Genomic DNA, 144,179 nt, shown 5'->3' with positions numbered 1-144,179 from the left:
GAACGATTTCCACATTTCACAGCCCTGAAACACTGAACTTGTGTTCCACCTAATAGCGTCAAAAACTTTCAAAAAAGGCCAAATGTAGTTGAAGAGGAAAAGAGAATTTGTGTGGTCAAATCACATCGATGTCATACGGTAAGCGTCTGTGTATGATCTGAAGTTCTGGAGGGCATGGAAAAAGCTTATGTTACTGTCTATTTTACAATTATATATTTCACTTTTTTTGTTGTTTTCTTAGAAAATAATTGTATTATTATCATCATTATGGTTTATTAACTATAGTTTATTGTCTTTATTTTGAATAACGAGAGCCATCACTCCTTGTAAAAGCATGCACATATTTAACCGAAAGTTCTTCATATTCATCTTCCTGAATTACATACCTCCGTCTCTATCGCTCCTTTCTTGGTGAGTTTTCCTCATTCTCTCCATTCCCAAGGAATTCCCAACTCCATTCTGTACCTTCCTTTTTCAGACATCCATAATATAAGGCTTAAAAAAATCATAATGTTCACGTACGCAGTGCAGTAACTGTCAGTTCTGCTTTTCCATTTTGGGTTCGAGCAGTCACTTGAATTTCACAATAGTGTTTGATTCCTGAAATAGGAGTTGATATTGTTTGATTATGCTGATTGAAATGTCTGTCAAAACCAGCTCAAGTCTCTCGCCGGCCACTTAGTTGGTTGCTGTGATGTCTACAGGCAAGGATTCTGACTCCTCCTCCTTCTCTTCAAGCTCTTCAATTACAGACGGTGAGACATCAGATGCCTTTCGCTCTGTGATAAAATCTCCAGGGGCTTGACCTGGACTGCTTCCTCCCATTGAGGTCACTTCCTCTCTCTGCGTCATTGGAGATGGAATTAATGTCACTGGTTCTGGTTCCATACATAACGTTATATCTTCCTCCTGGAAAAGAGGCTGGACATTAGTCTGGGTATGTGTCATTTCATTAAACGAAATTGCAAAACAAATGTTTTGTAAGTTTCCAAACAGGTTTTGTTTTGGGACACTAAAATAAACAGCACAATGTTAAAATTGCTATTATTACTTGTAGTAGTTCAGTTAAGTCATTTTTCAAGTTGTCACCCATAAAAAGTGTAAACAAAACATTTTTTGTTTGATCGACCCTAGGGGTGCGTTTCCTGTACAACGGCAAACTTGCTGTTAGTCTGATGCGTCATTGGAGAAATTGACTAGAGACTGGTTCCTGAAAACGTAGTAAAATGGTTGCACCTCTGTCGTTTGAACTACATTGTTCAACAGTCAGAATCAGAATGAGCTTTATTACCAAGTATGCTTTCACATACAAGGAATTTGTCTTGGAGACAGAAGCTTCCAGTGCACAGACAGAATCATGACAGCAACAAGACAGATAATAAAAAGTAAAATAAGTGAATAAATGCAGTATAAATTCATAAAATATACACAAAACAGACATGTATGTACAGGTATGTTTTATACAATGCAAGGGAATGGGAATAAGAGGTATGGTATGCTAAATAAATATAAGTATAAAATGAGACCGACAAGACCGGACAACAGGTGAGTGTGGATGGTGAGTAGAAGAGGTAATTAGGCAGTGACAGGTGCAACTGGTTAGAACTGGTGAACGGATGGGAGGAGCAGGTGCTGGTGCTGAGGGCATATTGGCAGAATCTGTGACAACATGTTTATTGCCCATGTGGGGGCATTTAGTTGTTCATGAGGTAGATGGCCTGAGGAAAGAAACTTTTCTTGTGCCTGGCTGTACAGAGCTCTGTAGCGCCAACCAGATGGCAACGGTTCAAAGAGGAAGTGTTCTGGGTGTGAGAGGTCCAGAGTGATTTTGCCAGCCTTTTTCTCACTTTGAATGAGTACAGTTCTTGGAGAGTGTGAAGGGGTGTACGGATGATTCTCCCAGCAGTCCGCTGTAGTATTCTGAGGTCTGATTTGGTAGCAGAGTCGACAGTTACCGAAGTGCAGAGGACAGACACTATGACTGCGGAGAAGAACTGCTGAAGCAGGTTGAACTTTCTCAGCTGGCAATGGAAGTCCAACCTCTGGCTGGGCGTTTTTCACAATTGAGTCAATGTGATTGTTCCACTTCAGGTCCTGAGAGTACATTTACATTTACGTGTCCGTGACGTCACCCATAGGTTTCTGAAGAGCATTTTTGAAGCCTAAAGTGGGCGGAGCCGGCCGTCGCCATCTTGGCCTTGCGTCACTCCCGGATAACAGAAAATAGGCAAACAGGCGGGGCGTGAGTGGAGCTGAGGAGCCTGGCTATCTGAAATCACCTCGACGTGATCGAGTTAGCTGATGATGTAAAGCCAATTAAACTTTCCTATTTTTGCCCTTCGAAATATTATAATAGTTAAAAGACATGGCTACAAGTGAGACTGTGTATTACTTCGAGAGTGTTTGTGTGTGACAGTGATTTATGTGCATACAGTACATTTCCGTCACTCTTTCATGGTCCGTCAGCGCGGCATTGCTCAAGTTCGTAGAGAGCTTATTCAGTCCATTTTAAATTCTGATTTTGGCCGTCTCTCAAATGGGTTAAACCATAGATATATTGCCTTTGAAGTGCAAGTAAATGCGCTAATAAAAACCCGCGCTCATTCATGTGCATTTATTGCATGGACGGAGAAAGCGCCGACGCCCGCATGATTTCATCTGACGGTACATAACGTTAAGCATATTATAATCCATCTGTTCCGTGAGAGCAGAACGAACGAGCATTTATTGACGTTTTAAATTTGAAAACCCCAAAAAGCAACGAAATTGTCAGACATCCATTAGTGCAGGTTCACGGAGGAAAACAACTGAAATACAGCGCTGGTTGTTCTCTCGAACGATAACGACGGAATCCAAAGACGTGGGCTTTGTATCCAAGTATTAAATTGTATGAAATAATCCCGAAAAAAAGCACAAACACTGCAGAGATGGCAAGTTAGCAGCTAACATTTGCTGAGGTGAAGTGACGGCTAGTAACAGCAGACAAACGGCTAGCACTGACAGCGGCAATCCATCTGTCACTCAAGTGGCCACTGGCCACACCCTTAAATTTAAATATTAATCAACTAAACGGACGAGTTATAAAATATTTCACCCCCCTCACAGTTGTTATGAAGGGCAAAATTAGCTGTATAGACCAAAGCCACATAGAGATCCAGGCTGTAAACATATTTTTTTCTGCTGTAAAGTTGGTAATTTTAACATGAGGGAGATACAGATTTGACTCACTTCTGCAGCCAGGCCAAGCGGCCAGTCAATGAATTGCAGTTTAACTCACTTCCGTGTTGGTTTCAAGAGAGAGACGGGGAGGTTGCCGCTTGTCAAGGACACATTGGTGTCTCACAGTGGATTCGAACCCGGGTCTCTCACACCAAAGGCCGTACACCCGACGTCTTATCCACTGCGCCACACCACCCAATTACGAGGCAGGTAGTAGTGCCCAGGAACCTGAATGACTCCACTGTTGTCACAGGGGGGAATGTTTGGGGCTTTCTCCTAAAGTCATCAATCATCTCCACTGTTTGGAGCGTGTTCAGCTCCAGGTTGTTGTGACTGCACCAGACTGTCAGCTCTTTAACCTCCTGTATGTAAGCAGACTCGTCACTGTCCTGGATGAGGCAAATGATTGCTAGGTCGTCTGCAAATTTCAGGAGCTTGACAGAGGGCTTTTGCTGTGCAGTCATTGGTGTAGAGCAGGGGTGCCCAACCCTGCTCCTGCCGATCGACTGTCCTGCACAGTTCATCTCCAACCCTAATCAAACATTTAATTTTCAAGTGATCCTGAAGACCTTAATTTGTTGCTTCAGGTGTGTTTGATTAGGGTTGGAGATAAACTGTGCAGGACAGTCGATCGGCAGGAGCAGGATTGGGCACCCCTGGTGTAGAGGGAGAAGAGCAGTGGGGAGAGCACACATCCTGTTGTGCTGATGTATAGGTGTAGGATGTGAATTATCCCAGTCTCACTAGCTGTTGCCTAGCTGTCAGAGAGCTTGGTTGTAGTTTTAGTTTGGTCTGGAGGAGTGTTGCGATGATGGTGTTGAAAGCTGAAATGAAGTCCACAAACAGGACCAGGTCTGTCGAGATGTTGCAGGATGTTGACTGAATCATCCACAGACCTGTTTGCCCGATAAGCAAAATGCAGGGGGTCAGGCAAGGGTCTAGTGATGTCTTCATGTGGGCCAGCATCAGTCTTACAAATGACCACAGATGTTAATATAACAGGTCTGTAGTCATTCAGTCCTGTGGTTTTGGGTTTCTTTGGGATGGGGATGATGGTGGAGCATTTGGACTTTGCATAGTTCCAGTTACCTATTGAAGATCTTTGTGGAGATAGGGGTCAGCTGGTCAGCACAGGATTTCAGACAGGCTGGTGAAACGCCATATGGGCCTGGTGCTTTTCTTGTCTTCTGTTGCTGGAAGACGCGGGACACATACTTTTCACAGATTGTAAGTGCAGGAGGGAGGGAAAGGTGGTTGCTGAAGGTGTTGATGAATGCATGGAGAGAAGGTCAGAACGGGTGTGGAGTGTGAACCAGTTTTTTAAAAACTGCAATAAACTCATTCAGGCCATCAGCCAGTTGTTGATTTGACAGAGTGCTGGGGGATAGTGTCTGTTTTTTCAGCTTTTCAGAGTATTTTTCTTAGCCACTCTGACCTCCTTTGTCAGTGTGTTTTGGCCTGATTATGCAAGACTCTGTCCCCACCTCTGTAGGCTTCTTCTTTGGCCTGATGAAGCTTTCTGAGTTTTGCTGTGAACCATGGTTTGTCATTGTTGTAGGTTGAATGAGTCCTTGTAGGAATGCAAATATCCTCACAGAAACTGATATATATTGTAGCAGTATATGTGAGCTCGTCCAGATCGATGGCAGCAGCTTCAAAAATACTCTAATCAGTACACTCGAAACAGGCTTGTAATGCCCGCTCCATCCAATGCCCATCTCTTTACAGTCTTTACTACAGTTTCAGATGATTTAAGTTTCTGCCTGTAGGTCAGTATGAGATGAACCTGATAGTGATCAGAGAGCCCCAAAGCTGAACAAAATGATATGCATCCTTTATTGTGGTGTGGCAGTGGTCCAGTATATTACTGTCCCTGGTAAGACATGTAAAGTGTTGTCTGTAATTTGGCAGTTCACAGGATAAATTTGCTTTATTAAAGTCACCAAGAATGATTATAAGCATATTATTATATGCTCCATGTCTGTGATCTGATCCTCCAGCTGTTACAGCGCTGCGTTCACACACGCTTGTGGAAGAATGTAAACACTTCTGAGAATGAACGAGGAAAACTCCAGCAGCGAGTAGTAAGGCTTACAGTTGATGAAGAGAACTTCTAGATCAGGACAGCACATCTTCATGAAACATTTTCATTGATGTAGAAGCATGTCCCACCGCCTCGCATTTTCCCTGCTCATTCTGCGTCAAAATCCGCTCTGAACAGCTGGAAGCCTGGCAGATGTAACGCTGTCCGGAAAGGCTTGATTCAACCAGATTTCCATAAAACAGAGCAGCAGAGTTTGAAAAGTCTTTATTTGTTCAGGACTGGAGAAGAAGTTTGTCTGTTTTGTTGGGGAGGGAGTAGAGGTTTGCCAGATGGATGCTAAGCAACACGATTCTAAAGCTACACTGTCGAAGCTTGACTAGCGCGCCAGTTCGCTTCCCATGCTTGCAAACCCATTTTGTGTGGTGGTGCGCACAGTAACTTTGGCTCCACTTCCGAAGATGCACGACTTCGAGGCGATTATGACCAAGCAGGTACGTCTTTACCAGCATCTTACCAACACCCAGTTTCAGTTTGTCTAAACGAATTGCTTACATTTTACAAAATGAGCCTACACTAGCAGAAATAATCCCTTTTAATGAAAATAAAGGTCAATGTTTAATATAATATTCATGAAATTAAATGAAAACGTTTAATTAAAGTAGAAAATATTTAAGAGATTTGTTGTTTTACTTAGTTTAATACTTATGTTCTCATGTCCATATTTTTTTGTTGTCACAAGTAATCTAAAGGTTTACTGGGTTTTACACGATTCTTTGGTTCATTTGAAGTGTGGAATTGTTGAAGTGTAATAAAAACAAACATCATCATATGTGTACATTACTACTTCTCATCGCTGCTTCCTGATGGTTTAGAGGACAATTAGTCAGAGTCGACCTCGTCACTTCAAAGAATAGTCCAACGGTGAGCGCATCAAGTATAAACTCCTCGTCCGTTTGGAGAGGTAAGCGCGCAGTCAGCGAAGGCTCGAGGTGTGGAGCTAGGCGAAAGTAAACAAGAATTTAGAGCACTTGAGCAGTGCCGCTGCCCCTCCAACTATATTGTCTAGCAAAATGTCTGAATAATCAAAAACCGATGATAGATTGAGTGGTTTGTAGTTGTACTGCCGAATGTTCAGCAGTTTGTCCCTGTTGAAACTGACTGTAGGAGAATAAATAAAAACAGGTTCATCTGTGGTGCCAGTATAGGACTGTCGTTAATGACATCATGCAAAGGTGGTGGAAGAATAAGTTCTGTTAATTAATCGATTTGGGGTCACAATTAATGTCATGCACCATCTTCAAAAATGGCACTGTTTGATATGTTAAAATATATGGATTGAAATTTATATATTTTTAAAAGGAATGAAAGATATATAATGTACAGGCCGAGAGCATATTGGTGATGATGGAACGTGCGAATTTATTTGACTAACAAACCAGCAGAAACATTGATTCAGCCAACAGTCTTAGTTTGGGGCTGGGACTATGCTTTTGCCTGACCAAAAGGAGATGGGTGGAGTGTTTGAAAAACCTGTTTGAAAAGTCATTTTTGCAGCTTCCTATTAGCACAGAAATTACACACTTCAGCTTTAATGCTGGAAAAGTTGTACACAGCAGCTCATACCTGACTGCAACAGTGAGAGGAGTTACAGAAAATGTAGTCAGGATTCATACTTTTCTAGCTGCTGACAGAAATAGATGTTTGTTAGGTTTTAAATGATAAATCAATAGATTCAGTATACTGTAAAAAAAAAGACAATATTAGGATCAGCTTTATTTTATCATAATACTATTATAGTATTTATTATTATTTTGAATTAACTTTTATTTTTCCAGTTTTTCTTAGTTTTAGTTTAAGTTTTAGTTATTTTGTTATATGCATGTTCCATTTTTATTAGTTTTAGTTAATAAAATGAATTCGTTTTTGTTTTAACATTTCTTTTTAGCTTTATTTTTTTTATTTTTTCAGTTTTAGTATTTAAAATTAGTTATTGTATTTCAGTTAGTTACCCAGGCAACAATTTAAGTTCCCTATTAGTCAGTCATGTTCGACGTTCAGATTGTTCATGCGCTTTGCATGAACTATCGAGCGACGAGCATATCAGTACAAAGTCCTCCCCTTTGGGCTGTCCCTGTCGCCTTGTGTCTTCCCGAAAGTCATGGAGGCGGGCGGCCCTTGTTCCTATGAGGGACTCCTATGGGGCTCATACTGCCCCACTCGCGAGAGCAGTTGTGTGAACACAGGGACCTGGTGCTCCAGTACTTCAGACATCTGGGGCTTCGGGTCAATTGGGAAAAGAGCAAACTCTCACCCGTGCAGAGGATCTCTTTTCTCGGTATGGAGTTGGATTTGGTCAATCTGACAGCACGTCTCACGATCGAACATGCTCAGTCGGTGCTGAACTCCCTGAATTCATTCAAGGGCAGGAGAGAGGTTCCACTGAAACGATTTCAGAGGCTTCTGGGGCATATGGCATCTGCAACCGCAGTCACACTCGGGTTGCTTCATATGAGACCGTTTCAGCAATGTCTTCACGGCCGAGTCCCGAGATGGGCATGGCAACGCGGCACACTGGGTGCGTGCCGCATTGCCATGCCCATCTCGGGACTCGGCAGTCACCCCAGCTTTTGGTGACAAGCTGGGGACAGTCACCCCAGCTTGTCACCAAACTTTCAGCTCATGGTCAGACCTTGCGTTTCTACAGGGAGGGGTTCCCCTAGAACAGGGATCAGCAACTCCGGTCCTGGAGGGCCACTGTCCTGCAGAGTTTAGCTCCAACCCTAATTAAACACACCTGAACAAGGCAATCAGTGTTTTCAGGATTACTAGATAGATACAGGCAGGTGAGTTTTTATCAGGGCTGAAGCTAAACTCTGCAGGACAGTGGCCCTCCAGGACCGGAGTTGCTGATCCCTGCCCTAGAACAAGTGTCCAGGCATGTTGTTGTCTCAACAGATGCCTCCACCACCGGCTGGGGTGCCATGTGCAACCAGCGTGCAGCCTCGGGCTCCTGGACAGGACCTCGACTGCACTGGCAGATCAACTGCCTTGAGTTGGAGGCAGTATGGCTTGTACTGCTCTGGACGGACAATACTGTGGCCGTTGCGTACATCAACCATCAATCAGGGTGGTCTACTCTCCTGTCGCATTTCGCAACTCGCTCGCCGTCTCCTCTGGAGTCAGAAGCACTGCGGTCGCTTTGCGCCGTTCACATTCTGGGCGAGCTCAATCGTGCAGCCGACAAGCTCTCACAACAGCCCACGCTCCCGGGAGAATGGCGACTCCACCTCCAGACAGTAAAGCTGATTTGGAGACACTTCAGGGTCGCACAGGTAGACCTGGTTCCCTCTCCGGACACGTCCCACTACCAGTTATTTTACTCCCTGACCGAGGGGACCCTTGGCACGAATTCTCTGGCACACAGCTATGCAAGGTCAGGGAGAACGAGGAGCAGGTCTTGTTAGTTATGCCGTACTGGCCCAACCGGACATGGAGGGATACGTGTGTTTATCTGCTCCACAGGTGAGGTGACATTAGTAACCTAAATGTTTTTCATCTAATATTTCTGTTTTATTTATTTCAGTTTTATTTCAAAAAACGATATTTTGTATCGTTTTAGCTTTAGCTAACAATGACATCACGGATTTAAGGGCCAAAAGACAATGCCGTTTTGGGGGCCTGAAAATGCAAACTTTTAAAAATGTTTTTGAAAAAAGGATACAGTTATCATCTCTGCGTAAACTACAAAACCACGAATTTGTTCATTATGTGTTCTGTCTATATATGCATAGTGTTTCTTTACAAATTGACATCGCCAACTACTGACCTGGCATGAATAATGCAATGTTTTTAGTCGTTTCGGCATTTGTGTGAACAGGGATTATTTTGACAATGTTGTTGCCTGTACGCAGAAAAATGCAAAGGAAAAACTTTTCCATCTTCTTTGTTGTGTAAACATACCCTCAGACTATAATTGTCTGTCATGTGCATAATCATGTTCATAGTTAATGTGATGAACTACACCTGTGATATGTGCTATACACTCTGCTATGGCGCCTGTGTGAACTGACTTCATACATCCACTAAAAATATTTTGGGACCAGTTGGGTCAAAGTCATTTCTTTCATTTCTCATTCAAGTTAGTTTTGAGAAAAGATCAAACATCAATTGTTTGCAGATATCACTTGCTATTTTACTTTTAGTGCAGTGACATTTAGATATGTTTAAGTGTGGCATCAGTGTCATTTAAGGGCCACTTCACTTCTTTCCCACTCACTTTGATCTCTTCCTCCTGGGCTTCCAGTAAAGGTGAGTGATCTGTCGTCACCTCCTCTGTGGGGACTGTTAGATTTCCTTCTACTGTTACAGGCATGCTCATGTAGCCCATCATGTCTGCCTGATAGGTCTCTGTCCCCACTGTCCCCCACAGATCCACTAACGGGGGATGAGTACGGGAGGGCAGGCTGTGGATGGTGCTGTTGGGAGTAGCTTGTAAAGAATGAGTGGCACTGTGTAGTCTTTGATCCAACATCTGCAAATAGAGAGTAAAACAGCTCAAGTTTCCATTGCAGTAACAGAGCACAATAGTGAAAGCCCACTCTTTCAGCTTCCTTTGTTTTCCCAATAATTTTCTAAATTTAAAAAAAAAAATCTCTATGCCAAGAACCAAAGCAAAGAGAAACCAAAATGACAAACTTTGATTACAGAAAAAAAAAATGAAACTCGTAAAAATAAAAAGATAAAGTATAATATTTAAAATTAATTTTATTATAAATATGATAAGGATTGATTTATGCATCTCATAAAACAACAGCAATGACATAATTGAATCAGCAATTATTAATAAAACTATTGACTATAAACAATTTTTAGTAAAAACAATATTTGGAAAAAAGTTAATTGTGAAATATATATATATAGTTTTTCATCTAAAATTTCAGTTTTTTTATTTCAGTTAACAGAAACAATTTTGTATCGTTTTAGCTTTAGCTAACAGTAACATCACGGATTTAAGGGCCAAAAGTCAATGCCGTTTTGGGGGCCTGAAAATGCAAACTTTAAAAATGTTTTTGAAAAAAGGGGATATATGTATATATTTTACATTTATATGTGAGTGTGTGTGTGTGTTTATGTCATCATATTTAAATTTTCATTTTCTTACTCTATAATTTTGTCCTGTTTTTCAATAAAATAATCTATATATTTTCAAAGCAAATACATTTTTGAGAATAATTTTAATTTAATTGAAAAGTCTAATTTTAGATAAAATGAGTGAGGTTTATGCTTAAATTAAAAAAACTATATTTGTCAATACGTTTATTTGTCTTATCCTATTTTCAAATATTTTTTCCAATTCATTTGTAATATTTAAATGGCTGATGGGATTTGTTGTATTAGATTCCCCATTTGCTCCAGTGAGACTTCAATTACTGTGACGATCAATGGCTTCTGGTTAATGGCTGGATGATGGAACATGATTAAGTTTTTACTGCTCTTACTGCTGATACTAAAGCCGTTGTTGAACTGACCACCGGGACTTGTGCTATTTCAGCACAAACATGATGCTGTAGCCAGCAGAGCAAGAGATGTTGTTGCAGAACACACAAATGAGCTAATTGGAATGGTAATTTTGTACCTCACCTGTTGATACATTTGTATCTGTTAATGATCTGTTGCAGCACAGCCTTATGGGAGACTTATGTTAATGTGCCAAAAACTATTTTTGCAGAGGCATATGGAGGATACATTTTATGACTCCTCTGTTACTAATACAGGAGATGATTGTGCAGAGACTTATTTCAATCCTGCTTTCATGCCACACGCATAAGCAGTGCGTAAATGATGAAGGCTCACATTTTACTTTGTGTTTCGGCTACAAAGCTACGGTTCTGTACAAAAAAAAGTCATTTCTTGGTTTCCACATTGAGAATTTCACGGGCATAAATTATAAAAGGGTCATTTTGTTAACATTTTTTTTCTGTAACATGAACTAACAAAGAAAAAGACTTCTAAAGCATTTATTAATCTTAGTTTAATTACTAATACATTATTAAAATCAATAGTTGTAAATTTTAATATTTAATTAACATGAGCTAACAAGTTGTATTTTTATCAATTAACGTTAATGATGAATAAATACTGTAATAAATGTATTGCTCATTGTTAGTTAATGCATTAACTAATGTTAACTAAAGGGACCTATTGTAAAGTATTCAAAAATATAAAAAATGAAGCATTAAGAATTTATCTTTTTTTTTTATTTATTTTTTTTTATATTATGATAATGTATCACTAACAGTTTTAACTTTATGCCTCGTAAAAATTATCCAAATTAATTTTAATTCAGATATGATAAACATTCTGGTTACAGAAGTGTATTGATTCAGTGAATTTGCATTTTTTTTTACATATTTTTTAATAAATTAATAATTCCGGACACAAAGAGTGTCATGATTTTGACCTACCAACACATCAGCACCTGTTCATGTGGATGATGAAATAAATATGCACATCACAGCTTACGTGTGCAGCGTGAAACAGGCCTCGTGGGATTTGTAGTTTTATGACTCTGCCCCAGCAGAGGCTTATGGGAGTTGTAGTTTTGTGACTCACCTGTGACTGTTGTTGATACTGCAGGAGCTGCTGCTGCTGGTATTGTTGCTGCAGGTGCTGGAACTGATGTAACTGGTTCTGATAATGCTGCTGTTGCTGTTGGGACAGGAAGTGAGCTGCAGTACTTGGGTCATATCCGCCCTCAGTCCCGACTGCCATGACATATGAACCAGTGGCAGGAGAGGCCACACCTGACTGTTCATTACTAATTGGCTCCCAAGCATCAGAGGAAGAAAGGCAGTAAAGACCTTGGGAGACGTAGCTGTGGGGCCAAACCTCTGCAGAAGAATGGTGCACTATCTGGTCTGTAAGAGCAGATAAAAGAAAGAGAGAGAGAGAGAGAGAGAGAGAGAGAGAGAGAGAGAGAGAGAGAATTACAAATGAAAATTGGGTGGGTGACATTCGGTATATTTTTCTCTCAAATTTGAATCTTAGATCATTTGTCACACAGCCTGTGCTGATCTGAGCTGGCGTCTGGTGATTATTACACGGGTATTATAAATAAATAAACGGACATGAAATATTGATCTGAGTTGGAATTCTTTTATTATGTTAGAAGAAAGTGAACCCAGAGTGACATGAGAGAAATGAGACTATAGCACAGCTACAGTATGAAGGAAATGAGTTGCCTGGGTTTAATGGTCAGAATGTCACGACTGACCAATCAGAATCAAGTATTCCAGAGAGCCGCCATCAATATTATTGATGAGTGTCTTACAAATAGATTGGTTATAATGAACCTCTTCAAATGAAAATAATATATTCTTTAGTCACAAAAGTATTCAAAGTAAAATCAATCATTTTGTTTTAAGTTTCATGATTTGGCTGCTTTGATTCACTTTAATATTATAGTCAAAACTCTTACAGTCCAAACTTTTATGATGCTTTGATTGGACACAATGAGCAGATGTTAATTTATTTGAGCCCACATCCATACAAAGCTTTGAGATTTCCATTATTTTTTCTTCAAATCAAATTCTGAGACTTTTCAGCCTCATCTGAATGCAACAGCAAAATGATATCTGATTATAAAACAATGTTGAATAATAATAACTGCAAATTCTATTTCTGTCGTTGAAATCTCTGGCTTTAGCATATACCCCATGGCCATCATTGTGAAATTAAGATGAGTGTTCACTCACTTCACCCTTCTGGCAGTGCAGAAATGAGGTTCTTTATTTACTGAGGAAATGGCTTTTGTAATGTAGCATAGCAACACTCACTCGTACACAGACTGCCCACTGAGTTTATTCTTCTCTTGCCCTTTTTCTCTCTATAGACCTTCTATGGCAACATCCTAACTGGAATGGAACCTCTTAAACGACTGATTTGTGCTCAACGGCAACCAACTTCACTCACAAATGATTGCAATACAGGTGACTTAAGATGAATAATGCAATACTATAAACTAATACTATACTAACTACATAAATAAAAATAGCACACACGTTTTGGGTCAAATAGTCATTTTTATATTTTTTACATTTAAAAATTCTTCTTGATACTTTAATATAATATATATTTGTAATGTGTATGTTGTGTTTTGGTTTTGTTTTCACTCAGTTCCCTGTTCTGCTTTGCCTGAGTCATGTTCCCTCGTTAGCTTTCCTGGTTGTTAATTAATAATCCCACACCTGTTTCTGTTCTAGTTAATTATCTCTCCTTGTATTTAAGCCCTTATTTAAGACTTGTTTATATCTCCTGTGGATTTTATGTGTGATCGTTGAGTTTATTAAAGACAATTTCCTTGAATTTCCTGTGCCGTGCATGTTGTAAAGCCACACCATTTTGTGAATATAATATAATGTTTCTTGAGAAATCAGAGTTACAGAATGATTTCTGAAGGATCATGTGACACTGTAGACTGGAGTAATGATGCTGAAAATTCAGCTTTGCATCAAAGGAATATATTCAAATTAAAATAGCTATTTTGAATTGTAATTATATTTCACAAGTGTTTACCATTTAATAATATTTAATAATAACTGTTTAAATCAATTCAAATAAGCAAGCCTGATTAGAATAAGAGATTTCTTTAAAAAACTCTTTTAAATTACAGACCCCAAATCTTTGGATAATATATATATATATATAATACATAATGTTTTATAGCCTACAGAACATTTTTTTTACTCTTTATCTGGTGCTAGAATTCGTTCATTTTTTTTATTTTTTAGCAGATCGGCTGGCAACAATGCAGGTAAAAACAATCTCTCTTTTGGACTACTTAATATTCGAACGCTCTCCAACAAAGGGCCTCTGGTGTACGATCTGCTGTCTGACTGTAAGTTTGATTTCCTCTGTCTAAATGAGACCTGGGAGAAACCCACGGATTTCCTGCATTTTAACAACTGTTCCTCCAGGGTGTGTTTTTGTCTGTAAACCCTGTGCCAATACTCCATAAATATAAATGAAATGTATCCCAGTTAACTGTGTCTACATATTCTTCATTTGAATCCATTGCCCTAAAAATCAATGTGGCAATCCCTACTATTCTCACTACTATTTACCACCCGCCAAAGACCAGCGGCAATTTTTAAACTGAACACTGAGTTTTTGACTTTCATATGTTCTATTTCTTCTATTATTATTATTATGCTCAGTGATTTTAACATCCATATAGATTAAGTCAGTAATACAAGCACAAATGAATTCCAACTTAAAGGCTGTCATTTGGAACGACTAGTCTCTCAGATATTCACTCTCAATTTATCTTGCCTTACCACGGTATACCCGTGACCACAATGGGAGCTAGAACACTCTCCCCCTTGATATTCGCAAAAGTGATAGTCTCTATACTTTTAAATCTTGTCTCAATACTCACCTTTTAACTCAGGCCTTGGGTGTCATGAAATGCATTATTATTATTATTATTATTATTAGATTTGTTCCATACGTTAAAGAGAAAGTACCAACTGGATTTGCAAAAGCCTTTTGTTCAAAACCCCAGGGGCTGCGAAATATTTACAGTTTTGTTACACCTCTGCCTTAGCATATAGCATAATTATCACATTATCTGTCTGTAACATGCAGATGGCTTTCATTGTTCTGAGCTCTCATGTGAGTCTGTAAGGCTGTACTGAACTGTTCAGTGGATTAGTTCTTGTTCTCTTGAGAGTCACGGGTCCCTGACCTTTAGTTATTCATTTATTCAAAACCCAATGTGCGCTGCATCCCAAATAAGCTGCAAAATAGTAATCCCACCCTCACTCTAGGGGGCTTTCAATATAAAGTTTTCTTTGGAAAGAAACCTTTTAGCATAGGCTTAAATAAAAAAACAAAGGAAAAGGTCTAATTTTTCAGTCGTTAAGGAATTAGTCAGGGATTTCAATAATTTCCTTTTACACATATTTGAGCTGAGATGGCAAAGTTGTTGAAAGAAAGTGTTTGATTGCAGTTGATGACAGCAAGTTGCCTGAATAATTACTGCACTCATCAGGGCTCACAATGTGACACGGAAGTTTTGTTACTAAATTGATTTAATTCCTAAGTTTCCAGCCTAAAGCACAGTGGGAAGAGGTACGGTTATTCTCTGAGCTTGCAGTGCATGCTGGGAACTGTAGTCAGTACCTCGGCTGGTGATGCTTTCCTGGTTGGCCTCGCTCAGGTGGGCTACGCTCCCCTGATTAGATCCCACGCTTGTGCTCTCCCCATCCATAGAGCTCCAGGCCATCAGCGTCGCCTCAGAGATCGCAAACTGCTGAAGCACACCTGACAGGATTCAGAATTCACGGTTTAAAGTAAGAATCAGTGAGAACGCGGCAGTTTCATTTTTGAACTTAATTTAGGCCTAATCCTGGCTTAATCTAAGCCCTGTCTGTGAAATCAGGCGAATACAGATTAAGATATGATTCAAATGTACATTGTTCACAAGGTTGGGATCATGTTTTTTTTTTTTTTTTTTTTTTTTTTTTAAGAAAATTTATACTTTTGATTCAGTGATTAAAAGTGACAGTAATGACTTTTACATTGTTTCATACAAATTCAATTTCAAAATGCTGTTCAAATATTAAGAAGCACAAGTGTTTTCAGCTTTGATAACAATAAATATTAATAATAATAATTTCTTGAGCAAAAAAACATCATATTAGAATAATTTCAGAAGGACCATGTGACACTGAAGACTGGAAAAAAAAAATTCAGCTTTGACACAAACAGACTTGAATTCCATCAGTTATTCTCACACCTAACCCTTAATCTCTGTCACCGGACTGTTGAAATACTATAAAGGAGCCTCATCATCTCAGATATGGTGTCATGAATAAGAAATAGCGGCAAACCTCCCAGACACATTCCCAGCATTCTCATAGTCATAAATAAGGCATGATGATGCATTCAGGTAGCAGGTGCACTTAATACGGGGAGTGCAATTTCTCACACCTGATGCTGTACGAAATAGCAAGAATATTCAACACAGAAGCCTACAGCATCCTAAAGCATAATGGTTCACAACAGATGTATGAAAGGTGCACTCAGTATTTTTGTATGTTGTGTTGATATCCGATATAGCAGTTGTAAGGGAGTCACACTGTATTAGTGTTAAGCACTTTTGAGACAGAATGAATTGTAAGTTACATAGAATATATTGAATTTTAGTGTAATTACATTTTGTTTCGGTAAATATGGAGCAACTTTAACAAATACACATTTGTATATGTTTTGTGGCAATTAAAAATGATGTGAACATTCTATTTCTATCCTTAAAGCTGCTAAATAAAGGAATGCCTTGCAATTGATTAAACCCTCTTAAAATGACAGTCACCTCAAAAAGGAACATTTCATCATCATTGACACACTCTCATGTCGGTCCAAATGTGTATGATTTTCTTGTTTCTGTTAAACATAAATTTTTCGGTTCCCATTGACTTCCGTCGAATTTTTTGTCCATACAATGGAAGTCAATGGGAACCAAACATGTTCGGTTACTAACGTTCTTTAAAATGTATTCTTTTATGTTCAACAAACGAAAGAAAATCATGTGTTTACCACATTTACATTAACACATTAATACTGTAATAATGACAATAATGATAATAGTTATTTAAAGGAGTGTAATAAGGGTTAAAAAATAAAATTTCGAGGGTAAGGGTAAAAAAAGAAAAGAAGATTCACTAGTATAGATGTAAAATCTAGCAGCTTCCTACTACTCAGTATTTTTGCGTGGGTCTTTCTCTCAATCATGTCTATATGCGTCTCTGACCTGCAGCGAAGCGAGCCTCCTTCTCTCCGTCACTGAGGTCGCTGTATGCATCATTCTCCAGCTTGCGCTCTTGTTGGAGGTGCAGACTAGAGGCGCGTGCCCCTACTACGCCCCCCACGCCCACCGTCTGCATGCCCCAGTTCTGCCACTCGATCATGTGTGCCACGCGCCCCTGGGCCATCGCTGTTGGCTTCGTCACCTTGTCCTTCATGGAGCGAGACACTCCTGAAGTGGACGAATAGACAGAGGGTAGATGATGGGATGAGAAGACAGCGAGAGGAAGAAGTTTTTTTGATTAGGGAGAGAGGGAGGGGAAAAAACAAGATAGAGGAAATTAAGTCAAATATACAGTACAAGATCGCATCTGGACTAGTGCTGCGTCCGAAATCCTTACTGTATAGTAGGTACTACATTTGGTTTGAAATTTACTTTGCAATTGTTAAAAAAGTACTTTCTATATAGTATGAATGTGTGTAGTATGAATAAAATGCGGACTTACTACATCCGCCATGTTTTAATTGTCATTCGACCTGCAGCGTCAGTTACATCGCTTCATCTCCATTCACAGATGGCCTCATGGGATAAAAAAAATGTCCATCGAATGCGCACTTCAGAATCTCGATGGAAGTACCTAGGTACTTTTTGCCTACTCTTTTATGAATACTATTCTGACATACTCGGCTCACATACTGTTTTTCGCCTACTATATAGTATGGAAGTAGGCATATTCGGACGCAGCGTAGGTACGGGGTTGATGTAACATGGAAATTAGGAATAGATTAGCATGCTCAGAGGTTGTGCTAAAAATAATCACGTCTGTTTGCTGCACTTAAGGTCTGAGTTATAAAGTACCTGTCATTTTCTACTATCTGTTATGATTGTTTTAGTTTCACTGATTATTATATAGAAGTATGTCATCCACTGGCCGAGTGGTTTTCAACCCTGGTCCTATGGCCTACACACACCACTCTACACATTTTCTATGTCTCTCTTATCTGACACACTCAGGGGCCGTTTACATGATTCACTGTTTTCAACTAAAAACTGAAGACTTTTTATGCGTTTTGGCTCTTCATGTACATGACAATGGCGTTTTGTGGGCCTGAAAGTCAGGGCCTGACTTTTGAAAATCAGGTCTCAAACTGCACGTTTTTGAGAACAATGCCACGAATTTGTGAAAACAAACAGTGACATCATGCGCAACTGTAAAAAAAAACAAAAAAAACGTTGCTGCCTTAAATTTTTAAGTACAATCAACTTGATGTTTAAGTCATTTCAACTTAAACTACATTAAACGGACTTAACTTGTTTTAAAAAAAGTTAAAGCAATGTAAAAACATATGTTGTCATAACTTATTGATACAGTGTGTGTATTGCGTGTTCAGTCTATGCGTAGTGTTTCTTTACAAAGTGACATTGCCAACTACTGGCCTATCAACAAAATACAGCATTTTTAGTAGTTTTCGTGGATCTGTGTGATAACGTTGTCGTCTATACTCGAAAACGCAAAGAAAAAACTTTTAGTTTTTAGTACATTCTTGTCATGTAAACGTACCATTAGTTCAGTTCATGAAGCTCTCAACTAATGAACTGATGATCTGAATCAGGTGTGTTATAAAAGAGAGACATACAATTTTTTGAGTGATGGGTCCCTTGGACCAGGATTGAAAACCACAGATATAGGCTAACCAGCGTTAATATTTTGTTTGAGGTAAGGAAATGAAAATGACTTTGATAATGAGATGGTTATGGTATGGAGAAATAAATAATCAAGTTTTAGTGACAATGGAAAGGAGTGGGAATTTGAAATGACATCCTTCCACACTAATGAAGATCTGCACACAATAATAGCCTGCATTGCTCTCTTGCATTTTCTCTTTTATTAGTTTCAGCTTATTAAATGAAGCTACATCTGTAATAGACTAAACCGGGGCTGTAACAATCTGTTTAATAACCATGAAATCTGTGTGGAGAACTTATATAAGATACTGAGAAGGAAAAAAATCAATTGCTCTTTGCTACTTGAACACTTGAGTCTGTGTTTTTCTGTGTTTTAACCCATGCATTACTGCAAACATACAGAGTTAATTCAGAGATTTCTCAAGCTCTTAGGTTATACCTAATGAAATGATGAACATGAATTATCAAAGTTCAAGAAGAGGATCTTTCAGAGAAGGCTACACACTGCACTGCACATAACTGTACAAAAACACATGAGTCTGAGAAACGACAATACTAAAAGACAACACACTGGCTGAATCTCCGCACTTCACTCCACAAGCACTTAACATACAAAACCTTCCGCTCCCATCAACCACTGCTTAGGATAAAATGGAAAGCCATATGACAATGCATTGTGGGAAGCATATCGCTTGTCAGGGATCTATTCTTATTTGGATCTTGGAATTCACCAATGGCACGAGCCATTGGAGAGTGTTGTAAATGGAAACGGGTGGTGAAAAGGGAAACCCATAAGGGTCCATGTTGGCTCCATCTCCTCCAACTCAGTCTGGAGTCAACATGGGGTCATTTTACCATTTGACAGGACAGACACACACCTGACACACCTGTCAGAGAGGACTTAGCCAGAGCGCCGATTCCATAGGCGTTGGAGTTCCGCTTCTTCAGCCGAGGGAGGATTGAGGTCGTGTCCTCCATGGACAACTGAAATGAAGGAAGGCATTCAAGAGAGAAAAATGGGACAGAAAACAGGAAAGGTGAAGAAATAGATGGTTTTGGTGGAGCAGGATGCGGCCAGAGCAGAAATGAAATGCAAAATTTTGAGTGTGGCATTTTATGGGAAGGAAAGAGGTGACAAGAGAAGTTGGGTAGAAAAGTTAACACAGTGGTTGCTAGAGGTTGTGAAACTACATTTCCCAACAGCCTTAATCTCTGTCCATTTGCATGGTGGGAAGTGTAGTCTTTTGTCATTTGCATCCGCAATAAACTACTAACTACTAAAGCACACCAACAAGTCATCGCAAAAGAGAGACAGATCCAACGAGGGAATGGGGTGTGAGATAGAAGACATCTACTGTGATTCAGAGGAAATAACAAAAGGAAAGGAATGGAGGAATGATATTCACAACACTTACATTGATTCCTTCCCATGAAAAGTCTGTTCGGCCATGCTGAGAGAGAGAGGAAGGAGGGATGGGGAAAGAGAGGGATGGGGATAGACAGAGAGAAAGAGGAGAAAAGAGCAAGAGAGACGGCCACAGAGAAAGGAGGAGAGAGAGGGGGATCGTGACAGAACAAGGCATTTTAAAAACATGTGAAGTTGAAGGAGAAATAGAGAAATAAAAAAGAACGGAGAGAAAATCAAACTGAAACCAATTTTTGGTCGAACTAACAGTGAGGTGGAATAAAGCTGTGATTAAAGGAATAGTACAGCCAAAAAAATCAATTCTGTCATTATTTACTCATCTTCTGTTTGATCCAAACCTTTCTTTGTTCTTTGAAGAACAAGAAATTCATAAGAATGGTCGCTGCACTTATACAATGAACTGAAACTGAAGCTTTCAGTCACCATGAAAGTATCATAAAAGCTGTCCATCCAATCTAAAATGTCTTCTGCATGATATACCAAAATGTATTCACTGATACACTTCCTTTCCAGTGACCAGATCACTGAGATGAACAAGAACTGGACCAGTCTCATTCAAAATGGGTTTATCAATTGATTCATTAAAAAGATCAGACTCAAAAGAGAAGTAAATTGGACATTACTAACGTTTCTATAAGCTATAATGGATGTCAAGATTTTCAGTGAATACTTATTTTTTTAACAAATTTTGGTCTGTTCACACAAAGATGATACATAACTGAAAGCTTCAGTCCATGTTTATTGTCATAGAATGGAAAAGAGCAACCAGACGTTTATTTAACAATTTCTCCTTTTTTGTTAAAAAAGGGGCTATTGGAATATGAGGGTGAGTAAATGATACATTTTTGTTTTTGGGTGAATGTTTCATTTAATTTTGTTTGTTTTTATGTACTATCAATGACAGAGTTTGATAGTGTCAAGGGAATAACTAGATTTTAAGATCTGTGAAAGAAAATATGATCAAATATGATCAAATATATAAATCACAAAGGTGATGGCTGGGTTTATATGTGGTTGCAAAGTTATTTTGAATTGTTTCATCAAATTGCTATGGAGTTAGTAGCATGTTCTGGATGGTTGTTAGGTGGTCCAAGTCAGAAAAGCCTGTCTTAAAGTCTATGACATCTTGGTTCCTAGATATGGCTCAGTCTACGAAAGTTTTATCAGTTTCATTATCTGTGAAAAATCACACATCTGATTGTTTAGAAAAGTAATAGCAAACATCTCTCCTCAACAAGCCACAAGAGTTGACGTATCATTCATGTCAGCAGCAGAAACGGTGCAGGATGAGTTACATGCCAAAGTTTAATACTTAAGGTTTAGGGTTTGTTCAAATCCCTAACCGTAAGTATGAGCAATAGTAATAGTGAAGTTTGCTTTTGGCAGACAGACAGGAGCATTCTAGTAAAAAAAAATTCTACATGAAAACCTACGGCCTCACACCCATTGCATAGACAGACTACTGCAGATAAAAGCAAAAGCTTATGCTGAGAGCAAGACTATTCCTATATAGCCTAAAAAAGAAACTGTTGTATGGTTGTTTTAACAACACTGATGCAGTAATAAAGAAAGCGAACACCTGTAGTCAGTCTGTGTTGCAGTCATGGTGGGGCAGAGAGTGAATGCTGTTATGGACTGTCTGGTACAGTCAACTTACTATTTTTACCAGTGTCAATGGTAAAGCGATACACTGAGGTTCAGGGGCTGAGATCACTCCCAGAGAGCAGTGCTTACTTGCTACAGATGAGATGTTTTGTATTTCTAGCACAAAAGCCTGAGGATATTTTGTCGTTTTCGACAGAAGCTTATTTGTAGCGCTTAAGGGGTGATTTGCTGTCAGTGCTGTCATGGTATTTGCGGATTGAATTAGATCCCGAGTAATATGAAGTCAGAGCAATGCTAACATTATTGGAGAACTGTTCAGAACTTTCTGAAGAAAAATCAAAATGAACACTATTTTCTTTTCTTAACATGTTCCTGATCCACAGATCCAGGGTTGGTCCAAATGAAAAAAAAAAAAAAATTCGCTTTCTTCAAAATGATAATTATAGCCTATCTCGGATACTGAAAAATATTCAGTGTACAAGAATTCGGAATTATTATAATTTTTTTTGTAGGTTACATTGTTACACCAGTAGGCGGCGACACATGATTGTCTTTATAAATCAGTCATTTGATAGCCTGGCAAGCCAGACCTACATCAAGATGATAGGTCTGGAAACTCACCATAGTCACGGCTCAATCCGAGGGGCGGGATAAACGGCTGTCTTTCAAATTCCCTCTGCACGCAATAGGACAGCGCTTCAACCAACCAGAGCGTTTTCCCAACAGCGGAGCTTAGTTGATAGATTCAACTTTTGCCATATCTGGCCGGCAAAACGACGAACACATCTTCCTTTTTTTAAGAATGACTTAAGTGCCGTTCTTTGCTCTTTTCTCAAAGAAAAACTTAACTCCAAGTCCTCCAGAGTCGCGACCAAAGCCGATTCGAAAGACCATTGTTCTCCATCAGCAGCCGCCATTCTTTGTTTTCAAGTAGCAGCAGCCAGGTAACCGTCGCAACTCTGTCGTGTATGTTAAGCCCGCCCCCGCCTACTCTATACACAACGTGATTGGCCTGACCCAATCTGGGTTTTTGCAGCGAGAAGGTTTATTGAGAGTTGCTAGACTACCCTGGCTGCGAAATACATTTTGCTGCCGCTAGGGTGCGTCTAGATTTCTAGGCTAGTCATTTGAATCATTAGAGGTGCATTCCAATTTACAGGGTCCCTACACCGTGTTCACTGCTCCCTACTCCCTGAGCAGGGGATATCCGTTGAAGTGGACTTCGCTCATTCGGAACGCCCTGCACCGTCAAAGAAAAGAAAGGCAACGTCGGGGTCACGCACATTATGATATAGCATAAATTTTGTAATTACTCTCAAATTTAAAATCATATAATAGGCCTATACAAATACAAAACACACATTATAATAAATATAATCAAAACATTGCATTAAGGCCCGATAACAATAACTATAAAGATGACGATAAATATTTAGTTGTAAAAATCGTTCTTAATTTAAAAGAATAGCAGAGTTCACACCACAACTATAATGACAATGGCACATAGAAACAATAGTTGGAATCGCTTTCAGAACGATTAGAAACAATATCGTTGTAATCACTTTCAGAGCGATTTTATCCATCTGAAAAACGATAAAAACATTTGACAGCCAATCAGAATCCATCTCGCTTTAAAGAGCTTGAGCATTTAAAGGGCCAGACGATAAAACTGCACCACGTGCTTGGAATAAATAGACCGATATCTTCAGCTGGTGTGGACGCAAATATAGTTATCTTTATAGATATCATTCTTGGTGTGAACGGTCCTTTAGTCTATTAGTTTTATTAGTTTATTACATAGACTACTTGTATTAATGGACATTGCGGCTATTAATTGACAATTAACAGATTTGAAGCTGCAGTATGAATATCACTTGTTTTCTAATTTTTATATTCAGTCAGGTACTTCAGAACCAGAAAGGGGTGACACAGATGACAGAGGTGTGTGTATTTAGCCTACTTATTGATAAGAACATACTCATGAAGAGACCTTTTGAATTTCATATTTTCTGTCTTCATGTAGCAAACCCTAATGGAATCAGCTTCAAAGCTTGGAAAAAGAAGAGAGAGGAAGGAAATCTCTATGTATGCTTTGTGTGAGATAAAATGAATGTGCTTACTCTCTCAGATTTAGCAACAGTATGTAAGAAGACAGAGACGAGAGTAGGCGAAGAAATAAAAGCAAGCAATGTGATGTGTCATTTGTGAAACTGAGCATCCATTGAACAAAATCATCATCTTACCCTTAAGCACAGACCCAGAATCAGTCAGTGTCACTGCAGCTGAAGGCAAATACTATAAGCCTGCTTTCTGGGTCAGTTCTTAAGAATGCGAGGCATTGGAACACACAAACTTAACCAAAAATAAATGCTGACGACTAGAACAGCAAACCTACAAGCCAGCTCTGGTAAGCACTAACTACATGCGGTTAAGGTGTGCTAGCAATGTTTTCCTGCGGTTACGGAGGAGAGCTGGCTCACTTCCATAACTGAGGTAATCTCTTCCTGTTCTGGACACCTTAGCCTCCATCTTGGAGCAGGATGCTATTTTCCCCTAAACAGGAATATGTGGTGTGGGGTGTCATAGCGTGTCAGCGCTGTTGGGAGATTTGGTTCATTTAGTATGTAGGTGTAATCGGCAGCTTCCTTACCTGTTCCCCATCCTTCTGCACGGGAACTCCATCTGCTGCTGGAGAGAGAAGGAGATGCAAGGAAATTATAGCGGGGGTGCTTTGAGACTCAAATAGAAGTAGAGTATGTGGCTGCAATATAAATAAAAAAATGTAAATATATATTTTTTAAAAAATTGAGGAATTTATTAATTGAATCAATGCAGTCTATGTCTTCTACTTTCTAAATTACTGGAGGAAAAAAGTTTGATTTGAACATCACCATTTTAGTGATTAGTGTTGCTTTTGGCTGAGAACCTGGATCTTCTTGTGTTACAGAACTTGATTAGTTGCTCTGTGTTACTAGGAAAAATTAATCTAAGCATTAGATTGACTAAAGATGTTCATAACTTGCAATCTAAACTGCATGTGGCAATATTTCTGGGGCCCTAATGGCTAGAGAGTCTGACTGGGAATGCCAACACGATCTCATGAAAGTGCGTATCTATAGCACAAATGATATTTCTCGTATCATTTATACGCCAAAAAGAGTTTTTGGGTGCAAATGATACGCACTGTAAACCCCTTGGGTAGGATTAGGGATGTGGAGTGCGTGCATATTACACGCCATAAAGTGCGTATCATATGCACACGAAAACTGCGTATCATATGTACGCAAAAACTATTTTTGGCGTATAAATGATACGAGAAATATCATTCGTGCTATAGATAAGCACTTTCATGAGATCAGGCTCACTAACTTGGATGGGTTAAATGCAGGGGACAAATTTTGAGTATGGGTTACCATACTTGGTCTTCACGTCATGTCACTGTCACTTTTACAACATAATATGTGATAGTACAGAAACAATAGGCCTATTGGTGGGCACACGCAAATGTGAATACACACAGCCGGTACTGTGAAACCCTTTATACAGAATGCAGGAATAAGTAACAAAACTTTCAATACTGATGTTGCATACAGAACAAATGTATAACCAGTAATGCTGAAACATATACAGCTTGAAAATGAATGCATAAAATAAGCTTTGATGTAAGAAAAAAAAAACAGACATCTCTCATTCACACAAAAAGAGCAAATAGAGTAATGACAAAAACAGAGAAGCATCTTCAGGAATTATTTCAGATTAAACGATAGCAAAGCTAAATACAGCCGTTATTATAATAGGTTGTTGGAAGTTTAAGTTATATAAGTAATAGTTGTTAATAAATTATAAATTAAAAGCAGTCTGATAATTTGCAGTTTATTCAACTTGCAAATCCTATTCAATTTTAAACAATGTTGATCGGCTATGATTATCCACATAATCTGAAAGTTTCAGTATTGGTTTCGATATGCAACTGTCCATCATACTTGGTAAAAAGACTTAGCAAATATACTTTTATTTAGATTATGTTGATCTACATTAATTTGGGGATTCAATATGTAAGCATTTATGATTATGAATTTTAGCATTAGATGCAATTAATTATTAGTTTAAATATTTTAATTGATTCATAACCCTTATATATAGCAGTTGACCAATAGCAACTGTTATCTAATATACACTCACCGGCCACTTTATTGGGTACACCTGTTTAACTGCTTGTTAACAAATATTTGAGCCAATCACTTGGCAGCAACTCAATGCATTTAGGCAGGCATGGTCTACGATCTGCTGAAGTTCAAACTGAGCATCAGAATGGGGATGAAAAGTGATTTAAGTGACTTTGAACATGGCATGGTTGTTGGTGCCAGACGAGCTGGTCTGAGAATTTCAGAAACTGAAGATCTACTGAGATTTTCATGCACAACCATCTCTAGGGTTTACAGAGAACAAGCCAGAAAAAGAGAAAATATCCAATGAGCGGCAGTTCTGTCGGCAAAAATGCCTTGATGATGCCAGAGGTGAGAGGAGAATGGCCAGACAGGTACGAGTTGAAAGGCAACAGTAACTCAAATTGTTACAACAGAGGTCTGCAGAAGAGTATATCTGAACGCACCTTGAAGCAGATGGACAGCAGCAGAACACACACCGGGTCCCACTCCTGTCAGCTAAGAACAGGAAACTGAGGCTACAATTCACACAGGCTCACTAAAATTGGACAAAATTGACTCATCAGAATTGGACAAAGCCTGGTCTGATGAGTCATTGATTTCTGCTGTGACATTCAGATGGTAGGGTCAAAATTTGGTGTAAACAACATGAAAGCATTTATCCATCCTGCCTTGTATCAATGGTTCGAGCTGGTGATAATGGTGTGGGGAATATTTTCTTGGCACATTTTGGGCCAAATTGAGCATGGTTTAAACACCACAGCCTACCTCAGATTTGTTGATGACCATGTCCATCCCTTTGTGACCAGTGTAACCTTGGCTACTTCCAGCTGGATAACACGCCATGTCAGAAAGTTCAAATCAACTCAAACTGGTTTTTTGAACATGACAATGAGCTCACTTTACTCAAATGGCCTCCACAGTCACCAGATCTCAATCCAATAGAGCACCTCTGGGATGTGCCGGAACTGGAGATTCACATCATAGAGATGTGCAGCCGACAAATCTACAGTGACTGCGTGATGTTATCATGTCAATATGAACCAAAATCTCTGAAGAATGTTTCCAGCACCTTGCTGAATCAATGCCACATTTCTGAAGGTTAAAAAAAAACTGCTGCAGTGCACGCTGGGGACCTAAACACATGTCACTGGACATCACCTAATTATAGTTAATCTGTACATACACAGTAATTTCCTCCCACTGTTCACTGTGAAGATTATTGTGGACGAAAGGCAACCTAGAGAAACACTAGCAATGAGAGCAAATGGTTAGGGCCATCAACAACAGAAAATGACTGCATTGAAAGCATAATTGAATCAGATCCCAACAACATTCACCTGCCTACGTTCATGCTGTTCTTTCATTATCAGCACAGCTTGACCTACTGATAAAACACTACAACAATAGAGAGAGAGAGAGAGGGAGACTACATGTGGAGGTGGCAAGGGAGTGTTAAACTGGAATTCAAGTAAACAGAAAAGAGAGTGACAAACTAAACTTTCTATCCCCCAGTCACTGTAGCGTAACATTGTTATAGATTCCATTAGTTCTCATGCAGTGGCCCACTTCATAAGTCCCCTAATATCATAATTAAATAATTATGCAGTCCATCACCTAAACAATGATGGGATAAAAGGGATACTGTGGAAAACAGGTCACCTGTACTCAGGCCTCTCTCTGAATGATTAACGAATCCTATCCTTTTATTTATTTATTTTGCTCCTTCCTTACACAGACTAATCCTGATTCCACAAAAACTTAATTAAAGAAGGCCCTGTGCTAATTAAGCTTAAATACAGCTTTGGTCTCAGGGTGATTTCTCACATTATTAATGAGTAATATTCTTTCATATTCAGCCCTGACATGGGCTCGAGTGTGTAATCTTAAACTGTGCTAATTATGTGGGATATTTAGAAAGGATTTTGGTGTTGGTGACCTTTCGAACATGACCTTTTTTTTAGAGATGGTAATGGTTTTAGATAAACTTGATGCACTAGATGCACTGTTTTAATTAATTAAACAATGTTGATAAATAGATGAGATTGAAAATAAGTGCTGTTAAACTGATTTCAGAGCAGATTCAGTTTTTTATTTATTTATTTACTGAGATCCATGTCTGTTTTGAGGTCTTTTATATGCTATCTAATGTTCTTCTAAAAGTTAATGCCCTTGCTATTATGCCCTTAAACAAAGCCTTCATTTTGTTTTTGAGGTCTACAAGAATAGATTATTCCTAGTGAAGTGTAAATTGTTGTAATTTCTTGATGAATTTGGAATTTAGTGGTCAGTTTACTGAAATGAAGCAGCCTCAATGACGTATGTGGCTGACAAATGCGAACTCTTCGAAACATAAATGAAGATATTTTTGATGAAATCTGAGAGCCTTCTGTCCCTTCATTGACAGCTATGCAACTACCACTTTAAAGCCCCAAAGAGGTAGTAAAGTAATCCATGTACCTTTCTGGGCCTTGAAAGTGGTAGCTGCGTAGGCTGTCAGTCTTACTGGTTTGGAATGACATGAGTATTTAAAGGAACACTCCGACTTTTTGGGACTTTAGCTTATTCACAGTATCCCCCAGAGTTAGATAAGTCCATACATACCTTTTTCATTTCTGTGCGTTCTGTAAGTGTTATTTGACGCACCCACCGCTAGCCTAGCTTAGCACAAAGACTGGATGTAAATGGATAAGGTAGCATACTAATCCCAATCAGTGACAAAATAATGCAAACATTTTCCTATTTACATGTTGTGATCTGTATAGTCACAGCGTGTACAAATAACAAGGCTATATGAGACAGAGACCATTTTTAATCGTATAAATAAAAACTCCGCCCAAGTAGCTGTGCTCCTACGTCTAGTGAGAATATAGTTCCCAGTATTTATACGATTAAAAATGGTCTCTGTCTCATATAGCCTTGTTATTTGTACACGCTGTGACTATACAGATCACAACATGTAAATAGAAAAATGTTTGCATTATTTTGTCACTTATTGGGATTAGTATGCTACCTTGTCTTTGTGCTAAGCTAGGCTAGCGGTGGGTGCGTCAAATAACACTTACAGAACGCACAGAAATGAAAAAGGTATGTATGGACTTATCTAACTCTGGGGGATACTGTGAATAAGCTAAAGTCCCAAAAAGTCGGAGTGTTCCTTTAATGACAGATTTTTCATTTTTGGGTTAACTAACCCTTTAAGAAAGTTAAAAATCTAAAAAAGCATAATAGGACCCCTTAGCAAATAGCAAATCATGTTTCATGGCTGTGATGTAAAATAAAAGACTATTGGCTTTTTAAAAAGGTGATGAGCCTTTTGATATGTCCCACTCCAACTTCCTTTACAGAAAACATAATAAATAAATAAACTGTCCTTAATGCATTTTTTTATGTAATTACATTCATTTGTGTATGAAGGTCTCATGCATTACTAGAATAATTAGTGCAACCAAATATATGCCTGATGTTTGTGTTATACAACGAGGATGAAGAAATAGAAAGCAGTGCAGTTAGATATTTAAGCGGGGAACTGTTAGTTGATCTCTCTGTCTGGATGACAGAGTATCTCTGTGGTCTCTGGAGTGATGGCTAACGTTGTGACACACTGACCTACTGATACACTAACGTCAGCCATTTTATTCTGTCCCTTTAGAGATTACTCTCTGTCTGTCAAGATCAGGAGCCGGACATTATGAAGATATGTATCTGTCTGTCTGGTATATGGTTCAATTAAAGTCGTTTTAAAAGCAAAATTTGTGGCTATTAAGCTTAATATGTGTATTTATTTACTAATGTGGATATGCTGGTAGTGGTTCAGGAGACCTAGGCAAGATATGACTTTTTTTTGAGACTGCATGAAATTTGGCTGCAAATTGAGGTGGAGCACACATCCACAAGAGGAGTGTGGGGGATCCGCGCACTCGTAAAAAAGGTTTAATTTGAGGAGCACAATCGCTATATGAAATGAAATTCTGTTTCTGTCTTAGAGGGAAAAATTATCATGGTGAGATAGTTTAAAGTCTCCCTGTAGTCAATCATTTGATCCCTTAAAACTCAAATGTCATTTTGGTGATCAAAGATAAGCATTTTTTTCCTTGATAAGAATTTCTTAATGCTTTAAAATAGCTTGAATGTAGCCCTACACCCTTGCTTCATTTAGTATACACGGTTCTATGAATATGCAAATTAGCTCCGCCTCCACTCACTCACACCATCTCAGAGATCCACTCATTGATGATCACAAGTTGACGTGATTGGTTATACAAGATAGTTTGTGACGTCAGAAACACCCGCGACTTCAAACCGTGTTTTTGAGACTGTCTTTGGTTCACTGCAGTTTTAAGGAGAAAATACTCAGCAATGGTGTTGACTTATGAATTTGCACATGGTTTGTCTTAAAGCACATTAAAAACACCACATACGTATAAACATATAGATATAAACAATATTAAAAACTAATTTTGACCACAGGAGGACTTTAAAATAAAAAAAATAAACTTGCAGTGAGATATAAGTTAGCAATTGTGAGGAATAAAGTAACAATAAAAAAGTCAAAATTCTGAGATAGTCACATGCAAGAAGTAAATATGAAATTCCTAGAAACAGAGTTGCAATTGTGCAACTGGGAGATATGAAATCACAATTTTGATAAATAAAGTCCCAACTGTGAGAAATATTGTCACCATTCTGTTTTTTTTTTTAAAGCTCTGAGGCAGAAAGGACTTTCATCAAAATGGAGATGGAATGTGTGTACTGGATCAAACAGGGAGACTCTAGCATACAGGAAATTGAATACATTGACAATGAAATAGATATTTTTTTCTTTTTAGAATACAATTTAACCCCTGATGAGATGCCATTACTTGATCTAACTCAAATGCTATTTGGAGATAAACGCACTAAACAACTCTGACCATATGACTGATTTGATAATGCCTGGCAATTACAATAAATGTCACTCAAGTTGAAGAAATGATAATAGTGTCTAATTGTCTTTATTCACTCAAGTGTCCTAGAATACAGCAGCCAATTCAGTTCAAGCTGTGAATGTGTCAGATGCCCTTAATGACCTTGGATGAACTCAGCTAACCTGCACTGAACCAGGTTGATGATTCTATCTCTTTTTGTCCCATTGCTTTGTAACCAGGATGTCTGAATAACTAAACTCCCATGGTACAGTCCTGATGACTCTTTATAATTCACCAAAACCACAGAAATGTAAGCATTAAAGGGGTGGTTGATTATGATTTCACTTTTCTAACTTTATTTAGTGTGTAATGTTGCTGTTTAAGCATAAACAACATCTGCAAAGTTACAACGCTCAAAGTTCAAAGCAAAGAGAGATATTTGCTTTTAAAGAAATTGCTTTTTAAGGACTACAACAAATGACTGATAGGGACTACACAACATTCCTCCCAGGTTAGTGACATAACTAACCCTAACATTTACATAAACCCCGCCCCCAGGAACACGATTTATAGATTATGATGACAGAATATGCTAATCAATGACTAGAAGATAGTTAACTTCACATCAGCTACATAAATTCATCAACTAATGATTCAGAAATGTCCTGTTGCATTCTACATGTTGTCACTTCTTCTAGAGTCTCTCTATCATTGTCTGACTCCGGTTTGAACATAAAAGGCTAAAAGTTTTAGAAATTTTCAGTGCATGTCTATGTGAGGTAAAATGACACACACTTTTGTAGCTCCGCCCTCTGTGCTGGGAGCAGCAGCTCATTTGCATTTAAAGGGACAGACAAAAATGGTGCGTTTTTGCTCACCCTCAAAAAGTGACAATTTTAACATGCTATATAAAAATATATGGGGGGTATTTTGAGCTAAAACTTCATATACACACTCTGGGGACATCAGAGACTTATTTTACATCTTGTGAAAAGGGCATTATACCACCCTTTTAATATTCATCGTTAGCCTGTTGACGCTGCAGGGCTGTGTAGTAGCTCTCTTTCGTCTCCTCTTAGCACTTAATCCCTATTCATGTCATCGTCATTACATAGCGATTGTGATTTTCTGGTTCCTCCTTGACTTCTGACCTTTCACCTTTCACCTGTCCATTGAATTAATCACCTCTTTCAGATAAAACATATTTTCTTGATGTAAATCTTAAGGTGCCCAAGGCAGTGTGTGCCCTGGATAACAATACAAGCACGGACACACACACACATTTAGCCAGGATTAACACTTCATACACTTTATACACATATTTCTCTCACATTGTAATAGCCCTTAAGCTCAGCTATCTAGATAAAGACTAAACAAAAGTGACTGCATTTACACTTTTGTATTCGTGAGCATTGCAAACTGGGATTTGAATTACTCACAATAATATCAACCATATGCCATACATTTGTTGTGGATTTACAATGCCTTTACAATCACATCCATTGGTTGCAAGAAACATTCTGTTTTGTTTTCACTGTGTTCAGGTTGAGGTTTTGTAAATCTCTCTAAGCTTCCGTGTTAAATTTTTTTTTAATCATGCCAAACAGAGTTGGAACTTGCAGCTTACTGAGCAATTTTCAGGTTTCCTGGCACAATGTGTATTTTAGTAAGCTGCTTTACTGAATGTCGGCGCTGGACGGTGAATCCTGAAATAGGATAACAAAGGTACAAATTATACAATCACATAAACAGTACTGTAGAGAAACATGCCTCCACTCTCTTTTATATGTATGGCAATACCAATTTAAATCATTCCATCTCTTCCATCAAATTCTATCTTATTCCATTAAATCATGGAAATTAACCCTGAGTGATATTTGCTAGGGTTTTCTGAAGGGATTTTTGTGTGTGGTTGCTTGGGCATTCTGAGTGGTTGTTGAGGAGTTGTGAGCGGTTGATATATCAATTCAATATAAGACTATGGGACCTTTTTTGCACATTTTATCATTAACCTCTAATCTGGCTCTAATCTGATTGGCTTACTTTTCGCAACCTCTGAGGTCATGTTTACAAGGTCATACAGCTGGATTTGCCAGGTTAGTGGGTTCACCGGTTGTCATTGCTTGCACCACTTACCGGAAACACCCCACAAGACATGCTTCTAGATATCACTATGTGCAGTCTAATGACCGACCAGTGACTGTCTTAAGCTGTGAGGTTAAAGGCAGCAGGTAGTGCTCTCTAAAAAAAAAATCACAGGTAAAACACCTGTATGTAACAATGAATAGATGTTGCTACTTCTGTTTGTTACAATTACAGTTTGACTTTCTGTAAAGCTGCTTTGAAACACTGCATATTGTGAAAAGTCCCATTAGGGCTAAGCAGTCTGACAATATATGATGATAGTGTCTATCCTTAGATATTTTGCTATCTCGTTTATATCGCGGTATATTTATGTGTTGCACAGTCACCATAAAATCCTAATTGACTATTTTTATGGAATATTGCATTGTTTATTATAAATGATTTCTCTAATTCACGTATCTATAATATTTCATAGAAATATCTTCTCCTCCCACTCCCGGCAACATCTCGTCTATTTTCAGATGGGCTGCCATACACGAGATCACAGCAATAGCAAACCACAATCCAGTCTATTCCTGATGAACAAAATCAAGTCCTGCCCTACATTTTTTTTTCCGAGAAGCTGTTTATTTGAATATACATCACAATAAAGAAAAAATACTATCACAACTTCCGTTTTATACCAACTTTAAAGTAATTGCCACGTAGAGTGATAAGGAAACATGCATGAATAAATAGGGCATCATGCTGGACATGCATGCTGTTAAAAAGAGTTATTAAGCACAAATAGGCCATAAAAAATAAACCACTGACACTTATTTTATGTCAAATTATGTCAAAATGTCTATCGTGTGAAATATTCACCTAAACAGTTGATGGAAAATTGGATGTGTATCAGTTTACAGATCTTAAAGTGACAGCAGCCTAATAAACCCACTGATGTCTGTGTCATTAATGTTAAAGGTGTGTTCATGCCATGCCGGAATCACCATAATTACAAGATTCTTTTAAAAAGAGTAAACATCTTTGTAGATCTATATTTTCTGAGAGCTAAGTGACCACTGTAGACAGCTGTGACTGTGCAGATTCATTCTGGCTTTGATAGTGTTGCCAAAGAAACTCAAAATCATACTAAAATTAATTCTAAATGATAAATATGCTACACTTTTCCACAACAGTACACAATACTTTACTAATTTGTTTTCTTTTGCATTGAGCCAAGAAATCAATCTGTTATGTTTACATCCTTCTCAAAGTTCACCTATAACTTCCGTACACACATAGAAAGATGAGCTTCTCATGCACTTGTATTTTCAGCTCTTCTGCATTAGAAGCGAATGGACCGCAATTATACATAACAGGATCCTTTTCTTCCATAACAACCATAGCCAGACCTTAAACAAATCAATTAAACTGGTAATTTGCTTTCTATATGGAGCCAGGTGGATGGGGTGGAAAATAAGAAGGATTCTTTGTCATGTGCACTGATATTCTGGGATGCCTAGTATTACCTATCAACAACACCATTGCTTGAGGTCTGCCATTGCTAATGATATTCACTCGAAAACATTCCCTGCATCATTTCAACAAATTCCCACTCATGCATTAACTGACATCCAAAACTCATTCTTTCCCTCTATGTCTTAGTTTCTCGCCTAAGATACATTTTGGGATTATTTAAATCAGTCAATGAAATCTGCAACTATGGAGCAATAACATGCGAGCACATGATCCTGTGCGATTTGCCAACTCGTTTTCCCCAATGCTTTTCTTTTCTCTGATACCTCCCCTGCGGCCAAACCATGGAGCAGCTCTGCGAGAGAGAGAGAGAGAGAGAGAGAGAGAGAGAGAGAGAGAGAGAGAGAGAGAGAGAGAGAGAGAGAGAGAGAGAGAAGCGCGGCCGTGCGGAACGAAGGACCCGCATCAGCCACAACGCGTCTCCTGCAGCTGTAGTTATTATGACAACCGCGGCGAAGAAAGACGCTATCCGCCTCTGCCTATCTATGAATATCCCCTAATGGAAGAAAGACTGAGGAATTCCTTCAACATGGGACTGTCGGCTCATTTCAACGTTATAGAGAGAAAGCAGCTGCTCATGGCTGCATGTATGCTGTGCTCGTGCACTGCATGTTGTTGCTGATGATCAGCTTTCTCACGCGACCCGTGCGAGGGGTGTGTGTGACCCTGTGTAATTAATGTCCGTCTGTCTGTCTGTCTGCAGCAGGCTCTGTTTCTGCACAACGATTCATCTATTTCTTTTAACAACATATTGCAGTCGTTTACGCGATGCATGTGTGACTGCAGAAGATCACCGCAGCTCTCAGTGATGTGGGAATACTGGAGTCTCCTTTTGAGGATTTACTCACCCTCAAGTCATCCTAGGTGTTTATGACATTCTTCTTTCAGACGAATCAGAGTTATATTAAAAAATGTCCTGGCTCTTCCAAGCTTTATAATGGCAGTGAATGGTTGTTTCTGTTTTGAAGTCCACAAAAGTGCATCTATCCATCATAAAAGTGCTCCACACGGCTCTGGGGGGTTAATAAAGGCCTTCTGAAGCGAAGCAAAGAGTTTGTGTAAGAAAAATATTCATATTTAACATGTTACAAAGTAAAATTGTTGCTTCCGGGATACGCAGTACTTATGCCTAAAGCGAAATTTGCGCAACTTGTGGCGTTGGAAATAGCTAGTTATTTTACTTTATAAAGTTTTAAATATGAATATTTTTCTTACACAAGCTTCAGAAGGCCTTTATTAACCCCCCCCCCCCCCCCCCCCCCCCCGCTGCCGTGTGGAGCACTTTTATGATGGATAGATGCACTTTTGTGGACTTCAAAACAGAAACAACCATTCACTGCCATTATAAAGCTTGGAAGAGCCAGGACATTTTTTAATATAGCTCTGATTGTATTTGTATGCCATACTATGATGACTTGAGGGTGAGTAAATCATGGGCTAGTTTAAATTTTTGGGTGAACTATCCCTTTAAGTCCTGCTTCTTTTGTAAGGGCATTGTTATTCAATGCTGACAACAATAAAAAAAGTTAGGCTAGTTTCATGTGTCTATGAGAGAGAGAGAGAGAGAGAGAGCTCATAGTAATCATATATCATTAGGTGGGTGTCCCTTAGTAACATGATATTACAGATGCCAATGCCATCCAGTCGAACCAAATGGAGGCGAGAGATGTGTTAAAAGCCACTCACTGTTGCCTATTATTCTTCTGAATGTAAAATGAGTGCTTGAGTTAGTTCAAACAAGCATTATTTTTTTATGTGTTATGATTTAGGTAAATATAATAAAAAAAATAGTCTTTTATATTATGCTATTTTAAAGGTTCTAATTTAGTAAGGTCAAAAAACATCATAATATACAGCTCCTCTTTTTTTGCAGTGTCTGAAACGGCTCGAAAAAGGATCCGGTCTCTCCAAACCCCTCCTTTCTGAGATACTCTGCTCTGATTGGTCAGATGGCCCAGTCTGTTGTGAATGGTCTACCGCTTAAAATTGGTATGTGGAATAACAGTTTTATAAAAGCAATAATCCCTGTGAAGCCGTGATTTAGAACAGCTAAGGGGTTTTAGGCACTCCACGCCGAGGCGTGGCGAACAACGCTGTTCTAAATTCACTGTAAACCATGACTTCTTGGGGCTGATTGCTTTAGTTTACAAATGTTGTGCAAAATATTTGCTCTCACATGGAGATAAGTGGCCTAAAAGAAAGAGAAAAAAATAAAGCAATTTCATTCTACATAAGAATGTGGTTGGTTGACCCTTAAGGTGGTAGGCAAGTTGAGATCACAGCCAAATACTATTGGAGACTCCTCACTTTATTTCAGTAACCACGTTTTATCAGAGATCTCAAAATGTCAATTTATTGAGCGTGATTAGGGGTTAGTATTTGTTTCAGCGTTGTGCAGGTAATCACCACTGTGGATGAGAATTTTTTTTAACATTTTTTAAGTGTTTTGCTGATTTATCAGTGCACATTACAAAGAATCCTTCTTATTTTCCACCCCATCCACCTGGCTCCATTCACGCTTTACACAATCCAATCAATTCACAATGGAGAAATGTTCTGCCCAATATATATATTCTAGTTGAAAATCCACATGGCAGAAGCTATTGGGCTGTGAAGGGCGTTTCATGTTAACTTTTCATGGCTTCATCAGGACATGACAAAAATGATTTTATTTCCTACACTCACAAATGTAGATTGCCTCTAAATCTATATGTTACCATAAAGTGAAAAGTCAGCAATATTAACCTAAAAAACAGGTAAAATTTAATTAATGGCTTAGAAAAATCCTGTAATTAAAGCATATCATACCGTATTTGATACAAAACATTAAGGTCTCTAAATTATCAATATGTTCCCAACTTTGCTGAAAAATCTGTTGTACACAATCTACTACAGTACATGCCTTCTGTCCTCTGATTGATTGTTTATACTTTTTAATCAAGTAAAAGGCCTTTTAGTATAATTGTAAAAAATGTCCACCTTATACACATTACAAAAAGGTTTCATTAGTTAGCCTAACTGCTTTAGTTAACATGAAATAAGAATGAACAATACTGATACAGCATTTATTAAACAATGTTAATTTCAACAAATGAAATTTTATTTAATAAATACTGTAACAAATGTATTGCTCATTGTTCATGTTAATATATTAACTAATGTTAACAAATGAGACCTTATTGTAAAGTGTTAGCAGATTAACTTTTATATTGTTATTAATATTTTAAGATGAAAACTTACTGGACCAAAGCAACTACACAATCTCAATCATCATTGAATTGCATTTATGTACACTCTGGCTAAGAATTTAAATATCATCTTACTAAGACATATTATTGGAAGATATGAAGTAACAAATGATATTTGTATGAATTTTTTTGTAAATAGCTATATTTTTGAATAAAATTGAGCTGTGTTTTTCCTCACTATATTAGCCATAAAAGCCAGGTGTATCAAATATTAAAACAAATTCTGACTATTATTTCAAGTCAGACTTTACAGGGTTAATATAATATCCTGCTCTTTACGCATACATGCAAACCCAGTCAGGAGTCATAACACTCCCCGAGGAACAATGCCTCTCTTGCAGAGAGTTTAGTCCTGGGAATAAACCACACTCTGCATGTCAAGTATGACATTACTACATGACCAGTGACTTAAGCGCCATGGCCGAGTCACACAATTATTCACTTATTTACAATAGTGAACATTTTAATACAATGCATATTCTGAGTTTCGAATGTGTGCGTGTGTTATTTGATTTATTATTTGCTGAGTCAGGCAGCTGGAGACACAGCAGCAAGGGGATCATTATGAAGCTCTCGCAGCAGACTCGTGCCAAAGCCCACGGCATGCTGCACTGAGTTCAGAAACTGCTGAGCGTACCTGCCAGATGCACAACAGCTCTCGCTCACTCAGCCCTGCTCATCCATACATTAAAGTCTCAGCTATCTAATGGTTCAAACGTATTGATTCTGCGCAGGCTTTTGTTTGAACTGATATAACATTAAACCAAACTTTTCACTATTTATTTTCTTAATGACATTATGTGATTCATTGATCCGTCTTCCTCTGAAATAACTTTCCTTTTCCACTGATGTCACTTGCACAGACTACTAGATAATGTTAAAAGGATAGTTCACCCCCCAACAATTAAAATTCTGTCGTAATTTACTCACACTCATTGTTCTAAACTTGTATGACTTACTTTCCTCTGTCGCAATCTTGTTTCTTCAAAATATCTTCTTTTTTGAAAGAAGATTCCAGGTTTGGAATGACCAGAAAGTACGTACTATAAATGATGACAGAATTTTCATTTTTGACTGAACTATCACTTTAACCAAAATCCAAAGCACTGCTTTATCAAACCCACATTCTAACTCTGAATTGATTCTGAATCAGTTCCTCATAAATAAATAAAAACCTTTAATGCGAAATACCCTGTTTCACTCCACATGTAAAATTGGTTGAATGGTTTCCTGAACCCAGACAGACCGATGTCTTAACGAAAAATGCTACCTATCAGATTGCGCTACCAGCACAATACTTGTATTGTTTTAAGGGTAGGGTTAGGGTTTGGGGTAGGCTTGTACATTAATAAAGCCTCAAGCCACATCACACCACATGCTATGCTGGTAGCACAGAACACCGGCACTAGTCCTTTCTCCACAGATCTGCGATGGAAAAGAGCACACATTTTTTTATTAAACATTTTGTGTACTGATTCCATTTGTATTTAGTCTTTTCCTTCCAAAATGTTTGTTTTTAGCGGCAAGAAAACGGCTTTGTTGTCTACAACTTGGAATAGCATCTATGAATGTCATTAAAGGACGCCATTTTCTACTAAATTTGACCTGACCTCTTAAAATATAAATCATTGCTTTTGGCCTTAGTGAACTTTGAACACTGTTAGCTCACTCAATAATACAATTTTATTCATGTTTATGCCAAAATCATCCATAGTGCAAATAGAAAATGAGAAGAATTCCAATGCCTTTGATTCAAGACGAAAAATTATGTTTCTCTAAATCACGTGCAGCATGCAATACTATTTTACTATATAATGCGATTTTACTTATTACCACTGATCTACTGTAAATTAACCTGGCTCCGCCCTCCTACATCCTTCCACTCAATTTTTATTTTCCTTCAGTACTCCGTCTGGGTTTGTGGTATATTCTTGGGTTTTCTCCGGCCAAGGTTTTCTGTCGTGCGCTAGTTTGAGTTGTAGGGTTACGTCACGACCAAACGTTAGCGATTGGCAGATCTACAGTGGCTCTGGGCAGATCCAATAGTTTTAAACTTCAACAGAGTACCCGCCTTCAAGGAAGTTAACGCTTGTCAATTGAGAGTGGCCAGACTCTCTGTACAATTAAAATGTACGAGAGTCTGGTAGGACCAGGCTAGATCTAAATGGCTTTTGACTCAAATGTTTTGAGTAAAAGAGCGAGGAACAGAGGGAGGAATGTGGGGTTTTTTTTTAGCCTAATTCAGTTTTTTTTTATAAAGCACCTTTCCAGTGTGATTCCAGCCTTATGGCCTGACATCTGGGTCACAACTGAGGATGTGCAGAATTATTTAGCGGATATCGGAGAAAGTGTAAGCAAACACACTTATTTGATGCCAAAGAGCAAACCAGACTGTAATGGGTTGTGGCTGTAATAAGCACGACGACGGAAATTCTTTAATAATAAATCCCCAAAGGAACACATAGAGGTAATTTAAACATCAGTAATATACGTAATATAAATAACCATATGATACAAAGACGACACATAATATTGAACAGAGGAGTTTAAAGTCTTAAATACACAAGAAGGCTAATGAACGGAATTCGAAACAGGTGCATAAAATAATCAGCGTCTATAGAAACAAACAATGAAGAAGACCTTCCTGAAGGCACATCCTCGCCTCAACAGAGAACGGAGGGGTTTTCAGTGGAGGACGTGGAGCTGGAGAAGGATGAAACCAAGGAGGGGATGGCAGAGGGAAATGCCTCAGTGAAGATGATGGAGGAAGGAGTCAGGGAGGGTATGACAGAGGGAGGATGTCTGTGACCTAAAAGACAGCCAGGATGAAGACCCACAGTCGAGGGAGGGAGTAGCCAAGGTAGGAGACTTGGCAGACAGAACCAGGGGGACGACAGACTGAGACGGAGCTGATGGAGGTGGAGACCCAGACGGAGCCGAAGTGGTGATGAGACCAAGCGACACCGGAGAATCAAGAGCATCTAAATTGGAGCCAGGGTGCTAGAGGAAGAGCCGGAGCCGGAGGGACTGAGAACCAAAGCGGAGCCGGAGGGAAGACTGAGCCAAAGGGGTGGAGGGAGAGAAAGAAAGATGACTGACCAAGGCGGAGTCGAAAGATGAGGTGGAGCTGTGAGCTGTGAGGATGACGGTCCCAGGTGGAGCTGAGGGAAAGAGGAGCTAAAGTGGAGCTGACTGGTTGACGGGCCAAGGTGGAGTGATGGACTTAGGAGCTGGAGGGGGAGCCTTGGGATCTCCTTGCCTAGGCAGAGCTGGAGACCGGAAGATGCGAGGTAGATCCACGCAGCAGAGGGGGAGCTGAGGAACTGAATAGAGCCAGCGGAGTCGGGCCAAAGAACGGGCTGTCTTTGGTGGAGGAGCGGGGCAGGACCAGCAGAGACACAGGAGACTTGGAGCTTGGCGAAGTCAGCGGCGACAGGAGACTTAGGGGATATCCTCTTCCAAATCCTCAAAATAATTCCCAGATGCGAGATGCAACTTAGTGGCAGGAGTATGGGCGGGTCTCCGTCCCATGCCCTCGTACTCCACTAAAATGCCCTCTTCACAGGACGAAGTTGCCGGCTCACACACCGGGTCAGACTCTCTGTGGGGCTCAGGCTCTGGGATGAAGATGGCCTCAGTATTCAGTCTTTGTGGCGGGCTCTGTCTCCCAGTTTGCGGTGGGCTCAAGCTCACAGTCCGTGGTGGGCGTGGCTGAAGTCTGGCTGGACTCTGGGTCTGGTGACGTTCTGCTCAGCGGGGCAAATGGTAAACAGAGATCACCCACTCCACAAACACAGCAAAATTCCCCCGAGGAAGGTGTTCCTTGGATCGCTCACTGAGGCTGGTGAAGTAGAAGACTCAAAGCAAGCGATCTGGGTTGTGGGTGAGGCACGGCAAGTCTATGAAGTCCCTCATGTGGTCCTCTAGGTTACGCTGCTCCAGTTAGGCAGAGCAGGCGGACTTCTGGTAAGTCCATTTTAATTTTTGTTGTGGGCTTCCGTATATTCTGTAACGTGTTGTGGCTGTAGTAATGAGCACACGATAATGGAGATTTAAGAAAAGTCTTTAATAATAAATACACAAAAGGAACATGATGTTGAAGAACACCAGGAACAATATAAATAACTACTATGTAATACAAAGATGAAATGGAACAGAGGAAACTAAGGACCTAAATATATGAACGAAATTCGAAACAGGTGCGTAACATAATCAGTGTCCATAGAAACAAACAAGGAATAAGAACTGAGGCAAACAAAAATGGGGAAAGCCAAACTAAAATACAAAGAAACTAACGTAACCGTGACACAGACATACTGTCAAGTGATTTTAGGAATAACAATAAACTAGAGCCAGAGATGATGCAGAAACTAATGCAAAGAAGTCATTGAACAAGCTTTCAAAGTAATGAAAAGTTACTGCTCTCTGTTACAAGGATAATTGCATGTTTGAAATGCTGCTGTGCCATTAAATTATGAAATCAATAAGCACCCAGGACAACGTTTTTGTGTGATCACATATCTTATAAATGCATGAAACCCTAATTTATCGGTACCATGATGAATAGTGATTGTTGCTTTTGAGCCTTTGTGGTGAGACTGTGATAATGGATGCAAAAAAAAAAAAACATTTCAAGGCAGCTCATTAGCCCACACATTTCTGCACCAAATCTGTTACTGCAACAAAACTGTGAAGCTTTATTTGCATTATCGCAGTACTAAGCTCTATGTGATTGTTTGTTTTGAATCATTTACTACATTGATCTCAGCAGGATCAAGGATGAGAGTGTGTCCAGTCTTTTATGGCGTCCACTGGCTTCATATCACAAGGTTTCACTTTACAAATCAATATTGGGCTACAGAGCTGGACAGAGAAAGTGGTAAACACCCAGAATCCTACACTGCACACACTGATACAGATGATGATGTCTCATAGTATACTGTCTGCTTTACTCTACCCAATAATCGTGTATGAAGAGCCACACAATCTGTCGACTCTGTTACGATTTTACCTCGTTATTACAAAAGCACCTGTGTAAACATTCAAGTAATTATCTTCTTAAAATTGTACCCAATGCCTCTGTATGAAGATCTAATCCAGTACAATCTAAATTTATAATTAAATTCATAGTTTCCCAAAAAGAAAATGCTTCTACATCCACAATAACTCAAATACTGCATACAACTCAAATCACATTAGAGTTTTTACCACTCAAGGATGTTTACAGGCTATTTATTGTCAGGGTCCTGTCACTTTGATTGGTCTTGATTCTTAGTTTGGTGACAGGATCCCGACACTCATGCATTCTACGGTCTTGTCTCTGTGTGCGCATGCAGTTTTAAGTGGTTTTCGGGCAGTGCGCTCTCTCGTCCATGTTGTGTGTTAAGTCTTTGGAGAATGGTGTCTTGATCCTGACACTTCTGTCTGGTTCTGTTTCGGTTCAGTGTCGGGATCTGGATACTCATGCTCAATTTTTTGTCTTTTGTTGTAAGCACATGGTTTGGGTGTTTGTTTCTGGTCTGGTCTTGTATGTTTTTGTAGAGCACCTCTTCAATGTTTATGTTGAGCACCAGAAGCTTCAGTTTTTTAAGACCACATTTCTAGGACCACAATTTTTGTCAGGAAAACCCTTTGGTCATATGACAACAAATATTTTTTTAGTATTTTGATAGTCCCTTTTGAACATTCTGTAGACTATAAGTCACTTTGCAACTACATGTCAACTAACTCATATTAGTAGACTGTTTGCTAAATATCTGCTAACTCTTTATTGTGATGCTCCTCCAACAGACAATCTATATAAGTAACTATAAGTCTACTAACACTCGATTAACACTCACAGTTAGTAGACATGTGGGTGCAATGTTACTTATAGTCAACAGAATGTGTTAAAAAGGACCATCAAAATAAAGTGAAGACATTTATTATTAGTTTTACATCAAATAACAAATCCCCCAGAGTTCCTCCACAAACCTGCAGGGTTTATGAGCCAATGTTGCTGTGTTAGGCTAGTTAATGTAAAGTTGTCTCAGCATATTACGCTGGGACAAGATTAAGTATTTTAACATTTTAAAATTACATACTTCACCTTTAACTGACCTGCACACATTTACTTCAGTCTACTTTAAAACCACAAAATGTTTTAGGTGTTTTAGGTATTTAGCACAAATACAACTGTAAAATCTCATTTAAAATAAAACACTTCACCGTGTGAATTAAATATATATATATATATATATATATTTCATACTTTATTACAGTTCATCTGAGTTGTTTTACGGATACAAAGATTACCAGTTTATTAAGCACCCGCTGAAAAGGCATAAGGTAGATATTTTACTGTTAGTTGTAACGAGTGTTTTTGTGTAATTCGCTGTGTATGTTGATGATAATTACAGGGAGAAAGAGAGTTTATGGATAAGACTTTAATGCACACTTCTTGTACTGTATTATTCAGCTCTTAACCTTGATTTTCTGGAGTGAAAAACGGATGCTTCATCTTTTGTGTGATCATACTTCATAAAACTCATTAGTAAAGTTTTGGCCATCATTCGGACGGAATGACATGCATTTACGGACAACAGGCTTGTAGTGGATAAAAGCAAGGTGACAACATAAGTTATTACCATAATTAAACTAAACTATACCTATTCTATAGCCATGCAGCATAATTCTCTGGCTCTGTAGGCATTATTGTCCAACTCTGGTTCGAACTGAACACCGCTGACATTTCAGTGCATGAGATTATCCTGTTTGCTTGTAGCATGAGCTCTTGAAGCCCCTCCCTCTTCTTTAAAGGGGGCAGGGAGCAGCAACTCATTTGCATTTAAAGGAGAACTAAGTAACTTTTTTTACCTTAACTGAACAGCTTCGGAGTCATTGGAATGGTTATATTACTTATTTCGGGTTGAATGGTGGTCGTTTCGCACCCCCCTGGTGCCCGTGAGCGGAAAATACGCACTTGCAACTTTGAGCCGGCGAGCCGCCGGCCGCCGCGTCAGGAAGTCTAGCGAAGAAATCCCGAAGCTACTGAGTGCTGCTTTAAAGGGACACACACACAAAAACGCTGTGTTTTTTGCTCATCCTCAAAAAGTGGCAATTTTAACATGCTATAAAAATGATCTGTGGGGTATTTTGAGCTAAAACTTCACATGCACACTCAGGGGACATCAGAGACTTATTTAGCATCTTGTAAAAAGGGGCATTATAGGTGCCCTTTAAGACACAACTGACTGTTTATGTGAATGCTCGCCAAAGCATTGTGACATAACTGTGTTTGTATTACATTTTTTTATTCATTTATTTTAAAAGCAATTATGATAACAGATGTGTTGTTAGATTATGTATGATTTTTAGTCAAATTTAATGGAAAAGACTCTCTTGCAACGGTAGACCCATTTATGCTTGTGGATCATAAAAGCACTTTTATGTAATGGTACGAAACCATATATTCAGATGAGGTTCACAGTATGTCATGAATAGTTTGACTGAATTGATTCCGGCTCTTGATTATGTACCTCAAAACAGAATCTGTACCGTTCCCGCACAGCGTGTTGACCTCCATTTTAGTGCTGCGCTGTGTTATAAACACTATTTATCAAACCCTCCCTCCTCTCTTCCGTTCCTCCCACTGACTCCCTCTCGCTCCCTCTTTCCTTCTCTCAGTGTGGATGTGAGGCAGGTGGCCCAGCAAGAGAAGTTTGACACAGTTTCTGCATCTGAGATTTAATGTACTGTAGTGCTGATGTTGAACGTGTGCATGTTCTGGGACAAAGTCAGTTTGTTCTGCACCACTTCCCATGATACAGTGCATCTGAAACTATAACTGTGTCATAAAGTGTCTAAAGCAGTGTTTCCCAACTACAGCTCCACTAATGAGGCTAAAGTATCCCTTCATCAAAACATAATAAGAAATATGTTACATTTAAATCATATTATATGGATATCTTTAATCATGATCAATTAATAAAATATAATATTATTAATGATAAAATATTCTAAAATATCAAATTAAATATCATATGTAATATTAATATTCAGTTTATTCATAAACAAAGTTGTGAGTATCCTCTTGCTTATACATATCCCCATATTAATAGAAACCGATTTTTTTTAATAATTAATCAAATAAATTATATAACAAATAATAATCAATTAATAAATAAAATAAACAATCATTAAATACAATTATTATTTATATTTATAATAATATTTTAATATTCTCTAATGTTACTTTAGACAAATTTAGGAAGGATTAAGCAGTCTATATTGCTTACTCTCATCAATAAGTCCGGGTAAAAGTATTAGTAAAAACTTAGTAAATAAAAAGCATTAAAGCTGAGGTCATAAGCATATATTAGATTATAATTTTTGGACTGCAAAAAAAAAAAAATAGAAATAAACGAATGGTTGCTGTTGAAACACTTTCTATCAGAACAATAGAATATAGAATCTGATGCCACAAACCATTTAAGGAAAAGCACCAAATCAATGCTGTGATCTGGTTTAAAAGCATATTTATTGCAGGCTGTAGAAAATACTAAGTGGAAAATAATTGATTCTATTAATATCAAGCCTACATTTACCACCCATTCTCCTCAGGAATGCCTTAATGTGATTTAAAGTGTATTTAAAGGCTTAGTTCACACAAAAACATTAAATTCCGTCATCATTTACTCACCATCACGTTGTTCAAAACCTGTATGACTTTCTTACTTCTGCAGAACACAAAAGAAGATATTTTGAAGCCAAACAGTTTTGGTTACATAGACTTCCATTGAATGGACAATGGACAAGTATTTAAGATAATTCTCAAAATACCTTCTTTTACGTTATGGAACGACATAAGGGTTAATAAATGATGACAGAATTTTTATTTCTTTGTAAACTATCCCTTTAAATGTACCACCGGTCCAGCTAGGACTGATCTCGTCAAGTGTGTTTCGGATTCAGGATGGTCCTAACCTGATTCCCTCTTCTCCCTCACACATTTCTCTCAGTTCTCCTGCATGTATCACCCCTCCCTCCATCCCTCTCTCCATCTCCCTCTCACTGCAATGAAATTCAGCATGTTTCCCATCTCTCCCTCTCACTTTCAATCTGATTTCAATGTGCAACACGATACTATGAGAGCATCTCCAACAATAGAAATTTTCACTCTCTTTAATCGCCGTAAACAAGCTCTATCACTGCATTTCATCGCTCCATCATCTCTGCCTCCCACACACAGAGACCTTGCAGTAGCATAAATCAAGAGATGAGGGTTGGAATCCACACACACACACACACACACACACACACACAAAACCACACATGCATGCCGCCACACGCCAGCGAACGCACAATGTGACAGCTCGGATGTTTAACGTTACCCTCCACCAGCCAAATTCGTTTCACACATCTCAAACGTGGAGCGAAAATCGCCAGCCACACACCAGCAAACCCCCTTCCCGGCACGATAATTACCCCTCACACTTAGTACCCCCATTCACGTGCACCCTGTCAGAAAGTAGAAGAAAAGAAGAGGGTCTTACTGAGGGTTCGGGAGCCGATACATCCCATGGTTTATTCACAAAGGCCCTGGATACAAGCAAGGAAGTGCTAGCCTTTCACCATACATTCTCTCCTCCTCTCTCTCCTTTCTCTTTTCTGACTGCTGATTCTCTCCACTCATGCTGCTCCCTCCCTCCCCCTCTCTCTCTCTCTCTCCCTCTCCCTCTCCCTCTTTCGCTCCCCCTCTCTCTCTCTCTGTGCAGTTTTACCTGTTCGCATGCAAGTCAATGTGTCCAAAATGAACAATTTTATCACTTATTATGACACTGATGTAGTTATAATCACAGATTATGGGTATCATAATCATTTTTATGAAATTAATTAGGTTTGAAAAAAGTGTAAATATTTGATTTAGGTGTATTTGAACACTGAAAAGAAAATGCTATTAAATTTCACAAAGAATTTCAAAGAATCATTGAATTAAACATTGAAGTAGAAAGAATATGTAAATTAGCCCCGCCTCCACTCACTCACACCAGCTCAGAGATCCACTCCTTGACGATCGCACGTCGACGTGATTGGTTACGAGGTAGTTTGTGACGTCGGAAACGCGCGATTTCCAGCGAAATATTGTTTCCAACAGCGTTTTTGAGACTGCCTTTGGCTCACTGCAGTTTTAAGGAGAAAATACTCAGCAATGGAGTTGACTTATAAATTTACACATGGTTTGTCAAAGCATATTAAAAACACCACATAGACATGTTAAAAACTTGATTTTCACCACAGGGGGCTTTAATATAACCTCACAGAGAACTGGAAATGTGAAGAAAGTATAGTTTTTTTGTATGTGTACTATATGCGTGTCGCACAGGTTTCCATTGCCGCAACTGTGCACTCCTGCGTGGCTTGTATTGTCACGGCCTATATTACTAGAGCTCTCACAATGCAGTACAGATGTCTCTCTCTCTCTATCTCTCTCTCTCTCTCTTTCACTGCCCTGACCACTGAACCAAACTTGCACAAACACTCATTACCGCAATACTGGAAAATCATGGGATCTCGCCACAGGATATTCCTGTGAGGCTCTCAAAACTTGAAAGCTCTCTCTCTCTCCTGTCATTCTGTTCATTCTGGTCCCTCCCTCTGTCTTGGTGGCAAAAACACACACAGGAGGAGTGGCTTTGTTATCTGGAGATCACTGCCGCCCACTCTCTCTTTCTTTCACTGTGCCTTTTCCTAACCTTCTTTCCATCCTGACCTGCATATTCGTTTAATTACCATGAGGTGATATCTTTATCTTTGCCTCTCTCTTTTACTCATGTATAATACATGCACTGGGCTGTTTCTATATGTATTTGTCTTAAGCTCAGTGATGCAGACAGGGTATAAAAGAGGGAGGGTCAATCCGTTTTTCCTTGAGTTCAGCCAGGGAGAGATGGAGGGATTGAGGATTTCAAACAGAACTGTTTAACGATGAGATGAGTAAATTAGTATTTAGAGAGAGAGGGTGAAAGAGAAAGAGATGGAGGGGGATGGTTAATTCTGTATGTACACAAAAAGACGGCTAGACGCAGCAGTCCAGCTGTAATCTACCCAATCCTGGAGTCTTACTGTGCCCTGGCTATTTATAGATTATCATCTCTCACTGTGTGTGTGTGTGTGTGTGTGTGTGTGTGTGTGTGTGTGTGTGTGTGTGTGTGTGTGTGTGTGTGTGTGTGTGTGTGTGTGTGTGTGTGTGTTCTAATGTGATGCAGTATGGCTTTGTAAATCGGCATGCCCTATTGTATGAGACAATGAATTTGTCCTGATCGAATTAATTAGAATTTTCTATTTGATCTGTAGGCAATAATATATGTTAATTGCTAGACTGCGAAAGGATCTCTTCAACCCCTCTCTCTCTCTCTCTCTCTCTCTCTCTCTCTCTCTCTCTCTCTCTCTCTCTCTCTCTCTCTCTCTCTCTGTGTGTGTCAGATGTTACCTACATTGTGAGGACCAAATGCCCCCTTAAAAAATAAGAAAACAAATTTATAAACATATCTAAACAAATATCTCAAATGTAAAATAATTTCTTAATGAAAATCTAGGGAAAATGTACAGTAGCTTCAAATCGTTAACGTTAGCAATGAACTATGAACACATTGTTAATCTAAGTAAATGTTAATTAATAAATATTATAAAACAATAATAACTAGATAATGATAAATGTAATCAATAAATATTAAAATTGTAATATTGTAAAGTGAAAAATTAAAATAGATAACCAAGTCAATGGGGAGTCCATACCTTGACAGAACAACAAACATGTGTGTTTCACATGTGTTATGTAGTGCATGTTCGCTTGATACTGTGAATGACACTCATAAAATGGAAATGTTCAAACAGAGATTTACGACCTTCACCACACAGGTCTAGGAGAGTACACACTGACCTTGAAGGCCTCAACCTACAAGGACAATAAACAAATCCCCTACATTGTGGGATCTAGCCACGGTCCCCATAATGTATGAGGGTTTCTGCAAGCATTAGGTTGGGGGTAGAGAATAGCTCAGTGTAACATCATAGTCCATGAAACGTCCACAGTATGACAAAAGTGTGTGCTTTGCATATATGCTTAGAATATATGTATCATAGAATAATGTATCAGCATTAAAGAATCATGGTGATAGACATACAGCAGGTGAAATGGATTTGAAATCCAGTATGCTTCTTTTCACTCTCTCTCTAGACAAACACACATTCCCTCTTTAATTTTTCCCTACCATTTTGCCATCTGCTAGTGTTCTTTCCAAATTTCCTAATGCCCCTCATACAGTACAAACATACAAAATGTCAACTGCCTAACACACAATCTCTCAGTGTGCTTTTATTAATTTCTGTTCTCTGTCAGAGTACAGGAAAAGGAAATACCTCAGGGCAGAGAGCGGGAGACCCACACTTTGTCAAAATCACCAAGCCAAATCACCCTGTAGCACAAGAATGGTTGCCCACTGAAGCTAAGCAGGGTTGAGCCTGGTCAGTCCCTGGGAAAACCAGGTTGCTGCTGGAAGAGGTGTTAGTAAGGCCAGCAGGGGGTGCTCACCCGGTGGTCAGTGTGCCCCAGTATAGTGGCCCTAATGCCCTAATGCCCCAGTATAGTGATGGGGCCATTATACCGTAACAAGCACCATCCTCTGAATGAGACGTTAAAATGAGGTCCTGACTCTCGATGGTCATTAAAAAAATCCAATTGTACTTCTCGTAAAGAGTAGGCAAAATCCACTGGCCCTTATCAATCATGGCCTCCCCATCCGCTGAATTGGCTCTATCACCCTCTCGCTTTTCTCCACCTATAGCTAGTGTGTGGTGACTGGTGACTTTTTTGGCAAGCAATTTTGCATTTAAAAGCCCTGACGTCTAGGCTAAAGCAAGGCAATATTTGGGCCGTCAGTGAAAAATTTTGTAGAGGTCTAACCATAGCTCAAGAACAGACGCACAGGCTACACATAGAACATGACAGAACAGACCTTGTTATCACTGTTGACTTTGCTTACATGATGAAATAGCAAGTTATTTAGGCAAAAATTACATGTAATCAAATTCAAGGTTATTTTGGCTTAAAGTGGGTTACTCATACATAGCCGGACTATATCGGGTATATAGTAAATCTAGATGGTGAAATGACGGCTATAACCCAGGTTCAAAATTGGTGTACTCACATTATATATAGCCTCATCATATTGTACCTCACACGGCCTCGTCTTCATAGACTGGCACCAACAAGAAAAGTAATTGACAAAAAATGTAATTCAAATGATCCTTTTTTGATAATCTATATTACAGTCAACCTTTAAAGTTGCGATGTAACAGAAGTAGTGACAGATCATTTCTTCCATATTACGAAATACATCCAAGTGAAACATCAGAAAAAAAAAAGTAAGGTAGTTTCAATTCATCGGTTGTTGATTGGATGGAGGCACATCTTAATACGAGCTTGCAGCTGATTTATAGGCAGGGTTTACTGTGGACTAAATGAAGTCCGGCATACGTAACCAGAGAGAGGTCTGTTGTTTCACAGGAATAGTTATTGAGCTAAACAAATGAAGAATATACATGGATGAATAATTCACAATTAGATCATGCAACCTAACATGCACAAAATAGGTTGGAGTGAATTTTCATTTCATGCCAATTTTAATAATCCCATTTACATTTATTATTCAGTCAAAACTGAAAAATAGAGCCAGGATGATACTCTTGCATGCAGTTCAAGTTCAAGACATTCATAAGCCCAAGACTGAGAACAAACTGCATGGTTAAGTATTCCAAGCTCTTGAATATGACAAGCAATTTTATAACAAACTGAATGTCCCTTAATTAGGCTAGGATGTGGAATACACAACGGGGTGGTCATTACCTCAGTGTTGCTGCCCTGTGAATGATCTTTCTGTGAACTCTGTTGTTCTTGGGTCTTCACACAAATGTGGTTGGATAATGAGACTGAGATAATTAGGTCCACCTGTCATCTCTCTCGCATGTACACACACTTTTGCAGGTAATAATGTAGGACTCTGAACTTTATAACCTCAATTTTCTTTCTCATGCATATGTGCATGCTCAAAAGCAAATGGAAAAGGTTCTCTGTATCAATACACATTTGTTATTTTGTTTGTCCTTTAACAGGCTCTCTCCGACAGTGCTCATTCAATTCTACTTACTTTGAAATTGAGCAAAGGAGGAGGCTGGTTTGATACATAGGCAACTAAAGGGCACTGATTTATATCTTTAGCGGTGGGCTTAGTGATTCTCGCACACAAGCACACAGCTGTGGATAGCATACCTTCTGAAGCACGAGGTGTGTGCTAGATTTAGACAGCTGTGATTAGCATGAGGTATATGTCGTTTATCACACTCATGCAAACATACTTAAGAACATGCACGCAAAGCAAATCCCCATTCATGGATTAATCTAAAGGTAAAATCTTGTGTTTGAAACAGGATTTAGATGAATTCAGGACCCAACTAGCACATGTACCCTACAGATGAAGTTTGACTCATTATTTGACCTAATCGTGAGGACATATTTAAAAGTAGTCTTTTTGAAACCTCTTTTAAATTGGACTCTGTGTCACTAACTTGGAATGCACAAGGAGCTCCCATCCCTCCTCTATAATTTAGATGTTCCCTCTCTCAGGTTAACCTACATTCCCTTCCATCTTGTCTAGTCTTCAGTCTATCTGTTCATCATCATCTCTTCCATGTATCTGTCCGAATACTTCATGTATAAGACTTGTCAACTGTCCATCAAATGTTTCCTGTAGTGTTTCTGTTTCAACTAAACACCAACCATCCCTATGGCAAAACCATGTTTACATCTTTCTTTTCTGTTTCTTCCTGTCTAGTGAAAAAACTGAACTTTAAGCAGAGACTATGTGCTGGCATCTGGTGGAGAGTGATTGTAATACAACCATGTTTAACTATGATCTAAAGCAGGAATAGGTCAACTCAAGGAGGTCTATTATACCACAGAGAGCTATCCATATCTGTTATCCGTCAGCTGAATCTTAATGCCATGTGACTAATGACACTGGAACTAAAATAAACATCTGAAAGAAAACATCCTGATGGCTGGTAGCAACACAAGAACACACAATCTCAAGCTCTAATACAACAATTATACTGTAAATAAATATTTGCAATTTACAAGTTGCATTCAATATGCAGAAAAAAACATGCAAACGTAAGGCTATACACATCTAACGTTACTTTTGATTGCTTGTCAATCGAGAAACCAGCTTTTTACTGTGAGAATGGTGTCGTTACGGCATAACAGGCTAATATACATTTGAATATTGATTACATCTATATATTTATAAAACGGCTAGTTCCAATCCTTGATTCTGATTGGTCAATAGCTGTGTTTTATTCACGATAAAACACTGCTATGACCGCTTCACACAAGGTTCTATGTACACAACAACACCCCTAGCAACCACTCTTAGTAACATTAACATTGACATTAACATTAACAGCAACATTAACACGTTCTCATTGATATTGTTCATTGAAGCTTTTAGAGTAGTAAGAGTTCGAGTAAGCGAGTGTAAGTTACCTGCATTTACAGTAGATGTAGCATTTTCCTTCAGGTCAGTACAATATTCGTGATAAAAAATTCGTTTGATTGCCCGCAGCGATAGCTGGTCCTTTTAGGGGGGTTGACAGTCGTTTGTCAGTTGGGTCTTGCTTCTCCGTGTTCACAAGTTTCAGAACTTTCATTATAAAGGTCTTGTCTACTGTCAGACTCACTCATTAAGACAGTCTTTGTCGCCATCTAATGGCGAAATAATAACTTCTGTTGTTGTTCACGGTCAGGGTGGGACTATTTTCTCCAGCGGAAGGAAGGCTTTTAGTGATTTTACTTCATGAAAGTTGCATTGATACATATTTTTTTGGCTTTATTAATATTTGTATTGTGTGGTAACCGTAGGGTGACCAGACGTCCCGAAAAATTCGGGACAGTCCCGAAATCTAAGCTGTTGTCCCGAAATCCCGAATCCGGCCCTAATTGTCCCGAAAATTATACTAAAGCAAATTCTTATATTGTCTGATAAAACATTAAAAACTGTCCGTGGAGGTTGAGTCGTCCTGCAACCAGCCCCCGCCGGCTGCTTATTGGCTGCACCATCTTTTTCTTTTTCTTTTTTTGAAGTTCAACAAAGATACCGTAGGCGCGAATTAAAATGCATTGATAAGCGAGCGCGAGTTGCCGCAGCCGCGAGGACAGTGAATGTGCAGGCAGCCAGTAAAGGAGTGATTGATCGGTCGCGGCACTGTGTGCAAAAAAAAACTTCGGCCTAATGTCTGATGTTGGGTTTCACAAAGCAAATCATCTACACAATTATTTAGTTTTCTTATTTAATGACCGACAATTTCGTCATAATAATAATTTTGGCATAAGGCTTATTAGCGTTAGACTTATAGCCTGAAATGTCTGATTTACGCACTGTTACAACAGTCTTTTTTTTTTTTTTTTTTTGGTCACAATGAAATTTGAGTTCATGATTTTAATATTGTTTTTTTGTGGCAGACTAAATATTAATGACAGACTGTTGATCTTTGAATAAAAATATGTTTGGTTCAGGTTTGAAAATTCATCTTATTATAGGCTATGTAGTCTAATAGTAGGACTACCCCAAGCAACACTCTCTCAACCCCCCCCCCCCCCCCCCCCCCCCCCCCCGTCCCGAATTTCAGCCAATCTCATCTGGTCACCCTAGGTAACCGTTTTATAAAAGCAATAAGGTACTCGAGGCTAGTGCTGTATCGTGAGGCTAGCCTAGTACTCCGCTTCACGCTGTGCCTAACAACGCCCTTCTGTCGTGACTTATTCACGATACAGCACAGCCTCTCGTACTTTAAGTTACATATAGTACAATCAACATATTTAGTTGGACCTGGAAATGTAGTCCAAACCCTATCCCGACCCTTCCCCTAATCCTAACCCTTCTCATAAGAGAGGGAAATGATACTGAATGTGAATAACAATGTAGAAGCACCTAACCCTGGTTTTAAGCCTAAACTTGACGTAAACTGTAAACTTGTCCCTCAAATCTGATTGGAAGATTGGAATGTTGATCCAGGATCAACAAAGATAAGATCCAGGAACATGTTGTAGGCTACTTGGTGAAATGAAAAACTTGTTTGTAATTTTAACAGAAAAAATAAAATACCACAGTAAAAAAACAGGTAGTTGGTTAACTATAATACATATAGGCCTACAAGGAAAAACTGTAAATGGTTTAACATTGCATTCTACACTCTTAAGAAAAGGTTAGGTTCCCATCATGGGATCAATTTATGGATAGAGATTTAAATAATTAATGTAGCTTTAATAAATGTTTCATTTTAATTACATTTTATGAATTAAGCAGCTCATAAACATTTTATTATAAGAAATAATATATAGTAAATAACCTATTAAACATGAAATTATTTAATAGGTATTATTTAATCATTTAAGACATTTATCCTTATATAGAACCTTTATGGCATAAAATGTTATTTAAAATTTATTCAACACCAGAGTGTAGGTAATTTTACTATAAAATACTGTCAAATGTATGGGTTTTGCAAGTAAAAACTATGAATAATTTATGGTGAAAAACAGTAAAAGGTCCCTGTGTGACATCACATCACATTATGATTATAATTTATATAAATAATTTTGTTTCTTCTCATGTTTGTTATCAATAATGTAGGCTACATTAGGGTGTCTCGTGTTTGTTTTTTGCATTATTTTAGTGTCTGTGTCACCCTGATGGTGTTTTGTTTGGTGTATGACTATGTGCTCTGTCTATACAACTATTGTTTTATGGACAGGCAACATGAACATCTGTGGTATTTTATTTGACTACCTTTATTATGGTGGTTATTAGTACACTTTATTGTAAAAATCAGATTTGACTAGTTCAAGTAGACTTGAAAATAACATTACCTAATACGGCTATAAGCTGTAAAATATACAGGCACCAATTTCCAGTTAATTTAACATGATGTTTTTACAGTGTATGCTAGAAAAGTTATAACATGTCACTCCTCAAAAAGCTGCACGATTTTAGTTATAATTTATGTTCATAACACAAAAGTGTGGGACAGGTTATGCAGTTTAATACTTATGATTAGGGGATTGGAATTCCCCTTACTGTGAACAATAGTAACAATGAAGCTTGCAGTGGCATGCAAAACTGAAGTGTAAGTTTTGGATATGTGAAGCAAGTTTCCATCTACTTTCTATATGTGATGGGAATTGTAAGTGTATGTGTTTGTTGTATACAGTAGATTGTGTGATTATGCACATTTCTATGAAAGAAAAACAGTTTTTCTCTGTCTCAGTCTCTCTGCCTAAACGAAAAGGCAGTACAATGAGGCCAAAGAGTAATATGACTCTTCTGTTTCCAGTAAATTAGGCTGAGTATGTCACCGAATGTGCATGCTAAAGTTTTGCCGTACAGTACACGCACGCTGTGACTCATACAGAAGGGAGGGAGAGAGGGATTGTTCCATGCTAAGTCTTGGCTAAACTCCAGGCACCACTTTGATGCCAGAGGGTCTCCTTCTGTGCAAACTCACCTTCACACTGAGGGATCTGAAGGCTTGCAGAAAGCAGCCAGCGCGTTTACCTTTCCCAACCTCATAATCTACAGACATTACACATGTTGTCTTTGTTTTTTAAAGACTTAGTGTTTTCTAAAATGGCTTAAACTGTTATTTTACTGTCATACCTCCATAACCAAGCAACCAAACCGGATGTTGACTGGGATTTGGATCTGTGTTGAAGTATCAAAACAAGTACTGTGTTTAATGACCGCTTTTTCCATAGTAACAAAATCCTGTTGTTGTTTTGGAGCGCTGATTTTCAATGACGGCCATATGTTCCCCTGATAGTTCCTTTGGCGTCTAAGCTAAAGAGAGCCTGCGATGGAGAGCTGTGCAGTCAGAATGAACATCCGATAGTTTCCAGGCCAATGTGTGAAAAAAGAAAAAAACACAATGCACCTGAATCATTAATAGGCCTCAGGAGGATATAGAGTGTTAGAGAGAAAGCGATTGAACGAGAGAGTGAGAGAGAGATTAAAATAAAGATGTGCAGGATGGGTGGAATTGCCTTCCTGAAGAGTGGTGAAAGAACAGCCACATCTTTACATGAGCGGTATTCTCTATGACGAAACGTGAGTATACTAAACAAATTCCTGTTAAAATGTTCAGTATTGCTAGTCAACAGCATATGTTTGTGTTTTGGAAGTGCTGGTGTTCCTACCAGTCTTTTAACTAGCTTAACTAGCGTAACCAGCTTCAGCAGAAATCATTTTCTAATTGGCTAACCTTCTTTTCTTTGCCGTAAAATAAACGATTAAAGACCTGCCTGTCAACGTATTTCCATACTTTCGCGCAGACATCACACGTCATCAGCGCATTGCACGCCACACAGAGTTAGACAGCCATCAGTCACAGAGCACCGCAAACGAAACAGCAGCTGCCTTTACACTTCCTCCTTAACCAAACAACGATCTTATGCTGCGATCTTATGCTGCTTCAAAGCGCGTATTGAGTACGCAGCAATTTCTCATGAAGCTCCGTGCCTGAGCGAGTATTGTTTTCAGAGAAACAAGTGATCAACGAAAAACGAAGCCTCACTTTCTTTCCAGTTACGTGAACGCTGCACTTTGCGTGTCTGAATGTTTTGTTTGAACCCAGACCACTAGTCTACTGTTTTTGGAAGTTTAAGTCCATTTACTAACATTTTATTTTTATTTTTTTATAAATAAGCCTATAGCCTATACTACATGATCATATATTCTGCCATATAAACAGCATAGAAACCATAAAATAATTAGACCACAATTTACTTGCATCAAGCAACTCTGTTGGTATTTATATAGTATTAATATAATTGTTACATTTAATTTATTGCCACACTTTAATATGTGAATTATATTATCAGAAAACTGAACATTTAGTATTGTCAAGGTTTTATTTGTGCTTAATAGATAAAACAACGGCGCGACGCACTAGGGTTTATGGCTGCTATAAATTTGACCTGACACAAGATGGCGCTGTTTTCGACACTCTTGATGCTTCGAATCATTTGCTGGTGGTGTTGTGCAGAATTTCAACCCCCGCCAAATTATTGCCCCCCTAGTATTGGTAGGTTTAGGATTAGTTGTGGGGGAGAGGTTAGGATTAGGGGTGGGGTTAGGATTAGGCAATCAGGTACTGACTTCAACAAGGGCAGTAATAATTTGGCAGGGGGTCGAAAATCGGCACAACACCGGAAAACTCAGGGGAAAGCCTCAGTGCTTCATTTTCCCATCCCTAATGCAGAGCAATATGGGCTTTATTAATATAAAGTAAAACAAAACACAAACAGAAACTACCCTGTGGGGGAAAACACTACATGCTAGACTTGACTAGGTAGGCAGACTCACAGCATGACTGACCAGGCAAGAAACATGCACAACTGGAATCATCAGACAGGCAGGGTAACAACAGCATGCAACGATGTGCAACAACGATCTGGCCCAGGACAGCAAACACAAAGGGAATAAATAGGACAGCAAATAAGGCAGGTAATGAGGGAGGACAGGTGGGGAAATTGAACCAATAATCCAATATCCAAGGCCCTGATTATTATCGTAATGATAAGAGATAATTTAACGGCATCTCTTGTCTCATAACGCTTTGCAAACTCTGCTGTGTGCATTCATGTGTTTTGAAGAAGGCGTAGCTTTGGAGACGTTCTGAAAGGAGGGTGGGATCTCATGCTTTCAAAGCTAATTTTCTATTGCTAGCTCCTGCGATTTTCGGAGGATTGGCGGATTTTCTATTTCACAATGGGACCATGGCTGTCATGCAAGATTTTCTGCCGACAAAGATCTAATATGGCTTCAGACGTCTCTGTATAGTGCACAAATTGTTTGGACTACTACTATGAATCTTTATGCTTTAGTCCCTTTTGTAGTAGCTTGACAACCCCTGGTCCCTCTTTACTTTCATTGAATGGAAGAGTGCAGCTCAGCTCACACATTGTGCTAAACATCTCCTTTTGTGTTGTACGGAAGAAATATAGCCATGGGCTTTAAATGACGTTAAATAAATTATTGAATGTTCACTTTTTTTAGGTGAACTATATCTTTAATGCCTTTCGGATGACCCTGTTTGCTTTGAATTAAACTGGAACCGGCAGTGGGAAAAAGTATGTGCAGCAATAGTGGTTGACCACGACTATTAAAACTAACTTGAATTTGTAAGTGTTGTTTTTGAGCGAGGCTCAAAGTTTTGTGTCAGTTTATTTCGACTGAGCACTGCGTGTTCTTGTCTCTTTCTTTCTGTGTCCTGCCAACCATTCCATGTGTCTGTATCTAATAAACCCCCCAACCTCCTTTATCTCTCTCTTTCTTTCCCTCCCTACCTCCCTCTCTCTTTCTCACTCACTTACTCACCCACTCTGCCCTTACAAGGAAAGGCAGGCAGGGTTGATGTCATAGTTTGAAGAATGTTTAAAGAATCCAAGGGGGGGAGAGACAGAGAGAGGTGTTTGGATTGTAATACGCATGACCTGTGCGAAAGACAAGCGAGAGAGAACTTGTTGAGACGGAGGGATGGTGTCATTCCTTTAGGAGACATGTAGGGGGAGGGTTCAACAGCTGTGATTCGGAAAGAAACAGGAGGAGAGACTGCAGAAAAAGTTATCATTGAAATCACTTACGGAGAGAGAAACAAGAAGGAGGCAGGCAAAGAGGTAAGTCAAAGCTGTTTTCATGACTGATTGTTTGACCGTTTTATTTAATAACTGCCCAATGGTTTATGTGCAAGGTGAGGTAACCAATTAACTTTTTTTTAACCTTTATTAAACCTCTTCATTTAACGAAAGGCACTGTTAAACACAAAGAATAAATCCAAGCTGCATACATCGAAAGAGAAATTGAAATCCAATTTTCAAATCATTTTTATAGTATCATTTAATAACAAAACCTAACAAACATGTTTGTTTGAAACGTTTTGCTTGGAAAATGTGAATTTGCTATATTTTTGCTATTAGGCATGCTATTTTATGACCCGTATAGACTAGTTGATAAGATACATGTGATATTTCTGCTAAAATTAATTTGTCACGGTATTTAAAATAGCTTAATATAAACTATAAAACGGTTGAAAACGTGAACACTGTGCAGACCTCTAACAGCAGTGCAGTCATCATTGGCCGCAGATGTTGTCCCACCTCCAGCGGCCAGGAGAATGCGGAAGCGTGAACCGGAAGTGCGACTAGAGTCGGTACATTTGGAAAAAGTTCATGCTGGCAGATCAGATTCGCTGATGATCGTCCCCACGAGATCTTGTCAGTACTAACAGAATGGTGCCTGGCGCCAACACAGCACCGTAAAGTGATATACATTAAGAAAGGATACTCATAAAGGGCTGTAGGAATAGAAATTAGACGCGTTGTCTGTTTGTACTGGCATAACTGCACCTTTCCGGAGGAAAACGAACAGTAAGTGCCCTTGTTTCACCTTTTCTATAATGTGTAATTGTAATGACAGAAGTTTGCCACACAGTAAACCGTTATGCATTCCATGTGCATTCACGGTGGTTTTTAGTGATGTCACATTGAAGTCAATGTGTGTTGTTTGAATGGTTTTAAGTATTTTGACTATGAAAATCTTCCATAATCGCTTTGGAATCGCTTGAAAAATGGTTATGATATAACCTAAATAAAGTGAGGGGTGGGGCTCGTGTGTACAATGTTAACTAAATCTTAATAATGCTTTCAACTAAAGATTGCGGGCTTGAGTCGTAACTTGTATTATATTCATTGGGAGCTCTTGTTACTGTCTGGGTTTTCAGTCAGATATCCATAAAAGGTTAAAGCAACTTGTTTTAACTCGTACTGCTCTTGAGTCTGATAAGCTACCATCAGGAACAGTGAACGTTACTCAAACTTTTCCGCGTCTGAAGAACGAGACCGCAATATTTGTCACTTCAGTATAATTTAAGGCGATAATGTCGTAATGAATGAACTCAGGATTTATCTGGGTGGAGTCCATAGAGATGGCAATAAGGTTTCCTAGCCTTTAGGCGACGCCAAAATGATTTAGGATTTTCCACCTCAAAATAAGAAAAAGATGATGTGCTAAATGCGGACTGGAATGACATAATCAGCGCGAATTATAACAACACGAGACCGCCACAAATGCTCTGATCATGTTAAATAAACACTTTTTGCTGTACTGGTTGAAACTCTCTTCACATCCTGATAGCAATCAATAATAGAAAATGGTACTATACGGTTATCCGGACCACACGTAAATGTACTATATGGTTAACCTAACCCTAACCCTAACCCTAACCCTACCCACCCTACCCAAATAGGTGTGGTCCGGATAACTGTATAGTTCCTAGAAAATTTACATATATCTATTGCGGAAGTCTCAGGACCAAAAATGTTTGTCCAGTCATTGCATTCGGTCTGGATGATGTCCTACCTGCCTGTCAACATGCTTTTCCAAACCTCCTCACACCCTGCTCGCGCAGACGTCACACGTCATCAGCGTGTTCCAGCGAATCTGTGCTGAGTTGTAGACATACAGTCAGCTTGTACAAGCTCATAGACACATGAGCTCGTAGACACACAAGCTTATGCTGTTCACGCCATGACGTAACCATAATTACGAGATGGCAACCAGTGACGTTCTACCTGGAGCTGTTCAATGGCTACATTGAACAGTATCAATATTATCAATGGCGAAATGAATCAGCAGTCAGGTGGTACAGTTGCATCCTTTATTATTGTAATGTTATGTGCTTTGAGACATGAGGTAATTTAACACGGTCTCTCGTGACGCTTTGCAGACTCTGCTCTGTGCGTTCATGTGTTTTGGGGGAGGCGTGGCTTTGGAGATGCTCTGAAAGGAGGGTGGCATCTCATTCTTTCAAAGCTAGCTTGCTATTGCTAGCCTCTCTGAAATTGCCGACCCTACCTTTAATAGATTGGCAACGCAACCACCCAAACAGACAGTCTTTTGAAAAGGACACAAAGCCTTATCGCGCTTTCAATTTTAGTTGGTTTGACAGCATTGCCGAAAAACAAGACCTTTTATGTTATTATGAGAAGTTCAAATATTTTTCGGGCCACCACAGTCTAGTTAATGAATGGGAAGCACTGAAATCTATTTGTGGCCACCACAGAGAAATCAATGTATGGGAAATACTGCTCACGTGTAATCCCTTACCGTGTGGATTCTGAATGAAATGACTGGTGAAATCGCCCTTGAACATTTGCCAAACAACTGTAAAGGTATGGTCACATTTTGCATGCAAACAATTTCCATTGTCATTAGTGTAGTGACGTACAGGGGTGGTGTAATGATTAAGATGACTCCTTAACTCCTTAAAGACTCCTTGGTGCAGTAAGTGATTTCTGAGAAACGCTGTTGATGTTTGAAACAAAACAAACACACACCCACATACCCAAAAGGATCACATCCCTATATTGATAGCTCTGCCCCCAAATTCACAAACATGCTATGCAACACAGGCATTATGAGTGTATACACCCTTTACTGCTGATTGGCTATAAGTGTTCACTTACTGCACCTTTAAACATTAGTGAAATCTGCTTTGGGAACTTTATCATCCTCTTACAAAACTCCCAAAACGTGCAGAGTTCTATTGAAATGACTGGATTTTGCTGAGCAGTGGTAAATGCACTTGCACCAAAGTATTAATACATTTATTCATTGAAGTACTCATTGGTGTCTTCATCGCCATTTCACTTAATGTACTAGTAGTAGCTTTTTTAATATATAGTTAATTATTTTCATATTAAGAATGTTAAAGCAAGCATGTAATTGACAGACTTTATGACGTAATGACCCACATTATACGCACCCCCCATGATGTAATTATGCGATCCGTCTGAGCTGTATTGAGCCCAGCGTAACCCAGACAGATTGTGGGCGTGCCATATGCTTTTCACCACAGTCACCCAGAACAATAGCTGGTTCTGGAGTTGTTTTTACCAAATTCAGACAAAGTACAAGTATCTTTGTACATGTTTAAGCTGGATTTGGGAAAGGAAATGATTCTCATATTAGTCATCGTAGACAAGCATTGTGATAGGAGTCGTTAATGATGTGATGTCATAGGTGACGTTATCTTTTGAAACATACTGCTGCTGTGGTGTCATACTGTGTGGTAAGTTGACAGTTCACAGTTTGTCAAGAGCTGTTTTACTTCCCAAAACTACAAGTTATAAAGATCAGCTATTCAAGCACACAACAGTCTTAATATAGTTGTGAAGTGAACTCTTATCTACATACTGTGTTAGTTGCAGCTACTCTGTCACTTGTTGGACCTGAGATCAAATCTGTAGAGGAAGCCAGAAAACTGCATTGCTGAGAAATACTGCGTGTTTGCAGCCAGAGAGGTACTATGACACATTGCTTTGGTCTATTGTTGATGAGATTGACTCCTTATAAAGAGCTATTTGCCCATCATAAGTCAGAGCAGAACATCACTCACTGTAATTTCATCATGTCCTGTTATTTCTTTCTTAATGTCTCCAGTGTGGCAAACAAAATTTTTAAGAATTTGCATATCTCATGCAGTGAGCCTCAAAAAGTTCCCATTGTTTCCCTCTGAGGGCAACGTTTACAGGCCGCACTATCCATCAAGGCTGCGCAAGGAGGTCTCATGGAGCCAGATCAGCTGCTTCTCCTTTCCGCAAAAAAAGAGCCAGACTCCGAATCACGTAGTCATTCTGATCTAGTGATGAAATGCAGACACATACGTAAGGCCACTGGAATCTTTATATTGCAGCTGTTTCTCTTTCCACGGCGCGCAAACACTGTGAGAAGGTCCTAGTTCGATGAGATCTAATCCTTTGCTGGATCTCCGTAGCGGGTAATGAACGTCGCAGAGTGTTTTCCCTGGATAGTTAATACTGATTTGGACTGCATTGCATTACTGTTAGACAGTTTTTTTGCATGATGGATCTCCTCTCACTAATGTATTGTCTACCTTCTCGCATTATCAGTGTCTAGCAGTGCATCCGAACCATTACAGTATCCATAAAGACCAAACACACCAGCCAAACTGGCAGCTGGTGACCTCAACAAGCAGGAAACGTCCTAGTTTGAACTAGGGCTGAGTTTAATAAATACTCACACATTCGCAGTGGTTTTGCTAGTGAGATCAAATTAGGCAACGTTAATATTTGGGTGTTTTTATAATGTGCTTTTTAAGTTTCTGTGTCTTTAAGAACAATAGTTCACACCAAGAATGAAAACTATTACGATAACTATAAGAATCAGCGTCCACACCAATGCACAATAAAGTCGTGTTAAGTATAAGCATGTGCTGTTAGTGCTTATGTCATCTATGCGTTAAATGGTCAAGCCAAGTTGTGTGGATTCTGATTGGCTGTCGATGTTTTTATCATTCATCTGCTGAAAAAAAAAAAAAAAAAAAAAGTATAGTTTCTGATTTAAACTTCAGTAGCAAAATCAGAATCAACATGATGATGATTTGTGGGATGCAAATAAGGCTCAAAATTGCCCTTAAAATCTTCAAGTGTGTGGCCAGCCTAACAGGCATTGTTTGTCAAAGAAGGATGGATGGTTGAATGGTCTCTTGCTCTTTTGGTTTGCTTGAACGGGAACTCAGAATTAAGGATGTGATCATCTTTTCCATTTTGTGGCAGAGGACGCTCTCAAAAGTAAGTCATTGCTGTTTGTTTTGAGCATCAATGTCACATGTGCTCTGCTGTGGATCAGTTACTGGAACAGCTCAGTGGAACGTTTCGTGCAAGTTTATTGTAAGTACCCGCAAGTTTATATTGATCTGGAGATGGAGGCCATGAGGAGAATAAATCATCTTTTAAACCTCTGTGTTTATGGCTTGTTTTCTGTCCTTTGTGAATATTTCATCCGTGCATGCACCTCTGCTTTATTAAACTCTACATCTGAACCAGAGGAGAAAGGTGAAGGATTTGCACTTTACATATCACTGCCTCTCATGGCATACTCAGAACTGGGGACTAAAAATACCTCTCTTTTTTGGCCTTAAATTGTGCTTCCACTTATGGTTATGCAGAATCCGTTAAGAGCTTCTCAGATTTTGAGATGGTTTGGTGGACCACATCAGAGCATCTTTAACTCTTAGCATCTTAAATAAGGGAAGGTAGGGCAGAAGGGATCATTACCTCTTTGCAGACATTTAGGGAATACTGTGTGAACTGGAGCTCTTCTGTTCATGCCAGAACATGGAATCTGCTGGAGTTTGTGGTTGTGGTTATGTGTGGGAGTCAACTGCTAAACGATTCACAATTACTCCTCTTGATGAAAATCATGACCGATGAAGATTTGTATGGCTGTCATTGGACCGTACTGCTTTTCAGTATTTATATCTGTGTGTGATGAGAGAAATTGAGTTGGACGCGGCTCAAACAAGGTGAAGAGGAACTTGCTTATTAAGGGGTGTTTGTTTGTTTGGTGGCACAGCATGAAGTGGGAAGAGTTATTTAGGGATGCTAAGAAATGTGCCATCATGGCTCATGTAGCATTCAATTGATTTGCGGTCACAGTTGTGTATAATTTTACAGTGGCTTTAAGTGTTGGCTCATCATCATGTAAGAAGAATTTACTAAGAATTTAGGGCTGCATGATTAATCGAAATAAATCCCAAATTGGGATATGGCTTAGTGTGATTATTAAATCGCAAAAGCTGGATTTAATTAAATATATGCGCTGTGTGTTTCAGAGTGAAGCACGTCACTGTGTTCTTACATGTGTGCAGCTCATTATCTGCCATGCAAACAAGCGTAGGAAACCTTAATATATTTTTTTTATTGGATTTAAATTTTCAGAAAGATATCGCAGTTGGATTTTAGGGCTTCCAAAGTTGTCGTTAACATTAATAATTAATAGAATGTTTATAAATTTGTTGTTGTTATGGTTTTCATTCATTCATTCAAGGCAGAATGGAAAATTCATGAGATTAATCATTTATACATTTTTATAAACTTTGAAATAACATCTTTAAGATATATTTAATATTTTCTATTTATACATTATGCAGAATCATTTTGTACTATATTAAGATCATCATATTTTGGGATCCTTGGTATTAAAAAATTAAACTTCTACCAAGTTCTACTAATTTTTATAATTTGATTTAATTTGAATATTTACTTTAATTCCTCTTATGCTTGTGCCGCAGGGCACATTTCAGGTGAGAAGGTGTCAGTTCATTTTGAGATGCTGAACCGAAACGATGTGAATGAGAAAGGACTGCCATGCACTGCATGTTTTTTTCCTAGCTGATTTAGTATAACATGATTTGACTGGACAAAATATGGTAATTAGGATAGAATAACAAAAACGTGGCTCCAATTAGTAAAGCTAGAAATGAAAGACGTTCTTTTGTCATGAAATCCATGTATGCATCATCTGCATCGAAGGCAACAGTGGGATGAATTAGAGCGCCATTTGGCTAGGACAGACCATGCTGCATTTGATGCCTTTAAAGTGCTTGCCATCATCTGTAATTCATACTTTCAAAAAGTAGTTATGGTTCACTGGCTGTATTACGAGAACTATAGAGGAAAAAAAGTTATGACTTAGTCATTGGGTCAAATGAGACTTGGCTCAGCTGCAGCAGCAGGAGGAGGGGAAATGAGGTAATGCCGTCGTTTTTAATGGCAAACATGCTTGAGGTAAATATTTGCACATAGCTCATGCCATGAGAGCACTTCTGCGGTATATCACATCCACATGTCTCAAACACTTTTAACTGTTTCTAGATGAAGCTCGGTTGACCGTACCCTGAGGCCTCGTAAAGGGGAAGTCATGGTATGACTTCAGCCTTGATAACCTCGGTTTGGAGAGCTTGCTTGTGTGCAAGCAAAATCAAACCAGAAATGGTATCCTCCAACAATAGAAGGTTGTATCTTTGTATTGTGTTTCCTACCATATGTGTTCTGCTGTGTCCTGCTAGTACATAATTTTAAGGGGTCCTATCATGACAAATTGAATTTTGCTTGATCTTATGACATAAAAGGACTTTGTGTACTATGAAAACATATCAGAACTTTCAGAACTCAAAACATTCTATTCCCAAAAGAGCATCTTTTGAAACTAAGCTGCAAAAATGGCTCATTCTCAACTTTGTGACGTCACACTGATGAATGCATGAACACGTGATGATTCAAGGTTCATGTCAGATTGTGTCATCAGAAACTTGACACTCCCATTCACCGTGAGATAACATAGAGAATGCAGGATAGATTAGTGTTGTTACTATAATAAACTTTCAGTCGTCATTACAAAACCAGTAATATTTCATAGTTCTCTGTACCAGTTCTTGTACCTGAACTCTTGTGAAAACAAGCTATAATCAAAAGCGCTACACAAACAACTATTGGTTTAAAGTCACAATGATCTGAAGTAGTGTCAGATCTTTACTTTCATATTGCAACGTACATTTGAGTGAAATAGATTATGAAAAAATAAAATAAATGTAGGCACTTGGTTCTATCTATCGTTTTTTGATTTGAAAGGAGGCAAATCGACTGAATGCTAAATATTTTTACAAAATAAGATTTTAGGTCTGCCTAAGTTAACATTAACTTTAGATGATACTTGATAGTATGAATTAATAGTATTACCGGTACTGCAGAAAAGCTAGTATCGTTATTTTTATTTGTTTATTCTTTTTTTTTTTTGTCAACTTGTTACCTAAATACCAGTACTTTTGACAGCACTAGGATATATACTGTTATTCCTAAACACCAGTTGAACTAATGAAGTAAAATGTGTGAATGTTTGCCAAACTTTGTGCTAATACTCTGTGTATATCCTTCTGAAGGATCTACAGTAAATGGTAGTAATGGTTTAGGAGGTTTATTTTAACAAGGTTCCTGTTAATTGTGGTCAGAGCATAAACATCATTGGGGCTTTCGCACCGTAGGAACCTTTTTATATAGTTCCTATAACTAATGGCGGAAGTACGCTTTCTGGCGTGTTTGCACAGCAGGAACTGGGAACGATTTTAGTTCTAGGAACGCCTTTTGGGGGAACTAAATTAGCTCTTACTTCAGAGTAGGGTCTAACCCAGCACAATGGGAACTTCCAGTGATGTAAGTCTACGTTAATTGGCCGAAAGCATGAAAAACACTGGCACCCAGCATTTTAAAAAAGCTGTGCAAACAGTTTATAGCCTGTATATTTACTCGACGTAGAAGTCCAGGCCCTTCTCAACCTTTACGCTAAGGAGGAAATCCAACGCGACTTTGAAGGGAACAATCGAAAACTGATTATGTATTTCTGCTCAGCTAGTGACATTGGGCATCAACCACACGGTATAATATTTATACCGTTTACTGTCTCTTTTTAACAGTTTTATCTAATAACGTATAAGATAGGATTGTAAAACATCGTAAACTAATGAAAACAGAGAATGGGACCAATGTGCTCTGGCTCTGGCTAAGTCATTCTCATCGGCGTCTAAATTAAAGGCACACGATGCAGTTTCCGTTTTTCTCAAACAGCGACCCCTAGAGTCGCTGTGGAGTACTTGTATTTAACGGTACTGTTGTAAATACCACTCGCGCAGAGCCGTCTCTGCACTCTGCAAAAATGCGTGCTAGTGTCCTCCATAGAGCCTGCTTCACATGTTGTTGATGTATATGACGTCGTGCCGTAAAGCAAGTCGTGATTCTCGCGAAATTTGTTTGGGGCGCCACCTCTCAAACCTGCATTGCTGTCGGGATGATTTGTTTACCATCAAAATCATTTTGAAGCTGTTATATTAAGGTACAGATCTTGCATAGTGTGCCTTTAAACTCCTGCACAACAACCAGAGTGGCAGGACGTAAGAGACGGCTTACGTCACTTCAAAGTTCCAACTGGTGGATCAGGAAAAGGGTTCTAGGGGAACATTTAGATAGCTAGTTCCTAGAACTGAGTTCCTATAACTACCCAGTTCGAAAGCACCTATACTTTGCAAAGAGGCTGTTATTGAAGGATGGGGCTGTAAAAAATGTATTGGTCATTTCACATTTGAAGGCGACTGTTAAACTTACTTTGTGACTGTTTAAAGCTTAGATAAAGGGTGAAAACACTAGAAAATGAAATCATTAAAAATGGACATTAAATGACAAGAGTAGGGTTGCCAACCGTTCCGTATAATACGGAATCGTCCCGTATTTGACACATAAAAGTCTTGTTCCGAATTTTTGAGAATCAATTCAGTGCAAATCCATGACAGACACATCAGACTATGAACGAAGACAATTGTAGGCTATGATAAGAAAAAAAAACAACAACGGTGCGGTAGATATTAATTTGTCCCCGTTTGTCTATGATCAGCGTAGTGTTTTTAACATCTTGGAACATCATCAGAGAATGCCCTTTTAATTGGTCGTTTCAGTCATTGTGAGTCATGTATCAAAGCAACGATGACGACAAGTGACAACAGCGGGAAATGTAAAAATGACTACCTCCGAGCAGCCGGCGAAAAAGAAAAGAGCACAAAAATATACATACAGGTGTTGTGTTGCTTGAATGCAGTATTTGAGTGCAATATTTTATATTTTCTTTATTAGCTGTTTTTTTATGTATTGTTGTTTTGCACTGGAAAGAAAGTTAACTATAATGGAAATATAATTATATAAAGATATTTGCACTATACTTCCTTAAAATGTTGTCTAATTAAATTAAAAATATGATTTTTTTTTGCACTGGAAAGAACATTGCATAAGTTCGCAGAAGGCTACAGAAAACTGTTGTTTATTTTTCTTCAAATGCAGTCTAAGCCGATGAGTTCTGAATGCTATATTTTGTATTTGTTTAAGTTAAAAATAAAACGTATTATAAACTAAACAAATCCATGGATCATTGTTGGCAAAATGACCATGATAGCCTTTATATTTCACATCTTTGTGAAATATAATACATAGATTATATTGTATTCAACCCCCCCTCCGTTCCTTATTTCCATTTCAGAAAGTTGGCAACCCTAGACAAGAGAAAACTAAAAATGTTGTGTGATCCCTTTAAGAATGAACTGTTGAAAGCGGATTTCTGACAGTGAGACTTTTCTCTAGATATGAAACCGAGTTAAACAAAGAGTGGATATGAAACGAGTCAAAATAGACATGGAAGTACCTGAGATGTACATAACAGGAAGTGAAATGTTTGGCAACTAATTCATGAAATCCCTTATTCAATATTTTGGTGAGTGATTTCCTTATACCGCACCCAAGTCATACAAAACAGTTAAGGTACACGTGTTGTTTCATGTTAGTTTGAGGTTAAAAACTTCTCTTAAAACCATTTATGTTTTTTTGTTATGACAAATCAGGGAACAACATTGTTAACAAAGCTACATTTACTTCCCTGTAATTACTGAAATGCTCACCACATCTTGTTTTTAAACAATTGTATAATGCTAAAAATATTAAAGGGTCATTTCCTGCTCATGTTCTGGGTGTTTCAAAACTGTAGACATGAGAATTCTTTAAAATTTAACCTAGATGGTTGACTAACCTACATACAGGTGGGCGTCTCTCTTGAGAGCCGATTCTGCATGAATAAAGCAGTTTCAGGCACCAAAGCTACAAACCACTTACTAAACGTTAAGATTTTCCATATGCTGTTCTGCCAAACTATACAGCCAAGTGGTCTTGAATTAGTTTGTTTGCATTGGAAAATTCTGTGCAGAAATGGTAATCTGAACTGTAACACTTCCTTGACCACATACGTACTGTTGTATTTTTCAGATCAAGATGTCTGACTCTAGCAGCGGCAAGCCCATTGTGGTAACTTCCTCGGTCTCCCTCAAAGTTACCGCTCCTTCTTTCTACAACCAGCCCAAAAAGTTTGCATCTGTCGCTCCACCACGCCCCAAAATACAGATGGCCCCATCACAGCCCTCTCCATTTGTAAGCACTGGTGTGATTGGACGAGTTGGAGAGATGCCCCCGCCCCCTTCAGCTGTTTGTGAGGGTAAGACAATTTCCTTGAAAGATGAAATGTGTAATTTCTAATATAAGACCAATCTGTGATAAAGAACAAGTCTTTTAAAAATCTAGTTTAGAACACATGTGGTAAATTCTTAGAAATGCACTCTTTGTTTAAAGATTGTTTTATATGAAACATTAAGGCGACAGTTTTATTTTAATAACCCTGAAAAAACGTCATGTAGTGTAGCCATCAAGTAAAAAGTAGTAATATATTTTCCTTACACCTTTAATACATGCATGTACACCGCTTATTATTTTCAAAAAAATATATTCTTTCATAATTATTTCAAGTTTTCAGGGAGTTGAACCACATGTGATTTTACTGTCTAAACTAACATAGCCTTGTCATAAAAATGTCAAATTATTAGATATTTTAGAGAATTATTGACTTGAGGGTCTACATGGGGTCACTGATATCACTTCCTGTTTAATGTTTTTTTAACATGCTTCATTATGTTAGTTGCGCCACATGACATTGATTTCAAACGTTATTAAGCAGTGAAGTAGTTGTTAAAAAGATTTTTTTATTACAAATGAAATGTAATAAAAAGTAAGGTTATGCCAGCCAAACCATTAAGTTTTCTCAAAACTATTTTTTATTTATTTATTCTTTTAACTTTATTCTTCATTATGATATCACTAGTGGGTCATTAATCCTTTATTATAGATCGAACATGAGGTGCTTTTTAGAAAAGCTCACTCTACTTGTTGTAGCAACTGAAGTAATTCTCTCCGCGCCAGAATTACAACATATGCGATTGGCAACAGAGTGCATTTTCAGATATAAATTCACTTTTGAGCAAAGTGTTGACAGCGTTTTGCTGATAAACTGCTGAATATGACTTTAAGGATTAAACTGAATTACATTTCTGTCTTTACTGATGTTAAATATTCAATATCTGCATTGTCCTTCAAATGCCAGTCCTGATGATCTAAAGAGTTGTTTTTCACATGTGAGAGAAGCAATGTATGCTAATGTAGGTGCAGTATTTAGATAAGCTATGCTATCATGCGTTGTGTTAAAGTGAAAGAACAATGCAGAAAGAGATTGTTTTGTGATTGTGAATTGGTGCGAGTGTAATGAAGTTCACTGCCTTCGTTCATTAGACTTCCCGCCCCCTCCTCCTCCTCCTCCTCCGCTGGATGATGCCGAGCTCCCAGCCCCTCCTCCAGAATGCCAAATCACACCCCCTGCATCTGATGCCCTTCCTCCTGCATTCCCAGCCCCGCCCCCAGTTGCAGAAGACCTACACCTCCCTGCACCTCCCGAGGAGTTTATCTCTGTACCTTCTGCCTCCTTCCCCCCACCTCCACCACCACCACCACCACCTCCTCCTCCACTCCCTCAGACCGGTGCAGGTGTCAACTCTCAGGTAGGTTACCAAATATTTGATTTCATTTCAATTTGATTTTAATCTTAACAAGTCTTTACGTGCCCTTGTGTCATTCCCAGCCTTTCTTATTTCTGGTCCTTTAAGATTAAAAAGCTTTCACACTATACTGACCACAATTGTATGCCTTTTTAAACCTAGACAATATATATAATATATATCTATTATCATTGTTTTTTTTTTTAGCTAATTAATGAGATATAGGGCCCTATTTTAATGATCTAAGCGCTTGGTCTAAAGCGCAGGGCGCAAGTTCACTTAGGGCGTGTCCGAATCCACTTTTGCAAGTTTAACGACAGGAAATATGGTCGGCGCTCCTGGCGCATGGTCTAAAAGGGTTGTCCCTATTCTCTTAATGAGTAATGGGTGTGTTTTGGGATTTACGTGCATTAAACCAATCAGAGTCTCATCTCTCATTCCCTTTAAATGCCAGTTGCGTTCGCGCCATGGCAGATTCGCTATTTACATGACGGAATTTGATAGTGGAAAGACCGAATGCGTCTCCAAAGCGCAAACAGAACTGCTCGTGCGCAAGCAGAACATCTACGAGACAAGCCGGATTCCACCATATCTTTATGTACACAATAATAATCTTTACATTGTAATCTTTTTAATATTTGCTATGTTTGTGTGCTGCTGTGTGTCCCTGTGTGTTTAATAAGCAGAATGTACGCACGTTGTGGACCCGCCTATAGGTGCACATTACTAACGCGCTCTTAAAATAACAATAAAAAATTTGGCCAACTGAAACCTGGTCTAAAATCAATGGTTTTATTGTTATATTATTGAGGCAGACTATTTCTGTTGCCTCAAAATAGCAACACGCCAACAATGCGCCAGAACACACCTTGTTTTCAGACCAGCACGCCCATGGGCTCACAAATGGGCGCAGATGCATTTGCTATTTAAACAACGTGGCACAGAACGTGAAAATGATAACTGCGTCGGACTGAAACTAGCAAAAAACACTTGCATCGCGCTTGGCGCTGCATTGCGCCGGGTGTAAGATAGGGCCCATAAATATTCTTGTAAACTGAGGTAAATGCAACGATATGTGACATTTTTTACAAGCTGTTGTATTGATGTCATCTTTCTACGGTTGAAACACTACACAAAACAAAAACACACTGAAACACTTTTATGAGTTTATTCCGTCTACATCAATTTCAAATTACTGAAATGTTGGTGCATCATTAATTCTCACTCTTTATGGCCTGATATGGCATTTTACATTCTTCTGTAATTCTAGTGACTCTTTTTGTAAATGGAGGAGATGAGAAAGTTGAATTGAGCAGTTTGCTGCAGTAAACTCCGCTGTCTTGTGAGACACAGTTGTACGTGCTGTCTGCTGACTTTTCCATAAATAGAGTCAGGGCTTATATGGATGTGTTGTGGTGAGTGCGATGTAATTGGGCTACATCATCACTCTCACAAGGCCTCATTCAATCAAACAAGACCCGCTGTTGCTACTGAGAGCAATAAAAATAAGTTTTTCGTGAAACATTTCCTTACTATAGAAGATTTTAGGGATGGACAAAACTCGCTGATCTTTTGCCTAAACAACTAGTTAACTAACTTGTCATAAGATAGCTATGTGGTCACCTGACCTGACTCCGATCAGATGCTAATGTGCCCTGTTTAGTAAATCTGGCCCTTGGTGTTAAGTATCTAAATGTAAAAAAGGGGGGAAATTAGCATGCACAATTAAATCCATTATCCTAGTATTAATATTATCCTAATAAAAATGTGATTCATGCTGCAAGAAGCACAAAAAACAAGTACAAGTTGCGTTGCTATATCCGAAGACATCACTCTAACTAATTGGTTGCTACCTAAACTAGTTGAATGTTTTCTAAATGTACTGATGTGTGGTCATTTCCACTGTCAGGCAGTGGAGTTGATTGTCATTACCGGTAGCTATTCACCTATTTTCATGTAATTTTTGGGGTTATCGCATAAAATGCTGGATGGAAACGCCCAAGATGCACATAAATTCTAAAAATGGACAAAAATGTATGCACTCAATTGAGGCACATAATTGTTTTTTATTCGATAAGAAGACATGCGCATAAACTATGACGGAATCACATTTACCGAATAAATCCTTTGATGTGCAATAATAAACTTTGCCTAAACAGATGATTCGATTGGATAACTGGACAACCAGTGGATTAATAACATGACAGCGTTTGATGGGTTGTGTCTGCGCTCTGAGCCGCAAGTCATTTGATGTATGAAAAAAGAGCCGCAGTGGCTTCTTTATTTTAATTACAGATCATTTGTGCCAATTTCATAGAAAGTAACATTTTTGTTCTCTTGAACACATAGAAATGGTGCTTTATTCGCAAATTTTTAATGCGGTATTCCAATTTTGTTAAATTCACAACTTTGGATGGAAACATAGCTACAGAAAGTACATGTTTCTTCTTTGAAGATTGTGTAGTGATTGAACAGTGCTGTGGTTTTTTTGAGAGCAAGACTGTCATTTGTTTGTCTTTCTCAGCTCTTCCAAATTTCTTTGTGGATTCATTTAATTGTCAGTGCGGATTCACACGCACATTCTGCCCTTTTATTATCTCATATAATTTGATCAAATGACTAACTAGGCAAGAATTATAATCTAGGAACACTTCTCAAAGCACCATTTTCTTTATCCCTTTTTTTTTAATCTGTTCTTCACACGTTTAATGTTGTTTGGATTGTTTTTCAGCTCTGACCCTGTCATTTTCTGTTTCACATATTCCTTTTTTATTGCTTTGTACTCTATTCCACCCTTTTATTGCCTAACATTTATATACTCTTGTACTCTTTCCAACGCAACATCAGATTTGATGGCTGATTCACCCTAATCCACATCCTTTCCAACCTCTCCCACACCCCACACACATCTCAATATCTCTCTCTCATATTGTCTCTGGTTTTGTTCTCCATAGAGGCTGATTGAGAAACAGACGAGTTTTGACAGGCAGCTGGGCTCTTTGACCAATATGTTATCAGAGATGGAGACTAGTGGACCTTTCAACCCAAAGGTAATCGCACAACCTTTAACCTCTGACATTCTAATCTTGACCTTCAGGGTTCAGTTTATTTCCCTTTAATTTTCAACCTTAATGGAATAGTGGCAAGATTCACTCACTCTAATGCCATTCCAAGACTTAGGGCCTGTCCCAATACCTCCCCTTACCCTAGATTTCTGCCCTAACCCTTGTTTTTGCGCGTTCTCGTGTAGGGGTAGGGTGTCCCAATACTCTAAAGAGCAAGGGGGAGTGCTATTCTCCCCTTAAAATCAACCCTCAAAACATAGTGCGGTCCGATGCAGGCTTAAAATGAAGTGGAAGATGAAATTACCCAGGATACCTTGCGGCCTCAGCAAGCCAGTACATTTTTTTAAACAAGATGGCGGACACCGCTGGAATTGTAGATATATTTTCGCAAATAAACATGTTAAAATTTCTAAATATGTTGAAATATGTTAGTTTGATGCACATCCAATGGACTGTTAAGTTTTGAACACTAACGTTAGAAAATATTTCACGAAGCTATCTATACGATGTTGATGATATCTGCCGAGTGCTTCGAGAGAGTCTGCCCATCAAATATACATCTGATCTGGGTAGTTAATCTAATTTTATTTTCGATTTTGGCTTCCAAGGATTATAAAAAGAAGATGTGAGGTAAAACTATTAAAAACTAGCCGCGTTCATCTAACGTTAGTGCTTCATCTTTTTCTTCACAGCGTGCACTGTCACTTCTCCCTAACGTTAAACCCAAACAGCACTGAGCACAATCAGTGATTGTTGTAAAATGCAGTGTCTGCTGATTCTAAATTGTGGGAGGTGTTTGATTGTAAAAAGAGCTATTATAAGCACAATGATCCGCGCAAGAGACGTACGTTGACCCTGTTCCCATGACGGCGCGCGTTCGTTAAAAACGGACTGCAACTAGACAAGCAAACTATACTTTGGGTTTCATGTGCGCGTCTAAACGATCAAATACAGACAAAAATATGGCTAAATGACCGGTTTGGAGATTCACTTTAACACAGTTTATGTCTTAAATGTGAGTTAGTTGTGGAATAGTTGGGAGAAAATGTGTATTATTAGATCTGCATTCGGTCTTAAAGTGGCAGCGTCTAAATTTTCTGAATGAAAATTAGTAGAAGACACGTCGACGCTGCACGTGACGTAGTGAGTTTTTGCCGCGCTAATTTGCATATAGTGGTGTCCCATTTCATAGGGAAAGATCTTCAACTCCACTTCCCTCTTGAGGGGACTTTACTTTCGAGGGCACTCAAAACCAAGTGGAAGTTTTAAGGGAGGAGAAATGGGACAGGGCCTTACTCTTTTTAGAAAAACACAAAAGGAGTTGTTTTGACGAATGTTCGTGCTGCTCTATTAGTTTTTGGTAGAGGTCAACAGATATGAAATTGATTGCAGATGCCGATATTTTAGGGATTTTTAGGGTGGCCAATGACTGATATAAAGCTGATATATATAATATCACACGAAAAAAATATTCTGCAATAAAATGCATATTTATTTTACATAGTATTTATTACTAAATTAAGAATAAATAATTTGTAAATGAATCAACATGAAAACAAATAATTTGAACTTGATGCAGTCATCCTTATTGATTATGCAATCCTATTATATTATTTTTAACAAATAAAGCAATTGTTAAATAAGGAAGTAAAAATATAAAGAAGGAACAATTATTTTTCACAATCTTAATCTTGCAACATTCTGATGCCACAATTTAGAGATTTTGTAAGCCTTTAAAGTTCCCTTTTCCCCATCTGATGTGTGACATATTTCTGTGTGTGTTTGTTTGTTTGCTCAGTTGCCTAGCCAGTTTTCATCAGCACCAGCGCCAAAGCCAGTAGCACCACCACCAAAAGCCCCTAAGCCCACCCTCTCCTTTCTGCCCCCTCCTGAGCTGCAGGATCGTCCTCCCCCTGCCCCTTGGGCCGAGGAGCTACGTGCTCGAACACGGCCGGCCAATCAGAGCACGGCCTCTGCCCCCGCCCCTGTACAGTCATTGGCTAAAGGCCCAGCTGTGGCTCCAAAAACCAACTTCTCTCCCAGTCAGCTGAATTCAAATTTTGGTTCCAAAACGGTTAGTCCTGCACCTTCTGGAGGCGCAAGAGGGTTTAACCATGCCGTTAAACCCCCCGCCCAAAGCTCTTTCCCACCACCTCCTCCTGCGGCTCCTCCTGCCCCTGTTGCTCCACCAGTGAATATTCCCGCCCCCACACCTGCTTTCAATCGCTCTGAAACATCTCCCATTGGCAGTCAGCAAAGCTTTGCTCCGCCTTCTCCTGCTGCACCTAAGAAATCACCCATCTCATCGTTCAGCAGACCAGCAGGAAACACCGTCACACCAAAGGTGGGTGTGCCTTAGATTGTAACGTGTTGCAGTCATTTAAATAAATGTGACGTAAGGTAAGATAAGGTAACAAGGCAAAAATAAATCTTAAAATAAATTGTGCAAATACATTTATATTTTCTGATGTAAGACTAGTTTTACAGTTTTGGTAAGCTTAAGTTTAAGGCTTTAGTTTGGTAAATGAAATGCTGTCTTAAATTTGGCTGTTCACAGCACATGATGTTTTACATCAGAAACAGATTTTAAATGGCGGACATTTTGTCAGTGTACAAAAGATCTAAAGTTTGGGGGCAGCAAGACTTATTCAGAAAAGACGCATTAATTCGACATTAACAATGTTCCAAAAAATTCTATTTCAAATAAATGCTGTTCATGTTATGATTTCCACTAAAAAACATTGATAATAATAAGAAATGTTTCTTGAGCATTAATATTAGAATGTTTTCTAAAGGATCATGTGACACTGCAGACTGGAGTAATGAATGCTGAAAATTCAGCTTTGCCATCACAGAAATAAATGACATTTTAATATATTATGATATATTTTTTTACATTATAATATATTAAAATAGAAAATTTATTTTAAATTGTAGTAATATTTTACAATATTACTGCTTTTATTGTATTTTTTTACTGTATATTCTGCTCGGTGAACATGAGAAAATATTACCGCCCCCTGACTTTTGAATGGCAATGTAAGTCAAAGGATAAATAAAAACATAAATAAAAATAAAGCACACATGAGGCTTTTGGACAGCTTAGGATTTGTTTTTGCATATGCATATATTCTGCATAAATGAAATGCTGCATCTGAGTCATGACACATAGTACTCATCTTTTTTTCTGTGAGCTTTATTGAGCAAACCATGTAATGCAACACCGTCTGTGCAGAGTAAATGCAACTATAGATGTTGAATAGATATAAGAAAAGACCAGTCGCATTTCAATATGCAAAAAGATGCGAGAAAAAGGTCAATTGCAGTTCATATGCAAATATTACAGTGATTCATTGTGATTGGTTACATTTTGAATACTAAACATTCATCAGTGTAAATCAATAGAAGTTTTTTCAGAACTTTACATTACTTAAAATTAGGGATGCACCGATATGAAAATTTAGGCCGATACCGATAATGTTTTGTATTTGAAAGCCGATATGTTGGCCGATAAATCTAAATCCAATTTTTTATATCCATCATGGCAAACAGTGCTTCTCAGCTGAAGTAAATAATCTATTATTTATCTGCTTTAATATATCGGCCACATTTTCTTATCGGGCCGATAACAAAAACATTAAAAACGAACATATATCGGTCGGTACCGATATGGTGGCCGATATGTCGTGCATCCCTACTTAAAATGTATATAGTTGCTTAACACAATGACATGCATAAAACTAAAATTTCTGTAATTTCTGAAAAATGGCAAACATATGCTGTTGTTTCTTAGGGGTCTGCCTCTGGTGGAGCTCCTCTCACTATGAGGGAAGTAGAAGAGCTGGAGAAAATGACTAAGGACTTTATCAAAGACATGGACAAACATCCTCCTGTGATCACCTCTCCAGCTACAGGTACACCTAACCTTGTGTACACACCCACGCCCTTAAGATTTGACTGATCTTTTTCAGTAGCTCTCATTTCAGTGATTTCCTGGTTTTGATGTTAATTTAAGACACCCATATGGCTCTTGTTTAACACACGGCAGACAAGCTGTGATAAACACTGACTGTGTAATGGTTCAAGGCTTCTCTTGCTCTTTTTCTGTCTTCCTCTCTCTTTATCTGTTTGTGTAGGTGTTTAGCTTGATGTAGCTTCTCTATCTCAGTTTATTACTTCATTATCAGTCTAAACACTAGAGCGCTTCACCTCTCCCATGTCTGGATCTCTCTGGATGAGTGTTGTAATGATCTCACTCTGTCTTTGTCAGCACTTTTTCTTTTTTTCTTAGTAGCTTAGATGTGCGTGCAGGTGAAAAAACTAAAAATACTTTTTGATCCGTTTTTGATTAGATCAACCTACTTTCACATGCAACTGAAATAAACAGTTTGATTTGTGAATTCATGTTCTGTTTTATGGTTTATTTTTAAGTCTGGTTATATTCTTGGTCAAGATGACAACTCGGCTGTGTTATCACAAGAATAAAATACATTTTTAAATGTATTAAAATAGAAAATAATTATTTTAAATTTAAAAACTATTTCACAATATTACTGTTTTACTGTATTTTTTTATTAAATAAATGCAGCGCTGGTGAGCATTAGAGACTACTTCTTTAAAATACATATTTTTTTTGTAATGTTTCCAAACTTTTGACAGGTATTGTATGCATAACTATTTAATAGTTTGAGAGCGTAAGGAGATTGACTCGATTACGTCATTCGCAGTGCTCAATGGGAGTGAACTGGCAGTAGAGAGGTTGGGTGAGATTTGCTTGTTGTGATTCTCTGATTGGTGGAGGTTTTTTGTAGAATCATGGGTAATGTAGTCTTTCACCAAGAATTCCACAGTTCAAGAGGATTGTTTTCAAAATGTTGAAATAATACTGGCTGATGGCTTCAACAAAAGCATATAGCATCAATTAACCCTGTTCATAGGTCTGTCTTTAAAGGTTTATAAGCTCATAGGTCTGTCTTTAAAGGTTTATAAGTTATCATTAAAAATCAGTTCCTCTCTCTCTAAATGGGATTTTTACTTCTATAATCCGACTGTTGCACTCTATATGGAGAATGGCAACAGTTGCTACGGTAGGATTGGCCAGGAATGCTTTTAAGGTGGGGCAGTGCTGTTGAACTGAGGCCCGGTTTACATGTGGTATTAAGATGCGTTTTGGTCGACAGGATCATAAGTGGACGACACTAAAAACAGGTGTAAACGGGGTCTAAAACGTTTTGAGCTTGTCCATTTTCGACCACTTCCAGAGGTAGTCGAAAACGCATTTAACAGGATTGCTTTTGTAGGGTAGACGCTCATATGGTCGAATGCATTTGAACAGCTGCAAAAGACCACCTACTCTCCGCCTACTGGTCTAATGCGTTAACATTATGGGAGTTGCACGCTAGCCAGACGGGATTATAACTTTGTCAGCTGAAGACCAAAGTTTGGTTTTAGAATGAAAAGTGTATCAAGCACATTGTTCTCTCACTATTCCTGATTTCTAACACTCGCTCACAGCTTTCGGCGTGGTCTTGCTCTCCGTATGTTTTTTCCGTCATCTTCGAGCGCGTTAACGTATGTAAATAGAGAGCCTAAGTCCCGCCCCTCCGCTTCCGGCTCATGGGACCTTACTTCGGAAAAAATATGTATGGAAGTCAACGGCGAGAGAGAACTTATCTTTTTATTCCGTCTGAACTGTGCCCTGAACTACACATATGATGTTTGTCAATTTAAAAGGTAATTATGAAAGTCAAGAAAGTCGCAGTTTGTCATAAAACAGAAGAGTAACGTTTAGTTTTATGTGAAAATCGCTCAATGAACTACATCTCTCGTCTCGCACTATGTACGTCACAAGATCCGTTGCTCGTATGTGTGTATTCTGGCTCAAAACACTCAGGCATGATGGCGTAACTTTACGATTATAATGTAAGACTATAGATAAAAAGACAGACGTTAGCTTCATTCATTGAGAGAAAAGGTATGACGTCGCATGTGCGCCTTCTGGGTTTGTAGTCTTTCTAATTACGTATTTTCACAGTCTTATACCTCAGCAGTTTTACATCAAGCTGCGACTTTCTTGACTTTAAAATGTATCTTTTAAATTGACAAACATCATATGTGTAAATCAGGGCAAAATTCAAACGAGATCAAAATATTTGTTGTCTCTCGCCATTGACTACCATACAATATTTTTCCGAAATAAGGTCCCATGGTGGTCGACCGGAAGGGGAGGGACTTAGGCTCTCTATTGAGTGAGCTTATTTTGTCCATTAGATCGAAAGATCTGAGGTAAAAACCATACATTTAACCGCCCATAGACCCTCCCCTCGAAGAAATCAGGACAGAAGTGGATGAAAGTGGACAAAAGAGACGGATTAAAATACTAGATGTAAACGGGAATGTGTCTCCCTCGTCTACTTTTGACAAAACGCATCGTAATTCCAGGTGTAAACATGACCTGAGACCTCTAGAGTACAATAGTACTTTAGCACAACCTCTCCAGTCACCCAATTATCATCCTGGAGACTAATCTCTGTGTTTGCTGCTCCATAATGAACTTTTCTTTATCTCATAAATCTCTCATTATCCACAATCTCGATTTTTCTTTGCTAAAATGAACCCATTTTTCCTTTCAGAAGTGTGTGGTAAATGTGGAGAAGCTCTGTCTAGATCTCAGCCAGCAGTGAGAGCGATGGAGAAACTCTTCCACTCTCATTGTTTCTGCTGCATGAGCTGCCAGCGCCCCCTGCAGGGCATGCAGTTCTACGACCACGAAGGGACGCCTCAGTGCGAGGACTGCTACATGGTGAGACAAGCCTGTTTAGAAGCAAGAAATTTCATATACACAGTTTTTAAATTGACACATTGCTTTTTTTGGTAACAGAAAACTTTAACGATAGTTAATGTTATCCATATCACAGACCTTCATTAACGTGGGGAATTTTTCAGAGACTTAGTAGTAACCCACTCTGTTTGTTTGTTCCTTAAAGCGTTGGATTTTCTTACCGTTTGTCTTCTGGTGTGATTGTGTGTTTCCAGAAATCTCTGACTGTGTGTTCCCTCTGTGGGGAGCGGATCACAGACCGTGTCCTGAAGGCGGTGGGTCAGTGTTTCCATGCCCACTGTTTCCGCTGCACTACCTGCAGCTGCACCCTGGAGGGCGCTCCGTTCATCACCGATGACAACAACAACCCCTACTGTGTCAAAGATTACCATCGGTGAGCCTTAATCACAGACCAATCAAAACACTCCATTATACACTGGTATACTTTAGAGCATTTTAACTAATTATCCCATTCAGGTATCAGTGTAATGAACAAAACAGTGGTATTTTAAATGGGGTTTTCTTCAACTAAGGGACACTTTTAGCATAATAAAATCTAACTTCTTTACATCAAAGTTTCAAAGTTAATTTGCTTTATTTGGGGTTAAATTTGGTATAGCAAGACAATGTGTATGCAATTGCTAAGGCATTTCTTAGTTAGCTTTTTATGTATCCTAAATACACCCAATTAAATAGTATTTTCATACTTTTTGTAATTGAATTAAAGCTTGATTAGAAAATGAGCCACAAAAATGTTGTTCACAAGTAATATTACCTTAGTTTTTTTTTTTCTTGTGTTTTATTTAACATGCTTTTCACATCTTTTAGACCTTTACTGGGGGCAAAATTGTTTAATGTGGTGGACTCCACAACTTGGGCATTGTTGTAAATATATTGAAATGGTTTATGATTATGTTATCACAGGTTTTTATTGTCAGTTTTTTTATGATGGATTTTCATATTTTAAGATTGAAAGTCTCACTAGGACAAGAGAATATACAAAACAAAATCTATACACAAAAAAATAGAAAAAAATTATGTATTGTAAAAAATATATACAGTATATATTGCAAAAAAAAAATCATAGTATTTTAATAGTATCATATATTTTAGTATAAATTAATACTTAACATGAAGGTGCCTGAAGTTGAATAAACACCCATATAAAATGTTATAAAATAATATTAAAAATATGTTGGTAACACAAATAGGTTTATTAGTTAACATTAGATATAAGTTAACATGACCTAACAATGAACAATACTTCTACAGCATTTATTAATCTTAGTTAAAGGGACAGTTCACCCAAGAATGAAAAATTACATTATTAAAATCAAAAGCTGTTAATGCACAGTGAACTAAAATGAACAAACAACAAAGTACTGTATTTCTATTAACTAAAATGAACAAAGATTAATAAATACTGTAACAAATGTTAGTTAATACATAAACAACTGAGACATTGTTGTAAAATGTTAACGAAATGTTTTATCTTAACCTCTCTCCTTCTTTTTCTGTTTCTCAGCCGTTTCTCTCCACTCTGCGTGAGCTGCAATGAGCCGATTATTCCCGACCCTGGAAGTGAAGAGACCATCAGGGTTGTTGCGTTAGAGAAGAACTTCCACCTGAAGTGCTACCGATGTGAGGTACGAACACTTTCTTTAGTTATCTTTACCTATTTGTTCTAGCCTCAAATTAGAAGTCATGTTTTAAAGTAAGACATTGCTCGTTGATTGCAGGATTGTGCTCGTCCCCTTTCCATCGAGGCAGACGCTGATGGCTGCTACCCATTGGATGGCAGAATTCTGTGCATGAAATGCCACACCCAACGTGCCAAGCAGGCCAAACAGTGATTGGTGGAAACTCACACATACCTAAACCAGATTCAAGACACATAATTGGCTTAGTGTTATAAATCTCTCTTCCGTTTCACGTTCTCATTTTCCTCATGTTTGCTCAATGTCAGTTTAGCCTTTTCTTGACGAAGCTCTACTGCTTTTTCTGAATGGCCTTATTCAGAGCCCAGCCCGTAGCTTGCCCTGTTTGGCCTGGCGTCTTTCTGCCAGGGCCTGATGTGTGCGAGCACAATGTTAGTGCCTCCATTTTGAATGTTATATACGACACAATTTTTACCCCTAGATTGTTTGATATGTAAAGTGTCAGAGTAGTGATTTTAGGACCGTTTTTGTGGCTTGAATTTTTACTGTAGTGGCTGACTCTGTGCAGAGGTAATGTACTGCACTGCCGTTTGAACTGCACAGTGCTACTCCCAGCATGCCTTTAAAAAAAACATCCATAAATTGTACCACGGCTGACTACTGAGGCAAGACGTATAGTTTGTATATCCACCGTCATCCATGCACTTTCAATAAGGCTTTTCCGAAACATATGTTGGTAGTGGATGAGAAGGGCTCTTTGTGAAATTGTAGTCACATCAAATGTAAAATAAGCAAAAACAAAGGCAGGGAAAGATGCGATTTATCATGCATGCTTCACTTATCTAACTGTTTACCTGTAAATGAACAAATATTAAAAAAAAAGCACATCCTAAAGCATGTCGAACAAAACATGTGATGATACAGTTGAGTAAGTTTGCATTGATTATCATGCCAGTATCAGATCAATTGTTTTCCATTCCATATATTGCCAGAGGTATTTAGCGATTAAACAATTGTACGATTAAGTATTTCCAAAGAACAGCACATCAATCACTGAGCCTCTTGTAATATTTACATAGACTACTGTAATAAATCTATGATATTGTAGTTAAAGCTTTTTTTAAAAAAAACGTCTGTATTATGGATAAGATAGTATTATCTACACAAAAGCTGTGGTTATATACAGCAAGATTCAACATCACAAAACTAGCGAACATTTTTGGTAAAAGTAACAGTTACTGTAGACAAACTAACATGATTCTGAATAGATTGAACTCTTGAATGTTTCTTTAGTTTTTAACAGTCACCATTCCCTGTGATTAATGCACAGAATCCCAACATTGACATTTAAGTTTATTTTTTTTCGTTGTTGTGTCTAACTAAGACCACTCATTTTGGCTTTAAGGTAGCGCTGATATCATTTTGAAAATTGTATCTGTTTTACATAGCTCATTTTATTTATCTATGCACCTCTGTGTTTCTCTTCTTGGCCTTGTCCCTTGACTATTATGTCCAAGAAATTCTAGTATTTGATGCAATCGCATAAAACAATGGCTCCAATAATAAAAAATAAAAATAAAAAAACATGACCAAATCTAACATGTTATGCATGATACGTTGTTATTGTTATTACAGTGTTTTTATACATCATGTTTCACGGCCTCATTTTCATGCTGGTATCACAATACTGCTGAATTCAGTAAGACATTATGGACCATTTGAACACTTGTGGTTTAGCCTTCATGTATTTACCATTTAACATAACTTTTTTTGTGTAAACTCCATCTAATTTCCTCTCTTAATATGTGAATGTGTGTATGTTTACGGTTGAAAGTATGCCAATGTGTTATTTTTGCTATCATTGTTTTTCTTCCATATTTGTACTGTATTCTGAACTAATAAAACTACAAAATTGACAAACTGAGTCCTTTTTTTTGTTTTACCTTTCATTGGATTTAATAGAAAATATTTCTTGTTTCATTTTCTAATAGTGATGTGTACTTTTGAAGATTAGTATGCGTTTACGTATGCGCCATGTGACGGCTTCCAAACATGTTCGTTCCCACGCAATGTGTGACGTGCTCTTTTGTGGTTTTGCTCCTCTCACACCCCCTAAATTCTTATCAGCCCGCACCAGCTTCACATACGCCACTGATAGTCAGGACTGTCGACGTCTGTGTATGTAAAAATGTGAATATTTATGAATATTAAGTATGCCACTTCCTGCACTGCTGAAGCTTTAAAAATGCACATGCAGCTTTTTTTGTCAATTGGTGTTTGTTTTCCAGTTTAACTTGGGTGATTTAATCCAATTGATGGATTTTGGAGCAAAATCATCTTCTGGCCCTCATAAATTTAAGAAATGGTGAAGTTCAGGAAACGCATCCAGAAATGCCCCATTTAAAAGTGAGGGGTCTTGTGGAAAGCCAGGTCATACATGTTTATCAGTCAGTGAAAGAGTGAACAGAGCGTGATGAGGGAAGATAGTAGTTGGATGACTTGTGGCTGACGGAGGGACAGATAGAAAGAGGAACAGTGTGACGAAATAGAAAGCTTTGCTGGAAGACCAATATGTTGGAAGAATCCTGACCAAACGGCCACACAAGAAGAACAAGATGGACGAGAACCTAGCTGTTCATCAGGTGAGGCTTTAAATATATTTACAGTTTTTCAACTTTTGCCAGTGTTAATATGACAGTGGTAGTCACAGGAAATGACAGAAGAAGGTGGGCTGGGATCAGGGAATGCGATGAACCAGATTCAAACTCCAGTCACCCATATTGCACCACCTTATAACAGGGTGCAGTAGATTGTTGCCTAAATGACGAAGTTTTGCTTTATATCAGAAAGGTCTCTATATGCCTACTACACAATAGAAGTGTTGTGTGTGGTGTAAGACTCCTGGTTCACTGCCTGCTGTCCACATGATGCCCTTGCGAAAGACACTTCTCGGGTTGTTGCTGTTCTAGTACGGCTCACTGGAATACTTGATTCTGATTGGTCAATCTGTGAGATATTTCGCTTTCGCACCGTTGTTCGTGGCATTTCACACACCCAGGTAAATCAGGAAATCGGCGCTTCTTCCATGTATTTAGTATGCGGTCATATTTACCGTTGCTTTGCGAAATTTCACAGGTGTAATGTAGTCCTTTCCATCCGTGCGACCCGCGCGAAAAAGTTTCGCAGGCGCTGGTCGCGCGAATTCGAAGTTTACCACCACAAAGCTGTTTGAAAGAAAGACTTTGTTTGAAAGTACCTTCTATGAGCTGTGCTTCATAAACTATTGACAAAGGACAAAATTGACTCTTAGTCTACCCCCTGCAAAATCTCTAAGAATTATCGCTAATGTGACACGCGGAGTCCGCATGGTCCGTGTACTTTTTGGTCATTTCATTTCCTGTTTGGAATGGAATAACGAGAAATGAAAACCAGCTCGTTTATTCGTTTTTTAGTTTAGTTTAAAAAACGAAAAATGAGATTTTGGCTCGATTTTTCATTTTTCGTTTGTGGTTTACAAATCGGTTTATGGGTTCAATATTTCATTTGCACACGTGGGCGGCGCTGAAACGCCCCTTTCATCTGATTGGTCATACTATATCAAACCGCTCCTCCTTCAGTAAGCTACGAGCTTTTCTTTCTGTCAGGCAGAATAAGAGTCAGTACCAACGCACTTTAATAAAATAATGTCTGAAACCACCACTCACTGTTAACTACGCACAATATTTGAAGCAGACTATGTTGCTGGTCACCTAATTCGTGCTGCTGCGACTTGCAAGTGTGACTCCATTAATGTGAGCCACAGTAAATGACAGATTATTTTAGCATGATGTATTTCCCATTGATAAATACAGTGCAAATAGTTCAAATATCTCTTTGGATAAAAGGGAAGTGGAAATAAAAATCAATAATAGGCTGAACTGAGGGACTTATATGCACTCTTTAGGTACAAAGGTGTACCTTTTGAAAAGGTACCGCCACAGTGACAGCTTTTGTACCTTTTTTTCTGATATGCTAGCTTTTTCAAGCCAACATAATAAAGAAAACTGAGAGAAACATCGACCAATTCAGTATGTAATAAATTGTATTAGTTTTATAATAAAACTAATAACATTTTAAAGGTATGCCGTGCTCTTCAACCGACATGATTTAATTAATCCCAAACCTGGTAATTTTGTCAGTACTAATGTACGTTCACTTACAGTTTCTCTCTTTTCTGTCTCTTTCTTTTCATGTGAACTGAGGCTACACATGCATACATTCATAAATATAATCTTTATTTCTATTAAATTTTCAAAATTATGTATACGTTACACACGCCTACCGGCCTTCTGATGTAAATAAAAGACGAGAGTGGTAAATGTTACGGAAATATTATCAAGGTACAGTTCAGCCTATTATTGATTTTTATTTCCACTTCCCTTTTATCCAAAGAGACGGAACTATTTGCACTGTATTTATCAATGGGAAATATATCATGCTAAAATAATCTGTCATATAGCCTACTGTGGCTCACATTAATGGGGTCGCTTGCAGCACGAATTACGTGAGCAGCAACATAGTCTGCTTCAAATATTGTGCATAGTTAACAGTGAGTGGTGGTTTCATACATCATTTTATTATAGTGTAGCCTATGATTTGTCAGTGCCGCACTCGTACTGACTCTTATTCTGCCTGACAGAAAGAAAAGCTCGTAGCTTACTGAAGGAGGAGCGGTTTGACCAATCAGATGAAAGGGCCGTTTCAGCGCCGCCCACGTGTGCAAATATAATATCGAACCCATAAACCGATTTGTAAACCACAAACAAAAAATGAAAAATCGAGCCAAAATCTCATTTTTCTTTTTTTAAACTAAACTAAAATACGAATAAACGAGCTGGTTTTCATTTATCGTTATTCCATTCCAAACAGGAAATGAAATGACCAAAAAGTACACGGACCCCGCATGCATAGCCTACGTAACATGCCACCATTGACGTTGTACTGAGAAATACCTCAGTTTTTATATTGCTGTAAGTTGTTGTCGAGTTTATCTTATTGCTTGGCCGATTGTACATAATTAACTGTTTTTCTTCGCGAATGCTTTAAAGGGGAAATGACTGAAATGAAGCAGTCAATCAAGTTTACATGATTTACAAGATGGATTTCCACTAAAAAAGATAAAACGTTTTTTCTTTTTTATGTTTACATTTGTCATGTTTCTTATATAATTGTTGATTATAGTGGAAATCCATATTGTAAATCATGTAAACTTGATTGACTGCTTCATATCCCCTTTAAAGGGTTAGTTCACCCTGAAATTAAAATTATAATTCACCCTTCTCTAGCATGACTTTCTTCTTTCAACCAAACACAATCGGAGCTATTAAAAATATTCTGGCTCTTAAAGCTTAAAATGGGAGGGAATAGTACCTGAGATTTTGAAGCCCAAAGCGTATCCATCCATCATAAAAGTAGCTTTAGTGGGCTAAAAGCCTTCTGAAGCGAAACCTGATGGCACAAGTACTCAGACGTCTATTTGATGTATTCATTTACATCTGCAAGATGTATTTTTTAGAATGTTTTCTCATCTGCAATACGTTTTTAGGACGTTTCCTGTTAGATGTCATATAGACATTTAGAAGATGTCTTCAAGATGTTTAAGATTTAAAATGTATGTAAAACTGCCTTTTCTATGATGTTTATCAGATCAGACACAGCAGATGCTTTCCAGTCTTCAGATTAACAGATCTTTAGCAGACATCTTACAGACCTGTGCTATCTGGGAAGCGATGTGTTTTTGTAAGAAAGATTATTCATATTTGTAACTTTATAAACTATAATCACTGGCTTCCGGTAATGGCCGTAGGCAAAGTCTAGTTCTGGTAGAAGAGTGAGCTCTGACCCGACGTATGGCATAGGATGTAGGCGTAGCTTAAGCTTAGGTGAAAGTGGATGCCTCTAGCGGTTCAAACAATAGGGCTGGGCAACAAACTCAAAATCTTTCTTTAAAAATTCTTGTTTTTGACTTCTAATTCGTGACCGGTGTTTTGTTTTGCTCTATCCTGCGCGCTTCCGCGTTTGTCAATACGTCATACACACTTCTGCCGGAACTAGACTTCGCCTACAGCTGTTACCGGAAGCCAGTAATTACAGTTTATAATGTTATAATTATGTATATTTTATTTTCTTACAAAAACGTATAGCTTTGCTACAGAAGGCCTTTATTAACCCTCCTACATGCATCGCAGATGCTCTTCCGGCAACATGAGTTCAAATCCCAGTTTGTGGTCCTTTCCTGTCAGTTATCCAACTAACATATCTAAATAAAAGCAAAAATCACACACAAAAAAGATCAATATCAATATTTCATGTACATATGTTTATAATTATTACAGTAGCTGTAGGCTATGTGTTAGGTGGGAAAATGTAGGGTAAGTCTACCTATTAAGCCCACTTTCAACTCTGAAGTCAAATTGAAAAAAGAGAAAATAATATTTTATATGCACTGTAAAAAATTTATTGTCAAATTAACAGTAACTTACTGGCAACAATTATCCAGTAGTTGCTGTATTTCATTCAACAGTAAAATTACTGTAACACTAAATACAGTATTGTTAAGCATACTGTAAAATTAAATACATTATTTTACTGTAATTTTTACCACATTAAAGCACAGTATTACACTGTTGATTTTTAATAATACTGTATAGTATTATACAGTTATGAAATGTTATTTTATTTACTTTTATAGTGCTACTGTGTTACCTGTAGAATATGTAGAAAATCTGTAGGAATATTATTTTAACTGTTAATGGGAAATAGAAAAAAATAACAATTGAAGATTTAACTGCACAACAAGGTTTATTGTGTATTTTTAAACAATACATTAGTAATAATAATGTAATATAATACAACAATAAAAATCTGTTTTAAAAGAAGACTAATGAACAATATATATTTAATAATTAAGAGCAGTGCAGAATTAATGTATTTCAATTCATGCAAAAATGATCCTGAACAGGTAAAAAAGAAACTTAGAAAGAAAGCAAGACAGGTGAGGATGAAGGCCAGGTGAGGAGGGTAGTGATGGTGTCAAGTGGAAGAAGACAGACAGCACTTCTGATAATCCTGCAAGGAATGATAAGCACAAATCAATCAGAGGCAAAACATACAAATAATAATAAAAAAAAAACTAACTCACATTATCAACACCTTTTTAGAAGAATTTGTTTTGCCTATGGTATCCACATTATTTTTCACGGAAGAGTGGGTACAGCCATTTATAAATGAAATGTGTCTGGCTTCCGGTGTCATCCGCTTACAGTTATTTCTAGCAGTACAAAAAAACTTGTTATGCTTCTTGATATTTTGATGTATTGAATTTGTCATAATTGTAAACAACAATTAATGGCCTTCTTTCAATTAATTAAACAAATATTTTTATCATTTACAGCATTTTGTTATTCATCTCATTATTTCCATATAGCGGCTAATGAACCGGAAGTCTCGCACATTCACAGAAAATAGCTTAGGTAGGCTACTTCAGTTTTTACATTGAAGAAACACGTTCAACATGGATACGCAAACGGTTTTCTGTGGTAACGAACAAATACCCGCCTATAAAAGAGAATGAACATGTCTTGTATCAGAAGCTGAAGTAATAAATATTGAGAAGGCAATGGCCCGTATTCTATATTTCTGACTCCAAACAATTGGCCACTGATCAGGGCTGCGTTTCCCCAAAGCATTGTAACCTTAAATTGATTATAGACAATTACCACCAATGGTCTCTATAATCAATTTAGGCTTACGATGCTTACGATAGTCAGTTCCTTTCATAGATATGTCTGTCGACTTAATGCTTACTAATTTTAATGATGAAAAAGACGTGCGTGAGTTCACGCCGTGAGAGGTGAATGTGAATGCTGAGTGGCAGCGGGATAGATTAAATTAACGCAGATATGAGGTGTGTATAATTTAAACTAAATAACTCCCACTCGATAAGGACTAACAGTAGCTGCTGATCATTTGTCTTGTGTTCGATTCTCGATTTTGAATCAAATTTCATTTAGATATATGCATAGATTTGATTTTAGATTTTAAATCTATTCAATGCATATATCAAATTGAAATTTGATTCAAAAGAGAATTCCCAATTTCAAAAGTACCGCTTTTGAATCAAATCGTGACCCAAAGAATCGATTTGAATCGAATCGTTGAATCAAAAAGATTCCCACCCCTGTTATATTTCATTATATTTTTGCTTTACCTGTTGTCTTCATTATTTAATTTATGTTTGAGAACATTTAAAACTTAAATAAATATTTGATATTGATTGTAATAATTATCAATACTAACTGATATGAAACATTTTATCAAGATGATTTTGACCATATCACTCAACCCTATTTTTACCATTTCATGTTTTAATTAAAACTTATTTAAAGAGATTTTACAATTATAATATAAAAATACAAATTATTTGACTTATACAAGGCATATTTGTTAAATGGAAACTGTGAAGGGAACATAATTACATTTTAAAACAGACTATCAATTTGAAAAATGTATGGTTTAAGTCATTTCCACCCTTTCTGGATTTTTCTAAATTCAGACACAAATCATTTCTACAGATATGGGCTCCACAGCACATCCCTAATACTACTTTTACCTTAATGATTTTGCCAATCATATTCTGCAATGTCCCTGATGTAGGATGCAACGTGTGGATTCAAGGCCATGGTCTTCCTCCGAACAACCTTCCCACTCTTTCTGCTCACCTGGAACTGTGATGTTCATTTCGAATTTTCAGGATTTATCCTGACAAGAAACCTGTAAATACAAAAAATATATATATATATTTTCCAACTGAATCAAGAGTGATCACAATATGTAGCATAATCTGTAATAAGTCACATCACAATAGGGGATATAAGCTCTAAACCATCACTAAAAAGCCATTGGTGTTTCTAAAAGAAATCAATTTGTAACAAAAGTGTATGAATGAACCATACTGTCTATGGAATGAACACTGACTGAGGTAACTGCACAAGGTCCTGGCAGATCGCCAGGTCAGGTCCTCACAGACGTGTAAAAGAAAATTCTGATTTAGCCGAAAATAAGCGCGAATAAATCAAAATGTAATTTTATAACAAGAATCCGAATCCTTGGGTATCCAATTTCAGGATACATTGATCGATTTTCAATTCCCAACCGTATGATATGTAAAATAATAAACGCGCAGGCGCTTCCACCGACTTAAAATGGTAAATAACAAAATTATTAGATCATTCTGACCTTATAAGAGGCTACATATGCAATCTATGTTTATAAAATCACATTTATTAATCAAGTAGGCTAGCTATCAACATAAAGGAAATCCGCTTATGTTCTTTAACGCCTGTAACGTTAAGTCAGAAGCCGCGGGCAGTTCTTCTAAACTAACGTTAACCAGCCACTACTTAGTTTGCATAAAAACATATAAATATTCATCACTAACCAGATATTTATGGCGAACACTTCGCCGACCGACACAGCGACGGGATGCAAAGGCCTGCGCTCTCAAAGTTACTCAGGGAACTGAAGATTCATAAAATGGCAGCTTGTGGTTATTTTTCGCGGTCATTTCGTACTACTGTATTTAAATTTACAGTAACATGTTCCAAACTACATTGAAACCTATCATATTTACACAGCTTATAGTAAAATGTTGAGAATAAATATCGAACTCGTGGTCAGCCATTCTCTAAATAACTTTAAACTTTAACTTTAACTTTTCTAGAATCCATGCATATAGCCTAAATATTAAGATTTATTACTTACCATATTACGAAGTTCCAGGTCGGCAGAAACGACAGCTCTGATGCACTGACACAACAGAAAAACTCATTCAAAAGCGCTCTCATGCCCCCCACTGACAGAAATGAAGACTGTTAATGGTCAACCAGTCCTGCAAATGTTTTATGTAAGGATAATATTAACAAGCTAGCAATTTTACTTGTAGAATTGTGTGTGGTGTTTTTCGCGGCCACTTTGCACTGCTGTATTTAGCTTTACAGTAACTAATAATTTCCCAGAATGCATTGAAAATCTACAGTAAAATACTGTCAACTGTGTGCACAGTACATAACTGTTGAAAATACACAATAATACTGTGAAAGCAACAAAATCTACAGTAACATACTGTACATAGGTTATACAGCAAGAAACTGTTGAGAAAAACAGTATAATGCTGTGAAAACAACAGAAATCATTTACAGTGTGCTGCTTATTATTTTAACCAATCCAGTGATTTGTTACTTCCCTGGCATTTTTTATTGCATACCAATCACATTTGGCAATGTTGAGTTAGCCCCACCCACGTGCATGCTGTCTCAGGGGACCTCACACAAAATAACCCCAAAACTTTGTTATTTCGGAACCCTTCAGAAATCAACACATTTCTGCAATTTTCAGCCATTTCTTTGGTAACTACATTGATATTATGTCAATTAAGAAATAAATGTATTGTTTTTTGTGTATGAACAAATAGTATCAATAATATAATTTTCCTTTAAATGGAAAGATGAGTTTTATTAGCTTGCGTTCAAAGCTAATCTCTAGGTCAGACCATTAGCCTTACAGAAAGGCTAGACTGCCAAAGAATTAAGCAGTGACCTGCAAACAATAAATGTTTTTTGATTCATTTTAAATTAATTTACAAATAAATACATAATAAATTGTTTTGTAGAGAAGATTATTTTCATTTTTTTTTTTTAAGATGGGCTTAAATGTCAGTGCCACAAAACAAACTATAGCCAACACAAGCTAACCTTGAATGAAAAAGACTTTACATTTCTCAATGTGGGCAAAATTAAAATTACTATGATACTTAGTCCACAGTATATTTACAATATTAAATATATTGTAAATATACCGACTTAAGGCTCCAGACTCCCGGCGTCCAGAGTATGGAGCCCCAACTCAGCTTGGCTCCCGAGATACACCCGGTCAAACTTCCAGCTTGACTCCAGCTACAACTCCAGTCAATCGGACTTAAGGTTCCAGACCACTGGCCACTAACACCTACCCATCCCACCCAGGGCTCTAATCAAACATTAGCAAAAGGATTTTTTTTTAATACTTCCCTGTCACTGAATAAATATATTGATGTTTTACTTCTTTAAAATCAATTAATTTTTATATTATGTGAATCGAAGATGATGTTGGCTAATTTGGAACACATGCGGGCTTAAATGGTGCCAAATTACCAATTAAGCCCATGCCAGACTTCTGACTTTATTCCTAAAATATCTTATTTTATATCTATTTTATATTCTAAAATTTACATCAACTAATTAATAAATTTTCAAATGAGAGATAAATCTAGCAATTTGTCAAAAGACAATTGTATTAATTTTCATTGTTCTTTAGTGAACATTCCCTGGACTTGCTCTCATTGTGGTTGGATGATTGACTGCTAATGTAATTTCAATCCATCATAAAGTCAATGAGTTATGCATTCCAACTTTTCCCAATTGTGCTTTTAACTTGACATTTTTGAACTGACATTTTCATGTTCATCTCAAAATGTACCCACAGGAAATGGTCACAACACCAGAGGAACAGCCTCGTTCTGATGAGCCAAATCCAGTGGGCTGCAATAAGTTCCGCTGGTGCTTATTAGTTCTCTTTGCCTTCTCTCTCTTCGCAACTACCCTGGGTTTGAGCATCTATTCCCACCTGCAAAAGGAATCACAATTGAAATCAGGTACAAACCTAGGAACTAGGCCTTATTCTGGTATAGTTTAATATCATTGGTAACAGAGGTTGTGATTTCTATCTCTTGTTTTTCAGCTGCTCCTCCTTGCCTTTCTCCCGCCTGTCTAAAAGCATCAGAGCATTTTTCTGTTGCAATGGATCCTTTTTCTCACCCCTGCGACTACTTCCTATTTGCCTGTGGAGCAAGTGGATCTTCCACCAACAAGGAGAGACAGAGAATCAAGGGGTCCTCCAATGAAGACAATGGAGAACTGGAGAAAAAAAGACAAGTGAGGACAAGGGGACTAGTGAGAATGAGAAGAGAGCCAGATGTTGAAGGAAAAAGTGATGGATGGCTAAATAAATTTCCAGACAGACAGACTGCTTTACTGAAAGCCATTAAAGAAATACTAGGTGAGTGAAAGTCCACTATGTCTTTTGTACATAAAACAGAACCAATGAAATGGTTTCATAGTGTCTTCAGTTTTCACTTCTGCTTCTATCTGTCTAACTTCCTGAGCCTAAGCTGGTTTTCTGGTCTTCTAGTCAGTCAAACCGGTCAGTTTTAAAGGGTTTTGGGCACTAATCACCTGATCAAACAGAGAGACCAGCTAGACTTGGATCTATACATTGGTTATTGATTGAATGGAGGCTCTGTCATTTCAAAGGAAGATTGAGTGATGACATTTTGATTGAACATTAGAAGAAACATGCTAGAAGGACTGAATCAGTCAAGATCAATAAGATGAATTTTTAAAAAATTGATTGAATTTAAATTTTCTATCAGTCTGGGGCACCAACTTAAACTGAAGAACAGATGAAACCAGGTAAATCAGCAAACCATCTGTGGCGGGTTTAAGTTAAATCTATCTATCATTCTGTCAGTCAATCAATCATTCTATCTACCATTTTGTCTATATTTCATTCACTTGCGCTTTTTTAATTATCAAGACTTTGTCAACATACAAAGTTTGTCTTACCGTTTTTCTCAGTCGCTTTGGTACATTTCTTGAATCATCCTTAACATTTACAAACCAGTAAGTGCATTTTTTAAACAATTCGTAAAAACTAATGGATTACCTGCAAAAGCCTGTAAATTGCTCCAATTCCTTAGTTCATCTCTCAAAAGTTAAAGTCCCCCTATAGTAAATAATTTTATCCCTTAAAACTCATCTTTGATCACTAAAAAAAAAAAAATGTCTTCATGCCTTAAAATAGCTTGAATATAACTCTACACCCTTGCCTCACTTAGTATACGCGGTTCTATGAATATGCAAATTACACTCACTCACACCAGCTCAGAGATCCACTTGTTGATGATCACACATGGACCTGATTGGTTACAATGTAGTTTGTGTCGTCAGAAACAAACTATTTGGAACATTAACCATTTTTTAACCATGTGTAAAGTGTTAACAAGTCAATTAATCAACCTAAACACATAATCAATGAATAATGTAACCAACTATTAAAATGTTTTATTATTTTTATTGAAAAAAGTGTCTTATCATTAGGGATGGGTTTAGTTATATAAATGATTTTACCACTGATACTTATCAATACTCTTATTGATACTACTCTCTATAATTTGGCGGAAAAACAATAAAGACCTTAAAAATTCAGCAGTTTCTTTATTATTAATTTTATTTGCAGAAATAGGTTCAATTGTTCCTGAGTGTCCTGTGAGGCATCTGCTACAAATGTCTGGTAGTGATGTGCTTCATCGCTTCACTACCAGTAGCTAAACCTAACCAATGCGACAATTACCAAAAATCTATAGTCCTTGAGCTTCTCTGAAGCTAACAAATAAAAAAATATCATTCATAAAGAGTAACAATATAGATTTCTAGCATCTCTCCTGTATTATTTCGCCCACCCAAATATCAAGAGTTTTTAGTTCAAGAAAATCAGCATGATGACTTTCTCAGAGAGAATCTGAGATCTCTCATGCCTGACTGTGTCCGAGCTGTGGAAAACACTCTTTCAGACAGTGTTGAGGAGGCAGAGGGAGATGATGGAGAGCTGTGGGAGAAGAGGGAGAGTCTTTTTCTTACCCCACCAGCGGAGGGTCTTCTGAGGCAAGCAGAGGAGGAGGGATCTTTGCAAACTGGAAGCCAGTTAGTCAGGTTTATAGTTTTTTGTTAGAAGGGAATAAGAAAATTGTCTAACTTACGTATTCCTCCTCCTCCTCTTCCTTATCTTGAGCTGCACTGTCACCTCATTGTCTTTTTTAGGCAGCTAAAACAGAGGAGCACTTTATTAATGTTGCTAATCTACGGCTTGTAATGCTTTTGAAAGAAGTCATTTATGCTCACCCAGGCTTCATTTATTTTATCGAAAGTACAGTAAAAACAGTAATATTGTGAATATCATTAAAATGTAAAATAGCTGTTTTCTGTTTTAATGTATTTTAAAATGTAATTTATTCCTGTGATCAAAGCTGAATTTTCAGCATCATTACTCCAGTCTTCAGTGTCACATGATCCTTCAGAAATCATTCTAATATGATGATTTGCTGCTCAAGAAACATTTCTGATTATTATCAGTGTTGAAACCAGTTGTGCTGCTTAAGATTTTTGTGTAAACCATGATGCCGTTTTCAGGATTCTTTGATCAATTTTTGATCAATTTAATCCATTCTTGCTATTAATGTCTTCCAAAATCTTACTGACCCCTAACATTTGAATTGTAGTGTACATAAAAACATGAAGCAGTTTGAACTGTTTTCAACGTAGATAATAATCAGAAAAAATGATCAAATCATCATATTAGAATGATTTCTGAAGGATAACGTGACACGGAAGACTTGAGTAATGATGCTGAAAATTCAGCATTGATCACAGGAATAAATTGCATTTTACAATATATTCACATAGAAAACAGTTATTTTTAAATGTTAATTTTATTTAACAATATTATTGTTTTTACTGTATTTTTAATCAAATAAATGCAGTCTTGGTTAGCATTAGAGACTTCTTTCAAAGACATACAAATTTGTACCAACACCAAACTCTGCTACGGTGCAGGGCATCAGCATGGAGGTATCAACATAACAAACAATTTGTCAAAGAGCCAACAATATTTAGCATGCCAGGTTTATTAAAAGGAAAGAAGCTACAGCAGAGGTGAAATGCAGAAAAGAGAAAGAAGAATACGCAGAAAATAATTTCTTAGGATAACAGAATTTATGTTTTTAGGTTTACTTATTGTTTTAATATTGCTCATATAGCTTCACTTACATTCGGATGTCAAAGCCTTCTTAAAATAAATGAAATGAATAAAATAAAACATTTGAGAAAAGAAAAAGAAGAAAAAAAACAGATGTATGGTGATATATCAACAAATATTGTGGGGGGAAATGGATATGAAGTTATTTAATAAGCTTCCTCAGTTCACCTGTGTTTCCTACTTCTCTGTCAACAACTTCCCTCAGAATTGTTGAAATCCTGGAGCTTCCCCTCTGTTGTAGAGGGGTTATTTTGACCCGGACACCGATGTCACTTCACTGAGTTGAGAAAAGCCCGTAAAAGTCCTTACAGAAAGCGATGCATAAGGATGTGTAGTGTAACGACGAATTATTGTGCATAAATATTAGTGCATTCCTGGAACTTACACCCTTATCCATCGCTTTCTGTCAGGAATTTTACGTGCTTTTCTTAACTCAGTGAAGTGACATCGGTGTCCGGGTTAGGAGTAGCATGAGCTGTCAGGCAAGTGTTATTTAAGTAAGTTAAATGGGGTGTTTGGCTCGAGGTCATGGTGCAAAGGACCCTAAGTTAGGTTGATTTTACTCGAACCATCCCTTTAAATATCAGTTTGTTAAATTAGTCAACTTCCAATCACCCATTCAACTGCCAGCAAAACCTTTACAAAACTATAACAACCTCTCATCAACACAAATATGAGATTAACCCTCATAAGGTCTTCGTTTCCGGTTTACAAATCTGGTCTTTGGGGTCTATATGACCCCAACAATTGATAGAGAAATTGGACAAAAAATATACATTTTTAATTATACAAATAATATATGTTTTTTTTTTTGTTTACTTCTCATCTATTCATTAATGCTGTGTTTTGGGGGATATGAAGTACTTTTTTACCTATTTACTGCAAAATTCCTCAACTACACCATTAGCATACATATGAAATATAGTTTTTTTTTTTATGAAAAAAACACATTAATGATGATCAAATTAAACTATGAGTTGTTTCTGGATATTGATCTAGGTGTTAGATGCATAATTCTGCCATCTGCTGGTTAGATGTTTTTTTGTAGCTAATATAGTTTTAGCCACAAAGTGTAATTACCATATACTTCCAGCAGAGGCCCCATAGAGATCCATTCATTTTTCTGGATGTGACTTAATGCTCTTATAATAGCTTTTTTATGAATTACATATTTAAACATTGACAAAATACTGATTTAATGTATTTTAAAAAGTTTAGAATTTTTTTGTTGTTGTTTGAGGTCTTTTGAAGTGTCTTATTATTGCAATAATGCTATATAAATTTGCAATAATATCTTAATTGTTTGTCTCTCTATGTGTATTTGATCTGTGTGTAGTCATGTTCTTTCCACGTTGCATTTGTGCTCTCATACCATACCTTCATTTATGTGTGAAATTTTTTAGATTTATGCAGAAATTATTGATTTTATTTCACAATTTCAGTAAAAATGCTCTCTATTGCAGTCACACCCTTTCTCTGTCTATGTGTGTATTTGTGTCTGTGTCTGTGTGGGCGCATATGTGTCTGTGATAATGTTCATTCCACATTACATTAGTGCTCTAGTACCAGGCCTTCATTTATGTGTGAGAATTTTCAGATTTATGCTGGAATTATTGATTTTATTTGTCAATTTCTATAAAAATGCTTTCTTTTGGAGTCAGACCTGTGTGTGTGTTTGTGTGTGCGAACATGTGTGTGTGCAAGTGGTCATGTTTGTTCCACATTTCATTTGTGCTCTAGTACCAGGACTTCATTGTGGTATTGAAATTTTCAGATTTATTCTGGATTTATATCTTTTTTTTGACAAATGAAAAATAAAAAACATTTTTTCTTCGATTTTCCCATTCATTTCAATGTGGGGTCATATTGACCCCAAGGGACAGATTTGTGACTTTTTTTTTTACATACCTTTAGAACGACCGAATCAAGCCCAGTTTTTTTCTGTGTGTATAGATAGATAATGTAGGAAAAGTCACCAAATTTTATTCCACTGAGATGAAGGGAACCATTTTTTTTTATTAAAGAAAAGTCGCTTGGGGTCATATAGACCCCAAGGACCAATTGAGGTTAAAAACCCAAACTTTTATAAACAAGAGCTTAGGTTAGCCTAAAGTTAACGTAGCTAACTTTACCTCTTCTGAAAACGGTTGAGATGATAACAGACTTTTTCGAAGACACTAAACCATTTCTATAAAGTAAATATTCAACAGATGTGTGTCAATAACACGTAAGAAAAGTGTCAGGAACAGTTGTGTGTATTATGTGTGTGATTTTAGAGACTAAACTCACCTGAAAGCAGTGAAAACAACAGCAAGAGAGGGAGTTTGCTTGTTGTAAGTTGTGTTTGCTGCGCCGTTTCCATGGCAACTCTGCGCCGCTCCAGGGTTTGAAAGAAAGCTACTCGAATGTTCAACCCGCACACCCATAACAACGTACTGTTAGCTGGGTAGTCAGTAGACGTAGGTCGTTGCAGCAACACGATGATCATGCTAAATCTCTGACAGTCAGAAAATTATCGCAGGCAAACTTTGGTCGCAAGACCTTGATTACAGCCGTCTTTGAGCCTCTCTCACTGTACGGCGTAGGACCACAACCACAGAAATCGCCATGATTGGTCATCTTTCGACTGGGACAGGCCAAAATCGTACAGTGTGTACTGGGCATAATAATGCCACATGTGTCAAATTCAGTTTCATCTGTGTGATCAGAGTCTCCTGAGGAGGGTGTTTCTATGAGTGCTGCAGAACAGAAAGCAAAGAAGTTCTTCAGGACCTGCATGGATGCAGAATCTCCAGAGAAAGTGGGTTCAGAACCCTTCCTCAAACTACTCCAGCAGGTACACACACTTTTTAGGATAAAAGAAAGTAAAAAATAAAAAGTACTCTTATGTTGCATCATGTATTTTGCTCCAGTGCTGTTTTCTCTCTCTCTCTCTCTCTCTCTCTCTCTCTCTCTCTCTCTCTCTCTCTCTCTCTCTCTCTCTCTCTCTCTCTCTCTCTCTCTCTCTCTCTCTCTCTCTCTCTCTCTCTCTCTCCCTCTCTCTCTGTGTGTGTATAGTTAGGTGGCTGGGCTGTATCAGGTGAATGGAATCAGACAGATTTTAACACCACCCTCACCCTGCTGATGAGCCAGTACTCCACATTTCCTTTCTTCAGTGTGTATGTAGGGCCAGACTCTGGTGAAGAGCAAAATGCCTCCAATCAACACTACATACAGGTGATCACTAATACTAATGTACATTTTTTTTGTAAATTCATTCATTCATTCCATTCCTTAGGAACAAAATGTTTTCACTGACTAGGCTACATCTTTCAAATGACATTCATTACTTTCTCACTCAGACACAACCACCACCAACACATATGTACCTACAGGCCAATTTGCATGTTTACATTCTCTAGGGATGCACTGATCGTGATTTTTTTTAATTGCTGATTCCAATTTATTTTACGAGCAAATTGGCCGATTCCGATAACGGTTGCCTTCCCATTTATTTGTTACATATTTGCTCTATAACAGGCCAAACTGACCTTAGATAAAAAATATCTGCAGCCATTTGAAATTAGAGGCAACCACTGAATTTAATCACAATCCAAACGAAGATGCTACACAGGTAGCATTAGCAGTTGTTTTTTATTTAAATTAGATTGTATAATTTCAATATTTAGTTACCGATCGTGTGTTTGGAGCAAAAAACGTCCAGTGCATACTCTTTTCAAAACTGTTAAGTGGTCATGAGCTATGTATACATTATAATGTTAGTATAATTTTTACATCAAAATGGTTATTTTCTACCGCGATTTTAGCCCTCTGATGTGAATGTTCTGTTATTTTATGTTTCCTGAGGTGAACCTATAATGTTAGTATAATTTTTACATCAAGAATTTTAATAATTTTGAAATAAATGGTCATTTTCTACCCTGATTTTTGCCCTCTGATTTGAAAGCTGTTTGAAGGGGCATGTCTGTTGTGAGATTTCAGTGTAAACGCCCACCGCTGTGATTGGCTAATATCTTTGCGTATGAAATATTTGTTTAGGGTCCTGTTCTTACTATTAACTAACTATTAAATATGACTTTTGCCTCAGTAAACTTCTAATTACTGCTTATCAATAATTAGTAAGATAGTTGTTAAATTTGGGTTTTGGGTATGATTTAGGGATGTAGAATATGGTCATGCAGAATAAGGCATTAATATGTGCTTTATAAGTACTAATAAACAGACAATATCCTAGTAATATGCATGCCAATAAGCAACTAGTTAATAGTGAGAATTGGACCCTAAACTAAAGTGTTACCGAAATATTACATGTGGAACTCTTTCAAAAACTTTTACTATGTTTTTACAATTACAGCTGTCAAGATGAACTAATCGTGAAAAGTGTTGATTATAGTGTTGATTATTATGAAAGGCATGAAAGGTTGCAGCGATAAGCATTGTTGTAGCCGATGACAGACATTTCTGTTGAGTGCATGAATGCAGTGATCTCATCTTTGCAACTGGATTTCTGCACTCTTACAAATGCTTTCATCATAATTAATAGTGCAAACACAATGTAAACAAGAGATTAATTGTGCAGTGTAGAATAAGTCATTTATTATAATGGGAGTTTTGGCGCAAGTCCAGAACTCAGTCACGGATAAACTCGCACTGTTTGATTGACAGCTCCAGTGATTATAAAGGGAGGGTTCTTTGATTGCTTTCTGTATATAATTTAATCACAGTTTAAATAACAGATTTAAATGCTACTAAGAGAAACCATGTGAAGTTGATCATTCAGTCACTGATGCATAAACAGCAATAAACGATTTTGAGACAAAGAACATCAGTACATGAATCATATCGGAAATATATATATAATATATATATAATTCTAATGCATATATTAGGCATTAGAATTAACACGGTTGCTTGCATGTTGTGGCACTACTGTCGGGTCTATGTCTTACAGTGAAAGTCTGCAAAGCCTGCGCTGAAATTGTGACTGATTTACCAAATAATCCACAGTGAAATGTACCGAACAAACAAATAATGCTCTACTGAGACATTCACATAGTTGAAAATAAATAACCACTTTCCTAGCATTAGGATCCTTTGGAAGGTAATGTTATTTTTAGTCCAGTGACCCTGTATCGCTCTTCTCTCCTCGTGATCTCACTAAAACGCCAGTGGGCGGGGCCAAAGACACGATGATGTAGAAGTAGGCGTTGATCTGATTCTGCAGAGGTATTCTTTCGTCGCACTATTATGTCATAATGTTACAAAATCCCAAACGAGTCGTTTTCTGAGCTTGGATTCAATAAAAGCTGTTTTTGGACTAACAGGGAAGTTTTGAGTTCTGAAACTTACAGGATGTTTTTATAGTACAATGTCGAAAGGAAAAATTTATTTCTCAATTCATGACCCCTTTAAACTCAAGTTCAAAACCAAACATAATACTAAACTGAACTAGACAGCAATTTGCCAAATTTCTACAATAATAGCATATTGATATATATTCTGAATCTAAAAAATTAAATGCTATCAAAACAATTATTAAGTGTTTATGTAGTTTTATATAGTTTTGGGCAGTGATTTGTATTACACCCCTCACATAAATGCTCAATATTTTGGTACATTTTCTTTGTTTATCAGATTGTTTTGTCCTCTATGTTGTTTAAAAATGTCTGATTACATTTCCATAGATTGATGAGCCTCATTTTCAGTTCCCTATTGACTGGAACAACACCACACACAAATCCAAAGCTAGTACCCGGGTAGGTATTTTATTTTTAGCTTAGCACCAGATTTTACACATAACTAGTGTGGCTAATGCCCATAAAACATTATTATACAGGCTTCTTTTATATTTTGGTAACATCTCTTTTGTTGTCTGTCTCTGCTCCTCTTTCTCAGTATTTGCGTCCATTCTTTCTGTCCTGTGGTCAGTATTTGGCTCTCTTGGGTGTTCCCTCCAATAAAACCACTCAGCACTGTGGTCTTTACATATCTCTGTCCACAACTCTCGCTGTGGCCACGTTCCCTCTACGCTACCGCCTCAGTCAGAAGTTACTCTACCACAGAATTACCATCCACGAGCTACAGGTCTGTGTGTTTGTGCGTAATTTGGATTTCCTGTCTGACATACTGTGTATAAATGGGTCAATAACAAATAAGAGAAAGGGAAAATCCAAAAAAATTAATTAAAATAAATTGTTTTACCTGTTAACTGTCACACCCCCCCCCCTTTTTTTTAGCATAGATCTGAACTTAAAGACCTAAGGTTGATCTCTTCTTAAAGAAGACACTCAGCAGATTATTGCAGAAGTGAAAGCACTTTAAAAAATGAAAGTGTAGTTATAGAAATTTACTGTGAAGCAAATGTACTGAACATTTACCAAAATAATTTGGAGTCTAAAATTGCTAGAAAATGGCATATGGCATATGTCTAACCAAGTTGTTTGGTTTAACCAAGGTTTCACAGACAGCAACATAGTGTCATAGTGTCGGCCCACATGTGGTACACGTGGAATCCACAGTACCAGATGTGGGCCGGATCTTGGCCCGGATCGGAAAAATTTAAAATACTTCTGAGAAAGCAATTCATGTCTAGAGGAGATGGGGGAGAAATACTGGAAATACCGTGTTCAGATTTTAAAGTGTCAGTTCTTCCAGAAACCAATAGCTTTTGTTCAGTTCACAGTGTCACTGCAGCTGGTTTGCTCTCCTTTGTCTATGAGCTTGTTTTTGCATTACAAAGTCTGGTTGATAATGACTAAGCCTGTTTCTCTTGACCACAATGGTGGTGTGCAAACCGTTTCCACAATAATGCAATGTCCAATTTCAAAACTGTTTTCACAGAATCAATTTTGAGTGTTTAAGCTTTGGAATAATACCTAATTTATAGTTATTACTATAATATGTCATGGGGGAAAAAGCAATAAAAAGCATTCCATGTGTGCCCTACACTGACAGTTAACAGGCTATAACAAACGTGCCACATTCTAAGAGATGTTCTCTTTGTATTCATATTTGTTTCATATGGTTTTGGAAATACTTTATTATTATTGTTTTATTTCTCAAGAAAACTAACATTTAATGACTCGTGATGTCATGTGATATAAAAAGTATAAAGTATTTTCTTACATACATGTATGCAAGTCTTATTATTTTCGAAAATGTCTTTAAATAATCATTTTAAATAATAAAAGGTGAAAAGATTTTTTTTGAACAAATCTCATAAATTATTTTAATTATATTAATTAACCATTTTGTGCAGTAGCTCTATATTACAGTACAACTATATTTCTGCATGTTGACAATGTTATTTTATTATTATTTATATACTATTATAGTATTTATTAATATTTTGAATTGGATTTTATTTTTAAATTTTCAGTTTAAGTTTTTGTAAATAGTTATTTGTTAAATTTGTTACGTGCTTTTGTAAAAAAAATTAATCGCTTTCAATTGAAATGCTTTCATGCATTTTATTCCAGTTTTAGTTAATGACAACTGCACCTATGATTTAGCTGACCACATGACTTGGATTTGGTGGACACTTAAAAATAATATTAATAAGCAGTGAGATTTGATTAATTGTTATTTTCTCAAAGAAATAATAATACAAGTGTATGCCAAACTACATAATAAGGTTTTCCTTTTAAGTATTCCATCCTTTTTTAAGTAGGCTTTTTTCTTCATTATAATATCAGGGCAGTTGAGTTGGATCAACTCCAACAAAAAATTAACATCATGTCATTAACCCAAATAATGTATGTAACTGACGCTGTTTTTCCTGTCCCTCACAGACTCTGGCTCCAGCCATTGATTGGCTTGCTTGCCTACAAGCCATGTTTCAGCCTCTTCCTATCAGCCAATCAGATATTGTTTTAGTCCACAATCTCCCATACATTATCCACATGTCCCAGACAATCAGCCAATGGCGAGTCAAGCAAGAGATAATGGGCACGTAAGTCACTTTTTGGCATGGTTTCTTAAAATTTGATAGATTTTGATGAACGATACAAATGTTTTGTTTCTCCGTTTGTGCCTGTGTATAAATCTGCAGCATCCCTCTTCACACATACATGATCTTTAGTCTTTTGCAAACACTCATACCTGCGCTGGACTCGAGGTTCTTCCAAACAATGAGAAACTTTTCCATTGTGACTGGAGACACTCAGGAGGTGGGTCGGCATTGGATTCATTCCCCACAAAGCCTATTTGTGTGAAGTGAAGCAGTTCAGACTGCATTATATATTTCATTCGCTTATACTGTCTGTGATTTTAGGAGATGCCACGCTGGTGGCGATGTGTTCAGCAGACAGAGCGAGGATTTGACGCCTTACTCAGTCACGCAATTAGAGAACGACATGCACAGAAAGAGGTCTGGTTCGACCAAATGAACAAATAAAGGATTGATTATGCATGAACATGTATTTAATAGAGCAATAACGCAATTGTTTTTCTCTCTCTGCCAGGCTGAAGAGTTGATTCATGATGTTTATTCATCCCTCAAGAAGAAACTAACAGATCTGAGCTGGAGGGACAACAACTCATCAGACTTAATTTTGAATAAGGTATGTTGTGAATCATGTACAAAATTAAACTGCGGATGGATTTTGTTCTGATAATCTTGTGTGTTTTTCAGATAAAATCTCTTAATCCAAGACTCTCCACTAAAACTAATAATCTCAATCATACAGAACTCAACCATCTCTATGCAGAGGTAGCTTCATTTGAAGATGAATAAATGAACAAGCAGTTTAGTCGGGATGAGTGAATGAAATATTCTTCATTCGCTGTGTTTCTGCTCCTCTTTGCACTAGGTGGTTTTGAAAGAGGAGGATTTTTTCTCCAACTACCTGCAGATGCTGGTGCTGGAGCAGAAGAGCAGGTACAGACTGCTCTCACACGGCACACAGGCTGAAGGGTGAGTGCTCGCATATTAGCAATGAAATTTAAGGTAACGTTTTGTCACAGTGTCAAATAAGAGAAAAATAGTCTTTGGATTTTTTCGAGTTATTACATGGCTTGGTTGAATTCCAATGTAGAATGGAGTCTGTTATTTCTTGATAACAGACCGCTGCAAAGTATAACACACCGTTGCCATGAAAAACAGAGCGTTTAAGCGGACTAAATGATTGGAAAAGTCTGTCATTTCACTGGCAGTGACATTTTGATTAAAGGTTTTGTTTGAAAAGTGAAACACGTGCATTGATTAACTGCATGCGTTTTGAAAATAGTTAGGGTGAATATTCAATTTATGCCATCATCATCCATTTTACATTTCTGTCTTTCCTCTCCTATAGTTTGTCTATCACTCCATCCATCTCTGGTAATGACATCATCATCCCTGTTGGAATGTTTGTTTTGCCTTTCTTCCATTCCTCATATCCCAGGTATCTTCTTACAACATAAGCACAGAAATATTCATTCAACTGTAAAAATATTAACTTGGGTATATCCTGATATACTTTGCACCGCTGTTAGTAAAATGTTAATATGTTATTGTGTAATGTTACTCTGATTATTCCTCATTCTCCACTCCATTCTAGTTTTTATATGATGAAGATGTATGATGCATAAATATGAATGTATGAAAGTTAGATACAAATGTTTACATAAGGAATAATCGTCAGCTAGCTGTGCTTTAAACGATTTTAATGCACGACGTGGAGGCAAATAATTTTTTGAAAATTGAATTCTAACATTTATTTGAATTAATTAACCTATCGATCGAGAGAGAGAGAGAGAGAGAGAGAGAGATGTGCGTGTGAATTACCTGTAATTTAATTACTTCAAAAACAGCGACATTGACAACAAGTTTCTGTGCTCCTGTTTCCATGTGTGACGTATCGCGTGTGTGCGATTTACTGCAAGAAAAGCGTTAACAAGATCAGTGATTTAACTGACTTGGAACTACCTGTGCATTAAACAGTATTATACCATGGTCTGGGTGAATACTCGATTCTAATTGGCTGCAGGGTGTCCATTAAAAAGTGATAGAGGACACCTAAGGCGTTTCTCAATGTCAAGGAAGGATCCTCGGAAGCCAGAATTTCGAGGATGCTACGTCATATACATCCGTCGAAGGACTGTTCCAATGTCGAGGATCCTCAGAATTTCCACCAAGGACTGAGTCCTTCGTTCGAAAAATATCCCATATAAAGGAAAGGATGCATATGTGTAGCCTTCGCGCTCTTAGCGCTCTCAAATCACCCACAATCCTATGCGCGGAGTTTTGCTATCTTGTTCAAAAAATTCAAAATGTTAGACGTTAACGGAGTCGGAGCGTTAACGGGTCAATATGCTTTCAAATGTAAATATATTTACGTTACCAAACATTTGTTTTAAAAAATAATTACATCCATTATGTTATGGGTCAAATTGACCGCACTGTTTAAACACACTTGACAGTCAAATAATCAATATGATTAAAAAGGAGTTTATTGATTTTAAAACGATTATATTGCCTGAGTGAACAGAACTGCGTCCATAGCAACGCTCTGTTTTTCATTTTCACTGACGTAATGACGCACTGACGTGCACTTGCTAGCCTGTTCCATTTACGTGTTCTCCGAATGCTAAAGAGGAGCCTCGCCTAGCCTCTGAAGGAAGTGACTTGGAAGGACCAGTCCTGCCAAGGAAGTATCCTTGACATTGAGAAACACCTCTAGTAAATAAACCGTCAGGCGTAACCAGGGAAACCAAGTTATTGTTTGTAAAAACTTTAGATTTTGATCGTAAAACTAATTAAAATATAAACTAATGTTTTAAAAATGTGTTATTTGGCAAGTGACCATGGTATAAGCGGGTTCATGCCCTTCGAGGTGTCCATTGTCAGGTATTAATGGACTTTGGCGGAGGCAACTGTCCTCCGCTGCGCGTCGGACGGTTCATGCCCCGCCGTCATCCATTAATACCTGACAATGGACACCTCGTCGAGCATTAAGCCTTACTTATTGCACACCTTTCAGCCAATCAGAATCAAGTATTCAGACAGACCATGGTATAAATTACAATATTCTCTAGGGCACTGAATTATGGGACACTGGGATTTCTGATGGCTAAAGATCTTCTCCACCTTCTGCTTCCTGATAGTAAGTCGGTATGGATTTCAATATGAATATGCATATGCGATGTGTTTTTGAGTGTTTTTAATCCCCTTCTATGTTTCTCATCACTAGTCCACACACAGGCCAACAATCCAGAGTCAGAGAGTATGTGCGTGTGGTCTCATTATCTGAGTGTGATCAAGGATCCGGGACAGGCTGGCACATTCTCCCTCCCCCCGTCTAAACAGCAGGAGGTTTGGGTCCAGTACTCTGCACTACTGGTGGCACTGGATGTAAGTTAACTCACTGTAGTCTAGGGGTTTTCTATCGTTTAGATGTCACAGACCCCCAAATATGATCACCCCATACTAAAAATTAACAGGCATCTTAAATAGTTTCTTATTCAAAGACCCAATTTATACTGTGCAAAAATTAAATTATTTCTTTGTTTCTGCCCAGCTAACAGGGAACGTTGGGACATGTGCTCTGGTAACCCAACATTTGTCTTTGTCAACCTTTTATATTCCATATTTGTTCCTTACAGGCTTATAAGATAAGTTTCACAAGACATCCAACGGACTCATCTCTATCAGGTCTCTCTTACATTCACCTGTTCCTCTCATCCTATACTAAGGTACAGAGAACATCTCAAAGAGAATTACATAGACACTCAAGCATGTGTGCTAATCAAACATTCAAATCAAATGTTACAGGTAACGTGTGACGCTGACCCCTACCGTGAGTTCATGCCCTTTGAACCTTCATTCCTGGTGACAGTCCTGTGTTCGAACTCAGGCTTCTGCCCCAAACTGCTGACCTGCCTGAATACATCTCAGAGTTCTCCTCATGAGATGTGCCAGAGTCGAACGCTGCACTGAATCTGGGAGGAACACCTCCAGTGAGACCTGTTGGAGCTAGTTTGGGACTATTGAACCATTGGAGCTGCTCATTGTTTAGTGAAAATAGGAGAAAGTCATTCCAGAGATCACTAACTTTTTTATATTCACTGGATAAGTATAAAAATGTCACATATACATTTAGGCAATGTAATCTCATTTGATAAGTGATGTACAGTATGATAAACAGTTAAAAGCTGCTTGGTGGATATGATCTCTCATAACACTTTGAAAATGTACCGTGCTTTTAAAGAATTTTGGGGGAATTCATGCAAAATAATATATTATGGGGGGAGGAAATCTCATGTATTTTTTTTTTTTACAACACCTGTGGCAGTATTTCTTAGTTTGTTTATAAAGTTACACTGGTTTAATATGTGGTAACTATGGTCTTACTGTTAAACTGGTTACAACAAAACTATGTTAAGTTTTAGAAAGGAAGGAGAGTGCTCTCACCTCGTAAAAGCAATTCAATTTATTAATGATGAATGTACCTGTACTCTCTCTAGTGTAATACAGTTTGAGGTCTGGAGTCGTAATGTATCATAAATGTCACTCTTATATGTGCAACTTATATTTGAAAGAAACGTAGAATTGTGTTTTGGAATGTGTTCTTTTCGGGTGTAGCCATCATGAAAGTTCAGGGTTTGTTTTGATTCTGACGCAAGCAAAAATCGATGATTCTTGGTATTTTTTGTTTTTAAAATTGTGTTTATAAATGTATTATTGTTTTCATAATAACATAATGTCATTTAAGTATTGGTGGTCAAGTGTAGTAGTATTTTACAGCGACATTTTTAATTATGTAGAGAGACCGTCATCAGCGTGCGCCACTCTGAACAAACGCGTTGTTGTGACGCATTTGATGTGTCGTAGTTCTGTGTCAACATGGCTGCACGCGCTGGAGACAAGCGTGGTCTGAAGCATTTAGATGAATATGAACCAAAACCGGCAAAACACCAAAGAAGTCTGCACGATCAGATGACGGAAAAGCGTCTTGTTGTTGTTTTAGAAGGAGCGACTCTTGAAACCGTAAAGGTAAAAGACAAGGAGGCTCGGTAGAGATATAAACTTCAGTGTTGGACCGGGTGTTTGTTAACTTGACATTAATAATAATATTTTTCATAACCATATGTTTCAGCATTTAAATGTGAACGTGTTTCTGTTCAGGTTGGAAAGACATTTGAGTTGCTGAACTGTGATCAGCATAAGAGTATGATTTTGAAGAGTGGAAGAGACCCTGGGACGATTCGCCCTGATATCACACATCAGGTAAAGCTCTCCAGTGTTTGAAATGCGCGTTCATGTTGTTAGTTTCCGTCATCTAAAACATTTCAATATTACCATGCTCATATTAATCCCCATAATACACCGGGGTTCGTTTTTATCGATTTTTTGGAGATGCATACAAATTCTATAGTTTTGGTAAAGCATAGCAACCGAGGCTTTACAAATTATGTCAGTTATGCAGCAGAATTATATATATATATATATATATATATATATATATATATATATGTATATATATATATATATATATGTATATATATATATATGTATGTATATATATATATATGTATGTATATATATATATATGTATGTATATATATATATATGTATATATATATATATATACAGGGGCGTAGTTTGTGGGGGGGTTAGGGGGGAGATAACCCCCCCAATATTTAAATCTATGCATTACAACCCCCCCAATATTTATACCATGATCACATGAAAAATATGCAGAATAATTTTTCAACCCCCCCAATGTTCAAACCAAATCTACGCCCTTGTATATATATGTATGATAAACATTGCAGCATGACAAGTTGATACTGTTCACACTCAGATTATATTCTTGTAAATTTCATATGTATCAGAAATTTTTGTTTTTCTTGCATTAGTGTTTTTTCTGTTGTAATGTAACAGTTCAAATTTTAAAGATTTTTTAAAAGGGCGTAAATTTAATAATATGGTAATATCACACTATCAGCCAAAACTGACATATTTGCACATTTACTCATTAGCGAGAAGTTATTGATCAGGTTCAATATTGTTTTAGTTGAAAAAGGTATGACTGTTTTAAAAACTTACATTCCACGGTGTCCAAATGGTATGCAGGTTTTGAATGCATTATGAAGGTTAAGAGAAGAAAACAAGCCGTCTTCTGATGATTTTGGCCGTGAGATTTTTATTTGTCCCACATCTGTCATCTGAATGTCACATCTGCTTTCCCACAGTGCCTGCTGATGTTACTGGACAGTCCTTTGAATAGAGCTGGACTGCTGCAAGTGTACATTCACACTGAGAAGAATGTTTTGATCGAGATCAACCCACAGACGAGAATTCCTCGCACCTTTGCACGATTTTGTGGACTGATGGGTAAATTAACATGAAGGCTCCATTTGCACATTGACTGTAATGTCGGTATTGTAACGGGTTACACTATTTTAAGGTGATGTAGTTAGTGTAATTACACAAATAAGAACTGAGTAATATTGATTAACTACATGTATTTACTATATGGTTAAATATAGGGTTAGTTACTTGTAATCAAACTTTTGGTGTGTGGGGGGGGTCTTTATTTAAATAAAGAATTTAAGGGAATTAAAAAATTCTAGGTAAAAAGTTCTTGTAGTTGTGAGCTGATCAATTTACATTATTTGCAAGTAATATATATATATATATGCATTCATTCACTCTTATTAATATGTCGAATACGCAAAATGTTACCTGTCTCATTAGAATCAGTTATGAATTACATGCATCATGTAAATGATAGCATATTTTCAGTTAAAAACGGCAAAATGTGATTTAACTAATAATGACCTGCACTTCTAAATCATTAATTAATCTTAGTTAATTTCAGCATTTACTCATACATTATAAAATCAAAAGTTGTATTTGTTAACATTAGTTAATGCACTGTGAACTAACATGAACAAACATTGAACAGCTATATTTTTTTATTAAATAACATGAACAAAGATGAATAAATACTGCGGCCAAGGTATTTTTCCAAATTATTGTTAGGGACTTGTCCCCTTCACTGTGATGGTGGTTAATTATTATACACTCCTGGGCAAAAGAAAAATGGATCAATCCAAAAATGGCAAAATATTTAGTGGTCTTTTATTGGTCTTAACCATTTTAATCACTAGTCAGGAAATAGCAAGAATTGCACTGTAGGCACTGTAGATAATGTAACTTAGCACAGAATAGCCTTTTTGCAGACAGCTTTTTACAGGAAGAGTCAGTGACTCAGTCAGTGTTGATGGCTTCAAACAGTTAGTGAGTTGTTGAAAAATGTCTCCTAGTTAGTTTGTTTAATGTGAGACCAAATATTCTCTTAAGGGTTCAAATCTGGAATCTGACAAGACAAAACATGAGCCTGATGGACTTTTTCTCAAGCCATTTCTTGTTTGTCTTTGAAATTTGGGCAGGAGCATTGTCTTTTTTAAAAATATCTGATCATTCCTCTTTAGATAACAACTTTTTAATTGTGGGAAGCAAGCCATTCTGCAATGTTCTCCTATATTTCTCAGCAGATTTTCGAAGACACTTCTCTGGAGCATCACCATGTTTCATTGTGATTATTTACACCACACACAACTTCCCATATTCTGCCAAAATGTCATTCCGTCTCTGATGTTTTGCTGAGAGAGCAGGGGCTTTTTAAGTAGTTAATTTGCTTACATTTTTGGTAATGAACCAATAATTTGTGGTTAAGACAATTAATAGCTTAGTTTAGTCATTTTGGGCTTGGCCCATTTTTTTTCCCCAGGAGTGTTCCCCATCATTACTATAGTAAGTACATGTGACTTGTAACAACACCTTAAAATAAAGTGTTACCTTGTAATGCAAAAAACACCTGTAATGCTGTATGTAAATTTAGTTTCCTACAATTTGTCCTCCTACAGTCCAGCTCCTGCACAAGTTGTGTGTGAGAGCAGCGGATGGCTCTCAGCGTTTGTTGAGGCTCATTAAAAACCCAGTGTCGGACCACCTGCCACCTGGATGCCCCCGATTTTCCACATCGTTCAAAGCAGGAGATGCTGTATGTCCCAGAACAATCGTCCCTAAAGATGGACCTGCCGCTATTGTCATTGGAGCATTTGCGCATGGAGCAGTGAGTATATACTCTCCATGCATAGAAAATGATTTCATAAACGTGAATTTTCATCACTAAACAGCATACTAAATTCTGTTCCTCAATCCTGATGTAGGTGAATGTGGACTACACAGAGAAGACCTTGTCCATCAGTAACTATCCTCTATCTGCAGCTCTCACCTGTGCCAAGATGTGTTCAGCGTTTGAGGAGGTCTGGGGAGTCTTATGACAAAACCAAACTGATATGAACTGTCATGTTTCTGCCTGATTAAGGAACAAACCTTTGGACCGCATTCTGTGTGTGTGTGTGTGTGTGTTTCATATGACACGTCACAACAGAGGAGATTATTCCATGGATTGTAACACAATTTTAACACGCTGAAGGAAACCATACTCTTTAAATGTGGGGTATTAAACCTAAACCTTTTTGTATAGGTTTACACATTTAATAATAAATCCAGATTTGCATTTAAATCTGTTCCTGATATGTAAAACAACACTTTTCCTTTTTTTCCCTCCTTGCAATAAAATGGATATTTCAAATTCTCTTTTAAAATCAGGTACTTCAGCTTTATTCTTGTGTTCTTCATTCACACAGACAGCTTCAAAAACAGTCTCTCCTCCTGAGTTCAGTCTCTCTGGACTCTTTAGCTTCCTTTATCTTCAACTTTGCTTTAGATGTTACTTGAATGCTTTTTTTCCTTTTCTTTCTAGACTTGATGTTAGTTCTTTATTTCTTTACACAGTTGGCACATTTCCAAACAGGACTCAGTTTTTTTTTTTTTTTTCATTTGAGTTCCTGCCTCAGATTTTGAATGTTGGCCATCTGTAGGTTTTGGCAGATTGCTTTTGTAGTTTTTCTATTATTCAAGATGTTTTTTTTTCCTCATGTTACAAAATTACAACACCATTTCTATTTTAGGCTAAATGTTATGTTCACACAGGAAAAGAGCTGAAATCTGATGTAATATAAAAGTCATGGAAATGCTTATATGTAGTACTCCACCCAGTTATTACATTTTTCTTTCTGAACTAGTCACTGTCTAGAGATGGTGATTTGCGAGAAGCGTTCATTCGAGTCAGTTCTTTCCATTTAACCTGAATAATTCAAATTAATTGAATTCAGATAGAACGATCGATAGATGGAACAATAGAACGATCGATAGATAGAAAGTTAGAACAATTGATAGATAGAAAGATTGAACAATAGATAGAATGATCGATAGATTGAAAGATCGATAGATTGAAATATCGATAGACAAAGATAGATATAAGGTTTGAACGATAGATAGTATGATCGATCAACAGATTAAACGATCAATAGAAAGATTAAATGATCAATAGATATAACGATAGATGGAAAGATAGAACAATTGATGATATATAGAAAGATTAATTGAATGATCGATAGATGGAAATATAGAACAATTGATAGAAAAGTTGAAAGATAGAACGATCGATAGATAGAAAGATCGATAGACAGATAAAGATTGATCGATAAAATGACTGATAGATTGAAAAATAAAACAATCGATAGAATGGTTGATTAAAAAGAACGATAGAACAAATGATAGATGGAACAATAGAGAACTATCGATTGATAGAAAGATTAAGATAGAACAATCGATAGAAAGAGATGATCGGTAGATAGAGCGATAGATAGAATTATTTATGCAACTTATTTAGGACGCCATAGGACAGACATCCATACCGGACTACAAAATACAAAACTTTTATTAACCAGAAAGCATATGTACATGACGCAGAATGTACATTGTCAGAAGTCAAGCAGTCTTTCAAGAGCCATCGTCCTTTTCTTCTACAGCCGCCAGTGCAGAAGAGCTGCTGGCGTTCATCGGCTCCTCAGTGGAGTTCTCCAGAAGAGTCTCCTCCAGTTCAGCCGCTGATTCCTCGCTCATCTCTGGACCATGGCCATCTTTAGATTCGTCTAGCGCCGATTTCTCTGTGTCTATCGGATCCAGGTAGTGACAAACCGCGCTCTTGCGTCCGACCGACTCCTCATCGTGGAGAGCCAGCACCTCTATGCGGTTCGAGACGGGCTCGTCCTCCTTCCTCTCGGAGAGAAACGTCCGCTGCAGCATCAGCTTCTTTACTGTGAGACATTTGTATTTAAGGGCTGGTTTAGAGTCAGCACCATCCTCTTCAAAAAACACACATGTTCCGATGGCGTCCTCGTATTCTCCAGCGAACAGATACCGGCCCACCTGCATCATGGGCTGCTCGCTGTCGATGTCCACTATCTTACAGGTGCTCTGCCGACTGGACAGTAAATCAGAGCCGATCATTCCAGACAGTTCCGCCACAACCAGCTGCTCCTCCTCCTCCCATTCGTCCTCCATGCCAGTTGTGTTCACTCAACCCTTGAGTTGAAGCTCTCTCCGACAACTTCAAGTCGAATTTCCTTCGCAGAATGTGCGCGACGGAAGTAGAAATGTGTGCGATTCATTTGCGCGAATCGGTTCTTTCGAACTGTTCGGTTTTAAGAACCGGCTCAAAGACGAAAAGTTTTACGTAACGTTCACTCGCTGCTGATTGCTGGTTTTAAAGTTTTTAAATAAAGGTCTTTATTGCAGTTTCATGTGTCCCAGTTCATTTTGTTGCAACCATAATTCAGCTTGAACACTTGGAGCCTAAATATAATTTTAAATTTACGTCAGTAAGTAGGCTACTTAAATTATTTTGTCAAGAAACGTTCTTGTATATTTAAACACAATTTTAAAAAGTGTTTGTGATATTCGGCTACTGAAGTAAATTCATTTAAACCGGAAAAAACGAGGAGGGGAAAAAAATCACCGATTTAGAAAAGATCCGACTCCAAAGAATGAATCGTTCACGAATCGGGCATCGCTAACAACTTCCGGGAGTCCAACGTGTGCTGCTGTAGTCACATGTGCGCTAGTTCACGGCAGCATGAGAGGCACATGGCAACTTTAGTCAATTAAAGCTACAATTTCTCGGAGTGTTCTAGAGAAGATTGGGATAATCGCAAGGACTTGTTTTTGTTAAACAGTAAGTATCTGTTGGGTTTACAGTTACTACTTTTGTGTCTTAATCGGTTCACACAGTAAGCTAGTCTCGTAGTTTGCAGCGTGCTAGTAAATTGTGCGTAAAATACAACCTAATGTGTTCTATCTAAACATGATATTGAATTTACTACAATAATATAATCATAATGGGCCTGCATTTTATTGACCTAATGAATATAGTAGCATTAACTTACCAGTGTTACATTGTGGAAGCAGCATCACGCTCCGATCTGTCAATCAAGCAGCCAGTTATGCAAGTAAAAGTTGTATTTGTCACTATTACAAGCCATACATCTATTTTAATACAATGGAAGCTTTGAATTATGTAGATGATTATGTTTATATGAGAGTGATATTATACAGTATGAAAGCCACATGGGACATGGCAACCCACACGCTGTACTGGTTTTTGTGTTTCTAACCTTACAATAATCATGTTTTTACTTCTGGTCAAATCTGTTTTATTGATTACTTGTTTTGTTACCCCAGAACAACTTTGTAGGTGTCAATCATGGGCAGAAAGTTGGATCCCTCCATTAGGGTGAAAAGAGGACCTGGACGTAAGGCTAGGAAACAGAAGGGAGCCGAAACTGAGCTGTCCAAGTTTTTGGTTGATGGTAAATCACATATACTTTGAGTGATTATTCCATTCATTCATTCATGATTGAGATATATAATGACTATATGCATAAATTCAAACAGTTATAACAATGGTTATCTTCTGTTCACAGATGAGGGGCCTAAAAAACTTTCAAGCAGAGGAAGAAAACGGTAAAATTCTTTTGATTAGGAGATTTTTTTCCTTCGCTTTCTGATAACTTGTCATTTATTATTATTATTATTAATTTCAACAGAGCTGTAAAGAGAACTCAAGTGACCAAAAAACCCAAACAAGAGGAAAAGCCCAAAAAAGGTATGTAAAGGTTTAAAAATGAAACAAAAATGGAATATCTATGTTTATACACCGTTGAATTTGCAAATCAATTCATATTTATTGCAGGATTCTCAGATGAGAATAGTGAATGGCTCAAACCAGCACAGAGGAAACGAAAGATTGAACAATGCGAGGAAGATGAGGACAGCGACAGCCAATGGGAAGAAGAAGATGATGATGATGATGTTGTAAAGGACTTAGATCTCAAGGGAATGGCGAAAGATGATGATGATGATGATGACGATGAAGAAATGGTGGATGACTATGGTGCTGATGAAGGGGATGAACAAGACAGTGATGGAGAAGAGGTATGAAACCAACATTTGTATAGAGAAAATCTTGACCTTTTGTGTAGCATGTCAAATTTCTCCATTAAACATCCGGATGTCCTACTACTTTTGATAAATGTGAAGTTTGGGAGCACAAAACACTGTATCCCACAATGGAGTGTGCTTGACTTTCCATTTCTATGAAAGATAACTGGAAGTGATGTCAACAGCAATTTTAAAAATGTACATCGTTACAGTACTATACAATATATATTTTAATAATAATAAAAAAAAGAGTCTGCATTGTATTCCAAGCATAGCCAATTCCTAATTGTGTCCCATCATCCTTTGCCGTGTCAGCTTCTGCCAATAGAGAGAGCTGCAAGAAAACAGAAAAAACAAACAAGCATGAAACCAGAGAGTAGTGATGATGATGATGATGACGACGAAGAAGAGGGAAAGAAAGATTTAAAGGAAGATGAGGAGGAAGAGGATACTGTGCAGGCAAATATTGACGAGACGGAACAATTCAAACTCCCCGCTGCGGCGGATAGAGCCAAGGAAGGTAAGCAAGTCCAGCTTTTTTTTGTCATCAAACTACAGATTTTCACAGCCACACAGATTTAGTTTGATCTAGAGGTGTATTCTAAGTCGCCGCCCTCCGTGTCGCGTGTATCTAGGTCTTTTACTGATGGACTTGCAGACCATCCATCAGAGGATCAAAGATAATGTGGATGTGCTGTCTCACTTCAGTGAGAAGAGAGAGGAAGGCAAGGAAAGATCGGAGTATCTCTCGCTGCTGCGCTCTGACCTCTGCACCTATTACAGCTACAACCCTTTCCTCATCAGCAAACTCATGGACCTGTTCTCTCTCTCTGAGGTGTGTGTGTGCTCTTGCTTTTTAGTCTGTAATGATGAGTAACTTAGCATGACAGCTTTTATTGCTGAAGTATAGATGCTTCCTGTTTTTAGTACCACCCATCTGCTTCCTCACAAGGTGTGTGGCTATGCTAACGGGATAAAGCAAATGTCTGTCAAGATCTGAAGGGGTGGATGGTCACACCCCCTCCACCTCTATATGAATTGACAGTACATCTATATCAGAACCAAATTCTTTGGAAAGGTTTTGTGTGCCATATACATTGTATATATTGATATACGAATACAAATTTTCTGTTTCAGTTGATTGATTTTCTTGAGGCCAATGAAATTCACAGGCCAGTCACCATCAGAACCAACACCCTGAAAACCAGAAGGAGAGACTTGGCTCAGGTCTGGAAAGTCTTCTTCTTTTAATCTTTTTCCAAAATGTTGTGATATTTTGTATCAGAGGCTCCATTTATGTCTGGTTTGTGATCGAATGGTGCTAAATGATATTGGGTTCCAAAACATGATCCAATTACTGAAACCTCATAAGAGCTGGTGGAAAACACATTATCACATCGAAGTTGTTAAATGCTAATGTATCCTGATCCATCGAAAAGTTAATGCCCATAAGGTAAACGCCCAGGTGCGTGTGTGCCAACTAAGCCTAGTTTTGAAGTTACTGATAACTTTTGTGCAACTAAATATTTTTTGCTTTGATTATTAGTTGAAAAATATTTTATTTTGATGAATATTTACTAACCTACTGGCGTGCGTGCAGCATCATGCAATAATAAAGGTTTACAGTAACGGATGCGACTGTTAATGCGTTATTCGTAGTGACCCATGATAGATTTATTTCACTTCCTTCCTAGAATGAGCAGTTTGCGACATTGTGTGATAAACAACAACAGCACTGGTATTAGAAAACATTCAGTGGCAGACGTGACACAAACTGACAATGTTTTTATTGACATTTATTTTAGAATATCATTAAATTAGCCTATTTATTTAGGAATTTGTGTCACAGTTATGTCAGTATACCTTCTCAACTCGTCTGTCAGTCGCTACTGGAGGTGTCACAACATACGGCGACATGTTCCGCGACATGTCGTCGGTGTTTCACAACATTGTCAGTAGCACATGCCAATGAAGACTGGATGTGTCACTAAGCCTAGCGACGTGTCTGTGCGTCAGATGCCATGTCACTTAATGTTATTACCGCCTTGGTAAATGTCATATTATGCGACTGCAAGTTACTTTATGGAGAGCTTATGAATTTGTGTCAACTTGAACCAGGTGAGAAATCTGCATGGGGAAATTTTGCCCTCACGAAATTTCTGGTTACATTGACTCCCATTGATTGGATTTTGCAGTGCGAAGATAAATGTAACTGCAACTTAAGTTCTTGATGAAACAGAAGTAGCGAGAGGTTTTTGTTTTCTTCTATGTTTTAATGTACGTCCAATTGTAATGGATTATTGAGTAACAAAAAATGTATGACGTAGACTTGGTTCTATGCATCAGATGTAGATTTGATTTTGAGATGCGTTTGCAGTCAATTGAGGGGGGACTGGGTTTAAGCGGACTAAATGATTGGTGAAGTCCAACATGTCACTAGAGAGGAGTTTATTTTTCACTGGAAAATCCAGTTATGACATTTTAATTTAACATTACAAGGTCCCAAAAATGTTTTTCACATGCTAGTTGATGAATCGTTCACAAAAATAGTGCACTTTCATTTCATGCCGACTTTAACACTCGTTTTGAGTACTGTATACAGTCATAAAATCTGAGACAAGTGGTCACATGAGATGCATCTGAGACTCATTTTAATACATACTTCTTTATTGGCATCTATAGTTCTATAAATAACCATTCTCTTCCATAAAATGTTCTTTATCATAGAAAGGTGTTAGTGTTATTTACACTAAGAAAAGAGGTTCTTTAAGACTTGTTCACAGAAAGGTGCTTTGGGGAACCAAAAATGGTTCTTCTTTAGCATCACCGAGAAAACCCCCTTTAGGATCCTTTCTTTTTTTAAGAGATTACCAAGCATCATGCCTGACCAAAACGGACGTTAATAACGGGTGTAAACAAACCCAAAATGCCATTGAAGCATGTCAGTCTGGTTCACAAATGGATCCTGGTTCTTATGACTTCTGTTTTTTTAACACAGGCTTTGATTAACAGAGGAGTAAACCTGGATCCATTGGGGAAATGGTCCAAAACGGGGCTGGTTATCTATGACTCTTCTGTTCCCATTGGTCAGTTCCAGTGTCATTTCAAAATAACATTGTTTTTCTTCGTTCCTGATTTACTGGTGATTGTAAGTGTTAATTGTAATTCTCTCTTTCATACAGGAGCAACTCCAGAATATTTGGCAGGCCAGTACATGCTGCAAGGGGCATCATCATTTCTTCCTGTAATGGCGCTGTCTCCCCAGGAGGGGGAGTCAGTGTTAGACATGAGTGCCGCTCCAGGAGGCAAGACCACATATATGGGTGAGCATATGCTTCTCCATGGCAGTCACACCAACTGCTGTTTTTGTGAAGTGGCTAATCTCAGAGTCTTTTTATTTTTTTGGCACAGTTGGCACCAAAGAATAAAAGTCATGTAGAAATAATGCACATGATTGCCTTTGTGTTAAAAAGCAAGCATCAGGAAATGATTCTGGAGTGTCTAAAGCCAAAATGTGTATCATTTGTGTGATGCAGCTCAGCTCATGAGGAACACGGGCATGATTGTGGCTAATGACGCAAACGCAGAGAGACTGAAGAGCGTGGTGGGAAACATCCATCGTCTCGGTGTCACTAATGCGGTCATCTGCAACTATGACGGCAGACAATTCCCAAAGGTCCGCATTGTCCGTTTTTAATTTTCTTTGTTTTCAGTTAACCATGTTGTCATTAAAAAATGCTTTTTTCTGCTTTGTTTTTGGCATCATTCCCCTAAGCAGTGTCTAATCTGAGGCGTTTCATTTTGTGTTGTAGGTGATGGGAGGTTTCGACAGAGTGCTTTTGGATGCTCCTTGCTCCGGTACAGGAGTCATTTCCAAAGATCCAGCAGTTAAAACCAACAAGGTGATTCTGTTCTGAAAGTCACCCGTTTTCATTCTTTTGGCATTTGATGTTAAAGTTTTTAAAGACTTCCTTCAGCCTTTATTCTGAAGGATTTGTTTAGTTTTTGCACATCCTCCATTCAGAATTCTAAAGTATTTCTCTCTTGCTCAGGATGAGGCTGATATCCTTCGCTCGGCTCACCTGCAGAAGGAGCTCATCCTGTCTGCTATCGACTCTGTCAATGCTGATTCTTCAACTGGCGGATACCTTGTTTATTCCACATGCTCTATTATGGTGAGTTATGGTGACCAATACAGATTCATTTATTTTAGTCTCTGACATCCAGTGTGCAGAACATATCTGATATTTTATTTTTTAAGTCTTATTTTTTGCACTTGAATAGTAATTTCAATAAAATTGCAATAAACAATAATTTAGGTCTATAGATTAAAGGGGGAAAAAACCTTTGAATATGTAATTTTGGTGATCAAAGATAAGTTTTAAAGGATAAAATTAACTACAGGGGTACTTTTAAATTTTAGTTTTATATATTAAAAATTAGGTTTGAAGTCATCCACTACCCTTACTACAAAAGTCTGGGATTGGTATAATTATTTCATGCGTAAATTAATCAAAGCACAATTTAAAATAACTGTTTTCTGTTTTAAAATGAATTTCCAACAGCTGTTTCTCTAGTCTTAAGTGTCACATGATCCATCTAATTATAAATGTTGAAAACAGTTGTGCTGTTTAATAATTTTTGTGGAAAGTATGAGACAGGATGATTTGATGAGTAGAAAGTTCAAAAGAACAGCATTTATTTGAACTAAAAATCCTTTGTAACATTATAAATGTCTTTACTGTCACACTTAATTAATTGAATGCATCCTTGCTGAATAAGAATAAGTTTTTTCTTTAAAAAACATTATATTGACCCCAAACATTTTTTTTTTTTTTTTACAACAATTTACAACTCCCCCAGAGTTAAACAGTTGAGTTTTACCGTTTTCGAATCCATTCAGCCGATCTCCGGTTCTGGCGGTACCACTTTTAGCATAGCTTAGCATACATCATTGAAGTGGACAAGACCATTAGCATTTCTCAAAAAAAATGACCAAAGAGTTTCGATATTTCTCCTATTTAAAACTTGACTCTTCTGTAGTTACATCGTGCACTAAGACCGACGGAAAATATAAAGTTGCGATTTTCTAGGCTGATATGGTTAGGAACTATATACTCTCATTCCTGCGTAATAATCAAGAAACTTTGCTGCCGTATCATGAGTGCAGCAGGCGTAATGATATGACGCAGCGCCTGAAAATAGTCCCCAGCTCGGTAACTTCCAACGCTCCCTGTGCAAGCAGGTTGTCACGTTGGTTATGTTGACGGAAGGTAGCCTATTTTCAGGTGCTGCGTCATATCATTACGCCTGCTGCACTCATGGTAAGGCAGCAAAGTTTCTTGATTATTACGCAGGAATGAGAGTATATAGTTCCTAGCCATATCAGCCTAGAAAATCGCAACTTTACATTTTCCGTCAGTCTTAGTGCACGATGTATCTACAGAAGTCAAGTTTTAAATAAGAAAAATATCGAAACTCTTTGGTCATTTTTTTTTTGAGAGAAATGATTAGCATTTCTCTCAAAAAAAAAATGACCAAAGAGTTTCGATCTTGTCCACTTCAATGATCTATGCTAAGCTATGCTAAAAGTGGTACCGCCAGAACCGGAGATCGGCTGAATGGATTCAAAAATGGTAAAACTAAACTGTTTAACTCTGGGGGAGTTGTAAAATTAGCCTATTTCCAAAAAAAGTGGAGTATCCCTTTAATATCTCACATATTTTATGAAAATATTTGTGTCTCAGAGGAGACTGCAAGGCATTTGTGTTTGACGGGAACAAATGACCAATTCCTTAGTTGCCGGCAATCATAATGCTTAAGAAATCATACCCTGAACATGGCTTTCCACATGAGAAGTTTTTTTGGCCTGGAAATAATGAATTCTTCAGGGGCCTGAAAGTGTTAGAATCTACAATAAATATTTTACTAACCTTTTAGGTCACCAACAACAAATAAGCAACCTATGTTGGAGTTGGTGCTGCAAAAACCTTTTTTAATTGTCTTATTTGACATGGACTGACTCAGATATTGCATTTTAAACCAGCGCTATAGTGCAACATTTAAAGGAAAGGTGGAAGGGATGGATGGAGATTAATTGTATTTATACCTTGGTCTGGGTGAATACTCGATTCTGATTGGCTGCAAGGTGTCCATTAAAAAGTGATAGAGTACACCTAGTAAATAAACCGTCAGGCGTAACCAGGGAAACCAAGATATTGTTTGTAAAAACTTTAGATTTCGATTGTAAAACTAATTAAAATATAAACTAATGTTTTAAAAATGTGTTATTTGGCAAGTGACCATGGTATAAGCGGGTTAATGCCCTTCGAGGTGTCCATTGTCAGGTATTAATGGACTTCGGCTCCGCTGCGCGTCAGACAGTTCACGCCTCGCCGTCGTCCATTAATACCTGACAATGGACACCTCGTCGGGCATTAACCCTTACAAATCCTTGTCTGAAAACCTACTGAAATGTCTGGATGATTGCATTTTATGTCCTCCTAAATATTCAAATTTTTTTAAGTGAATTTCCTATGAAGATTTGATTTGTCTTCCCCATAGGTGGAGGAGAATGAGTGGGTTGTGGACTATGCTCTGAAGAAGAGAAATGTTAAGCTGGTCCCTGCTGGACTGGACTTTGGCAAGGAGGGATTCACCAGGTAATGAGGCCTTATTTGAGATCCATATACAATAATAAAGGCTGTCCTCCCAGAAATTGAGTTACGCGAGTGAGTTTGCCAGGGAAAGCGTATTAAATAATGCGCATCTCTTTTCCACAGATTCAAAGAGAGACGTTTCCATCCCTCTCTCAAACTGTCTCGCCGATTCTACCCTCACTCCCACAACATGGATGGATTTTTTGTGGCCAAGCTAAAGAAGCTGTCTAACACAATCCCTACTGCAGCAAAAGAAACAGGTGCGTAGTTATTTCCCATGGTTTCCACAACTTGTTTTTTTTCTATCTGATGTTAATGTTTTGAATTTATTTTTCAGAAAATGAAGAAGAATCTACAAAAATGGAGACTGCAGCCTCATCGGAGCAGATCCAAAAGCCAGAATCTAAGGAACAGAAGCCCGCTTCAACTAAAGGGAAAAGCATCATGGGCAAGAAGCAGAAATTAAAACAGAACAAATCTGAGACGCCCATCATCACAAAGAAAGCTGGAGTGAAATCTGAGAAAAAGAAATCTGATGGTCCCAAAAAAGCCAAAATTGCCAAGTTGGATGGTAAAACTTCCAAAAAGGTTGAGAAACCTGTCAAAAAGCAGAAGGTAAAGGAACTGAACGGAGATTCAACGAAAGAGGTAGTAAAGGAGAAGAAAAAGGGGAGCCAGTTCGAGAAGAAAAACAAAATGAAAAAGAAGAACTTGAAGAAAAGAATGGGGAAAAACAAATTTAAGAAGTTAAAAAATATCATTGGACAAGACGAAAGTGGCCAGTGAGATTCATTGCTATGAATTGACATGGACCTGTATGCTCAGGACTGGGGTCCGTCAGTAGTTTGACACGAAACCGGAAGTTTAACCAATCCCAGCCTGCTTTTGAGGACTCAAAGATCATCCTTCAGAAATGTACACAATGATTTTGTGTATTTATCTTGCTTTCTTAATACTTTTGTCAACCTTATTGCTTTACCGTGAGGTTTTCTTCAACCTTGTGGTATGTGTTATAAATGTATACTGTCCGTTTTAATGGATTTTGTTTTGAATAAGAAGACCTTTAACTGAAATGCTGCCAAGGAATGAGTATGTGGTCTGTTTTCTTCCCTCATACCCAATTAAAGAGAGTTTCATAAACGGTATGGTGTCTGAAAAAGCGAAGTCTGAAACCTTAATGTACTTTGGTTATTTCCTGCCTTGGGAAGAGAATATTAACCTGACCTTTCCTTTCAGCCTTTCAGAACAGAAATCAGATCAAAAACTGTTGAGGTAGAAGTGAAATTTTCCTTTGAGCCTGAGTGCATCACGACTGCTATACAGCAAAGCCTATTGACTTCACTTTTCACTTCCACTTCGCTTCGCTCCCGCCACAGAGCATTTATCAACGCGCAAAGTTTTCTTCAGGTTCAAATGGCTAAAACGCTCAATAGATGAACTTCAGCTATGTGCGATCTTTCTTCCCACCCTTTTGGCCCAGTGCCTGTGTAGTCATGGTGACGCACTTATCGCATTGTGCATCGTGCAGCCATGAGCTCGTAACCTCCGAACTGCGATGTTTTCTCTCTGCTTGCATGAGATCCTTCTGTCTCCACAAAAGATGGCCCAAAACACCACAATTATCACCACTTGTTCCTCCCAGAGCTGTTAATTCTGTTGAAATGAAGCATATGTGTAGGCAAAGCATTCATTTTAATCACATTGCAGTGATTGCATGCAGGGAGATAATTTAAGGTTGTGCCTGAAGGGGTAAACGAAGCCATTCAGCAGGCCTGTGGGTAAAGCGTTTTAGATCAGACTGGTATGACACCCCACTGATTAAGTGGTATTGTAGAAAGATAATTATCATGATCACCTGAACATATGATTGCAGGGGTTGTAGTGTCCAGTCTATCTTTAATAAGAACTACTACTTCAGGTTTGTACTGTTCAGATGAGTTTTCGCTTCTTGTGTATCTCCAGTATTTTCACACTAACTTTTTGATTTTGGGGGAGTTGCATATGACACGCAGTGAAAGCGCCATACTCCATAACGTTGCACATCATTAAAACAATCATATTATCGTAAACTACACATTACACATCCCTAATTCATAATACTTGTAAAACAGTAGGTGAAGTATCTGGATGACCTACTACTTCTGATGAGACTCTTAAGTGTGCTTCTAGTAGACTATCCCACGAGGCCACGGGAGAGGAGTTGACTTGGCAGTAAAGGCAAAGATGTTTTAAGGCCCTTCAAAAAGAATGGAATATATTTTCTCTCTCTTTGTTTTTTATATCAATATGGTACAAGATTATCCTATTCAAATCAATATGATAAATGTGTTGGGTAAAAAGTAATCAAATAGTAGTCCGATTATATTTCCTAAAATGTGTAATCTAATAGATTACATTACTGACTACATTTATCATCATGTAATTTACAATCAGTAACGGACTACAGTACTACTTAAAAATGGTCACATGACAAATGTATTACATCCAGATTCATGATTCATACTACTGACATACATACTATATAGAACATACTTTTTATCAGTTGCAAACACATATGATCATATATATAATTATATTAAGTAGAAACAAATTATATTAATTTAAAATATGTACTATATTGTGCATAAAACAAATTGAACAAAATTTTCTCACTTTGATAAAGTTATTATTACTTAATAATAGCCTTTTTAGTGAATAATTGAACATTACATTCTTTTTATAACTGAAATATTTGGACATTTAACACTTAAATTAACATTTAATTACATTAAAGATGATTGTGAATACATGTAGGGTAAGTGCAAATGTGTGTATAAACTAAGATATTAGGCTAATCGGGTATCTGCATGCTATGCTAAAACATTAGCTAACTAATACAGACATTAAAGGGTCATTTCACCCATTTGAACATTGTTTTTTATTTAAAGTGGGTCATATATGTAGTCGAAATGTAAAATAATTTTTGAATTTGGTGCCTTCGTGAACGAGAAAAGACAAAAAATAACTTCAGAACGCATTTGTATGAAAGACAACAACTCCCACAATGCACCACATTGCACAGCTCCGCAAGCCACTCCCACTAATCCAGAAAGCGCATATCTGCCTATAAGAGAAATCACTCTTCCGTCTACAAGGCTAGCTACTACCAGAGCTTGAAATTCATTTCACATTCACACAAAATGTCTAGTTAGTTGGCGAACTCATATAGTGCATTACTCCTCGTTTGTATTTCTTTCGAAAAGGTGAATTATTGCATCATCGAGCATTGACATTGTTTTAACATAAATATCTACTCCAGGTAGAATAGCATACATTTATGTTCGTACTCTGTTTGAATAATATACCAATACTTTATAGTATCACACCATACATACAGGGATGCAAACAGCGCGCTTTTCGGCGCCTCGCGCTTTTTTCACGTCAGTTTGGGTGACAAAGTCATCTGAGGCCATTCCATAGCTTAATGTGAGGGACAGATGTCGTATTACATCATTAAAGTTTACGGAAACTCGTTTTCGCTCCTCTGCGGCTGTCAATCTCCATTCAGTAACAGCTAACTTAACTAACGTTATTCAAACAGCGCGCGCGCCTCTGCCGGTTACAGCAGGATGCACGGTAAAACTCTCTCCAATATGATATATTAACATTATAATGCTTGATCTGTAGAGAAAAGGCTGTGGATTTACATAAAATGACTTTATTTTGTTGGAGTTTGTTGCTGTTTTTAAACGACTCGCTACCGTGTGCCTGTCAGATCACAAGGACTATGAATCGGCATCAGACGCACAATAACTGGAATTTAAAACTGAAGAAACAAATGATCAATAAACTGTTGGACAGATAAACACTAGAATGTGTGCGCTCGACATGTCTTCGCTTTGTGCCGTGAACTTTTAAATGCACACTTGCTGTGACTCCATGTCGCTTTGAGCACATCATTCTGCACCTGCGATGCGCATACGCGCTTTGTGCGCTCTGTTTTGAAGCGTTTCATACCTAGCCTGCTCAATGCATTTCAAATAAGCATAATTTAATTGTGTATTATTTCTGTGTAGTGTAGCGTAGGCTATATAAATACACTTCTAAATTCTTGACATTAATATATAAATATAAAATTGAGAAATGTATGATTGCCTAATTGAATTTTATAAGAGTACTAATAGCAATTTGTTTTTATTAACGTGTAGATTTGATAAAATTACTGTGCAGATTTTTTCAAGAATTACTTTTTGCTGCTGATTTATAGGCCTACACTCAATAAGTTTAATAAAAATACAAAATAATACATTTATGTAATATTTAAAGGTGTTAACCGTAATCTTACTCTGCAGAAATCAGATGTTTACATGAAAACACTGTATATTTCCCTCCATTGTCAAAATCTAACACCGCAAAAACACAGATCATTAGCGCCTATTTTACCGCATTGCTTTGCAAATTAGCTCGCGCACGCTCTTACATTAAGTACAGAATTGTTCTCAGTTTAATGCACATCTTAATGATTGAAAATTACTAATTTTAAAAAACGTAATTCAAAGACTGAATGTCTAGTTTGGCGGTTAGTGTACCCTGTGATTCTATAGTCTGCATTTATTTTAAACAGACAAATAATCATCAATTAACTTATACTTTTGACAATAAAACAAAAATATATTAATCAGAGTGTGGCTTATTTTGTTTACATTTTAAGTGTTTTTATGATTAAAAATGCAATACCCCACCCATTGGTATCACTATGGTATTTGGTACGGGGGCCCAGCAAGATGGTTTGTACCCAGGGCCCAAAATTTGGTGCTACGCCCCTGCCTGGATGTTCAGTCAGAACATATGCGGTGCGAAACTAGGATAGTTCTCAACACAAACGTCCGTGTCCTCGTCTGATTCAGAGATTTCGTCCAGGAGAAATTGTCATCGTTGAAATTCTTTGCCGCAGACGGACTCTATCTCTGTGTTCGTAGCGGTTCGTAGCTGCATTGTGAGATCACCGGCGCCACCGGTCCGCCCTAACCCGAGCCAGTCCGGGCTCCTCGTCCGCGGCAGGCAGGTCTTCTGCCTCGGCTGCTCTTCGCTATAATGCGGCTTGTAAAGGTAGCCACAAACACCTGATTCAAGCATCAGACTTCCGAAATCCTCTTCTTCTATATCATATTGAGCACTCTCCTCCGCTATTGTCATAACTTTACATCTGTCTCCACAGCGCCTGTTAGCTTAGCTTCAAACAAGATGGAGGATATTGCTTTCAGTTTCAGAGAGTAAAGTCCCACCATAGACAGTATATAAACTGGACACAGCGACCCCATTGGATTCAACGGAGACAAGTGAAGTCAATTAGAGGCACTAACTTCCTGATGGTCGAGCGTACTGCGCAGACTCAAACTGAGCCTGACGACGTAGATGTGACGTGAGCAACCCGTCTGTCTTCTAGTAGCTGTGCCAAGCGAAATCTGAATCATTCCCTTCCGAAACTTGCAGAGACGGAGAGTGTGAGTAGGAGCTGTCCATGAGCTAGCAGCAGGAGTAACTTTTGCTAAGTATTCTGATTCATTATTTTGTCATTTTGCCTCCACGTCCCCCCGATTGCCCGCGAGCTTCTCCTCCTGTCCATACGGTAATTCTCTACTGTGCGACAGAGAGTCGCGTGGTTATGACGCAATCGTTAGCCTATTTTTACAAAAACTGCTTCTACGGGGCCATAACGTAAGATACAAGGTAATGGAGCCTTTTATACATTTTCGTATTTCTTTAGAAATAAATAATGGACAAATGGAGTCTTTAAACGCCTCAGATGTAAAGTTATTCGCTGTCAAAGTGACGCCAAAATGAATGGGAGTCAATGGGATGCTAACAGCAGGTGATGGTCTGATAGCCAATGGCGGCGCCCGGGGAAGCCTCAACATAATATGAAACGCTGCCCCCCTGAGTCCCACCCACTGATCTGTAATAGGTCTGTAGCGTGAGCGCGCCCCACCCTGGGAAAGATGAGAAACTAGTGTCTGTAGTCTTAACAGAAATCCCCCCCTCTAACACTTCCTCCTACAATGACGCAAAATGACGATTTTTGCGTCATTGTAGGAGGAAGTGTAAGAGGTAAATAACAGATTTCTCCCATCTCAGGGGAAAATGAGAGAGTGTTGCACGACCATTCAATAGTATGACTGGGTTTCTAACAATGCAAAGCTTAATGCAAATGGGTGAAGTGTCCCTTTAATGGTCCTTATAACGCAGTTCAAACATTTATCATAACGTGATTTTTTAGGAATAGTAATCAGGCGCTAAAGAGAGTACCATGTGCAGGTATGACGTCACTTTGTCGACCCCATGGGATTTTCCCATAGGCTTTTAGATTATCGCTAAAAACAAGCTCTTTGATCAACAAAAGTTTATGATACTTGCACGTTTTGTCCATCAAGATAATTATCACAGATGATCACAACTTTTATGAATTTTGAAGCCTAAAATGCAGTCACCAGAAGTAAAAAGCTAAAGGTACACCATGGTCCCACAAATTCTGGACGATGAAGCCGGAAGTGCTTCATGAATTCAAGAAATTGCAACGCGCAATATGGCGGAATACGTCCCAGAGGTGTTGCAAATATGGTCTCCAAGTGGACAGACTTTCCTTGAATTGGAGTTTGCCCCATTTCGAGCGAGGACCAGATTTGTCCACACTAGCAAACACCCATTAACGCCCTAGCATAGCAATGTGCTAAAAACAAATCAAAAACCTTTGCAATTGCATAGCAACACACTGGCAGTCACCCAAAACACCTTAGCCTTTCGAATGTGTAAGTAAACAGTTGTTTTGAAGTAAAAGCAGTAGCAGAAAAACAATTTAGCACATGAAAAATAACAGCATTTCCATGGTGCATGGGGGTGTTGCCTATATGTAAATGTGCCATCCCATCCGCCCCTTTAATTTATGTTCCGCTACAATTCCCATTGCCTCAGCCTCTCTGTAGTGCATCTATGAGCATGTTTGTATCTTGTCGTGACTGTACAATTTGACCGTGTAGTTAATCCTTTTACAGCTGGGAAATGTGCCAGAGTCTTCATTATATCCTCCAGCTACCTATATCAGGAATGACTGCAGAAACGTGTAGGCCTACGCTGAAGTCTGTACCTGGGAGACGTAGCTGTCAAACTCAACTAAACCTTACCGCTCAGTGTCAGCCAGGGAATAGTTAGGCCAAAAAAAATCTAACATTCTTTGCTCACCATTTTTTCAAAAATCTTCTTATATATGGCAGAATATTCAGGGTGCTCTTTTGTGTATGAAGAACGTGTTTTTTCATTCCACTGCACTTGTTTTTGTATATAAACATGCGCATCTTGCATCTTGTTCGGCTTCTCGCGCATGAGCACTGAGTTTAACCTTTTAAAAAACGGTCTAGACCTTGCATTTTTTTTATTCCACTACCCATTTTAAACATCCCTTAAAAGCTGTTCACAAAGAACGTGTTTTTGCATTCTACTGCCCAGCTTTTTCCTTTGTTTTTATATGCAAACATGCACTATGGACATGTTTGCCCATTGCCCATTTTGTCGTGTCTTAGTGCGCATGACACTCATTCTAAAAACACAGCGGTAAAAGAAGTGCAACTTTTAAAAATGCATCTCTAGCCCAACCATTTTTCATTCCACTACTTAGCATTTCACTTTTTTAAAGCAAAAACAACTTTAAAGGCCACGAGACACAAAAATAACGGTCAGTCGCCGGACTGTCGTTAAAGGTCTGTTGGCCCAGTTTTTGCGGTGTGTTCCTTACCGTTGGCATTAGTCGGATCACAGTTGGTGGCTTTTTGGCCGATTAAGCAGGATGAACTGGCGTTGAAGCCAATTCAACGCCAATTCAATTCAATCGGTGAGAAAGATCACTCTGATTGGCTGTTCAGTGCATAAGAAGAAAGACGAAAGCAACAAAATTCCAATGCGCAATTTTTTTCAAAACAACATGGCCCCTAATGACCAAATTTGAAGGCCAGTTGATCAGTATTCATAATCAAAATAGTAAGCAAGCGCTGATTTGTTTTTGTTTTTTATGACTTGTATATCCGCAGAGGACAAATAGAGACTACTGCCACCTGCAGGTATGGAAAGTTATTTCGTCTCATGCAGGTGCTGAATGTACATGCCAGATGGTTGTTGGCTGTCATCTTTGTGGTGTGTTCATCCAAACTTTTTGTGCCAGAAGAAGATGACAAGAGGCGGCAATACAGTCTGCTTTCATCGCTGCTTGTTCTTTGATGTCGGCTTGATGTCACGCCTTCCACTTTTCTTGACAGTATTTTAGCAGTAAATGTGTGTACTGTTCTAGTCCGTTGGCTGCTTAGAATCCAAACAAGTGATGTCAGATTTGAAAATGAAACTTTTTAGTGAATCTTTTCAAAAGATTCTTTTCAAAAGGTTCTTTTTAGTGAATCGATCCAAATGATAATGTTATAAGTTTAAATTGAATGGAATGGCTCCAGCATAAATTACTCACTCCATTTAATGCTAAATATCTGGAGTAACATGCCATAAATTATAATACCACAAAATGTTTCTGCTTGTTGCTTGCAGCCCTTAATATGAACATCATAGTTTGTTGATCTGTCTTTGCTCAATTTTGTTTTGCACACAGGGAAGTCTTGAGGTCTGTCAGTTACAGCTGGCTCTGACAGAAACATTACCCATCTCAGGCCTTCACATCCTCTTTCTTTCTACATCTCACTCCAAACTTTCTGAACTCGAAAACCTTTATTTTGAAATTTAGTGCTCTTCTCAGGGTCTGGTGTCCTCTCACCCACCCACACGCCTACACAGATGAATCTGCCCACTCTTATTTCTCACCATACATGCATACACACACACACACACACACTGCTAGATTCCCTGCCTACAGAACTACAGAAAACACACATACTCACATGTACCACCTTCGCCTCTTTCTCTCACTCAGAGGTGACACGCTGGTGGGCTCTAGCCGCTCTACCATACCCTCATTTTTCATACTTGTCTCATCCCTCTCTTTTCGCCTACCCATCCTCCTACACACCTTCTCTCTTGTGCTAGCGTTCTCTCTCTGTCTCGCTTTGGCTCTTTCTCTGTCTCTTGAGTGACAGTCAGAGAGGACTGTAGAGGCCAATTACTCTTCTGCTGTTTTGGTGAGTGTGTTATATAAAATAAGAGCACCTTCTGCTGTCTGCAAGAGGCAGACATGTCTACTTCTGTGTGAGAGTCTGCATTCACATCCTGCTTCTGGGATAAACTTTTCGAATCATCTAGAATATATCTTTATATTAGTTTAGATTTTAAAGGGGCCTTATAATAGCTGATGTTCTGTGCTCTAATTAATAGAGGTTTTCAAAGAATAAACTCACACACCCCAAGTGTCACTAGGGGTCAACAGAGAAAATAAAAAGTTTGGATTTTTTTTTTTTACAAAAATATATAATTTTGGCTGCGTCAAAGTTAGCATGCAAACTTAAATAAAAATTATAATCAAATGGATTAATTAAATAGCTTTTTGTTTCGCAGTCACTTCGGTCCCACTTCGGTCCCAATTATCATTAAATGTTGAAGACTTTCTTAAAATGATAGTTCACCCAAAACAATATTGTCACATGCCTGTCCTGTCTTGTGCTGCACATGGGTGTTTTGTTATTTTGGGCCATGTGCTCGTGTCTATTGTCTAGCCCCTCCCATCTTGTTATCTGATTATTGGTTTATTTGTCCCACCTGTCTGTCTCATTACCCTCCTTTGTTTGTTCCCCTATTTAGCCTCCTTGTGTTTGTAGTCTTGTGTTGGTTCGTTGTCTGAGTTTCTTGTTCCTGGAGTCTCTGAGTTTTGAGTTTGTTACCCTGTCTGCATGTCATCAATAAATTTCCTCTGCATCTGTATCCTCGTCTCATGATCATCTATTCCGTGACAAATATAATATTACAATATATATTACAATATAAACATTCTTCAAAACTTAAAAGCAGTAGCATGAACGATCATGAGATGCGCATCATACTCATTGCTAGAGAACTACTGGAAGCCTGCATTAAACTCTTTGTTACAGATGTAAGATTAAATCCATAAAGTGTAGGTTTTTTATTATTATTATTTCATTACTGCACTCTTGAGTGATTGTATTTCTTGTCTGCTTTGATGCATTTTGAGAAATGCAAAATCTGGGGCCTGGGACATCATAGGGCCACTCTTAGAAGAAAAGGTTCTATACAGAACCTTATAGGGTTCTGTCAAGCACTTTAAATATAAAAATAATTAAAGCTGCAAGCAGCATTTATCGGGGTTCAAGCTATTAAGGCCTTTAAGGGTTTTTAAGCACAAAAGCATCATAAGTTATTAAGTTTTATTTAGCAAGCATGTAACCTCTGACATAATAGATGAAAAAGACCATTTACAGCCAATACAGGCAATGTACCATAGGAAATATATGGTTTTAAAGCTTTTTAACAGTTATAGCGCCAACTATGGTCCGATCTCCGAATTGAACCCATACACATGTGTACTGAGTCTGGAGAAGATATTGCCATATTCTAGCATGATTTACCATGATATACTACATTCTAGTATGATTTACCATTGTTTAATGTGATTCTAGCATGGTTTACCATAGTTTATCATAGTTTACCATGATTTATCATAGTTTACCATGATTTACCCTGTTCTAGCATAGTTTACCATGATTTACCATGTTCTAGCATGATGTACCATGATATACCACGTTCTAGAATGATGTATCAGGATTCTAGTATGATTTACCTTGATACACCACATTCTAGTATTATTTACTATGATTTACCATGTTTTCAGCATGATTTACCATGATTTACCACATTGCTAGCAATTATGTGAAGTATCAATACAAATGAAGTGATAAACTCTGACAAAATATGATTGTGCTACAATAGTAATTGTTATATAAGTGATTTTTTAGTGTCTTATTTTTATATAAGTGATTTTTTAGTGTGTAATGAATGCAAAAGCATATGTGAGTAGACTTCATTAATAAGTAGAATGGCCAGCAGAGGGCAGTAGAAGACCACTTATTGCCTCACTTTCACTTTAAACCTCTTGATTTTCACCAGTTTTCTGCACTAAAGAAAAAAAGTTTTTCCATGTTAACTCAATAATGCATGCTTACACACACACACACACACACACACACACAAATGTTGTTTTTTCAATGCTATTGGGATATGTCATTATTAAAATATATTTGAATGGTCTATAAACATTTCACAAAGTCTTTGTAAACTATTAATCAGATTATTCAGAATTTATTCAGAAACCTAAGACCACACACACACACATTCTGTTGTAGATGCAGACATTTGGATATTATGATGTGATCAAACTGTCAATACTAATACTTTAACAGATGGATTTTGACTAAATGTAATTGTAAATGTTAAAATAGTGATTTTATAAAGTCTAAATATAAATTATAGAACAATATGACAAAATGACAATTTTAAACAGCAGGGGGCAGTAAAATACCACTTATTGGCTCAATATGCCATTATATTCTTATCATTTTCACCTTTTTAACTGTTATAGAGGCAAATTTTGTCCGATCTGTCTGAAAATGTTCATGCATGTTTAGAGTGATATTTCACATGTTCTGACTTGTTTTTAAAAAGGTCTGAGCATCTTAAAAGATATAAGCTTTCGGGGACACTTGGTCAAGGCCACATATTGAAGTGACCCTATTATAGTCATCCAAATTAAGTAGTTCAACTTTTTCTGATAATTATTGATCTAGAGAGTCCAGATAATTGTACTGCACTAGTTTTGACCATTATGATATGAAAATTATTTGATCATAGATGAAACAGACCATTTGCAGCCAATACAGGCAATTTACCATAGGAAATATATGGTTTTAAAGCTTTTTAACAATTATAGCACCAACTATGGTCCGATCTCCATAAAATTTGGCATGCTTGTTAAAGATGTTATGACACATATTCCCACCAATTTTTGTGAAGTTCTGAGTTTTCATTTATGATTTATAGGCTTTTTAGTGCATTTTGCCACACCCCTTTTCTTTATGACCCTATTATAGCCATGCGCAAAATGCAAAAGTTCAACTTTTTTTCGATAATTATTGATCAAGAGAGTCCAGAGAATTGTTCTAGACTGGTCTGGTTCCGATCGGGCGAAAAACCAGGGACTAGTTCGCAAAAGTAGGTTTTTAACATATTCGCGAATAATTAATGAACGATTTGATTGACAGCAATGGTTCTTGAGGCAAAGTTGTTCAGCATGAGCAGATCTATAAAATGATATGCATTTTGTGACAATAAGTGTAACACCACGTGATTACAGAGCCGTAAAACTCGTTAGCGCCAACTAGTGGCCGATTTCTTTCAAAATTCTTACAGACCTCTAGGGCTATGAGTTGAACATGCCCATCGAGTTTCGTTCCGATCGGCCTCCGTTAACCTTGTCTAATAGGTGCTCAAACTTCATTGGCCGATGGCGGCCATGTTTTTTGAGATACACCAATGTCCTCATAGACATACATGACACCTTGGGCCAAGACACTGCATACCAATTTTCAAGTCAATCGGACTAACGGTCAGGTGGTTAAAGCCTGTTTTATGTTTTTTTCAAGTTATAGCGCCACCATGTGGCCAATCGCCGCGATTTTTTTACTGTGACCTCAGATTGACCTCTTACACATGTGTACCGAGTTTGGTGAAGATACCTCATTTACTTCTGGAGTTATAGCCATTTTAGTAAAATAGGCCCCTCCCACAACGTACGTTTTGGCGCCCCTTAGTGTCCGTGAATCGAAATTTCAACTTTTTTTCGATAATTATTGATATTCAGACTCCAGAGAACATTTCTGTACTGGTTTGGTTCCGATCGGGCGAAAAACCTAGGACTAGTTCGCAAAAGTAGATTTTTGACAAAATTCAAAATGGCGGAAAATCTATCATGGCGGAAATGAAATCGGAGATATACGTTTTGTTCGTCAGGCATCCAGCTTCCCAATGATATAAGACACTTGAGTCTACGACATACGGTCTAGGAGTTCTGAGCAGTTTCGCGCTTTTGGTTGCTGTAGCGCCACCTATGGGCCGATTTGGCTAAGTCCGTGTATCTGAGTAGCGAGCAATACTACTACCATTTGACCAAGTATCACGTCTCTAGGCCTTACGGTTTTGGCTGCACGATGCGTTTTAGGGAAGAATAATAATAATAATTAAAGCTGCAAGCAGCATTTATCGGGGTTCAAGCATTTAAGGCCTTTAAGCACATAAGCATTTAAGACATTAAGTTTTATTTGTAAAGCTTTTAACCACTGAAATAATAGATGGAAAAGACCATTTACAGCCAAAACAGGCAATTTACCATAGGAAATATATGGTTTTCAAAGCTTTTTAACAGTTATAGCGCCACCTATCGTACGATCTTCATGAAATTTTACATGCTTGTTTAGACTGTTATGGTACATATGCTCACCAATTTTTGTGAAGTTCTGAGTTTTCGTTTAGGATTTATAGGCTTTTAAATGCATTTTGCCACGCCCATTTTCATTATGACCCAATATACCCATGCGAAAAATGCTAAAGTTGAACTTTTTTTGATAATTATTGATCTAGAGAGTCCAGAGAATTACCCTAGACTGGTCTTGTTCCGATCGGGCAAAAAACCTAGGACTAGTTCGCAAAAGTAGGTTTTTAACATAATTGCGAATATTTAATGAACGGTTTGATTGACAGCAATGGTTCTTGAGGCAAAGTTGTTCAGCATGAGCAGATCTATCAAATGATATGCATTTTGTGACAATAAGTGTAACACCACGTGATTACAGAGCCATAAAACTCGTTAGCGCCAACTAGTGGCCGATTTCTTTCAAAATTCTTACAGACCTCTAGGGCCATGAGTTGAACATGCCCATCGAGTTTCGTTCCGATCGGCCTCCGTTAACCTTGTCTAATAGGTGCTCAAATTTCATTGGTCGATGGCGGCCATGTTTTTCGAGATACGCCAAAGTCCTCATAGACATACATGGCACCTTGGACCAAGACACTGCATACCAATTTTCAAGTCAATCGGACAAACGGTCACGTGGTCATAGCCCTTTTCATGTTTTTTTTCATGTTATAGCGCCACCTAGTGATCAATCGTCGACATTTTTTTACTATGACCCCAGATTGAACTCTTACACATGTGTACCAAGTTTGGTGAAGATATCTCATTTCCTTTTCGAGTTATAGCCATTTTAGTAAAATAGGCTCCTCCCACAACATTAATTTATCACCCCCTAGCGACCAGGAATCGAAATTTCGACTTTTTTTCGATAATTATTGATCTTCAGACTCCAAAGAACATTTCTGCACTGCTTTGGTTCCGATCGGGTGAAAAACCAGGGACTAGTTCGCAAAAGTAGGTTTTTGACAAAATTCAAAATGGCGGAAAAATTTGCATACCTGAAATAAAATCGGAGATATACGTTTTGACCTTCAGGCGTCCAGCTTTCCAATGATATAGGACACTTGAGTCTACGACATACGGTCTAGGAGTTATGAGCAGTTCCGCGCTTTTGGTTGCTATAGCGCCACCTATGGGCCAATCTGGGTCATACTTTGATAGGTTCTCCCCAAATTGAGGACTACCATTTGGCCAAGTTTCAAGGTTCCAGCTCTTACGGTTTGGGCTGCACGATGCGTTTTAGGGGAGAATAATAATAATAATAATAATAAAAATCAGTACAATTACAATAGGGTTTCAGCACTTCGTGCTTGAACCCCTAATTAAAGCTGCAAGCAGCATTTATCGGGGTTCAAGCATTTAAGGCCTTTAAGCACATAAGCATTTAAGACATTAAGTTTTATTTGTAAAGCTTTTAACCACTGAAATAATAGATGGAAAAGACCATTTACAGCCAAAACAGGCAATTTACCATAGGAAATATATGGTTTTCAAAGCTTTTTAACAGTTATAGCGCCACCTATCGTACGATCTTCATGAAATTTTACATGCTTGTTTAGACTGTTATGGTACATATGCTCACCAATTTTTGTGAAGTTCTGAGTTTTCGTTTAGGATTTATAGGCTTTTAAATGCATTTTGCCACGCCCATTTTCATTATGACCCAATATACCCATGCGAAAAATGCTAAAGTTGAACTTTTTTTGATAATTATTGATCTAGAGAGTCCAGAGAATTACCCTAGACTGGTCTTGTTCCGATCGGGCAAAAAACCTAGGACTAGTTCGCAAAAGTAGGTTTTTAACATAATTGCGAATATTTAATGAACGGTTTGATTGACAGCAATGGTTCTTGAGGCAAAGTTGTTCAGCATGTAACACCACGTGATTACAGAGCCATAAAACTCGTTAGCGCCAACTAGTGGCCGATTTCTTTCAAAATTCTTACAGACCTCTAGGGCCATGAGTTGAACATGCCCATCGAGTTTCGTTCCGATCGGCCTCCGTTAACCTTGTCTAATAGGTGCTCAAATTTCATTGGTCGATGGCGGCCATGTTTTTCGAGATACGCCAAAGTCCTCATAGACATACATGGCACCTTGGACCAAGACACTGCATACCAATTTTCAAGTCAATCGGACAAACGGTCACGTGGTCATAGCCCTTTTCATGTTTTTTTTCATGTTATAGCGCCACCTAGTGATCAATCGTCGACATTTTTTTACTATGACCCCAGATTGAACTCTTACACATGTGTACCAAGTTTGGTGAAGATATCTCATTTCCTTTTCGAGTTATAGCCATTTTAGTAAAATAGGCTCCTCCCACAACATTAATTTATCACCCCCTAGCGACCAGGAATCGAAATTTCGACTTTTTTTCGATAATTATTGATCTTCAGACTCCAAAGAACATTTCTGCACTGCTTTGGTTCCGATCGGGTGAAAAACCAGGGACTAGTTCGCAAAAGTAGGTTTTTGACAAAATTCAAAATGGCGGAAAAATTTGCATACCTGAAATAAAATCGGAGATATACGTTTTGACCTTCAGGCGTCCAGCTTTCCAATGATATAGGACACTTGAGTCTACGACATACGGTCTAGGAGTTATGAGCAGTTCCGCGCTTTTGGTTGCTATAGCGCCACCTATGGGCCAATCTGGGTCATACTTTGATAGGTTCTCCCCAAATTGAGGACTACCATTTGGCCAAGTTTCAAGGTTCCAGCTCTTACGGTTTGGGCTGCACGATGCGTTTTAGGGGAGAATAATAATAATAATAATAATAAAAATCAGTACAATTACAATAGGGTTTCAGCACTTCGTGCTTGAACCCCTAATAAATACAAATGTAATAAATAATGACAAAAATAAATAAAAAATTTCACGGACACACCAGGTTCCACCGCCACTCCCTCACAATGATCCCTGTCACCAGAGTACTGATCACCTGCACCTGTCATCCATTAGCACAGCAAGCAATGCACTACATAAGCACACACCTCAGCCTCAATCTTTATCTGGTCTCCAATACCGATACACGACTAAACCCATGCTGAACTTACCTGTGCGTTATCTACCTGAGAAGATTCTAGTTCCTGTGCTCCAGTTCCAAGTACTCAATCCTTGAACACTTTCGTGGCTCACTTCCATGATGTATTTGGAAAATCTGTGGGAGATTCCAGTTTTGGTGAGTAACTGTATCATCTGCAACAAGGAAATAGCTCTATTAACGATTATGGCTTACGTTTCCATACTTTTGCTGCTGCAAGCGGATCGAACGAGCACTTGCTCCTCACCACTTACCGTCAAGGGCTCAAGCCTAAACTGCGGCTGCATCTCGATGCATACAATTGATGCCATGGGATTAGAGAAATTCGCCCAACTTTCCATCAGAGTCGCTCATTGTGTGCAGGGTTGTATGGAACACCAACAGGGTCAGCAAGCCTACCCACTTCCCTGCCAACCAGAGTATGTCAGCTCTCCAGAACCAAGTGTGGAACATATGCAAGCTGAGTCCACCCATCTAACTTAGGCTGAGTGGCAACATCGCCTGACCCAGGCCCTCTGCCTGTACTGTGGTGTTAAGGGGCATGTCATAAATCACTGCCCAATTAGTCCACCTCGTCCAGTGGTGAGTTTCGTAAATAATATTAATTCTCATTTATCACCACTTACCTCCATTGTGTGCCTTAGTGCCTCAGGTGTCTCCTTTTCAGTTAATGCCCTCATTGACAGTGGGTCAGCCGGCAATTTCATTTCCGGGAAGCTCTGCCGCCACCTCTAACTCACAAGTACAAACGAAGTCTGTTACAAGGTCCATTCCATAATGGGAAGACCGCTCAGCTGACAACAAGTATGCTTCAGTGTTGGACCAGTGTTGCTACGCGTAGGACTCCATGTTGAGAACATCAAATTCCTGATTCTGATTCCAAAGTCCTGAAGTGGGGTGAGAAATGTTTCCCAACATGTTTCCCAGAATTACCTCTCCCCTCGAGCTCACCAGTCAAGACCCTACCTGTCCTTTCCACTTCGATAGAGAGCTCTCTAGAGAAACAATCAGTTGATGTTCCTGCTGATTACAGTGACATAACCCTTCAGTGACGTATTTTGCCCAAGACAAACCTCACAATTACCACCTCACAGACCATGGGACTGCGCTATTGACCTCACACCGGGTGAGCCAGTGCCCCGTGACAAAATATACCCACTCTACATTCCTGAACAGAAGGCCATGGAGGAGTATATTCAGGAGGCTCTTCAACAGGGACACATCCATCCTTCTACCTCCACTGCTGCATCGAGTTTCTTTTTTGAGGAAAAGAAGGACGGAGGCTTGAGGCCCTGCATTGATTACCGGGCACTTAACAAGATCACTGTGAAATTCCGCTATCCACTTACCCTCGTCCCAGCGGCCCTGGAACACCTTAGAGGTGCTACCATCTTTACCAAGTTGGACCTCCGAAGTGCCTACAACCTCATCTGGATACGTGAGGGAGACAAATAGAAGACCGTTTTTGTGACCCCTACAGGCCACTATGAGTACTGCATCATGCAGTATGGCCTGATCATCGCCGTATAAACTCCGTATTCCAGGATTTTATGCATGAAGTCCTCTGGAAGTACCTCCACCAGTTTGTACTAATCTACATTGATGACATCCTTGTTCACTCCTGGAGCTTGGCTGAAAATCGCCAGCACGTTTAGGATGTCCTCCAACGCCTGAGAGAGTTTAACCTGTTCTGGAGAAATGTCTGTTCCATCAACCCTCAGTGTAGTTCTTGTTATACAACATCAGTAAAGATGGTATCCAGATGGTATCTCGTTTGAAAACACCTCCATTAAAATGTTACATTAATGTTTAGTTCATAGCCATGTTCTGTTTTGTTTTATTGTCATTATCTGTTTAGCTTCTGGTTTGTTATGGTTTCTAATTAGTGCACACCTGTTCACTGTTCTGTTGATTATCATTCCTTATGTAATCAAGCCCTCAGTTACCTAAGTTCGGTGTTTGTAGTTAAAGTTGGTATATGTTTAGTGTTCTTGCTATTTGTAGGAATTAAACTCTTGTGCCCGCTTTGAAAACAGAGCCAGGGCGCTTGCCAGAGCCCGAGCCCATCACGGTTTGTT

The 144,179-nt window shown here is 38.1% G+C and overlaps 6 protein-coding genes across 10 annotated transcripts; 4 read left to right on the top strand and 2 right to left on the bottom strand.

Annotated features, from left to right (window-relative positions):
* Nucleotides 1–267: 267 nt before the first annotated feature.
* fam131bb (family with sequence similarity 131 member Bb) lies at nucleotides 268–51,631 on the bottom strand. Of its 4 annotated transcripts, none has more exons than XM_081388576.1 (8): nucleotides 51,596–51,631; nucleotides 24,437–24,474; nucleotides 19,634–19,739; nucleotides 17,076–17,300; nucleotides 15,446–15,586; nucleotides 11,876–12,180; nucleotides 9,540–9,794; nucleotides 268–909 (listed from the first exon to the last, which is right to left on the bottom strand). In XM_081388576.1, exons 3-8 carry the CDS (start codon nucleotides 19,731–19,733, stop codon nucleotides 679–681), a joined length of 1,257 nt encoding a protein of 418 aa, XP_081244702.1. In that variant the 5' UTR covers nucleotides 19,734–19,739; nucleotides 24,437–24,474; nucleotides 51,596–51,631; the 3' UTR covers nucleotides 268–678. The 4 variants fall into 4 exon arrangements, with proteins under 4 accessions (XP_081244702.1, XP_081244703.1, XP_081244705.1 ...); XM_081388577.1 differs by having other exon boundaries at nucleotides 19,643–19,739; nucleotides 51,596–51,629; XM_081388579.1 differs by lacking the exon at nucleotides 19,634–19,739 and having other exon boundaries at nucleotides 270–909; nucleotides 51,596–51,627.
* A 7,610-nt stretch (nucleotides 51,632–59,241) lies between these two features.
* On the top strand, nucleotides 59,242–85,583 carry zyx (zyxin). 2 transcript variants are annotated; one of them, XM_081388295.1, is made up of 10 exons: nucleotides 59,242–59,476; nucleotides 70,514–70,739; nucleotides 71,864–72,129; nucleotides 75,081–75,176; nucleotides 76,990–77,535; nucleotides 78,985–79,105; nucleotides 81,824–81,993; nucleotides 82,227–82,405; nucleotides 83,537–83,657; nucleotides 83,751–85,583. In XM_081388295.1, the coding sequence occupies exons 2-10, from the start codon at nucleotides 70,520–70,522 to the stop codon at nucleotides 83,862–83,864; spliced, it is 1,833 nt and encodes a 610-aa protein (XP_081244421.1). In that variant the 5' UTR covers nucleotides 59,242–59,476; nucleotides 70,514–70,519; the 3' UTR covers nucleotides 83,865–85,583. The 2 variants fall into 2 exon arrangements, with proteins under 2 accessions (XP_081244421.1, XP_081244422.1); XM_081388296.1 differs by lacking the exon at nucleotides 59,242–59,476 and adding an exon at nucleotides 59,925–60,226.
* A 227-nt stretch (nucleotides 85,584–85,810) lies between these two features.
* kel (Kell metallo-endopeptidase (Kell blood group)) lies at nucleotides 85,811–111,308 on the top strand. The gene is made up of 18 exons (XM_081388351.1): nucleotides 85,811–86,311; nucleotides 95,229–95,397; nucleotides 95,484–95,801; nucleotides 101,324–101,451; nucleotides 101,673–101,831; nucleotides 104,300–104,371; nucleotides 104,511–104,699; nucleotides 106,406–106,566; nucleotides 106,666–106,783; nucleotides 106,888–106,983; nucleotides 107,078–107,176; nucleotides 107,248–107,325; nucleotides 107,426–107,529; nucleotides 107,909–107,998; nucleotides 109,632–109,699; nucleotides 109,787–109,947; nucleotides 110,199–110,288; nucleotides 110,368–111,308. The coding sequence occupies exons 1-18, from the start codon at nucleotides 86,285–86,287 to the stop codon at nucleotides 110,530–110,532; spliced, it is 2,292 nt and encodes a 763-aa protein (XP_081244477.1). The 5' UTR covers nucleotides 85,811–86,284; the 3' UTR covers nucleotides 110,533–111,308.
* emg1 (EMG1 N1-specific pseudouridine methyltransferase) lies at nucleotides 110,919–115,756 on the top strand. The gene is made up of 5 exons (XM_081388355.1): nucleotides 110,919–111,588; nucleotides 111,721–111,822; nucleotides 112,791–112,932; nucleotides 114,471–114,679; nucleotides 114,777–115,756. Exons 1-5 carry the CDS (start codon nucleotides 111,439–111,441, stop codon nucleotides 114,888–114,890), a joined length of 717 nt encoding a protein of 238 aa, XP_081244481.1. The 5' UTR covers nucleotides 110,919–111,438; the 3' UTR covers nucleotides 114,891–115,756.
* A 621-nt stretch (nucleotides 115,757–116,377) lies between these two features.
* Nucleotides 116,378–117,581, bottom strand: gtf3c6 (general transcription factor IIIC, polypeptide 6, alpha). Its single transcript, XM_081388356.1, has one exon. It carries the CDS (start codon nucleotides 117,019–117,021, stop codon nucleotides 116,458–116,460), a length of 564 nt encoding a protein of 187 aa, XP_081244482.1. The 5' UTR covers nucleotides 117,022–117,581; the 3' UTR covers nucleotides 116,378–116,457.
* nop2 (NOP2 nucleolar protein homolog (yeast)) lies at nucleotides 117,222–126,760 on the top strand. Its single transcript, XM_081388352.1, has 16 exons — nucleotides 117,222–117,691; nucleotides 118,198–118,325; nucleotides 118,440–118,479; nucleotides 118,563–118,621; nucleotides 118,709–118,950; nucleotides 119,272–119,476; nucleotides 119,592–119,791; nucleotides 120,094–120,183; nucleotides 121,955–122,042; nucleotides 122,139–122,279; nucleotides 122,493–122,632; nucleotides 122,769–122,858; nucleotides 123,009–123,131; nucleotides 125,521–125,618; nucleotides 125,739–125,875; nucleotides 125,953–126,760. Exons 2-16 carry the CDS (start codon nucleotides 118,220–118,222, stop codon nucleotides 126,399–126,401), a joined length of 2,208 nt encoding a protein of 735 aa, XP_081244478.1. The 5' UTR covers nucleotides 117,222–117,691; nucleotides 118,198–118,219; the 3' UTR covers nucleotides 126,402–126,760.
* The last annotated feature ends 17,419 nt before the right edge of the window (nucleotides 126,761–144,179 follow it).

This window comes from Scardinius erythrophthalmus (genome assembly GCF_964197995.2).
Source record: "Scardinius erythrophthalmus genome assembly, chromosome: 16".
In the NCBI taxonomy this organism is placed as follows: domain Eukaryota; kingdom Metazoa; phylum Chordata; class Actinopteri; order Cypriniformes; family Leuciscidae; genus Scardinius; species Scardinius erythrophthalmus.
The sequence above is the reverse complement of the archived record's forward strand: the minus strand, read 5'-3'. Positions and strand labels throughout refer to the sequence as shown.

Bases quoted from the DNA above. Each gene is read 5' to 3' on its own strand.
- fam131bb (XM_081388576.1), bottom strand. From the start codon at position 19,733: ATGGAGGACACGACCTCAATCCTCCCTCGGCTGAAGAAGCGGAACTCC. The intron at 17,301-19,633 runs GTGTGTGTCTGT...CGTCCACTTCAG, and splicing joins CTCTCTGACAGGTGTGTCAG to GAGTGTCTCGCTCCATGAAG. The intron at 12,181-15,445 runs GTACTGACTACA...CTGCTCTTACAG, and splicing joins GGAAAGCATCACCAGCCGAG to ACCAGATAGTGCACCATTCT.
- zyx (XM_081388295.1), top strand. From the start codon at position 70,520: ATGTCTGACTCTAGCAGCGGCAAGCCCATTGTGGTAACTTCCTCGGTC. The intron at 75,177-76,989 runs GTAATCGCACAA...TTGTTTGCTCAG, and splicing joins GTGGACCTTTCAACCCAAAG to TTGCCTAGCCAGTTTTCATC. The intron at 83,658-83,750 runs GTACGAACACTT...CGTTGATTGCAG, and splicing joins TGAAGTGCTACCGATGTGAG to GATTGTGCTCGTCCCCTTTC.
- kel (XM_081388351.1), top strand. From the start codon at position 86,285: ATGGACGAGAACCTAGCTGTTCATCAG. The intron at 95,398-95,483 runs GTACAAACCTAG...CTTGTTTTTCAG, and splicing joins GGAATCACAATTGAAATCAG to CTGCTCCTCCTTGCCTTTCT. The intron at 107,326-107,425 runs GTAGCTTCATTT...TCTTTGCACTAG, and splicing joins TCAACCATCTCTATGCAGAG to GTGGTTTTGAAAGAGGAGGA.
- emg1 (XM_081388355.1), top strand. From the start codon at position 111,439: ATGGCTGCACGCGCTGGAGACAAGCGTGGTCTGAAGCATTTAGATGAA. The intron at 112,933-114,470 runs GTAAATTAACAT...GTCCTCCTACAG, and splicing joins ACGATTTTGTGGACTGATGG to TCCAGCTCCTGCACAAGTTG. The intron at 114,680-114,776 runs GTGAGTATATAC...ATCCTGATGTAG, and splicing joins GAGCATTTGCGCATGGAGCA to GTGAATGTGGACTACACAGA.
- gtf3c6 (XM_081388356.1), bottom strand. From the start codon at position 117,021: ATGGAGGACGAATGGGAGGAGGAGGAGCAGCTGGTTGTGGCGGAACTG.
- nop2 (XM_081388352.1), top strand. From the start codon at position 118,220: ATGGGCAGAAAGTTGGATCCCTCCATTAGGGTGAAAAGAGGACCTGGA. The intron at 122,280-122,492 runs GTGAGCATATGC...TGTGTGATGCAG, and splicing joins AGGCAAGACCACATATATGG to CTCAGCTCATGAGGAACACG. The intron at 122,859-123,008 runs GTGATTCTGTTC...TCTCTTGCTCAG, and splicing joins CAGCAGTTAAAACCAACAAG to GATGAGGCTGATATCCTTCG.